Raw genomic sequence first — 144179 nt, 5'->3', positions numbered from 1 at the left:
AGTATCTGCAATACCTATTCATAATGTTTTTATCATGAGTAAGAAGGAGTAAGGTTTTACCATATGTTGAAATACAGAAAAAGTTGACAGCTTCCAATGTATTCTCCCAGAGAGTCAGGTTGCTAGGTCTTGTGACTTTGTACGAAAGAGAAAATGGATGTTGTCATGGTTCTTCATAAGGGTGACATGGAAATAAATGAGGTTTTTGGCTAAAGGATATATTTTAACCAACAGGTTGAATTCCAGAACACTATTACAAGCAATGAAGACACACTATGGCCACAGAAGGAGAATTTTTCAAACACCAAAGTGTGTGTTTAGAGGTGGGAAATAATCAAAGGATGAGACTCGCAGGGGTATCCAACTTAAATTTTAAAATTAATGTGTTTAGCACCTGTTTTCATAGGCTAACGACATAGGTATAGATATGAAAATGTGATGCATCAATGCACTCAGTTCCTTTCAATTTGTTACATTTCATTAAATATTTAATCCAGAACAATTCCAGGTCATTTTGCAAATGAGAAAAACTGAAACTCACAGAGATTACATGATTCACTTCAGATCACACAACAGGTAAGTGGCAGAGTCTAAACAAAGACCCAGGTTCTCTGACCCCCCCAACCTCAAGCTGCTGTCCAATTTTATCAGTAAACATTCAGTTTTTACATCAAGTACTTATATGTTTCCCATATTTAACATTAACACAAAGTCTGAAAGGAAAATCTAAATAACTGCTACTCAAAGTTGCCCGTCTTTGAGCTGTTTATTACCAGCACTCCAGGAATAATCAAGAAAGTCTTGTTACATTAAAAAAAATAAAAATCAGGGCTTCCCTGGTGGCGCAGTGGTTGAGAGTCCACCTGCCGATGCAGGGGACACGGGTTCGTGCCCCGGTCCGGGAAGATCCCACATGCCGCGGAGCGGCTGGGCCCGTGAGCCATGGCCGCTGAGCCTGTGCGTCCGGAGCCTGTGCTCCGCAACGGGAGAGGCCACAGCAGTGAGAGGCCCGCGTACGGCAAAAACAAAAAAAATAATAAAAATCAGGTGAACTAAACAGTGTGCTTAGCAACTTGGTTGATTGACATTCTGGCCCCAACTCCTCACCTCATCCCAAGTCAGTAACAAACAGTTCTAGGACCCACATGAGTCCCTGGTCCCCATGTTGAATGACACTGATGTAAATTCTTATAAAGTTGACCTGGAAATCTGAGTACACTAAAGATTTTGCAGTATCTAGATGACAAGGAGAAAAATACCCCAATAATCACTATAAATTGTGACTCCAGAAGGTGTAGTGGCAAGAAGTGACATTCACCTGATTTTTCCTTTTGGGTTGAGGAAACACACATATTCCAGGAATGAGGTTAAAGCTGCCTCTACCTGGCAACTTGTTTCTCTTCACACGTGAAGACTCCACTCCCCACCAGCTCCCTCAGCCCTTGCCACTGCTACACACTTTTCACAAGGTTGTGTGCCCATGGCCAGGCGCATGCCATCAGGAGAAAGGGAATGACACAGCCAGGTGTCACCTACAATTTTAAGGTTAGCTTCAAAAAGGAAGTAGAAGAGAAGGTTTTACCCCAAATGAAAGATTCTGCTTGAAGATTTTATTCTCTCTAGTCTTGGAGGAAAATTCCTGAAAAATAAAGTACCAAGGTCACTCACCTTTATAAATTGCCATTGAGCAGAGTAGGTAAAGCACAGGAGGCAAAGATATATAAGAAAAGGAATACTTAGAGCAGATTACAAACAGATTTTATCCTTTGTCTACCTATGCCAGAACTTTCTATCAATTCATTTCAAAAACAAAACAAAGTTTGTACAATTTAGACACCTGGTTGAATTCTTTCCTTGGAGGGGGTCTATAAGAACACAGCTTTATGTATATCCTTCAGTCATACATGCCTGCGCTAAAAACCTTTGGGAATTCTATGAAAACTGTGTTTGGATCCATTTAAACCATGGCATATTTTTTAGGGAGTGTTTCAGGAATTCCTAAAAAGTACATTTGATAGAATGTAAAATCAAATACGTCTTCCTCCAAATGACACAAAAACTTTCATTCAAGTATTGCCCAGTTGTTCTTCTGTATATTTCCAAGACAAATTCTGAAGATTAAATTTTACCTCATTTGGAATATGTACTTTTACCAGATAATTAAAATGGTCACAAAATTTGGGGGCCTCAATTACAGAAGAAACAAGAGCTATACTACTTAGGGAAGGGAGGAAGGGGAGAGGCCACCTCTGTTTGTGATGAATTAACACAGATGGCTGAATTTGAATTACTATCAAAACTGCTAATATAATATAACGGTAGCCAAAAATTAACTTCTAAGGGAAAATCTCGTTATTTAAATATTTGTTTTACATACGAATGTATTTAAAACTATGAATCATTAGACTGGAAATGAATGAGAAATGTACAAAATTTTACTTATACTTTTTCTGATATCAGAATTAATTTGTAGAGGTCTATTTACAACTTCTTTTAATCAAGAAGGAGGATTTAGGGTAAGTAACAAAATAATGTTGTTCCTTTTGCCAGCATTTCAGATTTCAATACAAATAAGTTCCAGTATTATCATGATAGAGAAAGGAAACTGAAGGAGTAGCTGAGTAAATTATGGTAAATGGTATGGTAAATTATGGTAAAATGATGGCATTTTATACAGGTATAAGATCATACTTATGCATAAAAAGGAACAATGGGAAAAAAACTTCATAAATAATGTTAATTGGAAAAAAGACTTGTATATTTATTACATTAAAATATCATGAATGCTAAATGTTTATGTAAGGTTGAGATTTGATTATTTTCTGTTTTCCTTTTTGACACATAATTTTAAATTATAACTATGATGTAAATTGAAAGATAATATATATTATCTTTACAAATGGATTAACTAATAAAATGGGCTTGAACATATTTTAACCCAATTTATGTTTTCTCAATAAAATGGCGTAGCAATTTTGGAATAAATGTGTTTGGCTTAAAGACATTTTCTAATGAAGATGCATTATATTTAAATTTAGTGGCCATTTTATGGCCTACAACAGCAAATGAAGTTTTTATTTATTAGAAAAGATGAGCACTTTTTAATAAGAGTGATATAGTTCTAGAATAATTTTTAAAGTATTCCACTGGAGGTAGAGCACTCTCTATTCAGCCTTCACTCTACCCAGATAAACAAGCTTGAATAACAAAAACTCCACACAAACTGCCCCATCATTAACAGATGTACTTTAAATTTACCTATTGAGGACCACAAAAACCATCAATTTTTTTTTTTTTTTTTTGCGGTACTTGTGCCTCTCACTGCTGTGGCCTCTCCCGTTGCGGGGCACAGGCTCCTGACGCGCAGGCTCAGCGGCCATGGCTCACGGGCCCAGCCGCTCCGCGGCATGTGGGATCTTCCCGGACCGGGGCACGAACCCGCGTCCCCCGCATCGGCAAGCGGACTCTCAACCACTGCGCTACCAGGGAAGCCCCAAATCATCAATTTCTATATCACTCTAAGTAAACCTAAATCTGTTTTCCTAAGCATGCTTATTAAACTGTAAAAGAGCAAGCAGAGCTACCAAATATTCATTCCAGAAAACAAACTCCATGAAGAGTGTAATTATTTTGTTCTTTCTTTAAATCTCCTTGCCAAGAACCCAAACTGGATTAAGTATTCAACACCAAGAGATTAAAGATGTATATCCCTGTAGCTACCACTGCACACATCTCCACATAATCACTGGGATTAACTTTCCAAGGAAGTAGATCAAAGCTTTATTTCCTTCTGGGCATCCGACAGTAAAAGCCAAAGCTAAATCAAACTCTCATCACTTTTGCATCTATCCTTAAGCTACTGGTTCAAGAATAATCAGAATATGTAAAAGATAAGGTCAGTGAGAAGGGAAGGAAAGGAAAAAAGAAAACTATTTCACATTGAACAGCGATAACACTAGTCAAACAACAAAAACAAACAAAATCACGTGAAAGTTTTCAAAGCATCATCGTCATCACCATCTTATGCTATCATTTAATGTTCATTCACCTTTTAGCAAAGACTCACTGTGCATTTTAAACTACAAATAAATCAGCCCAGCTATTGTATATCAATTCTTGGCAATGAATGATGATGAATCTTTGCAATGAGCATCTTTACTTTTGCAGAAAGTTTGTTGCAAACTAGATAATGTGTTTTTAGTTCCAGCCCAAGTTAAGAAGATTGGCTGCTGAATGGAATAACTTGGATTAAGCATCCACGATTCAACTAACTTTTTGTACTTATTAGTAAAAAACTTGGGTCTTTTATATATATGTACGTATGTAGGTAGGTATGTATATATACACCAAGCTCCTCTGGAGTAGAGGTTTGCTTTGACTAAGTCTGTATTTGTACCCCTGGATTCCACTTCTGCCCTGGTGCTTGAGAGAGATCCACAGGGAATTCAAAGGGGAAGAATCTGGCCTTTTGTCATTAATATTCCTACAAGTCCAACAGGAAAACTAAAGTTCTTGGCTGTTAAACACATCATAAACATCAATCCATATTTGATGAATCGGCCTTCTGTTACACATTAAAGAATAGATTTATTTTTCCATTATTTTGATTCCCTTACTTAAAAAGCCTTTATCAGCAACATTTGTGAGCAATAACAAAAATATACCAATATTGAAGAGACAGAAATATTCCAGGAAGAAACTCCTAAAAAGACAATTGTTTCCTCTGGGCATATTATAGACTTTGAATCTTCAAAAGATTTATCTTTTGCAATACACTAGACATTCTAACTTGGTAAAAAAAAAAAAAAAAAAGGCCTGTGCTTTTCAGAATCTCCTTCAAAGCTTAGAAACATTAGGACCAATATTTATGAAATTATGAGATCTTGGAAAGAATGAGAAAATCTTCCAGACTTTGGCTACATTTTTATCTGAATCTAATTAAAAGATGGTGAAAAACTATCAACACAAGTCCATTTGGGATGAAAAAATAATGTTTTTATAGTAATGTTATTGTAATGGTATGCAATTATATTTTTCAATAATGCTTATGATGTCCAGAAGTTATTCACTCGATCATATCTTTTCTGCAACACAGTAATTATATAATATACATTTATTTTATACTTCCAAATGTCTTATTTGCTAATGTTTAAATTTCTCTCATATTAATCAGCCCATTGTTTTAATCAATCTAAAATATATAAAAATTAATGTTGCTAGAGAAAAGTAACATATTTCTCTTTTTCTGGAGGTGTATTAACCCTCTCACACTAATGAGGAACATACAAAACTGTATTTCTCACATAAACTTTGTAAGATAAAAATGGGACCTAATTGTGTGTCTCAGAAAATAATCTTACATTGCTATAAATTGTAACTGCCAGTCCGGGGACAATGCAACAGAAATTCAATTATTTGCAACCACATTAAACTCTTATAATAAGAAACACATAATCAGTTTGTGGTCCATGATTTCTCAAATTATAACTTAACAACCGAACGTGCTTTATCAGATTTCTACATGGTGATCCACACTCTACAAGGTCATGGAGAATAACATGGTCTCTGAGCAGCATCTCGTCTATTAAGAAGTTTAACCACATGATCGTGAAATCATGAAGCCGATCTCCGAGGAAAGCAAATCATTCAATTTCTCAGTGCATAGAAAAGAAAGGAAGCATTTGGCTGCCCTCTAGGATTTATTTGATCTGTGTCTTATTTCTCTGCCTATTGGCTTGTGGTAGCAAGTTGCTAGAAAATAGAAGCTTAAAAAAGGTAATCATATAGAACTAGGTCAATGCGCTAAAGGAATAGGAAACAAAAATGATACTAGAATCCCTCACTTCCTGTGAAAAAAATCCTGTGCAGTAAAAAGGCACAAAGGTCTCCAGACATATCACCTTTTATGTTGGCAATTCACACCCTGCCCTTCCTGCCTTCTCCAGCCATTAATTCTCTACCTTCCTTAAAGTCTAGTTTATATGGAGAACATAGTGAAGCCAGAAAACAGCACACCAGAATGAAAAAAGTCATCCAGTTTCCATGATCATGTCTCTGTAACAGTGAACAGTGAACAGTTGAACCATTTTAATCACATGAAGGACAGATTTCAACTACTGCACAAACCCTGCTAGAATGACATCAACACTGACAGCTAACCGCCGTTGAGTGTTGACTCTATCCCAAGCTCTTCCCCTCCATTATCTCATTTCACCTCTCAACTACCAAAGTGCAAATCCTATAATTTCTCTTTACAGCTGAATATCCAGAGACTGTGTACAGTTAGATAACTTTCCAATATTGCAGTTGATATTACATGAAGGCCATTGAACCCAGTGCTGGCATACTCTTGTCACCGAGCCATGCTGTCTCTTACTGTAGTCACCATTAACTCCATTAAACACATGGGACACAAAAATGATCACTTAGAGATTTTGCCATGAGCATCTGCGAGTTGTGTCTTCAGATTTAAAAAAGTATACACACACACAAACACATACAGAAGCATACACTCAACTTTGTGTACTAATTTTTGTTTGATTACTCTCCATTGTACCTTTGGATAGGTCGTCTCAGAAACATAGCATAATTCTCCTGTGTTTAAAAGAACATTTTATTTGTGATAACAATGTTTACGTTATTCAGAGAAATGCTTCCAAGTCACTCTTTTCACATTGCCTTTTCCCATTTTCCAAATCAGCTCACCTTTGTGTACACCCTTATAACCATGTCATTAGCTATAATAATGATTGATCTAGCCTCCTTGCAGCCTTTAGCCATCTGTGCAAGCACAACTTTCAACCCAGACATTTCAAGCATTAAACATATACTGGAGCTCTGTTCAATAGATCTTTCATAAATCCCCAGCTCCCAGCCCCAGAGAGTAAGAAAAGTCAGGTCATGAGCAGGAAGTAATGGAGACAAGGCAGTTTCTGAGCTGAAACTCAGACTCAAAGCTGGTTTATTGTTGTCATGACGACAAGTTCCACATGCCTAAAGTCACTGGTTTCTGAAAAGAATGATGCAGTGTCTAGCCCTACAGCTGGACATATAAACCAAATTAGTCTGTCATGCCTCTACCTGCTTTGTGGTTATTAGTGAAAAGACCAATATATCACACAATTGGTCATGCAGCAGTTAAGCTCCGCACACACTGCTTTCTCAGATCTGTAACTCATTTTTTTCAGCTCCTCAGAATAATAGTTTGAATCTGGAGGCCGAGTGGGGGGTGGGGGAGGAAATCAAAGTAATTTGGCAGATACTTAAAATTCTTCAATGAAGGATAAAGCGGAAAGCAATCTATAGCGTTTCTCCATACTAACACTACCTCAAGTTTTAAATCACACAAGCAGTAAGAGGGTCTCGCAAATTCTCCCGTAAAAGAGCTCAAAACTTCATTGATTTGCAAAAGATTTCTTTTAAATGAAGAGGGTGTTTGGGGAAAGAGAAGCTAGGTTTGCCTGCTCCAGATGTGAAATGAGAGCCTTGAGAGCTCAACTCTCTTCCTTGCTCTCCAAGTGATTAATTGGATGACCTAGGGGAAGTAATTTAACCCAGCCGTGGAAAAAGAAAATATGCACTTACCCACCAGAACTGGGTGTCTTATTTGCCTCCACACCTGCGCCATTGACATCACTCCTTCCTTAAAAAAGTTATTAAGACCCCCTCTTGTGCAACATACCCTTCCCCTCCCTCAGTCCACGCTCACTTGTCTCTCCTGCCTGCTTTAAACCCTTCAAGTCTTATCACACCTATAAATATTTGATATTCCCCTGTCTCCTTCCTCCACCTGGTTCGATTCTATCTCTGGTGTCTACTGGAAGAAAGCTGAAAACTAGGAAGCGGGTCCAGTCTGTCTTTGGCATCCATTCTCCTTATCCAATCCACTTGGGGCTCTTTTTTCAGCATTTGGCATTGCCACACTGTCCACACAGCTGTTTGGGGTTTCATTCTATAGTATCCAATCTGGGCTTGCCTTCCCTACAGTAGTCTAAAAATTCCTTATGTGCTCTCTCCTTCCTACTGTCAAAAGTCACTTTTAATCATTTCTCCCTATTTAACCGGTTTTGTGGGGTCAGGTCTCCCTAAAAGGAATTGGGTAAGGGGTGCTGCTTCCCCCTTTGTTTGCACATCCCCTGCACTTTGGGTGGAAACTATCCACCAATGAGCAGTCAAAGGCAGCAAGACCAGAAGCAGGGTTGCTTCTTAGGTAGGGTCTTGTGAATTGGGGGTGGAGAGGGATGAGAGGGGGCTGCCCATATCACAGTATAATCCCATATTGATAATGAATTTAATATGATAATTAGTTCGCCTTTCCAGATAGTATACTCACATTTTAAAAGGAAAAGTCAGTTTATCCTAAAGGAATGAGTTTAATAATGGAAATTTCAGGTACTGTGGCAGCCAGTGAGAGAGATATTTTTGAGCCTGGGAGGTCTCTGAGGAAGTTGGATTGGGTCAGGTCTGGAAGTATTTGAATCCAGGTGTGGCAGAATTATTTGCAACTGAGAAGCATGCAGGACAAAAGACAATTAAAAGCACTGTGCGATGGCATAGATCCAGCTAAAATATGAGTCAAACCATATCTCATGGTATAATCCACAAGTCTTTAATATGTTAGGTTCCTGTTCTTTAGCTGGTGGCACAGCATTGAACTCTAGATCCTTTGAGGATCCCTGTATATTGTTTATCATATCAGTATCCAGGATATTTTGCTAGAATTATTTTCATACTTAAAAAAAAACTCTTCATTAAAATCCACAACGACCCATCTGATTTATTTTATTATTATTATTTTACATCTTTATTGGAGTATAATTGCTTTACAATGGTGTATTAGTTTCCGCTTTATAACAAAGTGAATCAGCTATACATATACATATATCCCCATATCTCCTCCTTCTTGTGTCTCCCTCCCACCCTCACTATCCCACCCCTCTAGGTGGACACAAAGCACCGAGCTGATCTCCCTGTGCTATGCGGCTGCTTCCCACTAGCTATCTATTTTATATTTGGTAGTGTATATATGTCCATGCCACTTTCTCACTTCATCCCAGCTTACCCTTCCCCCTCCCCGTGTCCTCAAGTCCATTCTCTACGTCTGCATCTTTATTCCTGTCCTGCCCCTAGGACTCATCTGATTTAGATGTGTGTTGTTTTTGCCCCCAAGTACTAAGAAACAAGTTTAACTTAAACAATTTTACAGCACCTCCAGATGACAGCAGCACGCATTTGGTTTTTAATGGTCGTGTAGGGCTTTAATGGGTTTTAGAACCGTTGAGAATATATTTGTTTTAGCAGCATGGCTTCTACACACAAAGACAGAGATCTTGAAAAGTATGCACAAAGTTATTGCTATCCAGATTTAGACTAATTGTCGTATGATTCTATACATAAATGTGAATATGAACGGGTGAAAATATATCTACATGATATAAAAATGCAATTACATTTTATTTAAAAGTAATTGATCACTAACTGGTCACTTAATAAAGCTCATGGTGTATTTAGAGTACAGTGGGACATAAAGGACACTTATCATAAGTGATGTTTCTTAATAGAATCATATTTATTCTTTAATTACCCTAATTATAGCCTTAAATATGTTTTTGGAAGACAGATGGGTCAAAGAAGTGACCGGGAGTGGGGAGAATAACAGTAAGGAAGCACACTTATAACCTTACAAGTGAGACTGCTTTGTTCTCTACTTTCATTTGGAGAAAGCTAACAAAAACTCAATAATTTGGAAATGCCCTGAACAAATAAAATTAGTGAGCCTATCACTAATTAGGAAATTCCTTCAGGGCTGGACCATTGTGCTACATCACTAAGCAGTTCATTCTTATGTTAACTAGTTCACCTTTCTGTGTTCCACAGTCTATAACATGCATTCCTTACCCTAGTCGTACCTGCAAGTATAGACTATCCATCTCAAGGGGCCTCACACGGGAAGGTACGGATGGCTCAAGAAACAAAAAGTACTGTTGGAAAGGTCACCAGAGTAAGACTGCCTGTGAATGGAAAGGTTTCTATAGACTGCCCAGAAAATTAAACCACCTTCACTTCCCCAGTGTTCATCTTCAGTCAAGCTCACAATATGCCAAGAGAGATATGACAACGGCTAGGGTTTTGTTTTCTGTTTTTTAAAAATAATTTTTAGGTTATATTAAATTTCTGCTGATACCTGAGAATAAAAATCATTTCATCACCATTATCAGCATCAACACACCATCCACATCAATGTGTGTGGGAGGTGGCCTCTATCGTATTACACGAACTTGCATTCCCTGTTTTCCCCCACGATCTCCTCACTTCCTGGTTGCTATGGATTCCACCTGTGATGTGTAATGTCCGATGCCTGCCAATGCATTCTTAGTACCCAGTACTGTGAGGAATGGAAGCAAGTCACTATCAGCATTTGAATAATCCACATGTCTCGGCAAAATGCTTCTCTCTTTTCCATTCTGGCTTACCAACTTTTCTTTCCAACATGTTCTACGTGTAAGAGAGCAGAAAGAAGCACACTGGATACACCAGATTTAGTCTCTACCCAACTGTCCTCTTCACAGAGAAATCGTGACCTCGTGACTATTGTTGCTGCTGTGGTTGGTTTCTCTCAGCTCCTTCCCTTTAGGTCCCAGACACCGTAACCAAGAGAACAGGGCCAGAAACTGTAAGCACTACCTCAGGGCATGCAATTGTCCTTCACCTCCATAGCCGTACTCCTCCAGTCAAGCCACTACACTCCAAATCTCTCTATGGTGAAAAACTGAAAGTCATTTCTCGGCAGCTGAGGGATCCTACTCTCCCAGGGCCAAGCTAGACAGAGCCAGCCATTTGTTTTTCCTGTCAAACTCAACCAGCCCTGAGATATTTGATATAAAACTAAACTGTGGGTTACACAGTTTAGGCCTTAACTTGGGAGCCTAATGTGACAGGAAGGGTTAATTGTAGCTAGGTGGACTGGAAAGAACAGCAAAATTAAGAATCAGAGAACCCCAGTTTCCCCTGCCAATTCTGTCCATAACCCTACATTCAAGCCAATTCACCTCACTGCCTTTAATCCAAAATTGAAACTTATCTCTAAAAACCTCCAAAATATTTTAAATCAGATAAATTATTTAGAAAATGAAGATAAATAAAATTCCCTACTTATCTCAGCAGACTTATGGGAGTATCTGATAAATTAGCTGTGTGATAACTAATAAGGTTGTTGAGTCTCTCATGACCTCAGTTCACAAATGTGGGAAAGAGAAACAGGGAACTATACTAGTTGCTGGCTAAGATTTCTTCCTAACCTACAATTATGTGATTCAATTAAAGTAATAAATATGTACGCTCTTTGAAATGTATACCAGTATTATTACAAATATACATAGCATGTTTTTATTAAATGTCCAAGAAATCATCGATGTGAATGTAAAACATTCTATGTGGATGTAAAAAAAATGTAAAAGTTTCAGCTTTTAAAGTATATTTTTGAAAAATATTCTGAGATTCTCTCCTTGGAGTATGGTCATTCCCATTTTGGAGGAATGAAGATCTAAAGTTTTCAAATTTTAGCAATCCTATAATTTTCACTGAGAAGATGTACACCTAGGTCCATTTAATATTTATGGAGCACTTTATATTTTCAAGACTCTTATAGGCATTAATAAGATATTCCTCACATAAACCTGAGAAATCAGTTATTACCCTCATTGTAGAGATGAGAAAATTGTAATATAGAAAATTAAATGAATTGCCCAAGATTATAAGGCACATCAGTAAAAGGCAAAACTGCAAAAGGGGGGTCAGACTCTCAGCGCTGTGCTTAAAAATGACTCGGTCAATTCTTCTCACCACAAATTTCCTTCTGTGTTTCAGCTTCTTTCTACCACTTGATACACACAGTAACAATAACAAACCAACCCACACATTATTGTTTAAATTTTAATGTCTAATTTTGTTCTTATATATAAATGCAAGATATAAGTGCCATCCATTCATTTGCATTTAAAAATACACTTTAGGGGGTTTCCCTGGTGGCGCAGTGGTTGAGAGTCCACCTGCCGATGCAGGGGACACGGGTTCGTGCCCCGGTCCGGGAAGATCCCACATGCCGCGGAGAGGCTGGGCCCGTGCGCCATGGCCGCTGAGCCTGCGCGTCCGGAGCCTGTGCTCCGCAACGGGAGAGGCCACAACAGTGGGAGGCCCGCGAACCGAAAAAAAAAAAAAAAAATACACTTTAGGGACTTGCCTGGTGGTCCAGTGGTTAAGACACTCTGCTTCCAATGCAGGGGGAGTGGGTTCGATCTCTGGTCGGGGAACTAAGATCCCATATGCCACAGGACACGGCCAAAATAAATAAATAAATAAATTTTAAAAAATAGGAGTAGTTGAATAAATTATTGTATATTCATACTATGAGGCATTATGCAACTCTTAAAATAGAATGCATTTTAAAAAAAATAAAAATAAACTTTAGTTCTGAAGTCAATTTAAAACTTTAAAATCAGCTCTCTTGATTTATTTATGTAGGTGGTATGTTAACAAGCACAATGTTTAAGATGTGTTTAAGATTCTCATTTTTAAAAACAGTTTCCCACTCTCCTATAATTCTGCTCTATGGAGGAAAGTTTTGGGTTGTTTCGTTTTGATTTGCTTGTCTTAATTTTCTTTTTTTTAATTGGTGGGTGTGGGGATAAGGAAAAGTTTTTGCCTTGCTTCTAGATCAACATTCTGCCAGGGTTACTTCTTTTCTGGTCACTTTCAGGCAATAAATAACCCTATGAAGACATTAAAATGCCAACACAACCTCAATTCAGTCATTAGGTCATTCAGTCCTAGACAATACCCTAAAATATGGACATCATTAGAGGCCCATCATCTCCCTCTTTCCAGCCAAGACCTACCAGGATGGGGGCAGAGGTGGGGTGATGAAGCAATAGGAGAAAATTCTTACTTGGCTGGTACTTGGCTCACTCTGTGGAATTGGTGAGACGGATAGAGTTGGTTCTCAGAGCTCTTCAGAGGCTCCCACACTAGGTCCCTTGTGTCAGGATAGAATTGATTATGCTGTGGCAACAGCTAACCCCCCAAAATCATTGGCCCAAGACAACAGAGTTTAGTTTCAGCTTACTCACCATGTGCCTCAAGGGTGGGTGGGCAAGCAGGCTCTGTTTACTGTAGTCATTCAGAAATTTAAGTTAATGAGGCTCCACATCACAACACATTCTTCTAAGATCAAGGCAGCAGAGGAAAGAGCACAGGGAGCAAGTGCTGCCTCTTTATATGTCTGCCCATGAGAGATGCGCAAATGTCCACTCACCCTTATTGGTCACACTGAGTTCATCAGGGCAGGGATGGATGGATGGATGCATGCATGCATGCATGGACTGGTTGATTTTACAAAGAAAATATCTTAGTGCAGGGATTTATAATCCTCCTGCAAGGGGAGGCACTGAATAAGGGAGAAGAGGACTGTAGGCCACCACCCCGTCTGGCTTCAACTCCCATGATACGGGGGCAGGTCTTCCACAAGACATCCCCGATGCGCACTACACTTCTGGTTACCCAGTGTTCATCCCACACAAACTCTCCCTTTGTGGGCTTTCATCCTGTGGCAGAAACATCTCCAGGCCTAAATTTCTATCATGGACTCTATATCTGTCCCCTGGATTTCATGTACTTTTAACCAGTCATCTTAGAGAACCAGCATCAATTCCCAAAATAGCAGCCACTTTCTCTTTAAACCTGTCCTTATACCAGCACAGCTCACCCGGAAGCTGGTGGCACAAATATCCCCACAACTTCAGGGGTCACATATTAGGGTCCTTATCCCCACCTTCAAGTGGGAGGAACAGATTTACAATGAGGCAACAGCTCTCCCCAAAGAAATCTTTTCACAAATCGTCCTCTCCTTTCTACTTTCTCTAGACTTGTACTCTTTTTGTTTTGTTTTGTTTTGTTTTGTTTTTTTGGTATGCAGGCCTCTCACTGTTGTGGCCTCTCCCGCTGCGGAGCACAGGCTCCGGACGCGCAGGCTCAGTGGCCATGGCTCACGGGCCCAGCCACTCCGCGGCATGTGGGACCTTCCCGGACCGAGGCACGAACCCGTGTCCTCTGCATCGGCAGGCGGACTCTCAACCACTGCGCCACCAGGGAAGCCCTAGACTTGTACTCTTAAAGCATTTGAGGGGATTTAAAAATTGTGGAACCAGTTCTTGGCAGTTTTCATTGACAGTTTTATATATGGTCTGTCTCTCTCTCACTTTGGTATCTGATATCTTGACTCTTCTGTTAAAATTTCCATATGAACACTCCAGCCTATACTTTTATCCTTACCATCAAGGCTGTATGGCTCAAAATGATTACTGCTGGTCATGTTTGAACTACAAAACTCCTGTCCCTTCTCTTTCCGGTAAAATTCCTGTGGCTCGCATTCTGCCGCTAGTGTGGACATTTGTCCCAGGTCAGGTCCATCATAGTACCTGGTTCCCCGGTCTCAATGAGTGGCTGAGGGATTAGCATGTGACCTGACCTACACAATTCAGGGTTCTTCCTTGAAGAAGGGAAAGGAGAAATGTTTTTTCCCCCTCCTCTGATTTCTAAAGGAGATAGAACATCTACTTCCCATAAGAAGGCAGTGTTGAAGGGAGCACTGTTACCATGCCTCCACATGATAGGACGAATGGTTAATCTAATTGGTCAGAGCTGGACATTCATTGGCCATGTAGTGTGATGACTACTCTTAAAAACAAGTAATAGAATCCTCCATCTCATCATGTTGCCTGTTTTATCAATCTCTGAGAAACATAATGGTCTCTTTTTTTTCTTCTTGCTGCCATGCAAAGTTGCAAAGTTGGGGTCCATAAGATCTACTTTCTAGAGACAAGGCTGACCAAAATGTCTCCCACTATCTCATTTCTGCCAGCCAAGGAAAGTCTGAGGTTGGCCTCCAGTCCTCTGTGAAGCTGGGTAGATTTGTGGACTGAGTTGATTCTGTGGAAGCATGGGTGGTTATAAGACTTAAGGTTGAAGAAGGAATAAACCTATTCTATAATAAATCTATTGTTTTGGGGTGGTTGACTTTATGTGCTGATCCCAATTGTCCTATTTTTTCTCTTGCAGCTAGAACCCAGGAATATAGGAGGTGTGAGTAATTGGTTCAAGAAACTTCTAGCATCAGAGAATTTGTTATCTAGAAGTGGGAGAGAAAGAACTACTTTCTTCTCTGATTATGGAGCTGAAGGAATGCAAGTCTGGAGTTCCTACCACACATGGAGAAAATGCATCTGCATCAGTAAAAAATAAATCTAACCCACACAGAGAGGCAGGGATTCTCAAAAGTGATGGCCTCCACTGTCTCCATCATTCCTAAGGCCAGCTCCATGCATATACTGAACTGAATTTGGTTATAAGAACAAATAATCCCCTCTTATTTCCTCATGCTAACTTGAGTTAGGCTTTCTGACACCAGCAGTTGAAAACAAAACCCTGATTGATACAATCACTGACTGCTTCTTAAGACTATTGACCACTTCCCCTGTGCTCTTTCAGCGGCCTACTCCATGGCCCAGTGCACTGGAGATCTAATAAGAATATCGTTTAGAGCCAAGCTACGCTGGGAAGGATATGCACTCACCTTTGCTAAACACTTGCTTACTGACATTTCCTAACTAGTAATAAAATAGAATAAGTAGATGTACATACGTGGAAAAGAAAATGGAAACACACAAGGAGATCTACCCATCCAGCCCACTGCTGGTGGTCCATATCACCAGCACTCAACAATTTTTGGTTCCATGATTCCCCTTATCAAATTTGCCTCTTGAAAAACAAGTTATATTCACATCAGCTCCGAAACTAAAGCCAAAGACCATCTTTATACTAAAGCATATTTTTCTAAGTGTTCACACACAGGAACTCTTAGTATGAGGAAGGGAAGAATCGTAGGGAGTTTAGTCGCCATAGAGAATTATTTTATAATCCATTCAGAATGGTCTTACCTTCTTTGTGCTGCAGCCCCCTGTGTAAAATAAAAAAAACATTATATTTGGTGAAGGAAATGAGAAATTTTAAGGGTTGTTCGCACATTGAATTTCCATCATAAGGAAAACCTGCATAAAGCTATATAGCACAGGTCTTTCTGTAATTATGATGCCTTGAGAAACTATGTAGTATGTGGTGTTCCAACCTGGTACTAGGGAGACAGAAAGTTATAAGTGGGGAGTAAAAGGAAAGGTACACTCCAGGACATAGGGATATTATTTTTAAATGGGTGTTTAGATGTGGGAGACGTGGTGAAGAAAATGAATTTCTGTAGCTCTACTGCTTTATTTTTATATTAGCTGAAGACTGTGCTGTATATGAAGTATATAAAGATCACAGCCCCAAAGATTTGATGCTTTGATGAAAACTGCCTAGAATCTGGAAGCGTCCCACAAAAAGCATTGCTGTGGGTTGCAGGTGCTTTCCCTACCTCAGGACCAGGAAGGAAAAATAAATAAATTATGCGTATAAAACATAGAATGACATGATGGATGCATTTCCCTCAAGGCACTTTTAAGCACCTGTTGCCCTGCAGTGTATGTTTTTTCTGTTCTGGGTGCGTGAAATGATTAAATCACTTAAGAGAAACGAGCTGGAAACTGGCAATATTTTATCACATAGTCTATGCTATATAAATGCTAAGTCACATTACTGAAGGAAAAAAGATATCATTTTATAACAGAGCAAGAGCACGTACATTGTTGGAGACATCCCTGAGCCAACAAGTCCGATGGCTGTCCTCTCGTCTTTGCTCTCTGCTTTGCCTCTGTGACATGTTTGTGCATGTGTTTTCAGAGGCAGCAAAAGGTAGGAATGACCTGTTGGAATTTCAGGTCCACCATGTACAAATGGGCCCTAGTCCATGTCACAGCCTTCAAACTGGGTCGTGAAAAAGTATGCCTATTTTTCAGTCGCTTGATTTTTAAAATCAAGAAAGATAAAATGATCTGCCTTTTAGTTTTCATATTCTTAGCAATTCCTGCTTTTTGTGAAATGTGATGTTAGTAATATAAAGGAGATCGACGTAAGGGGTGATCTAAAGTCCTTGAAAGACATAGTTCTCAGAAACATTCCAAGACCAAAATGGTTTACTTAAGTAAAAAGAAAAAAAAAAAAACTAAAAATATTAACAGATCCTAATTTGACTTCCAAAGAAAAACAACAGAATATTAAACATCTCATAATATTCATCAGATCTTTATTAGAATTAAGACCTCAGAAAAACAGAAAATTGATGTAATATGTGGGTGGTCTGTGGGTACATCAGTGGCCACAGTGTAAGCTTTTATCTTTCTTCTTTAAAAAATTTTTCTCACCACCAGCAGAAGAGAGAAAATTGCATTGAATTTGTATCCTAATCCAACCTAATTCCCTTTCTTTACCAGTAAACTGTATTAATTGGTTTTCTGAACCCTAAATATTAGGACTACTAAGTGGAAAATAATTTGCTGTAAGCCTTCTAAACACTGTGGTTGTCTCCTGTGCTTTTCCTTGCAAGAGAGAGCACTGTGAGACTGTTCGTTCTCCCAGCACAGCCTGTAAAACTCGTCCTGTCCTCTCCAAGATGGCAGGGATGATTAGCAAGTGGTGGTGATCGTTAATGAAAAATGAAAAACACAGATTAGAATCTACCATATAATTGGTCTTACTGCACATACACTCCACTTTGCCTCTCTTGAGATAGCATAATATTTAAGCTCTCTACTATGGTGAACTTACATCAATTGCTTTAAAGAGGAAGAGCAGGGAGTGGCAGAGCCAGCAGTGGCTCCCACTGTTGCCTCTCCTCTTTGGTTATGTTTCCCATGGACTTAACATCTTAGGCATTCAGGAGAGAGAATAAAGTACTGGTGACAGGGAGTGAGTGACTCTGACAGAGGTTTTCCTCTGTGTCCCCCAAATATTGTAAATGTAACAAAATTGTCTGAAAGTAAAAGCAGCTATCACCAGCAACCAAAATCATTCCAGGCAGAGAACCATTTCAAAACATTCCTGTTATTGATGGATAGCGCTCATTTAAAAAATTTTAATTAAAATCGGGCTTCCCTGGTGGCGCAGCGGTTGAGAGTCCGCCTGCTGATGCAGGGGACGCAGGTTCATGCCCCGGTCCGGGTAGATCCCACATGCCGCGGAGCGGCTGGGCCCGTGAGCCATGGCAACTGAGCCTGTGCGTCCTGTGCTCCACAATGGGAGAGGCCACAACAGTGAGAGGCCCGTGTACCAAAAAAAAAATTAATTAAAATGATTTATATTATACAACTATATAAATATACATATACAAATTTCTGTGAAATAAGATAAAGGATAGTAGATTCCATTTTATCAGTGCCTATTCTACCTTAGGCACTGTACTAGTCACTTTATAGAAGCTATCTTATTAATCTTTATGAGAATTCCATGAGCAATTGTTATTTTGCCCATTTTTATGTGATGAAACTGAGACCCCAAGATATTAAATAGGTTTCCCAACATCGATCACCCAATAGGCTTTGGAACATATTCAAGCTTAGATTTCTTGGATTTCAAATCCTGTTATCTTAAAGTCCAATATCACTTACATTTCAGAGATTAAGAAAATAATATACTATTTTAATATCAAATATTTTAAAGGACCTATTGAAGATACTGATGATTCTGCCTACAAACATGAAGAAGGGTTTCCTTCTCCTCCATCTTGTGGTCCCCATATCCACACTTACTAACTCCTCAAAGTGTGTTTACTGCCCTGAAGATGCAAAGAACTGCTCAAAAACTGCAATCATGCCAGTTCCCTTCATCAGTCCATCATAAACATTTCTTCAAAGAGCATTTCCTCTCCCACTTCCAAAATGAAATGTAGTTAAAACAAGCTGCATGTTACAAGGCAGTTTTATAAAGTTTTATACGGTGCAAGATTTTTCAAACATTTATGAGTGTATTTTCTTTTTCCTCATAATTTTTTCCCTGTAAACACTGTAGCCTAAGAATAGTTTAAAGAAACTTTTGAGAACCACACCTACCTACTTCATTTGTTCTCACACTATAGTGAGAATACAGAAATAACCTGTAATCAACATGACCAGATTCAATGGCAGAGTCAAGAATGCCCTGGATCTCTGGATTGTATCACTTTAGTCAGCTTGGAAATAAGTGTTTGAATGTTCACAGAGTGGGTCCAGAACATAATATTCAGTTCATGGACGACATAGTTAGAATAGTCTGTTCTGAGATCACAGAGTAGTGACTAAACACGGTGCAGCTGGGTTGTTCCCCCAGTATTGGAACAGATCACTGTCTCTTTGGTTGAGCACAGTTGCATGAATGTGTTTTTGTTTAGGAACCATGCTTTATTAGATAGAAATAAAGATAGACAGATAGATAGATAAATACATAGATACATAGATAGATAGGTGGGTAGGTGCTGATATTATGAGAAGCATGGGGAAACTAGACTGATAGCCACAGATTCATATTTCAAATCCAAAGCTAACACTGAATGAGATATATGCTCAGGGAGTGGTAAACATATCACTTGCCAATATTGTTGAAATTATCATTTTCCTCTTCACTTTTGAAAAGTTGAATCTGATTAAGCCAAATGAAGCTATAATGGGATTCCATCATGCTGACATAATAACTACTAGAGTGCATGGAGAGAAAACATTTCTTGGGTTATTCTTACTGGTTATAGAAAGACAAGAGTCAATGTCCAGAGTCTATCCATCATAACCAGGACCACCCTACATTCGTTTTCTGGGACTACTGTAGCACCCTACCACAACTAGGTGCCTAAGAACTACAGAAATGTATTCTCTCGCAGTTCTGGAGGCTAGAAGTCCAAAATCAAGGTGCCAGCAGGACCAAGCTCCTCCTGAAGGCTCTAGAGAAGAATCCTTTCTTGCCTCTTCCAGTCTGTGGTAGCCCCAGGCACTCCTTGGCTTTTGGCAACATAACTCCAATCCCTGTCTCCATCTTCACAAGGCCTTCCTCCCTGTGTAGGTATGTCCGTGTCCTCTACCCTCCTTAAAAGCATACCACTCACTGGATTCAGGGCCTATCCTAAATCCAGGATGATTTCGTCTCAAGATCCTTTAATTACATTTGCAAATACTCTATTTCCAAATAATGTCACAGTGAGATTTGGGGTGGACTGGAATATTGGGGGCTGGGGTCACTATTCAACCCACAATAGGCTCTCAGACGTGGGCAGGAAAGGGAGGTCCCTACCCTGGTTCTCACTCTTCGGAGGGCCTCACATATAACAAATTTAAAAATATGGCCACACATACCACAGACACATGCAAAAATACGTTTATTAAACAATAGAGGAGTGTCACTGTAACTTGAAGTCTGGCTGTCAGCACCATCACAGTCCAACCTGTAAGCCTAAACATCTCCTTTAACACAAATCAGGCCCCAGGAAGTGCTTCTCCTCATTTATCCTATGTGTCCTTAGAACAAAAGGCATCTATACGTGAAAGCCATGAATAAGTGCCTTGGTAGCAGTGCTTCTGGGTACAGGAAGAGTACATGTGGTAGAAACACTTAAGAAAGAAAGAAAACTAATTCACTTGACAAATATTTCCTCTCAAATAGCATGAATGAAACAGATTGTTGCATAAGTATTGTTTCCCATAGTGCTGAGTATCCATTTACTTCTCTTCCTGCTCTAATTTGTGGATCCAATTTGTGATCCAAAAGGTGTATGAATCAGTACAGTATTCACCACAGGTTTACTTAGCAGCTGAGAAACATTCTGTAAGATTTAACTATTAATATTACTCTTAAACTTGTATACCTATTTACAACTATTATCTATCTACCTATCTATGTCAAAATCTGACACACAGTGAAGTATAATACTCTTTACGTTGTCAACTAGGTGAATACTAAACATGATAACTGTGAATAGTTTTATCTTTTACAATATTTAATTAATTAAATTTTTAAATGTTAGCTTTATTTAAATAATTTAGATTCAGATTTTTTATTTCTAATAATTTTAACTTGAAGTCTACATTTTAACTTTATTAGATGATATTTTAGAGAAAAAAACTCCATGAAAAATAATGCTAATGTTTTACATCCTATTCAATTTATATTTCTGAAGATAATGTAATCAAATTATATACACTTTGAAAATAATTACAATTTGTTTAATTTATATTCTGATGAAGATATATTCAAATTATGTGCACTTTAAAATTAATTACAATAGAAAATAAATCAGAAAAAAATCCTGATTATAGTTAAGTAATTAGTGGTTGTGCTGAAATAAAGACAAAAATAAATTTCATCTAATAAATATCTAATAATTTACAAATTATGTACGTATCTTTTATTATCCCAGACTTTGCCAGCTCATCAATGGAACATCCATATCTGTACAATAATAATTAAATGTATCTGTCTGACATTTTGGCTACTTTCAGTCATATTAAAACCATAGCTGATTTAGTTCTGTGAAAAGCACCATCTGTAGTTGATAGGGATTGCACTGAATCTGTAGATTGCTTTGGATAGTAGAGTCATTTTCACAACATTGATTCTTCCAATCCAAATACATGGTATATCTCTCCGTCTGTTTGTATCATCGTTAATTTCTTTCATCAGTGTCTTATAGTTTTCTGCATACAGGTCTTTTCTCTCCATAGGTAGGTTTATTCCTAGGTATTTTATTCTTTTTGTTTTTGCAGTGGTAAATGGGAGTGTTTCCTTAATCATTCTTTCAGATTTTTCATCATTAGTGTAAAGGAATGCAAGAGATTTCTGTGCATTAATTTTGTATCCTGCTACTTTACCAAATTCATTGATTAGCTCTACTAGTTTTCTGGTAGCATCTTTAGGATTCTCTATGTATAGTATCATGTCATCTGCAAACAGTGACAGCTTTACTTCTTCTTTTCCGATTTGGATTCCTGTTATTTCTTTTTCTTCTCTGATTGCTGTGGCTAAAACTTCCAAAACTATGTTGAATAATAGTGGTGAGAGTGGACAATCTTGTCTTATTCCTGATCTTAGTGGAAATAGTTTCAGTTTTTCACCACTGAGAACGATTTTGGCTGTGGGTTTGTCATATATGGCCCTTATTAGGTTGAGGTAAGTTCCCTCTATGCCTACTTTCTGGAGGGTTTTATCATAAATGGGTGTTGAATTTTGTCAAAAGCTTTCTCTGCATCTATTGAGATGATCATATGGTTTTTCACTTTCAATTTGTTAATATGGTTTATCACATTGATTGGTTTGCGTATATTGAAGAATCCTTGAATCTCTGGGATAAATCCCACTTGATCATGGTGTACGATCCTTTTAATGTGCTGTTGGTTTCTGTTTTCTAGTATTTTGTTGAAGATTTTTTCATCTATGTTCATCAGTGATATTACACAAAAGACCCCCGAATGGCCAAAGGAATTTTGAGAAAGAAAAACGGAGCTGGAGGAATCAGACTCCCTGACTTCAGACTATACTACAAAGCTACACTAATCAAGACAGTATGGTACTGGCACAAAAAGAGAAATATAGATCAATGGAACGAGAGAAAGCCCAGAGATAAACCCACACACATATGGTCACCTTATATTTGATAAAGGAGGCAAGAATATACAATGGAGAAAAGACAGCCTCTTTAATAAGTGGTACTGGGAAAACTGGACAGCTACATGTAAAAGAATGAAATTAGAACACTTCTTAACACCATACACAAAAATAAACTCAAAATGGATTAAAGACCTAAATGTAAGGCCAGACACTATCAAACTCATATAGGAAAAATAGGCAGAACACTCTATGACATAAATCACAGCAAGATCCTTTTTGACCCACCTCCTAGAGAAATGGAAATAAAAACAAAAATAAACAAATGGGACCTAATGAAATTTTAAAGCTTTTTCAAAGCAAAGGAAACCATAAACAAGACCAAAAGACAACCCTCAGAATAGGAGAAAATATTTGCAAATGAAGCAACTGACAAAGGATTAATCTCCAAAATTTACAAGCAGCTCATGCAGTTCAATATCAAAAAAACAAACAACCCAATCCAAAAATGGGCAGTAGACCTAAATAGACATTTCTCCAAAGAAGATATACAGATTGCCAACAAAAACATGAAAGGATGCTCAACATCACTAATCATTAGAGAAATGCAAATCAAAACTACAATGAGGTATCACCTCACAACAGTCAGAATGGCCATCATCAAAAAATCTACAAACAATAAATGCTGGAAAGGGTGTAGAGAAAAGGGAACCCTCTTGTGCTGTTGGTGGCAATGTAAATCGATACAGCCGCTATGGAGAATAGTATGGAGGTTCCTTAAAAAACTAAAAATAGAACGACCATACGACCCAGGAATCCCACTATTCGGCATATACCCTGAGAAAACTATAATTCAGAAAGAGTCATGTACAATGCTCATTGCTGCTCTGTTTACAGTAGCCAGGACATGGAAGCAACCTAAGTGTCCATTGATAGATGAATGGATAAAGAAGATGTGGCACATATACACAATGGAATATTACTCAGTCATAAAAAGAAACAAAATTGAGCTATTTGTAGTGAGGTGGATGGACCTAGAGACTGTCATACAGAGTGAAGTAAGTCACAAAGAGAAAAACAAATACTGTATGCTAACACATCTATATGGAATCTAAAAAAAAAAAAAAGTGGTTCTGAAGAACCTAGGGGCAGAACAGGAATAAAGACGCAGATATAGAGAATGGACTTGAGGACACGGGTAGAGGGAAGGGTAAGCTGGGACAAAGTGAGAGAGTGGCATGGACATATATACACTACCAAATGTAAAATAGATAGCTAGTGGGAAGCAGCCACATAGCACAGGGAGATCAGCTCAGTGCTTTGTGACCACCTAGAGGGGTGGGATAGGGAGGGTGGGAGGGAGATGCAAGAGGGAGGAGATATGGGGAGATATATATATATATATATATATATATATATATATGTATAGCTGATTCATTTTGTTATAAAGCAGAAAGTAACACACCATTGAAAGCAATTATACTCCAATGAAGATGCTAAAAAAAAAAGCATAGCTGAAACATTTTAAAATTATTACTATTGTAAAACTATGTCAATGCAAAAGGATAAAACATCTGTATTGAACAGTTATTGATTCATAAATGCTAAATATTTATATTACTGACAATATTTTATTTTGCAATAATCTATTTCATTCATGCTATATGAGAGAATGATTTAATCAATTAGTATTTTCCCTTTCTTAAGTGATCCGTTGGTTTCCATTTGTTCTCTGTCCTCTGGCCCTGCAAATGTTAGCAGTGGGCAGGACCTGAACTTGCTTTCAAGACACACGGAGCAAGTGATTGATTGGCAGGTAGATAGTTAATTTTCAGTTATTCCTACTGTTTTCATTAGCTAGGTCTGCAAAGAAAAAAGTAGCACAGACTGTGGGGCTTAAGCAACAGAAATTTATTGTCTCACAGTTCTGGAGGCTAGAAGTCCAAGATCAAGATGTCAAATGGGTTGGTTTCTTCCAAGGGTTGTGAGAGAAGGACCTGCCCAGGGCCTGCCTCTTTCCTTGGCTTGTAGATGGTCTTTTCCCTGTGTCTTTACATCATCTTCCCTGTATGTGTCTGTGTCCAAATCTCCTGTTCTGATTGGATTAGGGCGAGTTATATTGCTCAGGGCCCACCCTAATGGCTTAATTTAAATTTAATTATCTCTGTAAAGACCTTATCTCCAAATACTGTCACATTCTGAGGTACTAGGGGTTCAAACTATGAATTTTGGGGGAGGATACAATTCTGTCCATAACGATTCTGCCCATAATGCCTACACACAGACATGAAGGTGTTGGCCCTTTGGGGTTTCTTCCTATTGGACTGAACTGTTGTCCATAAATACTTGCACATTTTCCACAAGACATTAACACATGTCAAGTGGTTTTTAGCCACAAAGGACAAAAGGTTCTATAATTATAATCATTTTTCTGGATTTAATTTTGACTCTCATTTCCTTAAATGAGACAAAACCTTATATGATAATAGCTCAGCTAATAGATATAATGTGGCATTCTCCCCAAAATCTATTTGTGCTGTGCTTGATAGAAGGAGGAGTTCTCCTCAACTTTATCAAGTTTTAGCGATGTTTCATTTTTTTGAGTCCTATGCAATTATTCTTCGAGCTAATAAACATGTCATTCTTTTATGATTGCTAACCTATTTTTATGTATCTGCGTAATATGCAGTTGATGAACTTTAATAAAATCTGAAGTGAGGTCCCCCCGCGGCCATTTTCAGGCTGATTTTGCTGCAAACCAGTGAGTGGAAATTCAGTTCGCTCAGCATCCAGTGTGTTTCTCTCTAAAATAGATGGGCTAATGAGAAGCATGTCTGTGCTGGCCCTGTATAATGGTCTGGTCTCTAACACTGGTTGTTAAAACAAACTACACACCATCCAAGACCTAAATGCCAATGATTCGATGGTGTAACATAACTTAATTGGATATACTTTTAGCTTAGAAAGGTAAATAGGAAACAAGGCAGCAAGAATAAGCATGTCTGCAAATATGCCATCTAACTCTGTTTCTGGAAGAAATCCAGGAGATTACAGTCTGAACTAAATCAGATAATTATGTCAGTTTTCTCTCCTGAAGAAATGTTCTATCCCAAGTAATCAGTAAATGATTGAACCATTTATGGGTTCTACCTAGGACCTAAATAGGAATTCTGGAAGCATAGAAATTTGGTCTACAGGATGGAATCCCAAATACTTCTTCTTTTTGTAAGGGCATCCTCTAGGGTCTTTCTCTTTTACACTTCTAACAAATAGTTTGCATAATTTTTCCATGTTATATTGTATTTTATTATGTACCTGTCTACCTTCCCTATTTATTGCAAACCAGTATAGTCCAGAAACTCTTTTTCTAATTTTTTAATTTAAAATAAAAAACCATAGTGTGTTACACAATTTAAAAAATGGAATAGGAATAGCATAAAAATGAATTTTAAATTCTAAAATTAGAGAATGAAAAGGGTTTCCATGGAGTCAACTTGAAGAATTCCCCATTTTCAGGTAACTGGATGTTACCTGAAACATCCAGTTTCAGGTAACATAAGGTATATAAGTGATGAAAATCCCCCACAAACCCATAAAACATACCAGCGAAGGGTCATGAGCCTTAAAAAAAATTTTTTTAACACATAAGCCAGTTGCTAATGTTACACTTTCTCTCCATGGTGACGTTCACTCCAGCCACAAGTGTGTCAATGCGTATTTCTCTTTCAGCTGGAAAGCAGAGTTGGTAGTTAGGTATCAATTCTCCATTATGTGGTCCCCACCCCACACAGAAACCCCAATACCCACCCAGTTTCCAGAGACGAAATGTCAATGGATACTTGAATCCCTAGTGTGCTTTGAAATTAAAATATTAAAAGTGCTCTTCTTATTTTACTTACTTTCATTATAATTACTGAATATTACCATGAGCTTATGCTGATTGAGACATATATTCAGATATTCAGAATCAGGTTAAAATTGTGTGTGTGTGTGTCCATTTTCTGTATGTTTGTGATTCCGCTAAATACTTTCATGCCTTATTAAGAGAAAAGATTATTCTCCATCTTATTTACAAGGTCCCAAAAAAGGTCTGGCACATAATGGCTGGTGATATATATCTATTTGAGTTTGGCAATCCTTAAAAGAAAATGATGTTCTTAATGACACCTCATCAAGGCTGTTTTATCTTTTTCCCATAAGGGCTTTACACTCCAGTTTCTTTGTTTTGTAAGAGCTTCTTCTTTATTTACAGCTAACTGAAAGTTCTTTAACATGAACCACTGTTTTCTCACAAATTCCTGAACAAAGAAAACATTAATGTATCATCCCTCATTTATGCATAATGCTTTTTAACCATCAATTCTTACTTCTAGAGTTTGATCTTCCCTCCATAACTCTGCCATCTGCTGTTACCAAAAAGTAGATTCAACTGCAATCGTGTGTGTGTGTGTGTCTGTGTGTCTGTGTGTGTGTATAGTAGGGATGGCTGTGTTAAATGAAGACAGCAAATTGATTACTACCTACTTCCACTCAAGAAACCCATGAGTTATGCATTACTGTTCTATGTCTAGCATGAGCAAAGACTATTCTTAGAAACAGAGAAGAGGATGCTGACAAATCGTGGTAACTTCCAGTAAACTGTATTTGAAAACCAGCAGCTAAAACAGTTAAAAATAGGGGTACAAACAAAAAGCAGAGCATAAGACAAAAATCCCTACAAGTTTAACAGAAATTTACTGAACCATAAACCAAACAGATATGCATCACCTATTTTTTGTGTGTGTGTGGTTAATATAACTGGGTGCTAGGAACGTATACCAGGAATCATTTGTGAGTGTATCTGTGTGTGTGTGTGTGTGTGTGTGTGTGTTAGGGGTGGGTGGAGGATTGGAAATTCCTGGAAACTAAAAAGACCTAGATTTGTTTGATGTCAAGATTTGCTTTCCCACTATATTTGCTGGCAATTATCATATCCTTAAATCTTTGGGAAAATACTGACTCTGGTCAGAAATGCTAGTTATCATCTACAAAGAATATAACACTTCTGCAATTCTCTGCTACTTACTAATTTGGGGAACCTAGGTTAGAGTCTGTGAACTTCAGTTATCTCATCTCTTACGGGGAGTAACCGAACCTTCTAGAAATGCTTTAAAAATTAAACATGGTAATGTCTATAAGCACCGGGCAAATAATAGGAGCTCAATAAATATAGGTTAACATTTTCTTGGCATAGTATCTTTCACACTGTAAAAACCTCCAAAATACTGGTGGAATGTATGACTGATTTAAAAATATACATTTTTAAAGAATAATTTAAGGACAAGCCTTTATATAGGAGCCAATCTGAAAGAGCTCTCAATAGTCAAATATAGAACAATTTGAGCAATAAATAATGTGATGTTGGATTATAACCCAAAGAATAAAATAAATATAAACAAATCTATCCTGATATAAATAATGGTTGAGTAGATAAATAAATAAATAAATAAATGGGGGAGAAGGGACAGATCTTCCTTATGAAGGAATATATGTAGATACTCTCCCTCCCACTGTTTGATCTTCCCTCCTGTCTTGAGTGTGGGCTGGATTTAGGACTTACTGACTCCCTTATAAAGAATATAGTGGGGAAAGGGGTAAAACGGTAATTTTACAGTAGTGAAACCTGTGACATCCTACCTTAACCAAGTGATCAAGGTCAACCTCACCAGTGATAAGTCATCACAGTGATATCACAGGTCCCCTGACGTAATGTGATAAGAAGGACACATCACGTCTGTGGTGTCCATCCCCAAAGTCCATAACCCCATGGCTATTCTGACCATGAAAATAAAATGTGAGGGATCCTTTTCAAAATGCCGGACTAGTATTCTTCAAAACTGTCAAGGTCATGAAAACAAGGAGAGGCGGAGAAAATGTCACAGTCCAGAAGAGACTGAGAAGATGTGACAACTAAATGCAACGTGGTGTCCTGGATTAGAGCCAGGAACGCAAAAAGGACATTAAAGGAAAAGCTGGTGAAATCCCAATAAATTCTGTAGGTTAGTTAATAGTAATATACCAATGCTAATTTCTTACTTTTGGCAAGTGTGCCACAGTTCTATAAGGTGTTAACTACAGGAGAATCTGAACAAAGGATATGGAAATTCAGTATTAGCTCTGCAACTCTTCTGTAAATCTAAAATTATTCCAAAATAAACATTTTATTTAAAAAATGAAACTTTCATCTGTGGCATCACTCTTCTTATTAACTAATTTCAAACAAAAAGAATATGCACATAAGAAGCTGAAATCTTGCCTCTTCCTCTGGTTCATCCATAATATCATAACACAGTGTTTAGTGAAGTTGTGAGGTTTAATCAACTCAAAAAGCAACATTATAAAGCTCTTTGAATTCCCAAGATGAAAGAAAATTATATATAAGTGTGTAAATGAAGTTTTCGTTTGGCCATTCAGAAATGTTCCTGGATACGGGAGGCCTAAATAAGAGATGAATCTTTGTAAGCTGTTTTCTCTAATCAAATCCATTCTGCCTGTACCTGGGAGTGCGTAATGCAGAAACGACTGACTAAACATGGAAACTCCAATCAATTTGATTATTTAATATCATGTATCACACAGCCCCAGCCAAAAAAAAAAGGAATTTTTCTTGCTGATTTCATCTATGATTTTGCTTTTTAAACTCGTGAAATTTAGACTGCATGCAGATAGAAAGGCATTTCCCTGTCCACGGGAACACGGACAGGTAGCACTTTTAACATTGTGAGATGAGAGCCATCACGTGGTTAGTGGTCTATCAAACACACCCCTTTGTAGAAATGATGCAATTCAGCGGGAGGGGCTTCATAGTTTTTGACAAGTTTCCCAGCCCCCAGTACTCAGGGTCATCAGTGTGTGGTATTTAACAGGGGCTCTGCTCCACTCTCTGTGGTTGTAGGAGAGTCGCTCAGATACCTGCCTACCAGCTTTGGTCCCAGCCTTTGACCTTCCACATTATCAGGTTTTCACTTTTGGTTTTCACTGATGATTAAACTTAGAGCAGACTGGCATTTCTGGTATCTGGTTAAACACAGGCTGCAACTACACCAATGCTAAAACTACTACATTTGATTTTATCAATGCAAACTGAGGATCAATCTGGTGAACAAAAGTTTTAGTTCTGTTATTGACTCATCCGTCCAGCTTTTATTATTGGTTTCAGCAGAAGGTTGATTCCAAATAATCCAGAATAGAATTTAATTAGGAAGTCCTTCTCTTGGTCTCAAAATATTTATTCATAAGTCAGTTCATATAGCCAGGAAAGCATGGGCTTTATAGTTATACAGATCTTCCTGATAACTTTATTATCTGTGTGACCTTGGCAAGCCAGTTAACCTCCCTGATCGTAATTTCTTTTTCCATAAAATGATAATACAAAAACCAACCTTGGGACTTCCCTGGTGGCGCAGTGGTTAAGAATCTGCCTGCCAATGCAGGTGACATGGGTTCAATTCCTGGTCCGGGAAGATCCCACATGCCACAGAGCAACTAAGCCCATGCGCTACAACTACTGAGCCTGCGCTCTAGAGCCCGCAAGCCACAACTACTGAGCCTGCATGCCACAACTACTGAAGCCTGCGTGCCTAGGGCCCGTGCTCCGCAACAAGAGAAGCCACCACAATGAGAAGCCCGGGCACTGCAACAAAGAGTAGTCCCTGCTCGCCCCAACTAGAGAAAGCCTGCGCACAGCAACAAAGACCTAACACAGCCAAAAATAAATAAATAAATTAATTAATTAAAAAGAGAAGAAAACAACCTTACATAGCTCTGGTTAAGATGGAGTAGATTCAAATATGCAAAAGTACTTACTACGATGCCTGACTCAATAAATTTCCTTTCAACATCAAAATGTTAGAGACAGTGATTATATTCCAAGTCGCTCACAAAAAAACTAGATAGCCACACTACATAAATGAAATGTGTCTGTTTCAATAAAAAAATAAATTAGAAGAAAACACACTGTTGCCACATTCCTAATCAACGCAACATAGGAAATTTTTTTAAATGAGGAATTAAATTTGTGCTCCTACATGCAACCTAAACATCTTGATTGTTGGCACGTAAAAAAAGTTCATTTAGTAATGAAAGTGATTTTTTGTTTGTTTATCTAACAAATGTCTATTTTCCAGGCATTTTGCTGGGCACTGGAAATAGGGGGAAAAAAACAAAAACAACCACACACACACACAAAAAAAAACAGTGAGCAAATGAAGATGAGGAAACTGTCTTCTTGTTGCTTACAGACTAGTGAGCGAGATATTTAAGAACAAACGTACAATTTGAGGCTGAGATAATGCCCCTGAAAATGCAATGAGTGAGAGTCATGGAGACAAGGATTTCCCCGGATGATGGAAAGGGAGGAAGGTCAGGGTAGGGAAACAGGGACCAACTTACACAGGCAGTGTGTTTATACATGAGAACGATCTACGGGATGAAATGTTAACTGAACTGTGATTGGTGAAAACAAAATGTGAGAGGATTTGTTCACGCTTCCCGTGAGGGAATGAGCCAGGGAGGGAAAGAATGAAACAGCGAGGAGGAGACTCCGTTTCCCCTGTGAAGTGGCTAAACGTGTAAGGAGGCTGAGTGCAACTGGCTGTTTTCAGGTAGAAACATGTATCTGTGACACTGACATCAGCCACTGAGAAAGGAATTCAAAGGTAGCTGATCCCAGAACAACATAGATGACCTGCTTTGGAAAATGTAGAATAAATGCGACTTGCCTGGGCAACAAGAATGTTAGCCATAGGACTGCACCAAAACCCAAGAGCTTTAGGAAGGATAGTTTAGAGACAACAGCCTGAAAAACCATTTCTTTTAACAGGATAAATGCTTCAAACCTGTGTGAGTAATCCTGGAATTTTCAATAAGCCATATTAATATAAGGAATGACTGACTCTTGCCTAATAAAAGAAAGAATGAAGTTTTAGAAATGCAACACCATTCCCTAACTCAAATGGTTTATTTCACAACTTAAAGTTTAACATTAAACAAATACACCTCAAGTCACAATGCAATGATGATTGATGTTTTTCATCAACATCCAATTATCATTCCATCAAACCCTGTTGCCTGGGCCAAGGAAAACACAGAGTACGCATCTAGAAAGGGTTATTCTCCATACCATTTCAAAATAACTTGCAGGATATAACGACACTTACTGCATTTCTGACTTGTTAGATCATGTCACAGGGAACCTCGGCGAGAGAGTTTTGGTGTTGTTATCACCTGTGCTTTCCAAAGAATATTCATTGCTTTTGCTATTTGAAGTTAAAAAGGAAAACACCTTTCATTTCTTTGATTTATTCCATTAGAACAACCTGCATCTGTGCGTTCTTTGTCTTTTGTTAGCTGTGAAGGCAGCCACTTAGGTATCGAACATGATGTCGGGCTGTGGTGTGAAAGGTCTTGCAGGAGGTACAAAACCTGAAGGGATTTCAGAAAAACAAAAACAAAATAAAAACATCCCTTTGACAGGGCTTCAAAGGAGACCATCACATTCAGGAATGGCTCTTCAAAAAAAAAAAAGCACAATCACTTCCCATTTTGTTCTGGGCTCAGCCAGTGGTTCAAAAGAGGAGTGATGGATGGCTTGAAGGCCGCTGTTGTAAAAAACGCCCCACGTTCACAGGGAGGCCTTTTGTCCCGGCTCACTTTGCAAGCAGCTCCCTCAAAGAAGCAGGAAGCTTTCTCACCACTTCTCAAACGACTCTCCTCTGGGGAGTCAGCAACAGCTGCTTCACCCTCAGCAGTTCCTTGCTGAGGAAGACAAAGAATGCACCTTCCCTGCCCGAAACTGCAGGGAGGGATGAGCCTTGAAATGTAATTAATTGCTCAAATTGGAATTTGGCCAGAACCCCAGGGCTAACAACTACACTTACAGGGGAGGAAGAAAGGCTTTAATGAACTTAGAAAAAAGAGATCTAAAAATTGTATCAAAACAGACAACACAATATATCTCACCGTGACACTGAAGCAGGGAATGACTTGGATGGGAGGAAGGAGGGAAGGAAGCTGGGTCTCTTGGGATTCTGGCTCTCCACAGTGTGAATAAAATCACTAAGGTGACTTTGCCCCACTTCTAAGAACTTGTCTCACACCAGAATGATAATTAAAGAGCAGATCTGGCTTGACTTTAATATTATTTTAATCTTAACCTCAGTAAAAATGGATACACTCTTATTAAGGACACGGGTCCCTATGTGAGTGGCCTACGCCAAAGCTTATGCAGAGCAGCACTCAGGGGCCCGGACCCTAACCCTCGCCAGATTCTCCTCGCCCAACCTTAGAGTCTCACTGTGTGCAGTACATGAGAAGACAAGGAAGGGGGCCCCCAGCTATGGAAATTCAAATTCAATTCAGCCAACATTTGGGGGGCAAGTGGGACTGGGTGCTAAAAGCTGTAGGGCATCACAACAAGTATCTCAGATAAAAGATGTTAATGGGCCACTCTGGGCTTTGGGGAGATGGAGGGAAAAGACATAGCTGGCCTTTGACTTGAAACCCAGAACATGAGAGGGGAATCAAGGCCGAGAGCAATGACTTCTCTAAAGAAATGGGCTCAGAAGGCACAGCCAGATGCACGAGACACAGCACACAAGGTCCAAAAATGGTGTTTGGGGATGGGCAGGACACCATACCTGCCAAGTGGGACAGTGGTTTCCCAGTGGGTGGGCATCATCTATGGCAGAGGATCTGGGCCAGGAGATAGTTGGCAGGCAAGAACCCTGGAGGTCATCATTCAGTCTTTCAACAAATACATACTGGGTGTCTACTGTGTTACAGATGCTGTGCTCGATGTTGGGGGCATAAGTGCTCAGCAGGATAGACAGAGTCATCTGGGAACTTAGTTCACAGGCAGCAGTAAGTCAGCAAGAGATCTAGATTCATGGGCCAGAACCTAGTTCTCTTTGGTAGGAGAACCAGAGGCCAGCTTTCAGATCAGAGGTCCCCATTCTAAACAGTGACAGCTTACAAATAAGTAACTAGGAAACATGAAAATCAGAGTCTATAGACAAATATTTTTCAAAGTAGGTTTCACAGGTAAAGAGCAAAGAAGTGAAGGAGGAGGTCTTTCTTCTGACCAATGAACCTATGTGCTTTCATGTGGCCTCATTGTAAACAAACCTATTTTGTCCCGGTTGAAGAATACATTGTCTCATGTAGGGCTTAAAATTTAAGAATAATGTGCTCTAAGTTTACCATTCACATATACTTTATAAATATTTATTAATCATCTACTAGGTACTAGGTACTGTGTCAGGTCCTTACCTGCTAAGACGAAGATAAGTCCTGCCCTCAAGGAAACTGGTAGTTAATTGGAGACAGACAAGAAAACAAGCTATCATGAAACAATGTAAGAAATGCCATCAGGGCCTCCTACCCCTCCACCTGCATCCCACTAGGATTCTGGTCCAATGGACCCAAGATGGAATTTGGGTCATCGAGAGCTCGGCCTAGGCCAGGAAATTATAATAGAGATGAAAAGAAGCAGAAAGGTCCACTTCAGAGGCAAAATGCATATGCAAAGGCTAAGTGGGACACTCAGATGAGGCAACAGGTCCAAAGCCTGCAATACTGGGTGGACCTAGAATGAAGTGGGGGCTGAAGGAGAGAACTCTGTGTGACACGACACAGAGAAGGAAGCTGCTCAAAAAGTGAAAATGTGGCTTATTGATCTGGCTTTAGAGGGAAAGGGAGGTTAAACAAGTTTCAAAAAGTCAAAGCAGGGCTTCCCTGATGGCGCAGTGGTTGAGAGTACGCCTGCCGATGCAGGGGACACGGGTTCGTGCCCCGGTCCGGGAAGATCCCACATGCCACGAAGTGGCTGGGCCCGTGAGCCATGGCCGCTGAGCCTGCGCGTCCGGAGCCTGTGCTCCGCAACGGGAGAGGCCACAACAGTGAGAGGCCCGCGTATCGGAAAAAAAAAAAAAAAAGTCAAAGCAGGGTAATATAAAAGGCAAATGCATAAAGCTCTGAGAACAGAGAGGGTGAGGATGGGGCCTCAACTGTGGTGCAGCAGAGACGGGTTTGTGGAGGGATTAATGGAAGGAAGGATAGTGATTTGATTTTCTAAGAATGAGCAGGAGTTAATCAGATGCAGGAAGAAAAGAACATTCCAAGGAGAGGCAGCCCCCCAAGCAGAGACATGGCTGCTTCTGAGACCTTGTTGCAATCGGCCTGATGGCTGGGCTTCTATGGAGCAGCTGCATGAGATGAGGTTAAACCAGAAGACAGGAGTCAGATTAATGTTATTTTCATCTTAACTTCTTAATGGAGTAGACGTAGGGAGAAAATGTTCTTGTTTACATTCTTTGGATAGCTGATCTATAAATCACAAACGTAGAGACTTAGGGATATTATAGAAACTATCCAGTAAAGATTATTATTTTTTTTGTAAAGATTATTTTTATTGACTTCTTCAAAAATTAGTTTCTATTTAGCCCACCCTAAGTCAACTGGAATTATTTGTGGCTTGCTAACAGTTCAATATCTTCGTCCTTTCTTAGGAAAGCACTAAATCTGCTTTGTTCAGTTAGAAATGAACATGTCTCCTGATGAAATTACAGCCCCTTATATGATCCCAGTACTTAATCACTGTTAAATATAAATTTAAGTGCTGAGGGCTTAAAAGTTGCATAGCTTTTACTTTTGGATCTTCAACCTCTCATATACTTATTTTCTCAGATTTCCTGATTTAAAAATGACACGAGATAGATTCAGTCATTAGCCACAAATTAAAGATTTGCCACAAGGCACTTCAGTCCTGTGTAGGCTAAAATTCTGGCTGGCTATTTATGGGATTAATCTTTAAAGTCAACAATCCCGCATCGAGAGGCACTTGGTTGCTGTGCCATTGTTTAAACAATTATTTGGGTGCTTGTTGTGGTGGTGATGTGTCAAATACTGTTCCTAATTATAAAAATCCTATCCTTGGATCAATGTGTACCCAGGTAACATTATTTTCTTCTTTAGGCACGTTCTTTTAAATATTACCAAATGCACAATCACACACAATTACGGATTAAACTTTTGGAACAAGTAGCTGGGATCGTTTGGTGCTAATAGCAGCCAAAGCCGAGATTTGTGTTATACAGAGCAGGAAACTGTGAGCACTTTCATCAGATCTATTTATCGTTCAGCTTAGTTTGTAGTCTTTATTCTGGGTGAATTAATAATAACCCTTTAGAATCACAGAGGACCTTTCTTATGAGAATACAAAGCATTCTCTCATACCTTCTCTAATTCATTTTGCAACAACCCCGTAAAGCAGGAAGGGTCAGGTATTCAGACAGGAAACCAAAGCAGACGCTAAATGACTTTCCCCGGGACATATGGTTAGCCACAGACAGAGCCGTAACAAGAATGTGAGTCCCTTGACATCAGGGTCAGCATGGATGCCATCGGAGTGGTGATTCTCAAAGGAGGATCTGTGAAGGCTCTCAGCTTATCCACAGGCTGGGGGCTATGAAGTCAAAAACATGTCCATTCACTGTTACTATTAATTCTATACAATGAATGTCCGGGATGTGACAATCGCTGTAATATGGTTGCTGGTGTGAGGACTCCTGTCTTTAAAAAAACATATAAAACAACCCTCTCCCCGAGCCCTTCTTCTTGCGCTACTACTCTACTATTTCACTCCTTTTCTCCTTCCTTCCTTCCTTCCTTTTTTCCCCCATCAAGAACAGGACTGAGACACACAGGCTGCAATCCTGGCACAACTTCAAACTAATAATTTAAAATCTTTGTTCAACACTTATTTAGTATGGAATGGGAGACACCAATTTTCTAATAGTAAAAGTATTCTAGAAAAACAGATACACTTAATAATTCACATCAGCTGACCGACATGGGTTTCATTTTTTTTCTCCGGTCGTATTTTTGCAATAATTTTTCAAATAACGACTTCTTGGGAAACATATTAAAGGATTTGAAATGTAAGCAATAAAATAAATCACTTGCTCCCTGTAAACAGCACCCCGCCCGTGCATTATTCAGGTTCAGAATTTAGCTGACTGTAACTGCTGAATTCAAAGACCAGTCAACTTTCATATGTATGCTACAATAGTACTAAACACACACACACCAGAGATTGATTAGCATATATGAGGGAAAGTTCTAATTTTTCACTTTTCACTGGAGGGCACAGTCTACTTTGGTGAGAGGAGAACGGGACCAGTTTTCATTCTGCTCGTTCTATAAAGAGCCCTGAGTACAGCCTTGAAATCACTGGCACCATATTTCTGATTGTTTCCCCAGAACTGTACATCTGCAGCCCTAACCCTTCTCAGAGCTCCAGGCTCACTTTCTAATTGCCTGATTGCAAAATCCCTGTGCAGGTCACTTCTCCACATCAAACTCCATAGGTCCAAATCAACTCAACATTTCTCCTCCAAAATCCGCCAGTTTATGTCTTGAGACTCAAAAAAATATTTCTTTCATGGAAATCTCCTTCTGCATTTCTATAGTCACTAACTTTCGTTTGTTGACTCATTCATTCAATAGTTCATTCAGGAGTCCCTAGGCACTATTCTAGGCACTAGGAAACCAGAGACCCTTAGGAAATTACCTAATGAGCAATGATAGTTACAATCCCCAGATTATAATTATTACAGCGTTACACCCTGGCTCTGTCACCTCATCCCCGAACAAATGCAGTAATCCTTTCCAGGTCCGTTTTCTTCTTCCCCAGATCTATCCATCCTATTCCATCCATTTAATCTATCTTATTACCCTATAGCTGCATTACTTTTCTTAAAAATCCTCTCCTCAAAAACAGTCTGTGAATTTCTACAGCTAATGAAATAGCCCACATTAGGCTCCTTGGCAATCTGGGCAGGGTGTCGTAGAGAATAGAGCCCTCACCTGCGCCTGGGGGACCAGGTTTCAAGACTGACCCCAAACGCTGATGCGAGAGTGACAGAGCCCTTCACCACCCCGTGCCTCAGTCGCCTCACTTGTAAATGAGAAGATCAGATTAAAAACGTATTCATGTCTAAAATCCTTTCCACTCCTGAAATGTTATGCTTCAGTCAATGAATGTGCTCCAGCTAGCAGACGACATGTTTTTCCCATGCAGGTCGTGTTCCTCTGCCCCAGTGTCCTGACTCTAAAATACCTATCTTTACTCTTCTTCTTCTCTCCCATTAAAAACCATGCACATGCCACATGGTTTTGTTCGAATGTCACCCTTTAATCCGTGGACTAGGAGTGAGATCCTCATTTGAACTCTCCTATGACTTTGTACATACCACTTTCTTAAATCAAGTATCCTGTAATTGAAGTGACTTTAAAGTTCACACACTATACGTCAGATGTAAAGAAATGTTATTTAATCACAAGCCTCTATTGTCTTTGAACAGCAATGGAAAAAAATACCTTATCTGGGTAACAGAGTCAATTTTTGTTTAAAGCTTATTCTCTTGCAGTTTAGCTAGGTGTATTTGGGGTACATGTTTTCACAGTTATCTCACACCTCTATATCTTAGTCTTTCTCTCCCAGTAGCTTCTGAGCAACAAGAGATTCCTAGAAAACATCATGGCGGCAGGGGTGAGAGGTCCCTGTCACCTGTGCAGTCCTCAGCTCCTCACTGGTCTCACTGAGCCATGTCACCTCACTTGACCATTGGATGAATTCCTCTTTGCCTGCTGCATCTCCTGGTACTCCCCTGGCCTGTATGCATCTGCTACTGATGCCCAGAGGGCCCACCATGGCTCCCGACCCAACACTGCCCATTTGACCGTGTCCTGCCCTGACATTAGGTCTCCTTGCTTCCCCTTCTGGGCCTGGGCATTTCTGCATCTCCCCATGACACACGTGGGCTGCAGGTTGCAGGGGACCAGGGGTGGGAGGGGCTCCATCTCAAGTACTCTATAGACTGAACACACACAATCATTTCTGCTCTACTGGAGTTGCTCCATGTTATTGTGGGACAAGAGTTGCAGAGCAGCAAAAAGTTATAGACATTAAAATTATCCAATTACTCCACTCATTCTGCTTTATGTTTACTTATTTGAGACTATGCTTTATTCTTCCTACTGGAAGAAACCTGTGTTCAAATTGTGGTTTACTCTTCTCTGTATCCTTCTCCATAAACTAGCCCTAGAAATTTGCAAGTCTTCTGCCATATTTTTCTATCAATTTATTAGATGTTGATTTCTCTTTTTTCTTATAGAAGAGAAAAGGAAAGCAGGTATACAGAACAGACGGGATTAAGAAAATGGATTTAAATTCTTTCTGTGCTTTATAGCTAGGAATTATGAATATTTATCACAGAAGACAAATTTGACAATTAGAAGAAATTTCACTAAAGTGAATGAATTACAGTGTTTATATGATATGGAGGATTTAAAAGCCAGTATAATCTTATATCACATTTACAAAAGTATCATGTCCAAGCCTAAGAAAGTTTATTAGTTATTATTTGTATGCTAGTTACAGAAAAATGTGCTACATGGCTTTATACAAAACGGCTCTTATTGTCTCATGCAACAAGCAGTATTGTAATGGCAGCCCATGGAGGATATGCCAGCTCAGAGATAGTAACTAGGAACCAGGTCTTTTTTATTCTCCAACATCAGCATCCTTGCTACCTCCTCAAAGTCATATGAGGGATGCTACACTTCCAGGTATCTTCTCCTCATCCTAGACAAGAGAAGGATAAAGCGTTCTCTCCCTAGAAGATGTTCGCCTTTTCGTTCAGGAAAAAATGTTCTTCCTAGAGACTGTAACTGAGCAGGACTCTATGGGGCCTTCCCAGGAAAGGACCACCCCCCCACCCGTGACCTCCTTTTGCCTCTTTTTTGTAGAAAAATTTTAGCCTCCTAGGGCTTCCCCGAGTTACAAAGAACAAATTTAATCAGAGAAGTGAGAAAATGCAAAAACAAAGGAAAACAGTCAAGCAAGATAAAATAATAATAGCTTAGCCATTAAACAAAGTCAAGGAACTTTAGTTCCTCCTCAAGGGCTATAGATAATATTCTGAGCCATATCCTTGAGCTGTTCTTCAGATACTGAAAGCCTCACAAGGTGGAAGTTAACTGCATGCTGACCAAAAGCAAGTAGACCCCAAACCAGTTGGAGCTAGAAGGTCAATGATGTTGACTTCTGAAACACCACCCTGTTCCCTGTTACCTCACCACCAACCAAGCAGAAGAATGTCTAGGAGCTGATCACACACCCTACAAACCCCCTCCCTCACCCTGTATCAAAATCCTTTCCCTGAAAGCCATTGAGGAATTCAGGCCTTTTGAGCATTAGCTGCCTGGACTCCTTGCTTGGTGCCCTGCAATAAATGCTGCACTTTCCTTCAACACAAGCCAATGTCAGTAGATTGGCTTTACTGCACACAGGTGAGTGGACCCAACTTTGGTTTGGTAATAAGACTTCTACTTACATATCATTAGCTAAGAATATTCTTCAGGTTCCTCTCCATCTCCCCATAACTGGAAGAGAGTCAGGGACAGTGAGTGCTTTAATTTTCCTGCCTTGAAAAAAAACACAGGAGAAAAGAAGATTGTGAAAAGAAGGCATTCAATTTTGAGTACCATCTTTAACAAGAAATAGATGACAGAACAGCTCTTGCTGAAGAGAGAAATATTTAGCCTCAAGAATAGGAAACTGTATAAAAAAACAATGCCTGTCTTGAAATATTTGAAGGGCTATTATGAGAAGGAGACTTGTTTGTGTTGTTCAAAAAGGCAGATCCAGAATCAATAGGTGGGTCTTACTGGGGAACATTTCCTACTTTACCTTAGTCAGAACACATTTGTTTTCAAGAAAATAAACCTAATCAAATTAGATTAAGATAAAAGTACAATTGACCCTTGAACAACATGTGTTTGAACTGCATAGGTCCACTTATACGTGGATTTTTGTTGTTGAAGTATAGCTGATTTATAATAATGTTATATTAGTTTAAAGTGTACAACACAGTGATTCAGTATTTTTACAGATTAGCGCATTTTTTTTCAGTAGTACATACTACAGTGCTACATGATCCAAGCTTGGTTGAATATGAGGATGCAGAACCACAGATAAGGAGGAACCGCTTCTATGGAGGAACAGTATATACGAAGGGCTGACTATAAATTACAAGTGGATTATGTGGATTTTCAACTCCTTGGAGGGCCGGTGCCCCTAACTCCCACATTGTTCTAGGATCAACTTAGTTAATGACAATAACACAGAGGAATATCATGGAGCATGAGGTACAGCAGGTATCACAGGACCTCAAAGCCATCAGTCATTATCTCTCTCTCCCCTTCCTTCCCTTCTCCTCCCCCTCCTCTCCTTCTCTCAGTCTTCCTCTCTGTCTGTCTGTCTCCATTTCTGTCTCTCTGCCTCTCTCTCACATGTGCACATGGCCTTTCATATCTGCTCCACCTTGCACTGTTGCAGTATTGCTCTCTCTCTGCACACGGCACACCAGTTCTCTGCTAAACTCATTTCTTACTCAGGGCCCACCTCAGGTATCCCAAAAGGATGAATTCCTATAGTTTAAAAAGTTGGTTTCTGGTCTTGATTTTAAATTTCTAAGAGGCCAATATCTCACTGAGTGAAAGTCATATGTTTACCCCTGGTTCTATTAAATGTAATCAAGAAAAACAAGGATCCATGGGACATGGGGCTATCCTTACTTAAACTGTGACAAGGCAAATTCTCTAAGAAGACTTGGAGATAGAGAAGAAATCATGGACATATCAAGTAAATTTTCCCATGTCTGCCCTCTGTCATTCATCTTCCTCTCCACTGTCAAATTAATCTTTCTGAAAGACAGTTTCATTTATATCATGTATCCACCTATTCACAAACTTTCCATGACTAGACTGTCTATAAAATATCACCCGGCACTCAAGGTTCTTCGCAATGTAGTCCCAACGCACTTTTCTAATTTGATTTTTTACTACTCCCCTCTCTTGCTCCAATCAAATACAGAGAAATCTTTTACCCTTTCCCCTGTACTTTGAGTGGCCACACATGCTGTTTGCTCGGGACAGTCCCAGTTTGTTCTGTTGCTGAGGTACAATTATTAAAAGTGCCCCATTTTTAGTCTCTAATATGCCCTGATTTAGATGACAGAGGAATGATCCTCCTACCTAGAGGCCCATCCCCTCATCAACTTCAAGTTGCCAAAGCTTCACTATTACTCAACATCCAGGAAAAATGCCAACTTATTTTTACACAAAGCCTTCTCCAACCTAAGAAGGTCAAAATAATGCCTCTTTCCTCTTAACTCCTTTAGTATTTTATTTGCTTCTTCTCTTTATTATCCTTGGCACTTCCTATATTTTATCATGATTGAAATTTCTGATTGCCCTTGTGCTCATTTGGAGGACCCAGATGAAAAATTATACAATTACCTTGCTTTTGTTAGGATGTAAAGCCAAGAAATGTGTTCAGCCGACCAAGGTGGTTTATCATGCTGCAGAAATGCACCTGGAAAGCACTAAGAAAACAAAATCGCATGGATGAGTGAAATCAACTAAAAATCAAATTTTAACATTAACTCAGTGGCTGCTCTAGGAAACTGAAACAAAATCCCTTTGTTGTGTGTGTCTTAACTTCACTGTCAGGTTCTAGTTAGCTCCAGAGAATGGCTGATATATCAACAACAGAGGTGGCAGGGCTGGGCATGGTGGCAATTCTGGGTACAGTTCTTGTACTCAACCACCTCAGACTCTCTTACCCCTTTCCTGGTGTCTGATGGTAAAGTCATAGAGTCAGGCTCTCAGGGCAGACAGGTCTGGGTCAAACCTCAGTTTTGTCACTTCTAGCTCTATGTCCAGGGCCAGTTACTCATTCTCTTGGAAGCCTTGGTTTCCCCATCAATAAAATAGAGTTTGACAGTGCAGGTCCCCTAGAGAAGTTCTGAGGACTAAAAGAGATAATGGGTGTAATCTGCTTTGCACAGTATGATTCTATAATTATATTTTTATCATTATATGGTTCAAAGTCTGTGAAACATGTATCCCTGAGCACCCATGGAATTATTGCCAGGATATCATAAAGTTACATATACACCAAGCACTGCTGACAGTTGAGTAAATAATATGTCTCACATGCATAAGTGCCATTATTTTTTGAAATATTAGAATTAATACAATAAGAAATAAACTTAAAGCATTCTGAATGCAGCAATTATTATTATTTACTTTATCAGTAGAGACTAATAGTGTTAACTGGATCAGATGACTGGCCATGAGAGTTTCAGATGTTAAAAGTGACTCCAGGGCTTCCCTGGTGGCGCAGTGGTTGAGAGTCCACCTGCCGATGCAGGGGACACGGGTTCGTGCCCCGGTCCAGGAAGATCCCACATGCCGCAGAGCGGCTGGGCCCATGAGCCATGGCCGCTGAGCCTGCACGTCCGGAGCCTGTGCTCCGCAACGGGAGAGGCCACAACATTGAGAGGGCTGCGTACCGCAAAAAAAAAAAAAAAAAAAGTGACTCCATATTTGAAAAGGGTGGTAGTTCCTGCATTCACTTTCCAATTCCTGATAGACCCTTTCAAAGGAGAATTTTCCACTTCTCCAGGTTTCTATGACCAGCTATTTTCCATGACATACATAGCTGGCTCCACTGGCTTCTGCAGGGCTGGGGCACTGAGCCTGGGCCAGCACCTGTGTGTGGCCAAGTGTTTTGGAATCTTACAGTGGATGTGAGGGTGGGGATTACTTGCCCATGACTTGTGAGACAGGAACTGAAAACGTAATCAGACAAAGAGCCTCTAGGAAGTGCCAATCAAATTCCCAGATGTTTATGCAAATGTGTTATCAATTAAAACTTGTTGCGCAGGAAGGGAAAGTTAAGGAGATGCAACTTAGGGGACCCTGGAGAGACAATGTTCAAAGCAGAGGCCCTGGTAAGCAGATATCTGCCTCAACTCTCTACTGGAGGTAAGAGCATCTAAAATCTACATGGGCAAGTGAACACAGTTCTGCTATTACAGTGTCATTTTTTCACGAAAACATATTATACCCTCAACTTGAGTGTCAGTACTTTATGTACAAACATAAAGTCTGACTCAAGTTTATACCCCATGTAATATCTGGAAGAATGTCTTGCACATATTAGGTGTTCAAGAGCTGTCTCCTAACTATTAGCATCATTCAGCCTTGGAAGAGGCTGCCCTCTCTGATGATACACATTACATCCCTTGTGGTATTTAAGCAATGTCTCATAAAAAATTGTGTACTGGGGAGATCTTCAAGATGGCGGAGAAGAAAGACGTGGAGCTCAACTTCCTCCCCATAAATACATCAGAAATACATCTACATGTAGAACAACTCCTACAGAACACCTACTAAACACTGGCAAAAGACCTCAGACTTCCCAAAAGATTTTTTTTTTTCCTTTTTCTCTTTTTGTGAGTGTGTATGTGTATGCTTCTTTGTGTGATTTTGTCTGTATAGCTTTGCTTTTACCATTTGTCCTAGGGTTCTGTCTGTCTGTTGTTTGTTTTTGTATAGTTTTTAGTGCTTACTATCATTGGTGGATTTGTTTTTTGGTTTGGTTGCTCTCTTCTTTCTTTTCTTTTTTTATTACTTTTTAATTTTTTAAAATTGTAATAATTTTTTCTAGGTTTTTTTTTTTGTTTTTTTTTTTTTGCGGTATGCAGGCCTCTCACTGTTGTGGCCTCTCGCGTTGCGGAGCACAGGCTCCGGACGCGCAGGCTCAGTGGCCATGGTTCACGGGCCTAGCTGTTCCGTGCCATGTGGGATCTTTCCGGACCAGGGCATGAACCCGTGTCCCCTGCACCGGCAGGCAGACTCTCAACCACTGCGCCACCAGGAAAGCCCTCTAGTTTTTATTTTAATAACTTTATTTTTTTTTCTTCCTTTCTTTCTTTTTTTCTCCTTTTTCTTTTGAGCCATGTGGCTGACAGGGGCTTGGTGCTCCAGCCACGTGTCAGGCCTGTGCCTCTGAGGAGGGAGAGCCGACTTCAGGACATTGGTTCACCAGAGACCTCCGAGCTCCACATAATATCGAACGGTGAAAGTGTGCCCAGAGACCTCCATCTCAATGCTAAGACCCAGCTCCACTGAACAACCAGCAAGCTACAGTGCTGGACACCCTATGCCAAACAACTACCAAGACAGAAAGACAACCCCACCCATGAGCTGAAAAACTGCCTAAAATCATAATAAGGTCACAGACACCCCAAAACACACCACCGGACACAGTCCTACCCATCAGAAAAACAAGGTCCAGCCTCATCCACCAGAACACAGGCACCAGTCCCCTCCACCAGGAAGCCTACGCAACCCACTGAACCAACCTTACCCACTGGGGCAGATGCCAAAAACAACGGGAACTATGAACCTGCAGCCTGTGAAAAGGAGACCCCAAACACAGTAAGTTAAGCAAGATGAGAAGACAGGGAAATACACAGCAGCTGAAGGAACAAGGTAAAAACCCACCAGACCGAACAAATAAAGAGGAAATAGGCAGCCTACCTGGAAAAGAATTCAGAGTAATGATGGTAAAGATGATACAAAATCTTGGAAACAGAATGGAGAAAATGCAAGAAACATTTAACAAGGACCTAGAAGAACTAAAGAGCAAGCAAACAATGATGAACAACACAATAAATGAAATTTAAAATTCTCTAGAAGGAATCAATAGCAGAATAACTGAGGCAGAAGAACAGATAAGTGACCTGGAAGATAAAATAGTGGAAATAACTGCGGCAAAGCAGAATAAAGAAAAAAGAATGAAAAGAGGAGAGTCTCAGAGACCTCTGGGACAACATTAAACACACCAACAGAGGGGGCAAGGTCCTGAGGTCCGCACGTGCTGCACGGCCAGACGCAGCAGGCGTGGTGGAGGATGGAGGCGGTAAGTCCGACGCAACAGTCGGGGTTGCCCGTGAGAAGGTGGCGGTGTAGGCACACGGGCTACGTGGAGGCCGGCAGTGGTGGCCGGGCCATGGCGGGAGACCGTTTTCGTTGGGCTCCCTGAGGTGTGCTCCCTGAAGTCTCGGCGAGCCGTGACCCATGGGCTCATTGAGCAGCCGAGTGCTGTGCCACCCGGGGTGAGCCCGAGCCCAGCAGGAACCCGGTTCTGGGGCTGGGGGCTCGGCCTGGAGGCCGGAGAGTGGTGGCGACGCAGCCGCCCACGGCTTCTGTTACTGTCCGGGCAGCCGTAAGCACAAGCAGAGCAGAGGGGCCTTCTGCTACTGTCACCCCGATTCTGAGACAGACGAGGATGAGCAGGAAGGGGACGGGCAGCAGTGACTCCTCAACACCTCTCGAAGGAAAAAATTGAAGAGTACGTCCAAATATATTTATCAAACATTATTTTTAAATGGTGAAAAAAGTGGCATTAAGATTTGTGCTCTAGGAGAGGAGTGGAGCTTACACTAAATATATTTATGTCAATCTGGCTACTTTTCTAGTATGTTTGGTGGTTCATGGAAGGAGTCCAGCATGAATATTATTGAACTGGAGACTCCAGACCAGAATATTGATATAGAAGCACTGCAGGTGGCATTTGGGTCATTGTATCGAGATGATGTCTTAATAAAGCCCAGTCCAGTTATTGCCATTTTAGCAGCAGCTTGTATGCTGCAGTTGGATGGTTTAATACAGCAGTGTGGTGAGACGATGAAGGAAACAGTTAATGTGAAAACCGTATGTGGCTATTACACATCAGCAGGGACCTATGGACTGGACTCTGTAAAGAACAAGTGCCTTGAATGGCTTCTAAACAATCTGATGACTCACCAGAATGTTGAACTTTTTAAAGAATTCAGTATAAATGTCATGAAACAACTCATTGGTTCATCTCACTTATTTGTGATGCAAGTGGAGATGGATGTATACACAGCCCTTAAAAAGTGGATGTTCCTTCAACTTGTGCCTTCTTGGAATGGATCTTTTTTTTTTTTTTTTTTTTTGCGGTACGTGGGCCTCTCACCGCTGTGGCCCCTCCCGCTACGGAGCACAGGCTCCAGACGCGCAGGCTCAACGGCCATGGCTCACGGGCCCAGCTGCTCCGCGGCATGTGGGATCCTCCCGGACCGGGGCACGAACCCGCGTCCTCTGCATCTGCAGGCAGACTCCCAACCACTGCGCCACCAGGGAAGCCCTGGAATGGATCTTTAAAACAGCTTTTGACTGAAACAGATGTCTGGTTTTCTAAGAGGAGAAAAGATTTTGAAGGTATGACCTTCCTTGAAACTGAGCAAGGAAAACCATTTGTGTCAGTATTCAGACATTTAAGGTTACAGTATATTATCAGTGATTTGGCCTCCGCGAGAATTATTGAACAAGATTCTCCGGTACCTTCAGAATGGCTATCTTCTGTGTATAAACAGCGGTGGCTTGCTATGCTCTGGGCAGAACAAGACAGTGAGGTGGGGCCACAAGAAATCAATAAAGAAGAGCTAGAGGGAAATAGCATGAGGTGTGGTAGAAAGCTTACCAAAGATGGTGAATACTGCTGGTGGTGGACAGGTTTTAACTTCGGCTTTGACCTGCCTGTAACTTACACCAATCGATACATCATTTTCAAACGCAATACACTGAATCAGCCATGTAGTGGATCTGTCAGTTTACAACGTCGAAGGAGCACAGCATTTAGATTACGTTTGGCTTCTTTTGATAGTAGTGGAAAACCAATATGTAGTAGAACAACTGGCTATCAAATACTTACACTTGAAAAGGACCAAGAACAAGTAGTGATGAACCTGGACAGCAGGCTTCTGATCTTCCCTTTATATATCTGCTGTAACTTCCTGTGTATATCGCCAGAAAAAAGAACTGAAAATAATCATCATCCAGAAAATCCAGAAAACTGAGGAGCTCATCAGCTGGAAACAGTAGCGCTTTGTAAACTTTTCTGGCCAGCTTTAATTTAATGGCCCTGCAGATAATTCACATCTAAGGTGACTAACAGTGACAAAGGCCTTATGAACTGTTCAGATAATACAGAAGACTATTCTTATCCTCATTACATTTCTATGCATATATAAAAAAACATTTTAAAGCCAAGAAAATATCTGTCAAACCGTTTGTTATAAAGATGTCGACTCATGCTTTTTAATTTGGCATCAGTAGAAAATTGCCGTAGGTAAATTTCACATTTCTCTGCAACCAAATATAGAGTTAATTTTTAGCTTGAACTTTGATCCTACCTAATGTTAGTGAACCTCAATTATCCATCTGTAAGTTTTATTTTTATTTGGCTAAAAGAATGCCAAAGGAATAATTTGGCCAATTATAAATGCTGTTTCAGTTGGTGTGTTTAAAGCTGTCCTTTAATTTTTTCAACTTCTCTTTATGATTCCTCCTCCTAGTTGAATATTCTTCCAATCTATATATGTTTTTAATCATTAAATTTTTTTTCATGGTTAAAAAAAAAAAAAAAAAAACCCAACATTCGAATTATAGGGGTCCCAGAAGAAGAAGAGAAAAAGAAAGGGGCTGAGAAAATATTTGAAGACATTATAGTTGAAAACTTCCCTAATATGGGAAAGGAAACAATCAAGTCCAGGAAGCTCAGAGAGCCCCATACAGGATAAATCCAGGGAGAGACATGCCAAGACACAAATTAATCAAACTATCAAAAATTAAAGAAAAAATATTAAAAGCAGCAAGGGAAAAGAAACAAATAACATAGAGGGAATTCCCATAAGGTTAACAGCTGATCTTTCAGCAGAAACTCTGCAAGCCAGAAGGGAGTGGCAGGACATATTTAAAGTGATGAAAGGGAAAAACCTACAACAAAGATTACTCTACCCAGGAAAGATATTATTCCGATTCAACAGAGAAATTAAAACCTTTACAAACAAGCAAAAGCTAAGAGAATTCAGCACCACCAAACTAGCATTACAACACATGCTAAAGAAACTTCTCTAGGCAGGAAACACAAGAGAAGGAAAGGACCTACAATAACAAACTCAAAACAATTTAGAAAATGGTAATAGGAACATACATATCGATAATTACCTTAAATGTAAATGGATTAAATGCTCCAACCAAAAGACATAGACTGGCAGAATGGATACAAAAACAAGATCTGTATACATGCTGTCTACAAGAGACCCACTTCAGGTCTAGGGACACATAAGACTGAAAGTGAGGGGAAGGAAAAAGATATTCCATGCAAATGGAAATCAAAAGAAATCTGGAGTAGCAATTCTCATATCGGACAAAATAGACTTTAAAATAAAGACTATTACAAGAGACAAAGAAGGACACTACATAATCATCAAGGGATCAATCCAAGAAGGAAATATAACAATTGTAAATATTTATGCACCCAACATAGGAGTACCTCAATACATAAGGCAAATGCTAAAGATGCTTTCATGTAAAAGAATGAAATTAGAACACTCCCTAACACCATACACAAAAATAAACTCAAAATGGATTAAAGACCTAAATGTAAGGCCAGACACTATAAAACTCTTAGAGGAAAACATAGGCAGAACACTCTATGACATAAATCACAGCAAGATCCTTTTTGACCCACCTCCTAGAGAAATGGAAATGAAAACAAAAATAAACAAATGGGACCTAATGGAACTTCAAAGCTTTTGCACAGCAAAGGAAACCATAAACAAGACGAAAAGACAACCCTCAGGATAGGAGAAAATATTTGCAAATGAAGCAACTGACAAAGGATTAATCTCCAATATTTACAAGCAGCTCATGCAACTCAGTATCAAAAAAACAAACAACCCAATCCAAAAATGGGCAGAAGACCTAAATAGACATTTCTCCAAAGAAGATATACAGATTGCCAACAAACACGTGAAAGAATGCTCAACATCACTAATTATTAGAGAAATGCAAAACAAAACTACAATGAGGTATCACCTCACACCAGTCAGAATGGCCATCATCAAAAAATCTACAAACAATAAATGCTGGAAAGGGTGTGGAGAAAAGGGAACCCTCTTGCACTGTTGGTGGGAATATAAATTGATACAGCCACTGTGGAGAACAGTATGGAGGTTCCTTAAAAAACTAAAAATAGAACTACCATATGATCCAGCAATCCCACTACTGGGCATAAACCCAGAGAAAACCATAATTCAAAAAGAGTCACGTACCACAATGTTCATTGCAGCTCTATTTACAATAGCCAGGACATGGGAGCACCCTAAGTGCCCATAGACAGATGAAAGGATAAAGAAGATGTGGCACATATATACAATGGAATATTACTAAGGCATAAAAAGAAACAAAATTGAGTCATTTGTGAGGTGGATGGACCTAGAGACTGTCATACAGAGTGAAGTAAGTCAGAAAGAGAAAAACAAATACCATATGCTAACGTATATATGGAATCTTAAAAAAGTAAAATAAAAATAAAAAGTCATGAAGAACCCAGGGGCAGGACAGGAATAAAGACGCAGATGTAGAGAATGGACTTGAGGACACAGGGAGGGGGAAAGGTAAGCTGGGAAGAAGTGAGAGAGTGGCATTGACATATATACACTACCAAATGTAAAACAGATAGCTAGTGGGAAGCAGCCACATAGCGCAGGGAGATCAGCTCGGTGCTTTGCGACCACCTAGAGGGGTGGGCTAGGGAGGGTGAGAGGGAGTCGCAGAAGGGAGGAGATATGGGGATATATGTATATGTATAGCTGATTCACTTTGTTATAAAGCAGAAACTAACACACCATTGTAAAGCAATTATACTCTAATAAGGATGTTAAAAAACAAACAACAACAACAAAAAGATGCAAAAAACAGAAAGGATACACAGATAGGATCACAGGGAGCGCCTTGTGAAGGCGCATCGGTGGAGCTTGGGAGCCAATAGCTTGATTAGAGCCCTTCATACTTCTCTCTGTTTAAACCCTCTGCCTTAACAAAAGAGCAAGCATGCAGGGGCACTGAACTGTTTTCAATGTTCTGTACATGACTCAGGCTTCTATGCTGTTCATGTGTTTTGATATAAAGTTGAATAAACCAAACTCTAGTTGTTGCCATTGTTTTTTTTTTCTTTTTTTTTTAACAACTTTATTGGAGTGCAATTGCTTTACAATGGTGTGTTAGTTTCTGCTGTATTACAGAGTGAATCAGCTATATGTATACATATACCCCCCCATATCTCCTCCCTCTTGCATCTCCCTCCCACCCTCCCTATCCCACCCCTCTAGGTGGTCACAAAGCATGAAGCTGATCTCCCTGTGCTATGCGGCTGCTTCCCACTAGCTATCTATTTTACATTTTGTAGTGTATATATGTCCATGCCACTCTCTCACTTTGTCCCAGCTTACCCTTCCCCCTTCCCATGTCCTCAAGTCTATTTTCTACATCTGCGTCTTTATTCCTGTCCTGCCCCTAGGTTCTTCAGAACCCTTTTTTTTTTTTAGATTCCATATAGATGTGTTAGCATACGGTATTTATTTTTATCTTTCTGACTTATTTCATTCTGTATGACAGTCTCTAGGTCCATCCACCTCACTACAAATAATATTCCATTGTATATATGTGCCACATCTTCTTTATCCTTTCATCTGTCTATGGGCACTTAGGGTGCTCCCATGTCCTGGCTATTGTAAATAGAGCTGCAATGAACATTGTGGTACATGATTCTTTTTGAATTATGGTTTTCTCAGGGTATATGCCCAGTAGTGGGATTCCTGGGTCATATGGTAGTTCTATTTTTAGTTATTTAAGGAACCTCCATACTGTTCTCCATAGTGGCTGTATCAATTTACATTCCCACCAACAGTGCAAGAGTGTTCCCTTTTCTCCACACCCTCTCCAGCACTTATTGTTTGTAGATTTTTTGATGATGGCCATTCTGACTGCTGTAACACACTATTGTAAAGAAATTATACTCCAATAAAGATGTTTAAAAAAATTGTGTACTGAAAATTAGAAAAAGTTTAGTAAAACATATGTTAGTGCGGCCATAGAAGAATTGGACATGAAGACATCCAAAACTGCTTCTAATGCCAAGCATCAGTGATTCTATATTCTGAAGTTAACGTCTATAGTTCTATGATAATGCAAATTTTGACTCAATGATTTAATGGACAGCACTCTTGAAAATAAAATTCAAGCAATATTATGCCTGATAGAAAGCATTTTTTAAAAGTTCTTATGCATTTTAAAAATTGTATAATTTCAAATGTTCATTAGGATATAACTGAGTAGTCCTCTTTCCCTACTTACTAGTATGTGCCAGGGTGCCATAATTATAAGAGTAATTATGAAAGGCAAATGTACTCCCTCAAAATGAAATTTATTTTATTCCTCTCAGTAAAAATACCTTGGGAAATCTATGAAAATTATTATAGATGTAGAGAAGTTCTACTTTGGGAAAAGACATTAAAATAGGGCATGGAGAAAAAATAATCACGTAATAGATGGAAATATTACATAATACTCCATACATGAAAATGCCTGTTCTCTTTTGCACAGAAATAGTAGAAGAATGCAGTAAAATCTGTTCACCATCCATGGAGGTCCAAGTGTTAGAAGATGTTTTATGTACTTTGCCTTTTTATCGTACCTCTGATTTTGGTTAGTTTATGGCTCTGCTTCAAGTTTACTTTTATAGAGATTAATGCAATTTATACAGTATATTTCATTTTATGATATACTTAACAATAAGTGGATAGTAATTAAGGCTGTGTGATATGGAGGAAAAATGTCCAGGAACTAAATACATTTAAAAAAAATGTGCTCTTTGAGTTTAATAGCATTTGAAGTATTTAAATAGCTTAAATTAAATTAGAGTTAATAGAGTTTAATTAAGGTTATAGTCAAAAAAGAAATATTCTCTCATAAAAAAGAAAGTTATTCTGGAGTCATGGACGTTTTTTCTCTTGATTCTCCGTGAAGAAACATCTTTGGGTTATTAGGAGTCTTCACGATTACCGTGCAGTCAAAGGCTCATGAATTGACGATGTTGCGTGAGAACTAAGAAGTATTCCATTTCCACAGGTGAAATTTCTTACAGAAAACCCCAATGTAGGTATGCAGAAATTGTTAACACATGAGGCCAACCAAAATTCTACTACATTCCACATTCAAACATGCAGCAAAAATGACTGACATGAAGTGGAAATGGAGAATAGCCTCTCTAGCCAAACTTGTGCATAGGGAACCTCAGAGATGCTTTTCCCTAAATCAGACAAGTGAGGACTTGTTTAGGGTTTTTTGTTTGTTTCTCATTTAAATTGTGCAATGATGGACTTAGTTCTGGCATTGGACAGTGGCCTGCTTAGTTCTGGCACTGGATGGTGGCCTGCTTCTAAAGGCAGGATCCGGAGGGGAGTTGATGAGATAGTAGGAGGCTAGCAGAGCTTCAAAAGCCAGCAGAACCTGACTGATGGCACCATCCTGGCTTCTGATAGGGCCAATCTTAATACCATCACATACACTGTCAGGGTCTCTTGGTATTCACTAGTATTGGTATGTTTTTTCCAGATGTATGGATTGGCATATGACATATGGGTCAAATACCCATTTCCATTCCCTTAATAAATCAAATTCTAATGCTCTTAAAAAAACAAATTCTAAATATCTAAAGCAACAACATCAATTTCATTTAAGTTTATCTTTATCCTTATATAGGTAAGTTCAGATTTTTTTAAATGAAAATAAACCCGAAATTAGTCACACACACCCACACACACACACACACACACACACAGAACAACTTTGGGAGGGAAGAAAAGAAAACCTGCCAAATAGAAGATATAAAGACAATTCAACTACAAACTGAACTCCGTTTTTTTCCCTCTTGGCTCAGATGGAATGAAGCTGGAGTGATGTTAAGCTACATTGTCATTTCCATGGGAAGAGTAAAGGAATGACATAAAGTTTAATCCTCTATGCATGGAGGCCAAACTACTTAGCTCTATTTTTGATTCTGGTTTGTTTATAAATGTATCTCACATTTTCTTTTGTAATCATTAGTACAGCAAATGTTGCATAGCACTTGGCACAATGCAGTTACTGAATAATGAATGAAAGAATTAGTTAATTAGTGAAAGAATATAAATTTCAGATGTCTTTACTCATTTGCTTAACTAAGATCCCAATCAAAACTGAAAGCCTCTTTTGGGTTATCCTGTGAGTATTATAAGAGAACAATTGTCTCATTTCTCAAAAGAAAAAGGACTGACTTCCTTTGAATCAACTGAAACCCCCATCATTATTCTTAAATTTTAAAACAGAGCTTTAAAAGAAGTCCTCCAATTACTTTAAAAGAAAAAAAAACACAACTTCAAGTGTGATTTTCTGGTGACTTGGGTTCTTGATATTCTTTGATTTGCTTACTTTTTCTATAAAATGAATGGTGATTAAAGTATCTTATAATCCAAGTCACTATGAGTGGTGTAGTAAAGTATACAAAACATGAGGAAATATAATATGTTATATTTCTGATTAGCTGTGTGAATTTTGGCAAGTCATTTAGCCTATTTGGACCTTAGTTTCCTCACTGTGAAAGTTTCACTCAAGAGCTGTTGTGAGGACAAATAAGGTATGAACGTAATATAAGACATGATATCAATGGAAGACATTTCTGCAATATTTATGTAAATCACATTTTTCAAGTTAGATCATTTAGAGATAAAAACATATCTAGATTTAGAGATAAAAACATGTCTAGAAGAGTGGGTAAATGAAAAGAATACTGGACTTGGTATCAAGAGACGTATATTCAAGTCCCAACAGTTTTACCTTTGTAGACCAGAGCCCTTGGCCATTCTGAACCTCAGTTTCCTCATCTACAAAATGGAGGTAATAATACCTCACAGTGTGGTTGTGATCTAAGATATAGAGAAAATTAAGGAGAGACAGGAGCTAGTCTTTTCTGTGAGGAAACTACATAGTTCAGCCTCCTTCATTTCATGAAGATGAAGGGAAAGGCTGCAGGACCAAGGTGGGTTCCATCTCCCACCATGAAGAATCCAGAGCCTCCTATGAAGGCAACGTTCAGGCATGTAACAGCTATCTACTTCTGATTTTAAACTCTAGGGGTTTTCCCACTCACTTTGAGAGCCTCCACCTTGTTGTTCCAACATCACATCCAGTCTCTTCATGGAAAAGCCATAACCAAGAGAACAGGATCACTTGGCCAGAAGGGTTCTTAGAGGTCCTTTTTTTTTTTTTTTTTTTTTACGGTACACAGGCCTCTCACTGTTGTGGCCTCTCCCGTTGCGGAGCACAGACTCTGGATGCGCAGGCTCAGCGGCCATGGCCCACGGGCCCAGCCGCTCCGCGGCATATGGGATCCTCCCAGACCGGGGCACGAACCCTGGTCCCCTGCATCAGCAGGCGGACTCTTTGGTGTCATCCTTCCTGGTGTCCAGTTCCAGTTCTGCAGCTTACTGGGTGTGAGGGCTTGAGCACGTTACTTGGCTTCTCTGAACCTCAATTTTCACATGCTATAAAAGAGGAATAATAATATCTATTCCAGTGGATTTTAAGAGGATTAAGTTAGAGAATCAAATGCCTGTAACTCGGTAAATTTTAAATAAACATTGGCTATGATTTGGGTTAATTCCTTCATTTGATGGGTACAAAGAAAATAATAACAATAAATATAAGTAATTCCTGATATAGCTCCTTGCCTTTTGAGCGTATTTTCCCATGTGTTACCTTATCTAATCCTTTTGGTGCCCCGTGGAGTGGAACAGGAAACCGAAGTACAGGCAGATGATGCAATGCGCCCAGGATCTCTGCCAGAGCTCTTAAGTTAGGTCTCTTTGACTCCCAGACAATACATTTTCAGTTGGATCAGGCTAACCCTAGGCAGAAGGATTAATAATAGCTACCACTCACTTTGGGTTAGGCATTGGTTGGGCCTTTACATGTGTTATCTTGTTTAAGCCTCATAACAACTTTATAGTAAAGAAAATATTAGAATCTCCATTTCAAAAAAGTTAAAGTAACATGCACAGGGTAATTGAGCTATTAAGTACTGGAGCCAAGTTTGAACCCAACCAATTTCATGTTTTATCATTAAACTAAACTGTCTCCTGATAGAAAGCTATGCTGGAGCACAGTGTTCAAGAAAGAATGTGTCTTTATCCAGTATTATGAGAAGTGAGGGAGAACACGGATTAATAGCAATATGCCAAGACCTTCATATAAGATCTACCGTGTTAAGCACTTTACCTATGTTATCTTCATAGCTACCTCAAAAGGTATATGTTATTACTCCCACCGAAACAGACTCAGAGAAATTATCCTTCACTTAAAATTACAAGGCTAATGGCAAAGCTAAGATTTAAACCCAGATGTGAGAGTGAAGCTCTTGACCTTTCTATGACAATGACACTGTAGGCTTTTAAAACATAGGTGAATTTAGACATCATCTCCACTGGTTCTCACCCTTGCCTATGAGCAAACTGAGGCCGTAGGAGCCCATGTTTTTCCTCGCAGTTAGAACTTGTGACAGAAGTCAACTTGCCCAACTCCTAACCCAGTGATCTTTCTAGCTCACCAGGAAGTATAAATGTGACCTCTGTCCTGGGGAACTCATACTCTAGGTGGAGAAACACAATCAGAAAGCAACACATGTTAACATGTATCAGAGGCTGCATCCTGTGCAGAAGGGGCATGTTTTCTAGAAGTTACAGAGACACTGGGTCAGGGAGGGCAGAAGAGATAAGTGTGCAGACTCTCCAGTTTAAGACACATAAGAATCACCCCTGAGGAGCCCATTTAAATGCAGATTCCCAGGCTGGGAACAGAAAGTCTGAAAATAACAGTCTACATTGTTTAATAAATAGCTCTGATTCCAAAGCATACGCTCTAATTCCCTGCTCTGAGAAATAGGAAACTTGTGAGTATGTTGAAAGAGCAGTAAAAACATAAGATTGGGTATAGAAGATAAGAGCAGATTGAAGAGCATTTGGGAAACCAGGTAAAACAATGCACATTTGATATAATAAAGAGGGGAGCTTTGGAGAAGGGGAGCCAAGATGAGTGAGGGCTCCATGAAGAATGGAGTGAAGCAGTGAGTTCATGGGATGAGGAATAAAAGGTAGGAAGATGAAGGGGTGTGTTTTAGAAGCATTTCAAATGGCAAATCCATAGAACGGGCAGCTGGTCAGATGCAGGGCATAAAGCAGATGGACTGTACAAGCACCTGGACAGAGGAGAAGTAGTGGGTCTGGCTATGGAGGTGCACACCTACGCATGGCTAAATGCTAATAAATACCACTTTAGTCGTACGCTGTGACAAAGTTAAAAATTCTTCTTGAAACATATAGTCATAAAAGATACAAAGTGCTCCTTTCAGCAATTCCTATGTGAAAAAGGAGGCCAAACCTCACATTCCTCGTAGAGTCCTGAAAAGAACCCTTTTAAAAGGACACAAATTAGAAAATGTTTTGCTGATACTTGATCTCCCCCAAACTGGGAGGCCCTCGGTTTGGCTCGGAAAAGGTTGATTATTTAACTCTTCTTCAGCAGTTTTCTTCATATCTCTTCATTTTTGCCCAAAGACAGAACAGTGAAAAACTAATACTGGATATTCAGAAAACTATCTTCAGAAAAATCTTAAAATGCTCAACCAGCATCTTTTTTAATCCTTTCTGCAGTTAGAAGAAAGATGAGGCACTAAAATTGGATATCAAGGAGTTCTAGTCTGGAATGGGTAATCTTGCCCAAAAAAGAGAAAAAAATCAATAAGATAAGAATACAACTCAATTTCAGTTAAACCAGATAAACCACAAATAACTCTAAGAACTTTCTAATTGTTTTTTTTGTTATAACTAAAGGATCCAGGTCTTTGAAGTTTTTTCCATTAACACTTGAAAATAGAAGCAGGACACTACGGTCTATATCAGTGGTACCCAACCTTTTTGACATCAGGGACCGGTTTCGTGGAAGACAATTTTTCCTGAGGCGGGGGGGGGGGGGGGGGGGGAGGGGGGATAGTTCAGGCAGTAATGTGAGAGATGGGGAGTGATGGGGAGCGGCAGATGAAGCTTAGCTCGCTCACCTGCGGCTCACCTCCTGCCGTGAAGCTGGCTAACATCCGAGGCCCAGGGGTTGGGGACCCCTGGTCCATATCATGTTTAAGATGCATGCGATCTAAAATGAAAACCTGAGACTCAAAGGCTAACCAACTAAGTGACAGTGTGTGTACATTTTCTTAACAACTCATACATTATCACTGAGCACTGCAGAGACACTGAAGGGGTTGGGTAAAAAAAGGAGGGCATTATAATTCAACTACAAAGTCTAGTTCACTAGCTAGAACATTAGTAAATGTCAATGGATCAGCTTTGTTAATCTATGAACTTTGTACTTTAAAATGTTTGCTTTACACATGATCGTTGATATAACCTAAGTTTTTCAATTTGAGGACTTCAGGTCCCATAGTTTAAAGAGGAAAGAAATCATCTGCTCTTATTTAGACAGTTTATTTCAGTAAAACAACAGGGATCTTTTGGTTGTTTCTGCCTCCATCCCCCGCCAAAATATACTAGTGTTACCGAGCCTAAGCTCGTACTGCTTACCGCACAACAGGCCAATAATCGAGAGACGAGCTGTTGGGGCAGGGAACAATGACTTTATTCAGAAAGCCAGCAAACCACGAAGCTGGTGGACTTGTGCCCCAAAGAACCATCTTGCCTGAGTTAGGATTCAGGCTCCTTTTATTACTAAAAGGGGAGGGAGTAAAGTCAAACACTTCCTGGTTCCCATCAGCCTCCAGAGGGTATGTGTTAATTTCTTCCTCCCTGCAGTCATTCACGGGTGGGCCTGGTCAGGATGTTTCCTGTGAGCCAAAGGTATTTTAGCTTAATGCTCATTACCTGGGAAGCAGGGTTCCCAGAGATGGGCCATTATGTATAAGTTAAGCTTATAGGCAACATCCCTTTAGTGATTAACTTGTTATAGAATACAAAAGGTTCTTCCCTATTACACTGAGAGTCCACCTACTCATCAAGGAATTCTGATTATTATAGCAAATGTTATTAGATGAACCAGTCATTCTGGGCTCACAAGAACAGAATTTGGAGTATTTCTATGCTAAAACTAATCTGATCATTGGAAATATTTCAATACTTTATTTAACTTGTGGTCATTCTCATTTATTCATTTATTTCTTATTAAACTGAGTACCTATTATAAAACAGGTACTGCTAGGTGTCAGAAAAAGGATAGTTGAAATATGTGGGAAGGTGGGATTATAAAAATGAAGAGCTCACAGTCAAGTGAGAGAGAGTTAATTATGCAAATAGCTAGAATTTAATGTGAGAAACACCATAATGGATAAATACCAAATGCTGTGGCTACACAGAAATATGAGGGGGAAGGTTTCATTTGAACCCAGTCTAAAAGAATAAATAACAACTAAGTAAAAGGGAGTGACATTCAGGGCAAGGCATTCTTGGCAGGTAACAAGCTATGAAAATGCTAAGATATATGAAAAGAGAGACTGTGTTGGCGGGGCCATGAGTATGTCTATGTGGTAAAACAAAGGGAATCTTAGGATGTCCAGATCTTAGAGAGGATCTTAGGAGGACGATGATAGGAAAACACAATCTAGCCAGATTGTGAAGGAGGTTATATGACATATCCTATAATAAAGTGCGAGCTGTTGGCAGTTTTTACATAGGGGGAGCTCCATATAACATTTGGATCTTAGAGAATTTCCATCTTTGTCAGAAGGATGGATTGGAGTGTGGCGATGACTCAGTGTAGAGAGAAAGCTGGCACAGGTGTGGACAAGGATATGGGGTGGATAGAAGGAGGTATACTGAACACCACTGGCGAAGGGGAGAGGTAGGGTGAGGATAAAGATGTGGTTTCCCACTTGGGTTGCTGGTAGGCAGTTTTTTGTGTACCAGTTAAGCTATAGGATAAAGTCTACCATATTATATGATCTCAAGGACTACCTTAAGTGTCTACTAATACTTAAGACTTAAGTGTCAAGAGAATATGTTCCACGCTTAGCTTTCTTCTTATTTATCCAGGACCCCAGGAAGTGAATGTGGTATCCATTTACTGTCTGCATCATGGAAGAGGACACATGTCCCACAGCCACTGGTGCCATTTGGTGGAGGACAGGGTGGGTAACAGGATGCAGCTGGAGATTCATAGATTTCTAGGCTGCATATAGTACATTCCCATCTTTTTCCAGGTGAGTGATTATCCCCAGGAGGAATTCAGGTCAGTTCTATTGTTAAGAGAGGCCATGAAAGTCAGGGTTTGGGGAGGTACAGAACTCATGGCTATGGAAGATGTGATAGAACACAGGAAGTCAAATGCTGTAAGATGTTTAATCCCTGAGGAGTTAAATGGTTATCTGAGGGATCCTTTTCTATGGCCCACCACTTCCTATATACGTCATCACTCAGAATATGCAATTTGGTGGGCATATAAAACCAAGTACATAAATGACTACTATCACAGAGTTAGGAAAACTGTTTAAGAGAAGTTCAGAGTACCACAGTGCTCAGAGGAGGGTAAAGAATACCCAATTAGTGAATCAGAAAATAATATATGGAAGTAAAAGCATGAAGCTTTGAACAATAGCTTAAAATTCAATGAATTTTAGAGAGATTAGAGAGGAAGAGCATCCCCGTCAGAAAGAATAGCATGTTCAAAGGCTCAGAGAAGGAAAATGCTTGGGTTTTTAAGGAACAGCAAGTAACAGGGAGGATTGGAAAACAGACATAGGAAGAGAGAAGATCTTGGCAAGGTTGGGGTTGGAGAAATGTACATGATGGAAACAAAATATTAAAAACAGAAGGCACATAATTGGTAATCTGTATTCCGGAGTCCCCTGTGCCCAAGCTTCTCAATCTATATGATAGAAGAATACCTTCCTCTCTCTTTTTCACCATAAGCAATTATGAATTTTCACTCTGTTCCTAAAAGGTGAAAAGAAACCCAGGATATTATTATGAACCTGAATAATAATAGCTCATGTTTATTGTGCTAGGCATTGCGATAATAGATTATCTAATTTAAATAACACAACAACACTATGAGGCAAGTGGTATTATTATTCATATTTTACAGATGAGAAAACTAAAGTTTAGTGATGTCAGCTTTCCAAGGTCACAAAGATAACACGCAGGGAAACCAGAATTGAAACACTAAATGCAAAACTCAAGGAAAGGATTTGTTCATGTGCTCTAGATATATGATCTCTATAAGCGCTTGCAAGTAAGTCAAGTTATACAAATAACCAAGTTTACCATTTTTGTAAAAAAAAAAAAAAAAGTAAATCAACTGAAAATAAACATCTTATTCTGCTAGCAGCTCAGAGGAACGTTTCCCATCCTTTCAATCAATCACAGCTTTCTGACGGTCCTCACCATCAGGATCAGTGTAGCATAATACTGAAAAATTCCTGCCATAGCCCAAAGGTCCCAAATGACCTTGGAAGATCAGATAATCCCTCTACTAAATGCCATCATCAAAAAATCATTACCTTTTCCCCTCAAAAACAAACTACCAACACTGGGAGAAAATCTACCTTAAATGAAAGCAAGACACTGATCATAAGAAGAATTTTCTTGAAAATGTCACTACTTTGCAATGGTTTTACTTTTCTTCCATACATGTAAGAGGAAAAATATGCAGGATTACACGTATGCTGTCTTACCATGTCTCAAATGACTCCAAGAAAGAGTCATACTTCAAAATAGAGGGAGTATTTCTATGTAAAACCCACATAATGATAATTATGATCTTTTCTTTAGTTTTATAAAGCCAGCCCACCTCAGTGAATTCCTACATCCCAGATGGAAACTGAATCAGCTAAACAAAAAGAATAAAAGGTGGAGATGGGGCACTAAATAAAATACCTTTTCCAAATTCTCCAGAATTCACCCATATGGAATATTTGAATTAAGCATTGAATACAGGAGCTTCTGAGGGAAATTCTCACTATTAGAGAAGCAGTAGACAAGGAAGCAAGAAGTGGTACCAATTGCCTCCCACTTCCTCTACATTTTCCAACTTTAATCCCAAGGAAGAATGCACCAAACTTCTTATTCTTTCCTGGAACGATAGAATCTCTACAGTGCCCCTGAAAGCAGTGATCCTGATAAGCAAAATGCCATTAAGCCTGAAAGCAGCAGTTTTATGGACAACATTTAAATTATTTCCATGCGCCCTCTGCTCACGCAGGATCAATCACCGTGATTGGTGTATTATAATTTCCCCTGACTAAATTGGTCTCTCTCTTTTGCTTTTTCCCCCAAGGAACTCAATTTGCCAGCAAGGAGCCTTTCCTGCCACCCTCTATTTTTTTTTTCTTTTCATATTAACTATAATACAAAGGACTAAAGTCAAACCCAAACTCAGAGATTCTCATTGTTAACCACTGGCAGACATTTTGAAAAGCTCCGAGCATATTTTATCCTACATTTCCATACATTTTTGTGTTAATTTCCAAGTCCAAGTTTTGGGACAAAAAAGCTCTTAGTATTAACGAGGAAACAACTTAGAGGGCAATAAAATTTAAGTTTACCAATTATTGTTCTATTTCTGATACAATGTTTAACATTTCAGATATTAGTCTTTAAACATAATTAAAAGAAAAGTGAACTTTAGAACCAGGTGCATTTTTTAATGTACTTGATATAGGAAATGGTAAAGGGGGAAGATGTTATTTAAATTCTAGTTCTGAAGCACATCTTTCCCGTAATTGTCATAGGAAATTGGAAAATTATACCAACTATCCCTTGATCCTAGACACTGTTTCACCAATAAATTTTTGCTTTCGTTTCATAATTTCCTTTAATATTTGTACGTCTTAAAGGCAATGGCCAAGTCTCTGTATTAAACAAAATGTATATGCCGTCAATGCCCCAGAATCTCTATGAATGAAGGTAATTATCTACAGAGGGGCAATATGAAAAGAAGATCCCCACCCCTTTCAAAAGTATCTCTATTTCCACGGTTTCATAGAATGCCATTTGCCATGTTATTCAAATCAAGTTGAAACATAAATGTGCTTGAGAGGTCATGTTCTGGCACTTCTCAAATTTTTCTGTGAGGCATCGCTGTTGAGGAGGAGACTGAAGAGTGAATACATACAGCCTGGCTTTGGAGGGCAGCTCCCAAAGCAACCCACTTCCAAACTTGAAATTTCTTTGAAATCTTGTGATATAGTCTTAAAATGCATGCAAATTGTGCCTACCGCTGCCTAAGGTATCTGTTTGATTTAATATGAAGATTAAAGTACTTATCTGGATCTACTGAGGCATGCTTACCTTTAAGCCATGAACGGTCATCAGCATGATGCTGTGAAGACGGGATCAGCAATGAGAGATGAAGTGCCTCAACTCTGGCGAGGAGTTGCTGCTCCAATGCGACTATAGGTCTAGGAGGAAAATGATGCCATAAGAAAGAAACAAGTGGCTAGAAGGAAAGCTTAAAGGGAAACAAAGTCAAACTTACTTCACGATTTGCCTAGGGTCAAAGAATGATGCTTAATAATTACAATGACTTGATTTAGAAAAACATGCTATTGGAAAATGAATGGAAAAAGACAAGGAATTAAACTGTTCTTGTAGCATAAAAAGAAGAGGTAATTTCTCATTCAGTTGCACACTTTAAAAACGTAAAACTAAAGATTTTTAGTTTCTTGCTATATAGTAAAATAAAGTTACATAGCAAATCTCATTTTAATAAGATGTCTTTAATTACATGAGATTTAGCAGAATGTAGGGATAATTGTTTTGATGACATAGTTTATTAACAAAAGAAAAATTATGACATGCTAGTAGCATAAAGGAAGCTATATGCCATCATCCTTTAGGATCTAAATATTATTTGAATGGATTTTTTTTTTTTTTTTTTTTTCCCGGTATGTGGGCCTCTCACTGTTGTGGCCTCTCCCGTTTGCGGAGCACAGGCTCCGGACGCGCAGGCTCAGTGGCCATGGCTTACGGGCCCAGCCGCTCCGTGCATGTGGGATCTTCCCGGACTGGGGCACGAACCCGTGTCCCCTGCATCGGCAGGCGGACTCTCAACCACTGCGCCACCAGGGAAGCCCGGAAGTATTATTTTTAATTAAAATTCAGTGAAAACATATAAGATTTGTATTAATTTGTATTAATAGTGCTATCTTCAGGGGATAAAAATTTGAGTTTAAATATTATCCAAAAGTCAGGTCTCTTTTGGTTGAGAATATACACTATCATATATCTCTGAGATTCACACCTTTATATCATTAAGTTATATCTTATCAAAAAATATTTAATGAGATCAGTGCTTGCTGAGAATATATACTCTGGATGCTGCCTGATTATGCTAACGATTTGAAACACAGATTTTTAACCATACAAAGTAGAGCTGAAAATCTGAACGTATATTCAATTGGAGCAATCAAACTTTTCTGGTTTCTCAGCCTCAACCTAATAGCTATGAGTAGTTGATTGCTTTTTTAAACTCTTTATTGTATAAGTTTTCACATATATACAACAGATAAATCCCCATGTACTGTCAACTTTAACAATTTTTCAGCAATCTTGTTTCTTCCATCCAACCCACTGTTTTGTTTTGTTTTTACGGTTTGTTGTTGTTGTGGGAGTATTTTACAGCAAATCCCAGACATCATGCTGTATTACCCATAAATACTTCAATGTGTATTGATTCTATATAATCTCCGTTGCCATTATAATGCAGTCCTTTAATGTCTTACTTTATTATGTCTCCTAGTAAATTTGTCAGTTGAATTTTATTGAATAGAGTATATATGATTTAGTATCTCAATACTATTATTTCAGTGTAAATATTTAGTCTGGTCATACCTATACCATCCAAGTCTAATATTTTAATTGAATTTGGTAAATTCAGTTATGAACTGCACTAAAGGGCTTTTTTTGTTTTGCTTTTTTTTGCAATATTAAATAGTCAAACCAGTAAAAACCACTTGTGGTTTTACCATCTGAAAAATAAGCATCTGAATGTGTATATACTGGACCAAATCAACCACATCATAGTCAAGTTATATAGATGCCAGATTATGAAATCCTTAGAATAGCTGATTACTATTTAAGCAATTAGGTTATGTCAAGATCACTTCAAACCAATAAAACACAGAGGCAGTAAGAGTGTGAAAGAGAACTTTGGAATCCACACAAGCCTAGGTTCCAATCTCTACTCTGCTACTTAATTAATGCCTTTGTTAACTTCAGCTAGTTAGTATTCTGAGTCTCAGTAACCTCATCTGTATTATGGGGATAAAAATGCCATTGTAGGGCTGCCCTGGTGGCGCAGTGGTTGAGAGTCCACCTGCCGATGCTGGGGACACGGGTTCGTGCCCCGATCCGGGAAGATCCCACATGCCGCGGAGCGGCTGGGCCCGTGAGCCATGGCCGCTGAGCCTGCGCGTCCAGAGCCTGTGCTCCGCAACGGGAGAGGCCACAACGGTAAGAGGCCCGCGAACCACAAAAAAAAAAAAAATGCCATTGTAACTATCAGAAAACTTGTTTGAATTCAATGTATGTAAAGCATCTGCTATATGATAAATAAAATTCCTTCCTTAATAGCTTCCCAGTCAATAGTCAACAATGAGATGGAAACAACCTAAAAATTATCCTCAGTTCATATGTCTTTTAAAATCTTGTAGATTATTTCAAATACTAACTGTCCCATATAACTAACAATTAATAGATGGCACTCATTCAAAAATACATACTAATTTTTAAAATGTTTTCACTAGATAGATGTATGAATTTATTTGTTTCTCTCATGTTGGATAACACAGTAAAGAAAGATAATTAGCAATCTCAACTTTACTTGGAATTAGTTGGTATGAAATAAAACTCCTCATTCGTATTTTTCTCAGGTAAAGTACTTCAATGAGACGTGTACTTTGGGGATCAAGAACTTTTTGAAGTGGTTATTATTAATCTTTAAATTCACAAATGAAGAAACCAAGACGCAAGGACACAATAAGGGTCAGAATAGAAACTTAGACTGTTGCCCAAAACTAAACACATTCCAGTAACTCACCTCTCCTATACTTAATTGAGGATAGTTTGAAAAGCATTTTATTCCCCCCCCGCAAAAGTAGGAGAATACATTATCATGTATTTGGCTAGGGTACTATTTTACTATATAATATTGGAATATCAAAACTAAATCCTGATGTAGCTATGCGACAATGACCTTGTGAAAATAGCATACATACACGCATGCAAAAGCCCACCTGTTCTGATAATCCTACTATGCTTTTGCGGCTCCCTGAAACTCTCTCTGTTGATGAAGATGCTTTTTCATGCAGCAAGGTTGAGGGTTATTGATCTATAAAAGTCTTTATGATTCAGCTGCTGTGGAACTGTCTAGTGTCTGTGTCTCCAGAGTGTGATTTTCCACTGACACCAAGTTGATTCTTGGAAATTTACATGCTGTTATCCATTTGACAATAAATTGCTGTGTAAATCCTTTATGTGATACACGTGCAGGGCACTTTTTAATAACAAGCTATATATCTTAATGGCTAATCTGTCTTTTTTCTTTTTCTTTTTTGGGGGGGTGGAGGGGGGGTTGCTTTTGAAAACTGGCTTTAATCTGCTACAGAGGTCACTTATAAATCGAGCGCATAGGTTCTGCGTGAAGCAAGCAAGTTTTTTAGCTTCAGACTTCACCCCAAAGTAATCATTGCATTGAGTTGCTTACCTGAGAAACTGACAAGATTCAGTTATTAATGATTTCTTTCTAAACGAGAAAACACATTTTAGGGCACAAGCGCCAAAACCAGACGGCCTGGTTGGAAACCTAGTTCTTCCATTTACTGGCTCTGAGATCTTGGGCAAGATGCCTAATTCTCTGTGCTTTCAGTTCCTCAGATGTGACACAAGGAAATATGTAAAACTGTTCCTACACCATATTGTTGTGAGGATAAAATGAGTCAAAAACACTGGAAGTTCTTGAAGAGCACCTGATACATAACAGTTCTCAAAAAATATGAATCATTGCTATCATGAACATATATAAAAGATCTGTCACATTATAAGTGCTAGATGCTTTCAAATATTTTAATCAATTTCATAGTAATATTAAAGTACATGTTTTTCCCCCTGTTATGCTAATAAATAAACTAAGACTCAGAGAGGTTACCTAACTTGCCTAAACTCACAGAGCTGGTAAGTGACTGAACTGAAGGTCGACTTGAAGAGCAAAAAGAACAGCAGGTGCACCCTGGAGACCCAAAGGTCAGCCCTCCAGGAGTCAGCTGACAGTATGCCATGTACTCACACTTCTCCAAAGGTTAGGGATTTTTTTTTAAAAGTCATTTTCTATACCAGTTAATATCAATATTGTAGTTTACTTTAAATGCAACTACAATAACTGCTAACTAATCTGACAATGAAAATATTTTAATGCATGTGTGGTTTTGCCAGTAGGGGCTGGCAGATGTAAGCAGGTAGGTGGGCCACAGAACTTTCCTGGAGGGAAAATAAACTCACTAAGCAATGAGTTTAAAGTCAAGTTCTCTCCTCATATTCTTGGAGATGCCATTCCTCCTACTTGCCTGTGCTACTCCTTCCCACATTCTTGCACGTGGCTGGCTCTTTTTCATTCTTAAGCTCTAAGCTGAAATTCTCTCAGAAGAATGTCCTCTGACCAACCTATATGATCTCTCTATTACTCTTCATATCCCCACCCTCTTCATGCTGCTGGAAGCCCTTGTCAGAATCTTCACGTTAATCATATATTTACTTGCTTGTCGAATACTTCCCTTTTTATAGATCATGAGGAAATGGACTGTAGTAAATATTCAATAAATAAATGCATCAATGACCCACAAATATTTCGATTTCATCTCACATGTCTCAATATTCTGGTCTTAAAAATATGACTTCTAGTGTCCAAATGTAATACTTTGTTTATGGAACTCTTTGTTTTTTTGATATACCACTATAGCTTTAAAAAAATCACAATACTTAAGTATATAGCATTATAACTCGCTTTAAAAATAAACCCCTAAATTAACCCTCCATTTTATATATCATTATATAAAAGTGGATTAACTCTTTTTTACTCCATTAATGTAAAATATGTATTACAAATGACACGTTACAAAGTGTACATTGTAAAATGAGGACAATAACAGAACTGAATTCACAGGAGAGTCAGGATGATTAGATCATGCGTGGTAAGCACTTAGAATGAGGGCCAGCACATAGTAGCACTTGCATAATTTACTGTTATTTTTTAAATGATGATGAAGATAGGTTTTCATGACCTTAGCATTGTCATTGCTTGGCATTGTTTTAATAATGGTAAAAAATCACCAATGCTACCCAACACTGTTTGGCATAAAATAGGTAGTCCATAAATATTCATTGTTTTCTGCAAGAGGCACACCTCAATTTAAGAAAATGTATAATATTAAATGTTAATAGTACAATTATTTTAATCAGAGAAAGATTACTCATCCTGTGAACATTATACATAGTTTTTGTTTTGTTTTGATTTTTTTTTAATTATACCTTCCACAATTGGATACAATTCCTTTTGTAGAATGGTGACAACTGGACAGAAACATCAGTGTTGAGTACTGGGGCAGTGGGGAGATAGCGTCGTGAACGAGCAGGCACACAACGTTTTTTAAAGAGGTATAGATCCTTTCAAGCGGATAGAGCATCACACAAATTATAATATAAATGAACAGAAAATGTGTTTCAATGTACCAAACTCTGATTTACATCAGCTTTTCAAGGACATATCAATTGGATCAAGCAGCATGACACCTGCTATTTAAGGAGTCAATACGTTGTGGAAGATGAAGGGCTGTTGTGATGATTTGAGCCACAGGAAGTGAAAAAACTATTAGTCCTTATATCCCCCAATCTCCTCTCAGAGAACACAAAGGGAGTCTTTAAAGAAAGAATGGTTTGGGCAAGCAGTACTGAACAATCACTTCTCTTACTGTGTAATCTTAACATTAATTGCGAAGTCTATGTACTCTTCAGGTGTGGTGCATACAGGGGTTGGAAAACTTTTCTAAAAAGAGCCAGATGGAAAATATGTTAGGCTCTAGGGGCCATAAAGTCTCTTCCACAACTACTCAATCCTGCCATTGCAATAAAAAAGCAGCCACAGAGAATACATAAATGAAGGAGTGTGGTTGTGATACAATGAAACTTTATTTATACAACAATAGTGGGTCAGAATTCACCTGCAGGCTTGACTTCTGGGCTAGGGAATTAGCAAAACTAATGTTTCTTGAGTCATTGCCATATGTTCAGTCCACTGGAATATCTTTCACTTCCAAAATCTTTTTTGTTACTTTACACTCTGAGGTCACTTTCCTTACACATTGTGAAGATTAAATGAGATAATCCATGTTAAATGTCTGGGACAAAGTATCCAAGACAATTTAGCTCAATACATGTAGACCTGAAAGCTCGAATGAATTCTAGTTCTGCTACTTATTACTGTGTGGCCTTGGACAAGGTGCTTAACTTCTCTATACCTCAATCCCTTATGAAATGAGATAATATGAAATGAGATAATAACTACTTACTTCATAGGTTATTGAGAGAAAGTGAAAGAAGATGGATATAAATTGTTTAGAACAGTGCCTAGCACATGCTAAGGATTATATGAATGTCAACTATTATTATTATTATTACAGGTTCACAACTCTCAGGCACACTAAATACTGTTTTCTCCATTTAACTAAAAATCAGGAAGAGCAGCATTAGAATGTTATATCAAAGAATTAATTCTAGGAGAGCCAGGAAAGACAGAGACCAGGATGGGCTAGTTAGCTGCTCTAGGCGGTTAGTTGCTGGAGTTAGTTGGGGTTAAATTATGCAGAATGTTAAGTAAGGCAAATATTTTGGACTTCATCTGCCAAAGAAGAGAGGAGTTGCCTAGGGAAATTGCTACTCTGGATCTGAATCTGATGAATGATGAATACTCGGTTGGTGAAGCTGACAAGACTTTTAAAAACCATGTACAAAAGATTTCAGAAAATAAGAATTAAAAAAGAGAGGGCCCCAGAGTCTCACGCCCTCCAAGTATCATGAGTACAATACTGACTGTTTTGCATGAATTTATGCACATGGAACCTGACTGGTTTTCCCCAGAGCTCCTATTGTCCTCCAGTTTACCTGGAATAGAGTGGAGAGGGGGCAGGGAAGAAGGGCTCAAAGCCAAAAACTAAAATCAGCTTTCTCCTAGAATGTAAGGACTGCAACAAGAAGCTAAAGCCAAAAATGACCTAATTTTCTCACACAAGATTGAGGAAAAAGAAGAAAGTCTAGTATAGACACTAAATCCATTGTAGCAAATACACAAGGGAATGGACAAGAACGAGCAGCGTTATTCACATAAAGAGACAAACATCAAAGTGAAAGTCTAGGGCTTCCCTGGTGGCGCAGTGGTTGGGAGTCCGCCTGCCGATGCAGGGGACACGGGTTCGTGCCCCGGTCCGGGAAGATCCCACATGCCACGGAGCGGCTGGGCCCGTGAGCCATGGCTGCTGAGCCTGTGCGTTCGGAGCCCGTGCTCCGCAATGGGAGAGGCCACAACAGTGAGAGGCCCGCATACCGCAAAAAAAAAGAAAAAAAGAAAAAGTGAAAGTTTAAGGTATATCCATTTGTAATGGGCCAAACGAACAGCCGTCTACATTTTACTCCAATGACACATGATAGTCCAGGACTATGTTGTTAAATGCAACCTCAAATTGATAATGGTAGGATCAGCAGAAGGCCAAAATGCACTAGAGTTCTAGATGACCAATAAACATCACTGGAGTAGTTGGCCCTGAGGTCCAGGTACACGTAGGAGTTTAGTTTAGATCTTATTTATCTAGAGCAGTGCCATCCAAAAGAGATATACTGCAACTCACGTGTGTAATTTAAGATTTTCTAGTACTCATCTTTTTAAAAGTAAAAAAAAGAAAGAAATTTTAAGGATGTATTTTATTTAACCCAACACATCCAAAATATTATTTCAGCATGAAATCAATATAAAAAATTAATGAGATATTTTATATTCTTTTCTTCACAATCCATGGTATATTTTACACTTATAGCACATCTTAATCCAGATGCTAAGTTTTCACTGGTAATATCTGATCCATATTTAGATTTTAAAAGCGTACAGCTGGGAAACTAAACTTACAAACCCAAGTTGTTCCCAATATATATACAAGTTTTCCAACAGTTGAATTGAATATTAGTTTTTAAACCTAAATTTATAATTAAGTAGAATTAAATGAAATTAAATTTGTATTCCTCAGTCACATTGTGACATGTCAAGTGCTTCATAGCCACGTGTAGCTAATGGCTACCATATTGAACAGCTCAGAAAACTAGAACTGGTTAGGGTTGGCCCTGGACACGCTCTCTAAAGGAAGAATACCAATTGTCTGAGGGAAAGAAATGCTTGAGAGATTGAATGTCCTTAGGATTTAGAGTCCTGTTCTTCAACCATTCAGTTGTATCATATTTTACCTGTGTTTATATCACAGTATTTAGTCTTTCCTGTTAACAGTGTGCTTTAAGTTGTAATTCTATCAAAATTGAAGGCAAAGAACTATCTTTTATAATTATTTTATAATATTTACAATGCTTACCATAGTGCACAAACATCATGATAAAGAAACAATCAATTCATTGATTTAATTCTTTATAAACAAATTAAATACCGAAGAGCCACAGGTTATTCTGATCCTTGAACCAGAGAAAAGTCTTATGGAAAGAAGGAAACACTGGCTGATGAAGAGGGAAGATTTTCTAGATATGGGAGTAGGACACAAAGGCTCACAATAAGCTAAATCTAGGGGTAGTGAGGTGAGGGGAGCATGAGGTAGTTGCCTTTTGGGTAGGATGGAGAGGATGAGACAGGATGGGGCTCAGAGGGTAGTCTACAGTATTGAGAGCCAGTCTTGAACCACTAAATTAAAATGGGACTTAATATAAAGGAGGAGCCATTGCATGTATATAAAAATAAAAGAAATGGAATAATCAAAATGGCACTGGAAGAAAATTAACTCTTGCTGTAAATATATCAAATCCTGGAGAGGTACAGGCAGTTCTGGCGCTGTTGTTTGTATCTGTGGAAAAGAGTAAATCAGAAGACACTGCAGTTCATGCTATTAAAACTGGCCCAGGAATAATAGAGTACTCATTTAAAACTGTTCGTGGAATTTCCAAATGTGGCTAAACTCTAGCAAGAGCTATTTTAAACCCTGTGTAAATCTGGCTCCAAAGTTTTGTGTGAGGTACCCTACCCAGCTGCTCATGTTGCTGAAAATGCCTGGAGTCATTTCTGAACATTCACATAGCTTATTTAAATACCTACTTTTCATATATCAACAGATTTTTTCCAGTGGAGGAAATGGGGGCAATGCAGTTCGGGGACCTTCCAACCCCTCCAGAATGAGCACTGCTTGACAGTCTGTGAATGATTTAATAGTGAGACAGACACGGTTTGTAAGGCCAATAATTTCCGTCTCTGCAACTTTTTGAAATATAAACACACGTGATGAATTGCGTGTGGATGGATGAACTATCTGAGCAACTCTACTGAACAAGGATTCAAGAAACGACATGGCAAAGATCTGCTCTAGATTGAATTATGGAATTGTTTTTAATTGAACCTTATTTATTTTGCTGAGGGTAGGCAGTGCCCTGTCCTGCAAAACCACAAGGAACCCAGTGATCTATGGCACAAGGAGATTGGTTTCCCACCTTTGTAGCCGAGGAGAGCTGCACTTAGGCTCAAGCAAACAATTCACCTGGAACTTCCCCTTTTCTGAATGTTATGACTCAGTCAGGCAAGATCTCAGCTGAATAGTAACACAAGCTGACTTTCAGGATATTCCTATCAACATTTGGACTCCTTTCCATGTCAGCTCCTACTCACAAAGTTTGCAGTGCCCCAGGTCACTCTTACTGAACGACGCCCCCTCTAATAACCCACACACTAAACCCTACCGACATCACAATTTACCATTTCTGTCCACCAATCTCTTCACTTTCAGATAAGCTAATCCTTGCTAATAGGCTTGTTGCTCTGTTACTTTTTACTAATCCTAGACAAGATAATGTCTTAACCGGGTTAACATGTACCAAGACCTTTAGGTGATCACTAACAGGGAATTACAGATATCAGCAACAAGCCATTTGTAAAGACAAATTGAGTAGACTGGGTTCGTTGGTATCCTACAAATAATACTCACTGGGCAGACACCTTCACCAGTTACATCTAGGAGGAACTCTGCCCAAATCCTGATGCATATGCTCTACACAGTTCATCTAGACAATAAATATGAACTGACTACCTAACGTATAGTGGACACTATGCTAGATACTGACATACAAAGGCCAGTAAGACGTGGTTGGTGTTCTCAAGTCGCCATCAAGCATGGTAAACAAACATATTAAATAGTAATTACAACATAATAAGTCCCAGTGATCAAAGTCCAGTGAGGACCCAGAGAAGGGAAAAATCAACACTTTCTGGAAGATTAATGAAAGATTTTATGGGGGAGGTGAAAACTGGGCTGAGTCTTAAAGAATGAGTAAATGAGCAAGAGTTACTAAGGAAAATGAAGAAAGGGAGCTTATATAGGCAGCTGAGGTTGGGAGAAAAGAGGATGGGAGAGGCAGGGCAGGAAGGGGAGAGAGGGAGGGAGAAAGAAACGGACAGATTCCCAGGAGATTTTATCTGACCAAATAAAATTGGGGCAAGGAAATGGAGAACCTGGCGATTAAAGTTCTTCTCTCTACCCCCCGAGGGAATATTCTCTTCACAGTAAGAAGAATAACAAAAGAGAGGAAATAGAATTTTCTGAAAGAATTTGAAATGAATTTACATCTAACCCCAATGGGTTTTGTTATAAAGCAACTTTACTTCCTTCTTGGTCTCAATATATCCAGTTACTAGAATTGCCTTAAGATGAATTCGCATGCTTTTTTTGTAATACATAGATGGAAAATACTTTGTAACTCTAACAATGGTTATTGATAAGTCAAAATTTCCTTTGGTGAAATATTATTAAATACTGTATATTTCAAAGAGAACATTTAAGTCATTTTTATATACTCATAATAAAATAGCAACTAATGCTATGCACTGGATGCTATATAAGCATTAAACATACATTAACTTATTTAATCCTCACAAGCATACACAAGGTATTTCTAAAATCTCCATTTTATAGATGAGGATTCTCAGGCACAGATAGGTAAAGTGCTTGTTCAATATCACACAGTGGATAAGTGGGAGAGGGCAGAGCTAGGATTCAAACCCAGGTGGTCTGTTGCCAGAGTACAGGTTTTAATTATCAGACCATACTATTTCTTGTAACGATGGAAATGGAATTACCAAATGTACCAACTCTGACAAAACAGAGTATCTGGACAAAACTTTTAAAGAGTTATATCGTTCAGTATTCATGTCTATAGCAAAATGCCTATTGTATGCTGATCTGACAGTCTAGTAAGATAGCTTCCATTTATAAAGACTGTGATGGGAATGAACAATGAAGTTATATTTAAGTGAATGTGATTAAACTCTGAAAATGAACCATCTCTAACTCAGAAGCATTTCTTTGTTTTACCATTTTGTCGTAGTAGATTAAAAAAAACTTAAACCATTCCAGTCACTAAATAATGACCCTCCCTAGGGTGACAAAGGCGTAGCCTCTCCCTCTTTAAGTAAATGCTGACAGCAGAACCTGCAGTAATTGGAGCCAGATGGTTTAGAAGAGTGAGACTTCTCTGCTCTGAAATGGAAAACACTTCCATGAAACTTGAGGCATGGGCTTCCACCCCAAATACATCTTTGCAAATTTCTATGTATGCACATGTGTATGCGATGTGTTATATAAGCATGGCTGCAGTGCAATACCTCTTTAAAAGAATAAAAACGTGTCAGAACGTATCTTCTATTTATCACATGTAAATTGCTCTGCCTTTAATTACATGGGGTGTCCTGACTGCCCTACTTTCAAGGACAAGAGTGAAGAAATCAAGCGTTAACATGTGCATAACTGAAGAATATTTTTACTTCCGAAAGAAATGAGTCAACATGAGCCAAACTTCATTATTTTTGCTGCTGTTTTACGGAAAGCAACTTCTTTGTTACCAAAAAAGAAAAAAGAACTTGACCATGAGTTGCTCACAGAATAGTTAGCCACTGAATATAGAAAGAAACTATTTAAAGCCAGTAGAATGTAGTCTATTCCCTCAATGGAAAGACCCCAATTAATTTCCAAAGCTAATATTCTGCTTGAATGCAAAGAAAGCTAAGGTGGAAATCAAAAGAACTGAATGTTAATCTCAGCTCTCTCTGCCCCAAAATCACTCTACCTTTTTTTTTTACCATAGTCTTCTCTTTTGATAATTGAAGATAATAATACCTCATAGGATTATTATGGAAATAAAATAACAATAGTAAATATTTGCAGCTTGCCTATTGATAACTGATATAACACACTTTAAAATATTAGCAATGTAGGAATTATATTCTTTCTTCAGGCTTATAGTTTCAGCAGAAAAGGCTTATTCCATTTTCTATATAAGAATTCAGCCATTGTTGTAGCAAAATGGATTAAAAAAAAGTGTTCAGGAAAAATAATGGTTGTCTTACTAAACCACATTCTTCAAAATGTGTTAAATGTGGATGATAATATAGAATATATGAAATTGCGCTTGATGGTAAATACATAAAGATCTGTAGGGGGGGGGGGGCTTCCCTGGTGGCGCAGTGGTTGAGAGTCCGCCTACCGATGCAGGGGACACGGGTTCGTGCCCCGGTCCGGGAAGATCCCACATGCCGCGGAGCTGCTGGGCCCATGAGCCATGGCCGCTGAGCCTGCGCGTCCGGAGCCTGTGCTCCGCAACGTGAGAGGCCATAGCAGTGAGAAGGCCGCGTACGGCAAAAAAAAAAAAGAAAAAAAAAAAATCTGTAGAGGGGAGAGAGGGTGGTGGAAAAAGCAAGAGGCTTATTATCCCACCAAAACACATTTGGTTTACGCACTGGAAAGCCATAGACAAAAAGCGAGCAGCTGTAGGAAACCATCATGTTGATTTAATTAGCTTTGAAGAGGTGTTCTATGACCTCCATGTTGTACAACTGTGGAAGTTTACTCAGATGAATGGCTAAAAACACAATTACACATTCTACTCTAATTCAACAAAATTGAAACTTGTAAAAAAAAAAAGAGGAAAACACTCTTTATGTGACTATCAGCCATCTTTTTTCTTTTTTTTTAATAGGTTTAAAGGAAAGGATCTCATAGATAGTAACAATAATTGGTGAGTGAGACTGACTCACTGATATGGCTGGCTCAAGAAGGCCTGGTTTGTTTAACAAGGATTGTTTAACCAAATCTATCCGATTAAACATGGTATTATCACATTCAATTTAGATCACCCATTTTTCCAACATATCAAAAAGAGCAGCTGATAATTTGTTCCTTAACTATAAACTCAGGAAATATTTGCTGTAAAAACATGACCCACAAAGCCAGACTGAAAGCCTTTAAAAATTTTTTGGCCAGCACCAGCTTAATTATTCCCAAACTTGTCCTTTTATTTTTAGCTTGAGACTGGTTTTGGAATTAACTACTGTAACTGAACATCCTTTTGCATTGGCTGTTGCATCGGCAAATCCAATAGAGGACAGAGCACGTGTATATGTATATTTGTAAAACTAGCCTGGCTGCATTAACTGTCTAAATTTTTTCTAAATTCAGTCCAACATTACAGATTATTTTAAAGAACACTTTGCATTGTATTTAACTTAACTGCCAATGCTTACACGTCTTCCTTCAGGCTTACTCCTTCCCTTTTTGGTACCATCTATTAGTCTAAAATAAATAATAAATACATAAAGTCAAGGTATGCCAATAGCAAATTTATTGACAAATTTAAAATTTGAAAAATTTCACAATGGGACAACGAAGAGTTCCTGAAGAGGATATACACCACCGTGAGTTCCTCCTAATGATCTCACATTTCAAGAAGAATCTATATGAGCAATGATTTCACTAGAAAACACAGATGCCGTTGTAGAACGCATGCCAAGACATCCTCTTTGAGGTTTCAGGTACCAGGTACCTCAATGATCTCTAACAAGTCTCATATTGGGATCTGTTGCAGGACTTATGAATGGATTGACCCTGATATATATATATACATATACACATGTATGTATATATATATATATATATATATATATATATGAAGTTACTCTTCATTTAAAGTTCAAAATACCATAAAATCTGGTTTAAAATATTTTAGAAACTGTGCAGAGGCTGATGCTAAAATCAAGTTTCACTTTGCAAACATCCCTAGAAGAACTTTGCATTGTCAGAACATGCTCCCTACCTAAACAAGTCTCTATAGCCTCTGAAGGACTGATGCATTCATCCACAGCACATTATCAACTTGAGTTTGCTCACAGATGGTGGAACTATGGAAGTTGCACTTTATCCATTGTGTTTCCTTCATAAAAACAGATCAGAAAAAAAAAGATAGATTCTGGACCAAGATGGTGACATAGGAGGCTCCTGAATTTTCCTCCTCCCCTGGACATGCCAAAGACACAACTACACACAGAGTAGTTTCCTTTGAGGAAAATCCAAAAACCAGTTGAGTGACTCCTACACATTCAGCAACTGAGAAAACAGCTGCATGAAAATGGGTAGGGAAGCCTGAGACACAGAATCACCATAACCTCCCCCCACCCCAGCACAGCACCATACAATCAGGAGGGAACCCTTAACTCCCAGCTTCTCCCTGAGGAGTGAAGGTTTGGACCGCATATCTAGCATCCCAACTTTTCAGGCTGCCACCTAAGAGGCGTGCTTCCTAATCACCTAGGTCTGAAAGCCAACAGGGCTGACATTCACACGTCCCACAGGATTACAGCAGAAAAAGCAGCAGTTTTTACAAAGGTGCAGGAGCATCTCCTGCAGCTGTACACCTGTGCTCAACACAGAAGAAACAGGCAAAAATGCCCACATCCCAGTTTCTCCCCAGAGAGGGTCTGATTGCACACTTTCCTAGCTGCTGCCTGCGGGTCAAGCTTCTAATCCACCTGCAGCTAGGTGTTGACTATGATCGTCCCTTTCGAAACACTGATGGGTCTTGGCACACTTTATACTACAGAGAGCCACGAAATACAAAGACAATGGCTTGGATAAACACAAAGATTTGAGAAGCAACCAGAAGTCTGGGCCAAGGTGATTGAGGAGGTTCACCTCCTGCATTTACCTAATGCACGGAGACCAACACAGAGAATCAAGGAAAATAAGAAACAGGGGAATATGTTCCGAACAAAGATATATATCCAGAAAGCAGTCTTAATGAAACAGAGATAAGTGATTTATCCAATACAGTGGTATACAAGTGCACGCGCGCGCGCACGCACACACACACACACACACAAAATGGAATATTATTTAGCCATAAAAAGAAGGAAATTCTGCCATTTGCAAGAACATGAATGAACCTGGAGGACATTATGCTAAGTGAAATAAGCCAGACAGAGAAAGACAAATACTACATGGTATCACTTTCTGTGGAATCCAAAAAAAAAAAGTCAAATTCAGAATAGAGAGTAGAATGGTAGATACCAGGAGGAGCTGGGGTGGGGGTGGGGGGGCTGGGAGGAAAGAGCAGAGGTTGGTAAAAGGGTACAAACTTTCAGTTATAAGAAGAATAGGGTCTGAGGATCTAATGTATAACATGATGACTAAAACTGATTATATTGCATCATATAATTGAAACTGGCTAAGAGAGAACGTAAGTGTTCTCACCACTAACAAAAAAAAAAGGTAAATATCAGAGGTGATAGATGTGTTAATTAACTCAATGGTGGGAATCCTTTAAAACTGTATGCGTATATCAAATCATCACACTGTACACCTTAAATGTATTACAATGTTATTTGCCAATTATACATCAATGAAAAAAAGATAAAATGTGTTAAATTCATTACAGCTCTCTGAATTCATATTTCATACAGTTTTCTACATAAACCTTCCATGATATTTTATGCCATATATCCAATTTAAGCCAGAGGTATAACCAATCTTTGTGAGTTAAAAAGAGAAATCTATTTCAAACTTCACATTCCTTAATTTCAGTCAAAGATTCCCAAAAGATTTAATACTCTTTCAAGTCAGTTTAAGAATGATCCTGAATCCCTAATAATTTTCTCTTATAATATTAAGATTCAAGGTCAGTATTATGAATTTTTTTCCTAAGGAGTTATAGAAATTCCCAGTAGCTAGAGTAAAAATTATAAATTAAACAGTGGGTTAAAAAAATAGTATTTAACTTACTAACTTTAATTCTAGAGTTTTATATAAGTGGAATCATATGGCACAGTGTGTACAGTAAATGCAGTATCTACTCTTTCTTACCTGGCTTCATTGACTCAGCACAATTATTTCATGATTCTTTCCTGTTCTTGTGTTTATCAATTGTTCATACAATTTTATTGCTGAGAAGTGTTCTATTATATGAATACAATACAATTTGTTCATCCATTTATCTGGTGACAGACATTTAGGTTGTTTCTAGTTTTTACCTATTACAGATAAGGTTTGTTAAAAAAATACTCATGTAGATCTTTGGACATATGCTTTATTTTCTATGATAAAAATTTCTAAGGAGTAGAATGGCGACTCATATGGGAGTTATATATTCCCTTTTAAAGAAACTGCCCAACTGGTTTCCAGAGAACATTATTACCACATCCAGACCAATACTTGGTATGATCAATCTTTTTAATATTAGCCATTCCAATAAGCCTATACTGTAATCTTGTGATTTTAACTTGCATTTCTCTAATGACTAACAATATCAAGCATCTTATCATGTCCCTATTTGCCATCTGTATTATCTTCTTTGGTGAAGTATCTGTTCACATCATTTGCCCATTTGAATCGGAGTGTTTGGCTTTTTACTATTGAATATTCAGGGTTCTTTTACATATTCTGAATCAAAGTCCTTTATCAGAAATATGCTTAGTAAATATGTTATCCCAGTCCATGGATTATCTTTTCATTCATCCTCTTAACTGCCTTTCAAAGACCAGGAGTTTTTAATTTTGATGAAGTTCAATTTCTCAATGTTTTCTTTTATAGCTTTTGCTTTAAGTGTCATATCTAAGAAATCTTTGCCTAATCCAAAGTCACAAAATTTTCTTACTATGTTTTCTTTTAAAGGTTTTATAGTTTGACATTTTATGTTTAGAACTATAATCCATTTTGAGTCTTTAATTCGGTACCAAGTGTGTGTTAAAGTCTATTTTTTGGCATATGCATATCCAATTGCTCCAAGTCCATTTGTTAAAAAAGATTCTCCTTTCTCCACCAGCTTGCTTTGGACCTTTACTGAAAATTAATTGACCATGTATGTGTGGGTATATTTCTGGACTCTCTATTCTGTTCAACTGATCTGTGTCTACCTTGATACCAGTATCACACCATCTTGATTACTGTAGCTTTATAAGTTTTGAAATCAGGTAGCGTAAGTCCGCCAATTGTGTTCTTCTTTTTCAAAACTGTTTGAGCAAATTTAGATCCTTTCCATTTTCATATAAATTTTAGAATCAGTTTATCAATTTCTTTAAAAAAAATAGTCTGTTGGAGTTTTGATCGGCTTGCATTGTATCTCTAGATCAAATTGAGGAGAACTAACATCTTAAGAATAGTGAGTCTTCTGGACCATTAACATGGCATATCTCTCCATTTGTGTCTTTTTTCCTGTCTTTCATCATTAGTATGTAGTTTTCAGTGTACAGATCTTGCACATTATTGTTAGATTTATGCCTAAGTATTTCATAGCTTATACTTACAATAATTGCATGTTTACTTAATTTCGATTTTTTTTTTTAGTTACAACTCTATCAAAATACAAGTGATTTTTGCGTATTGATTTTGTATCCTACAATCTTACTAAACTTATTTATTAATTCTAAAAGCTTTTGGCAGATTCCATCAAACTCTACATCGAAAATCATTCATCTGTGAATAAAGACACTTTTACCTCCTTCTTTATCTTTCTTTTATTTCCTTTTCTTGCCTTTTGCATTGGCTAGAACGTATAGATCAGAACTGAATAGAAGAAATAAGTGTGAAAATGTTTGTATCGTTCCTGATCTTGGGGGGAAGCATTCAGTCTTTCGCCACTATGATATCAACTGAAGATTTTTCTTAGATGCCCTTTAGCAAGTTGAGGACACTCCCTTCTACACCTACTTCAGTGAATTTTTATAAGAAATGGATGTTGGATTTTTTCAAATGCTTTTTCTGCATCTATTGAGATAATTATATGGTTTTTAGCTAATAAATTACATTGATTGATTTTCAGATGTTAAACCAACACTACATTTCCTGGATAAACTCTATTTAGTGACAATGCATTATACTTTTTATAAATTGTTAGATTTTATTTGTTTAAAAAAATTTCTTAGAATTTTTGCCTCCATTCTCATAAGGGGTAATGATGTGTAATTTTCTTTCCTTGTAATGTCTCTGTCTGGTTTTGGAATCAGCATAACAATACCCTCATAGAATGAAAAGGGAAGTACTCTCTTCTCTTAAATTTTCTGGAAAAGTTTGTTTAAAACTGTATTATTTCATCCTTAAATGTTTGGTAGAATTCACTAGTTAGGGCATCTAGGCCTGGAATTGTCTTTGTGGAGAAGTTTTTAACTACAAATTCAATTTCTTTAATGGGTATAGGGCTATTCAAGTTATTTATTTCTTCTTGAGTGAGCTTTGGCAGTTTGTGTCTTACAAGGAATTTGTCCATTTCATCTGAATTTATTCCTATAAAGTTATCCTTCTGATATTTGTAGACTCTGTAGTCATCTTATCTCTCTTACTCTTTATATAGGTCATTTGTGTCTTCTGCCTTTTTTCCTTAATCACTTGGACTAGAGACTTATCAATTTTATTGGTTTTCTCAAAGAACCAGTTTTGTTTTCATGTATTTTTCTCTACTGTTTTTCTGTTTCCTGTTTCAATGGAATCCCACTCTGACCTTCATTATTTTCTTTCTTCTGCTTACTTCGGGCTTAAATTTGCTCTTCTTTTTTTCTAGTTTCTTAAGTGGTAGCATTTAATTTTGATATGTTCTACTTTCATTTCTATTCCATTCAAAATAATTTCTAATTTCGCTTTTTATTTTCTTTGACCCATGAATTATTTAGACGTCTGTTATTTCATTTCCATACATTTGGGGATTTTCCATATAATTTTCTAAATGTATTGAGACTTGTTTTGTGGCCCCAAATATGGTCTATTTTGGTAAAAGTTCTCTGTGCACTTAAAAAGAATGCTTACTCTGTTGTTTTTTGGTGGAGTGTTCTACAATTGTCAACTAGGTCAAAGTGGTTGATAGCATTTTTCAAGTCTTCCATATTCTTGCTGACTTTCTATACCAAATGTTGAGTGAAGACACTGAAACCTTCATTTATAATTGTGGATTTGTCTATTTCACCTTTCTTTCAGTTGCTCCACTGAGTTGCTTTGTTGTCAGAGAAATCTGCTGTTATCCTTATCATTTTTCCTTTCAGCATAACATGTTTTTTCCTCTGCCATCCTTCTCATTTCATCTTCTACATAACATTTCTTTTTATTCCCCTTTGTCTGCTTTTAGGATTTTCTCTTTATCGTTAGTGTTGAGCAGTTTCATTTTGATGTGTCAGTATAGTTTTCTTCATATTTCTGTGCTTAGGATTTGTTTTTTTTTTATGGATCTGTACATTTATAGCTTTCATCAAATTTGGAAACTTTTCAGCCATTATTTCTTCAGATATTTGGTCTGCCTTTTCCTCTTCAGAGGCTCTAATTACACATATATTAAGCTGTTTGAAGCTGTCCCATAGCTCAATGATGCTCTATTCAATTATTTTGTACTTGCTTATCCCTGTGTTTCATTTTGGATAGTTTCTATTGCTGTACCTTCAAGTTCACTAACCTTTCCTCTGTAATATCTAATCTTCAAGTTAATTCTATCCAGAATATTTTTTCCTCTTAGAAATTTTGATTATCTTCTTTAAGAGTTCGATTTGGGTAATTTTGTATCTTACTGGTCTCTACTAAACTTTTGAAACCTATGGAATACAATGATAATAGCTATATTAATGTCATTACCTGCTAATTCTACATCATTTTTTTAACCAGTTGATTTTTCTCCTCATTATTGGTAGCATTTTTCCGCTTCTTTGCATGGCTGGTAATCTTTGATTGGTGTCAGACATTATGTATTTTACCATGTCAGACACTAGATCTTTTTGTTTTCCTCTAAGTATTAAAATTTATTCTGGGATGTGGTTAAGTTACTTGGAAACAGTTTGATCCATTCAAGTTTTACTTTTAAGGTATGCTAGGTGGTATCAGAACAGCATTAAGTCTAAGGTTAATTATTCCTCAGTAATGAGGCAAAACCCCTTCTGAGTTCTCTATCCAATGCCCTATGAATTATGAAGTTGTCCAGCCTGACTGGTAGGTACCATCCATATCCCTGTGTGAGTGCCAGTCACTCTTTTCTCTGATACTCTCAAGTGGTTCTTCCTCAGCCTCAAGTATTTCCCTCACACACATGTGCCTAACAGTACTCCACTGAATATTCGAATGGAACTCAGATCTCTAAACTCTCCTCCATGCAGCCGTCTCTCCTCTGGCACTCTGTACCCTGAACTCCTGCTTTTTTTGATCCCCTCATACCCTGGCTCCATCTCTCCTACTCAGAGAGTCCACCAAGCTCTGCCTGGGGTCCCTCTACCCGTACTATGGTCTGAAAACTCTCTCAAGGTGGTGAGTGCGGCACTTATCACACTCACACCATTAGTTTCCCACCTCTCAAGGATCATCATCCAACATTGTATGACGTTTGGTGTTTCTCACATATTTCATCTTGTTTTCTAGTTGTTTCACATGGGAGGGTAAATCCAGCCCCTGTTACTCCTTTTTGTTTGGAAGCAGAAGTTGCAAAAGTATATGTAATTTGTTAAAGTTTCCAAACTTGTTTCTTAAGTTATATATATGAGTTTATGAACTTAGATATCTTTTTATGCAGAGGGCGGTATATGATCTCTAGGTATGAAAACAGTTTCTTATAGGAAAACATACTTAATTCATTAATGTGTAAGGAACCCAGTATAAAATTATTTAACATTCCTGCCGAACCACTTCATTCTTTTTTTATTGAAGTATAATTGATTTACAATATTATATTAGTTTCGTGTGTACAGCATAGTGATTCAATATTTTTATAGATTATACTTCATTAAAAGTTATTACAAAACAATGGCTATATTTCCCTGTGTTGTACAAATAGATCCTTGTTGCTTATTTATTTTCTACATCCAACCACATCATTCCTTAATGAAGCTGTGAAAAAACTGTTCATTCAACATGTACGCAGTCTTCTTAAGCTAAACTCTTCACTAGAGATTCAAGAGAACAAAACCAGACCAACTGGCCCCTCCCTCTGGGGCCCTATCCTTTGAGTTCAGAACAAAAGAATTGCTCTTGCTAAGAACATATTAAAGCACAGTTTTAACTATTTCCTATCAACAAGATATTTCCTTATAGCCCCTACAGTAGTCTCTTAGGAAGAAGAAAAGTAACGGAGCTTCCCACATTTAATATACCGTCAGTCATGTTATTTGAAACTTTCTCACATATTTTTAGCATAAAAAAGAAAAGTTTAAACTTGACATGAGAAAGTATAAGTTAGAACATTTTTAAAGCAAGCAAATGACAGTGAAAACTCTAGTGTCTCCCTGTATTTTCAAGACTCAGTATGTGAACAAAAGAAAGAAAGAGAAATCCATCTCACCTAGCTAAGGAAGCATGTAAGCAAAGGGCATCACCTCTTTCTTTCAAGAGAGTAGAATTTCAAAGCCTTATAATTTGGTAGGGGGGGAATGGGGAGGGGAGAGGAGTCAACTGATACCATTAAAGTTAATTGGAGATTTGGGAAGGTGTGGATGAGAAAACTCGTTGTCCACTGCTTTTCCCTGTATTTCTTCTTTTCTTTCTTTTCTATCATAAAGTTTCATTTTTGTGTTCTAAGGTATTACAAATAAGTTACGTAATAAGTAGATGTGAGCTAATGAGTCTACTTTTATCTTTATATATATATATATATATATATATAATACACACACGTGTATGTGTATACACATGTATAAATTATTGCTGATATTTCAATTTAATACTTGGAATTACAATGATCAGATACATGTTTCACACTTGAAATGAGATTGTTCTTATAAAAATTTCCTATTAATTTTGACAAATGTAAGTTTGAAACTTTGTGACCTCACTCAGATACATCCTAGAAATCAATGAGTTTAGTTTTTTTAAGAGTAAAATAGGACATTATCAATGAGTGGTGTGTCTGGAATTATAGATGGTATCAGTAACCCTAACAACTTTAGGGACGGAGGCTTGCACCCAGGGATGGGGGCGGCAGCAGCAGCTGCACTGTGTTTGAAACCGGAGCACTGGTTAGTGAAGGACACAGTGTCACTCTTGATTTACTTAGAAATCATCTCACTTGTTTAGGAGCTCAGTTAGAAAATGAACTTAACACATTCAAGCCAAATCGGAATCATCTGAAATTCCTTCCATCCACACCTCATCTCCCATCTAGGAGAAAAAGGACAATTTCTATCAGAATAAATATATACTAAGAATTCATGTAAATTACTAGGTAAAATCAGTATTAACTAGACAGTAGGCTATGTGATCTGTATCCAACAATATAAAACTTCTGAAAGTGGTTTAAATTTACAGGACTCCTCCATAGTGCCCACCAATAAGTTTTATACCTAGGATGCACGACCAAATGATTTTAGACAACATGTATTCACAACCAAATGGTGGATGATCTTTTTTTACTGGACAAATCCCAAGGCTGGGGATTAGGGAATTAAAGAATTCGTGTGAGTTACTTAAATATTTTTACCAGTTTTAACATATTGATCAGTTCATTAAGGTCCAGTTTACCCTCTGGACCTTAATGAACTGATCAACATGTTAAAACTGGTCAATCTTACAGCAATCTTCAAGGTTTATAATATCATCTCAGAATCCTTTATGAGAGGGTAGATTATGTATCAGTGTCTGGCATGGTGTAGGCACTTACTACATGTTGAACTTACTGAATATTTAGTGAATGAATACCCTTTAAGAGCAAGGACTGTACCTTTCAGGCTGTAGCTCTTTACTGTTGTTAGTAAGATGACAGTCATTTCATTGTTATACAGGATCTAAGTCACTGAAGATTTTCTAGAAGCTAAGAAAAGGTCACCTAAAAACTTTATTTCATAACCCCTTCTTATTATTTTTAAAATAACAAAATCCATATAGAGTTCCAAAAATAAAGCTATATATTTCATGTAGACATTCCATATTCATTTATACCTTCATCTGTTTACCAAATATTACCGAGCTTCTATTAAACATTACACATTATACTATGTCCTGTGAATACAGAACAGAGGAGATGGTTCTGATCAGCAAAAAGTTCACCATTGATTGAGGAGACACACATCTAAACTAATAATTATGATACCTATGGGGAGCAGACCAGAAAGAACACATGTAGTAGATTCAAAGAAGAAGGAGCGATTGAGTCCAGATAGGGAAATCAGAGACTTTATTAAGTAGGGGTGGAAGTGGGAGGAGGAGATACCTGAGCTGAGACTTTAAAAACAATATAATTCTGTTCATGAAAAAACTGTATAATGTAAAAAGTCTGCAATATTATAAAAATTATTTGCAGGTAAAATCCTATCTTATCTTAAAAAGGAGGTAGAGGGAAAAGATCAGAGAGAGTTAATTAAATTTAAATATCATGCCTCAAACAGGAACACTCAAATATAGTATTTTAGTATTTTACTCAATGTTGAAAATGAGCTGAACAGAGATTAAACATAACTTTGGATAATTTAAAGGAAACCGCTTTGCAAAATTTTACTTTCCAAAAAAGTGGAGGATGTATAAGCAAAGAAAGTAGACCATACAGAAAAAAGACAAAAATTTTATTTTTTTAATTTATTTTTTACAACAAAAAGTTTAAAGGAACATCAGGGAGGGAAGTATAGAAAAACAGAGAGCAAAGGGAAGCATGATGAGAGTATTAATTAAAAATTTGCAAGCATAAAATGGATAATCAGTCTATGTTAAAAGACCTGTGGGGCTTCCCTGGTGGCACAGTGGTTGAGAGTCCGCCGGCCGATGCAGGGGACACGGGTTCGTGCCCCAGTCCGGGAAGATCCCACATGCACGGAGCGGCTGGGCCCGTGAGCCATGGCCGCTGAGCCTGTGCATTCGGAGCCTGTGCTCCGCAACGGGAGAGGCCACAACAGTGAGAGGCCCGCGTACCGCAAAAAAAAAAAAAAAAAAAGACCTGTGAATTGAATCAAAAATCCAACTAGCTCTTTATAAGAAACACACCTAAAAAAAAGTATCATAAAAATCTGAAAAGTATGAACAAATACAAATTATGCAAATGCAGAATAAATTAACAACAGAAAGAAAAAAGAGATAAAAATCAAATAAGTAACTTAGAAGAGTGAAATTTTAACATGATAAAGGGTAAATTTACAATGTACATGGAAAAGTGAGATACATTTGTATGCCCTAAATTATGTTTCATTAAATATTGTTAAATACAGGGAGAAATGGGCAAAATCACTATAGTTAGTATTGACAGTTGTTCTTGAACAGATCAAAATTCGGAAGCATTAAGTTTATCTTTCAATACACCATAGTGAAATCAACATTTGTCTTAGAAATTCAAGTCTTAAAGTAGGAAAATTGTTTTTTAGAGAAGAAAGTAATTATTGAATTTAGAAACAGCTAATTAAAATTTCAAAAGGCAAGCCTCAAATAGTGAGAAATAAACATGAACATAGAGGTTAATATAATTAACAGGGCTGATTTCATGCACGTACACACACGCATGCATGCACACACATATACACACACATCAGACTGTGTACTTCATTGCTCACAGAATATCTGTAAGGAGTAAAAGTACGTTGGAACATAAAATCACAATAAAATTCAAACCAAAGCAATAATCAAAAATATAATAAACTATTTTCTGAGTTGAATAAAGAACTCCATGTGTAGATTGAAAGGTCACACATGTTCTAGATTAGACCACCGATAAAAGTACCCATACTTACATACATATCAGCAAAGTTTTGGAATGCAGAGACATAGAAAATATTACAAAAGTAATCCAAACTGATTAAACAGGTGTCCTACAATGGAAATAAATATGGTGTCTCTCATCCTTCTCTGCAACTGTGAATTCCTAAAACAGTGGGAAAACGGCAAGACTGATTCCAAATTCTATATGCAGTGAAATGAATATAAAGACAATAGATATTGTCAGAGAAATGAAAGAGACCTGAAAATGTCCCGAACATACTCCCTTCTTGAAGGTACTATGGCAACATTATGTTAAATAGTTTGCACATATTATTTCATTTCATCTTCCTATCATCACTACAATATAGGTCTTTGGTTCCACTTAAAAAAGAAGAAACTAAAGCCTAGATTAAGTAACTCCCCCCAAGATCACATACCTAATACCAGATGGAGTCAAGATTTCAACCCAAGTCTGTTTGGCGACAAAGTCCTTGCTCTTATTTGCTAGTTTTGATAATTCCCTTAAATAGTTATTAGGATATCTTTCTATCAAAACATTAGACCAAAAAAATACACAAATTTCATGACTATTCAAGAGCTCCCTAATCACCCCATAGCCTTCTAAGTGTATGCTTTGCATGGCACCCGTCAGCATCTCGTTCCTTTTATTTCTCTCCTTTTGAATCTCAGGTGGATAGAATTAAACATGGCATATATCACCATTAGTTCAGGCACATTCTTCTGATTTGTATTATTTCTTCCATCCAATACTATCCCCAATCCCCTTCCTTTCTCTCCTGCATGAGCAACATTCTCTTTATTTTTTGTCTTTGTCTTTGCTTCCAACCTATCTTCCAAATAATTATATTTATGGTCTCTACAGATTCCTGATCTATTGTTCCTCTCTGTCCCTTATGAAGCTTTGTTGTTTTGTTTAATCTTAAGCACATGGTTCATATTTGCCTGGAAAATCTTTCTCTATCTCATTTTTTTCAATTCAGTTAACTAATTTGCCCAGCGTAATCATTGAAAAGGCACTCTGAACACCCGACACTGAACGCTAGCTTTCTAATGCTTCTTAACAGAGGAAGAGAGGAGGCCAGAAGATAAATACAGGTGTATTTATGAATGGGGACTTTTCATCCTACTGCCTAGACTGAGAGTAACTGTAATGATAAACAAATCTGGAGATACATATATATATATAGTCAAACCAGAAAACCTTTCTTTGTGGTGTTCAATAATGTTGCCTTATACTATTTGAAAATTATTAGGAAGAACAGTAGGTAAAGAACAGAAGTGGAAATATGTTAAAATATATTTCCAGTAAATTTCTAACTTCCTCATCTCCATTTATGAAAAGTTAACCTCACTGCCTTCCTCAAAATGCTCTCAGCTTGACAAGACCTTTTTCATAATAGAAACTAATTCCTTTCTATTTCATTGTCCGTCATTAAAGCATTTATTAAAGTGTGCTATTTATTAGAGTTAGTTGTGTTTGATCTCCCAACTGAACTGTAAATCATCTTTACCATTTCTAACAGGGCCTTGCACATTGGTGCCCAATAAACATTTGTGTAATTGAATACATTAGCACACAGAAGTATCTTTATGTATTTTATGATTTTAAAACACTGATTATGTGACTGCCATCACAGGGAAAAAAAGATGATTAAGACAATATATGCCAATATATTTTGAGATCAAAGATAAGTGTTAATATATAATATTAGTATGTTGTGATTTTTATTATTCCCATTATCTTAATCAACAAAACAAAACTGCTTCTAGCTTCTATGGAATTACCTTGCTTTGAAAGTACTTAACTCTTGTTAGCAAACTAAAGTCTTTATTCTTTTTGGTACTCGTTTTACAATTCTGCATATTATAATATCGCTATAAACTGAATGCTTGTGTCCCCCTAAAATTCATATGTTGAAATCTAATCCCCAATGTGATGGTATCTGGAGGTGGGAGCTTTGGGAGATGACTAGGTCATGAGGGCAGAGTCCTTATGAATGGGATTAGTGTCCTCTAAAAGAGACCCAAGATACTCCCTCACCCCTTCTGCCATGTAAGGACACAGTCAGAAGATGGCCATCTATGAACCAGGAAGTAGGCCCTTACCAGACACCAAATCTGCCAGCATCTTGAGCTTTGACTTTTCAGCCTCCTAATTGAGACATAAATGTTTTGTGCTAAGCCACCCAGTATTCTGTTAGACCAAGACAAGTATACAAAATGTTTGTATCACCCATTTTAAATACTTAATATCTGGAATTTTAAGTGATATGAAACCTTACTTTATATTTCCATGAATATTATAAAGCTCTCCCATCATGATTTCTTTATAGTATAAGCATTTTCAGCACATATGCAAACAAAGGTAACACTTTGAAACCTTTATGCTATTTGATTGAATATTTTGTTGTAAAGAAGCAATTTCATTAGAACTTTGAGCAGATTTATTTGCTGTAAAGTTATCTTTCTACATCTTTGGTACATTTTAAGGAGATATTGTCATGTTCAAATTATTATTAACTCCATCCTTAACTAAAGATTACAGATGAAATGGTTGTATAGATTCATCTCAGAGAAACAGAGACCTGCCCCCACCCAATTTTGTTAATTACCAGTTCAGCCAGATGTTTAAATAAACATGTGTGTCTTGAGACATTGCCCAAGGGTCAAGATAACCTGGTCTGCGTAGAACTGTAGGAGTGTATGCTCTTATCAACAAATGACACTGCATATGGACCTGCTTAGAACTTGTCTCTGAGAATACATGGGAAGAATTATTTTTTTGGAAATAAAATACAAAAGAAGAAAAAAAACAGCAGTAGAAGTAGTTTGAAATTTAGATTCCAAGTCATTCTGGACTTGAATAGAACAAACCAAGACCTTTACCACAACACAGTAAGTAGGAAGTTAGTATGGACTACAGGTTAGTGTAGACGATTCAGAGCCCTCAGTGGGAAATAATGGCTAAATCCAACGAGGAGACGGGAAGCTGAGTCTCTCTACTGAAGACTGTTGGTATCATTCAGGAGAGCCCTTTGGAGAATTTGAGCTTAGAAACCATAAAACCAGGCAATCCTCAGGTGTAGGTGCTATTCAAAATTTCGACTTCTTTGCGTTAGTCTTAGGCAGTTTATGTCTGTTCAGTCCTTTCCAAAGAAGGCTCTTGACTGAAACTGAATCAAAATTCTCACACTGCATTCTTCAGTTCACCCTTCTCTGACCTTCACTGTGAAGACTTTTAAAATTTAAAGCCTGAAAAAGTTTACCTCTCCTGAGGCATGGTGATGCTTCCTCTGATCTGATAATGAAAATTAACTGATCAAGACTCCCTTTTCCCCCAGAGCCAAATCTGAGACTGACTAATAGAATTTATAATCTAATCAACTGCATATCTCTTTCCTACCCTGCACTTGACTTTCTACTTCTGCTTATGTTTCCCTTCCTCCTTATTTTCTATGTCTACTTTATCATTATTATAAATATGTATTCCCACTGTAAGGATTCAAGTCCTTTGTGCATCAAGGTGGTGAATATGTAAGGAACTAAATGAATATTTATGATCTGTCTCCTTAATACCTTGATCCACCTATTAATTTCTTTATCCTCTGTCCCAAGGCATCCTCTCCTCAGTAAATGGCCCCACTGTCTACCCAGATCTCGTGCCAAAAACCGAAGGATTATCCATAATTCTCTTTTCACCATCCTTCACATACAATTCATCAGTAAATTCTACTGGCTCTTCCTCTTAATTACATCCTGTTTGATTTTTTTGGATTTTCCCCCCTCCATCTCTATCACTTCTGCCCTGGAATACCAGCTCTCTTCTGGAGTGCAAAAAGAAATCACTAACGATTCTCTATTATTCCCCTCTTCTTCCACTACAATTACAATTTTAAGACTTTATAGTTTTAGAGCAGTTTTAGGTTCATGGCAAAATTGAGAGGAAGGTACAGAGGTCCCCATATACCTCCTACCTCCACATGCATAGCCTCCCCCATTACCAACGCCCCCACTAGAGTGGTACGTGATGAACCTACATTAACATATCATCATCACCCAAAGGCCATAGTTTACATTAGGGGTCACTTTTGGTGTTGTAGAGTCATTGAGTTTGGACACATGTATAATGACACATATCCACCATTAGTATCACACAGAGTATTCTCACTGCCCCCCAAATCCTCTCCTCTCCACCTATTCATCCCTTGCTCCACTCCTAACTCCTGGCAACCACTGATCTTTTTACTTCTCCACAGTTTTGCCTATCCCAGATTGTCATATGGCTGAAATCATACAGTATGCATCCTTTTCAGATTAACTTCTTTCACTTGGCAATACGTATTTAAGTCACCTCCATGTCTTTTCATGGTTTGATAGCTCATTTCTTTTTGGTGCTGAATTATAAACCACCGTCACCACAGTTTATTTATCCATCCTACCTACTGAAGGACATCTTGGTTGCTTCCAAGTTCTGGCAATTATGAATAAAGCTGCTATAAACATCTGTGTGCAGGTTTTTGTATGGACATAAGCTTCCAACTCCTTTGGGTAAAAATACCAAGGAATGGGATGGCTAGATAGTATGGTAAGAGTATGTTTAGTTTTGTGAGAAACTGTCAAACTGTCTTCCGAAGTGGCTGTGTTCTTTTGCATTCCCACCAGCAATGAATGAGAGTTCCTGCTGCTCCATACCTAATTACTTTTTTAATAGAGTGATCTTTTAAAATACAAAGCAGATACTTCTGAGAACATCCTTCTGAGGGGTTCTATTGCACTTTAAATAAATTCAAAACTTCTTTCTCTGGCCAACAAGGTACCACATAATCTGGCCACTGCCTATGTCTATCCTTCCAATCACAGTGGTCTCCAAGCATGTGGGCCATCCTTCTTCTTCCTCAGACATGCCAAGCTTACTCTCGTGTTTCCGCCTGCCGTTGCTTCTGGCCAGATCACTGTGCCCCAGAATGTCTCGCAGCTGCCTCCATCTTTCAGGTCCCGCCAACCTACCTCAAGTTCTATCTTCTCAGAGATGCCTTCCCTCACCACACCACTCTTCCCCCTCCCCCTGGCATCATTATCAAGCTCACATTGTTATCTCCCATCACTTATCACCTCTTTCCTCAGTTTTACTTTTTTCCATTGTACTTATCTCCATCTATGTCTTATTATATTTGTTCATTACTTATTTATCTTGTTATATTTGGCATGACTTATTTATGCCTTCCAATATAAGTTTCTTGAAAATACGGGCATTGTCTTTCATGAGTATTGTTTCATCTCCATGTCTAAAAACACATATACTAGGTGCTCAATAAATATTCATTGAGCTAATGAATATTTAATGTTTCTTAAATATAAAGCTCAACTACTTGAATTAGGCCAATGAGAAATGATAGAGAATAGTAAGACACACTGCCTTCTAAGAGCTAAGATCTCTTTGGAGGGACAAGCTCAATACATACAACACAAATAGAAATACAAGGACAATCTAGGGAGGGCCAACACTGTGCTACTGTAAATGAGCATGGCAAGTTCAGTGCACAGTGGAGGAAAGCAGCCTGTCTCAAACTTACGGTGGCCCAGAATTTGCTGCTCCTTGAATGCTAGGCTGAAAAGCACGGAGATTAATCTTTAAGCTATCTATCCTGTGCCAGAGGTAGACAGACTACATGTGTCAAAATCCTGGTTCTGCCTTTTACTTTCTGGGTGCATGTCTCTGTTTCTTATTTTCCATATTTATAAAACAGGAATAATGATAACTAACTCATTCGCTCAACATGTTCACTCATTCATTAATCTAGAAATAGTTTAGTCTTTCACTTCAAAAGACAAGGATTCTTGGGGCTTCCCTGGTGGCGCAGTGGTTAAGAACCCACCTGCCAATGCAGGGGACACAGGTTTGATCCCTGGTCTGGGAAGATCCCACATGCCTGCAGAGCAACCAAGCCCCTGCACCACAACTACTGAGCCTGCCCTCTAGAGCCCACAAGCCACAACTACTGAGCCCACGTGCCACAACTACTGAAGCCCACGTGCCTAGAGCCCGTGCTCCACAAGAGAAGCCACTGCAATGAGAAGCCCACGCACCACAACAAAGAGTAGCCCCTGCTCACTGCAACTAGAGAAAAGCCCACGTGCAGCAACGAAGACCCAATGCAGCCAAAAATAAAATAAAATTAAAAAAGACAAGCGTTCTATTCTCATTGAACTTCCTTTCTAATAGGCTAATATTATAATAAATATCGCATGTGTTTATTATGTAAGATAATGCGTGGAAGTGCTTGGCACAGTACCTGGCACCAAATAACCACTCAGAAATTTAGGTATTATCATTTTTATTAGGCATTAGGTAACATTGTAGGTTTGGGAGCAGGAAAAAAAGTTAAAAGCAGTGTTTTAGAAAGAAGAGTCTATTTACAAGAAATAGAAATTATTAGAAAGGATTGAAATCAGAGGCAGAGAAACCAGTTATGATTTTTATAATTTGTATGGCCTCCCACCATTCTGCCTAAAGTAAGTATAACTCGAAACTACATCTTCAGTTTTACTGGGATTCTGATCATCTTCCTTAGGCCAATTCAGTTGCCTCAGTCTTGCCAATAATAGATTCTGGCAATGAACTGCATCTTGGTAGCACACTTAGAACCAAGAGTAGATAATAAATAGAGCAAAAACCATGTTATATCATGGCATGCCCTCAATTTTTATTTACTAACTAATCACAGGTGTCTAATATACTGGGTAGTATGCTGTGCATTCTTCCCAAATTAAATAAGTTCTGATATCTGAGAGTTCAAAAGTGAGCAGAGAAGAAAAATACATAAGCATATTCTTGGAAAGTGGTGGAATTTTAATATGAAAGTTCCAAAGAAGAGAAAATGGTCATCAGAGGAGACTTCATGGAGGGGATAATGGGATATCCAAGAATTAGTGGGGTTTACCAGTCATAAGTGGAAGAAGAAATAATAGCATTCTTTATTGATAATAATCGTTATCACTAACATTCATTGAGCACTTACTATGTGTCAGTTACTATTCTGAGTGTTTTATAAGGATAAACTGACAATCCTAATAATAAACCATGAAATGGCTACTAGTGTTATTCCTGTTTTGTAGATGAGGAAACTAAATCCCAGACTTATTAAATAACTTGCCTATGGACACATAGCTCTGAAGGAACAAAGGATGTATTTGAATCTCAGGAATCTAATTCTAGACCCCATGCTCATAATCATGTGCCCTTTCTCTATGGCATGTATTGCATTGCACTAATTTCCTATCTAATTAATGTTCTTTAGCAAAAAGATGTGTATACACATCATGTATACACTGATGTGTATAAAATTGATTAATAAGAACCTGCAGTATAAACAAACAAACAAACAAAACAACTAATACTAAACTTTCTTTGGGTTATTTGTATGGAAATATGTTAATATAAATGTTTCAGACATTAAATTTCTAAAAATCTTACATGTCTGGTATAATGTTATAAGTCATAATTCTAGTTATTACCTTAAAATGTATATCTCAGAAATAACTAAATTTCCTTGTCAATTGCATTATTATGAACTTTCATCAAATCTTTAACCGTGGTCATTTTTAAGTCTTTTGTCATTTACAGACAGTTCTGGGTGCACTCTGATGCTTTTGCAAATGTGTTCCTATAAAAGGGTTTCATCTTCAAGGAATTCATGGAAATGACTCTGACAAGTACAGGTTTCTGGTAACTGACTATATTGCTGAACTGAATGAATGAGCATTTTCAGAACTCTAATGGAAAACTGGTGAACTCATAAAAGTGCTAACAAAAGATCAAGATAAAAAAAATTAATTACATGGGACTGAGTGAACTGATGAGGATGATTATAATTTTTGTGACTTTCTGTTTGCATAAAAAAAAAATCCCACAAGGACTCAGAGGCAAAAAATATACAAATCAATTTTCACTGCAAAGTAAAGGAGCTGTTACAGTGGAGGATTACTGGACTGAATGTCAATATTATAACATAGTATGAGTGTGTTTCGTGTTTGGTAATTGCAATCATTGTTGCTTTTGTTGTGGTCATCCATTTACAATGCTTGGTGCCAGTCTATTTATCTCTTGTAAAAGTAAAATACAGTGTGTGTGTGAAAAAAAAAAAAATTCACAAGCTGATTCTGAAATACAGAATTGCGTATGGAATTGTAAAGGACTCCAAATAACCAAAACAATCTTTCAAAAGAACAAATTTGGAAGACGAACTTTCTGACTTCCAAACTTACTACAAAGCAACATTAGTCGAAACAGTGTGGGACTGGCATAAAGATAAACACATAATATTGAGAGTCCAGAAATAAACCCATGTATGTATGGGTCAACTAAGTTTTCACAAGTGTGCCAAATCATTCAACTGGGAAAGAAGAGTTGTTTCCAAAAAAAATGGTTCTTGGACAACTGATATCCACATGCAAAAGAATGAAGTTGAAACCTTACCTTACACCATATACAACAATTAATTCAAAATTGATCAAAAACCTAAATCTAAGAGCTAAAATGATAAATCTCTTAGAAAAAAATCTAGGGGTAATTTTTCATGACCTCGGATTTGACAAGGATTTTCTAGGTATGACTCCAAAAGCATGAGCAACAGAAACACATAGTGGAACTTCATCAAAATTGAGAACTGCTGTGCTTCAAGAGACATTCTAGAGAAAGTGAAAAGACACCCACAGAAAGGGAGAAAGTATCTGCAAGTATATATCTGATAAAGGGTTTGTACCTAGAATATATGAAAAACTCTTCAACTCAGTAATAAAAGACTAATAATAAAATAGTAACATTGGATTTTTACCCAATTTAAGAATGGGGAAAAGATCTGAATAAACATTTTTCCAAAGAAATATGCAAATGACCAGGTAAGCAACTGAAAAGACGTTCGTCGTAATTAGTCATGAGGGAAATGCAAATCAAAACCACAGTGAGAGGGGCTTCCCTGATGGCTCAGTGGTTGAGAGTCCGCCTACCGATGCATGGGACACGGGTTCGTGCCCCGGTCCGGGAAGGTCCCATATGCCACGGAGCGGCTGGGCCCGTGAGCCATGGCCGCTGAGCCTGCGCGTCTGGAGCCTGTGCTCCGCAACGGGAGAGGCCACAACAATGAGAGGCTCGCGTACCGAAAAAAAAAACAAAACAAAACTCAGTGAGATACCACTTCACATCCTCTAGGATGGCTATAATCGAAAATTCAGAAAATAACAAGTGTTGGGAGGATGTGGAGAAATTGGAACCCTCATACAATGCTAGTGGGAATGTAAAATGGTGTAGCCATTTTGGAAAACAGTCTGATAATTCCTCAAACAATTAAAAACATAGAGTTATTATATGATCCAGCAATTCCAGTCCTAGGTGTATACCCAAATGCAAACCATATGTCCACACAAAAACTTGTACAGCAATGTTACCAGCATTAGTCATAAGTATTCAACAGGTGGAAACAACCCAAATGTCTATCAGCTGATGAATGAATAAACACTGTGTCTATCCATACAACAGAACATTATTCGGCCACAAAAAGAAATAAAGTACTGACATATGCTACAACGTGGATGAGCCTTGGAAACATTATGCTATGTAAAAGAAGACAGTCACAAAAGACCATTAATATGAAATGTGCAGAGTAGTCAAATATATTGAGACAGAAAGTAGCTTAGTGGTTGCTTAGGGCTGGGGGAGATGAAGGTTGATAGCTCAAAAGTATCAGATTTCTTTCTGAGGTGATAAAAACTGTTCTAAAGTTGACTGCAGTGGTGGTTGCACATATATATCATTTACATAGACTTTAAATCGTACACTTAAATGGGTGAATTGCATGTTATGTGAATTACAATAAAGCTGTCAAAAAAACCCACAGAAGTTAAAAGGGAGAAATAAACAATCCTACTTTCAAACCCTATCTCTCTAGCCACCTCCCCTATGGACGGTTCCTCAAACACTGATTTCCCACATGTTGTGAGAGCTGAGGGTATAATCTCCTTACCTCTTCCTTGGTCATGGGACAGAAACATAAAAGGCTTTTGTGCCACAATCAATTAGATTTGGAACAAGATATCCATCCCTGGGAATCACCTGCTACTTCATCTATCAATGTCACCAAAGTATTGGTGACCTGAAAGAGCAAGGTCAGGTAAGTAAACACTGGAAGAATTTGGGAGATGCCCAGTTTTATCAATAGTTTTCCTTTTCAAATTGGTACAAAGCAGAAGTTAGAAATTCATAGTCATTCACAGTAGACGTGTCACCTGACTGTCCATATTGGATTGTCAGAAATGAGAAGGGGATTTAAGGCAAACTATGGATATTTTGTTTTATTGGGGAAGTAAACCCTCTAACAATCAAGGAATAAAACCAATCTTTCAGACTAGTAAAATATAATTTCTGTTATAAAAAAAAGGTGCTTCTTTATCTTTCTTCCAAGAGGGCACAGAAAAAAAGGATAATATTTTTTACAGCTCAAGCCAAGTACAAAGACTTCCTTAATATTGCACAGAACTCCTGGGATATAATAAAGATTTCCTAGTAACTAAACTAATTTTTATACCTATCCTAATATGGCTGTCCAATATCTAATTCACTGATTTTAGAGTAAAATAATCAAGTAAATGTAAACTCCAAAAAGTAGCTAAACCTTGCCTGTTTCCAATCATTCCATTTCCATGCAACACACATCATTTTGTAACACATTTTGTAAGCCACTTTACATGTTCATGCATGTGTTAAAATAGCAATTTAGCATAGTGGTTACGAGAATAGATTCCTGAGGTCGACTGCCAGCATTTGAATCCTAGCTCCTCCATAGTCATGTGACTCTGAGTTAGTCACTTAGCCATCCTGTACTTCAGTTTTCTCCTCTGTAAACTGGTGAAAATGTAAGTATGAACCACATAAAGTGGTTGTGAAGATTAAACGAGTGAACACGTGGAGTTTGTGGAACAGAGGTTGGCACACAGTGATTCTCAGTACGTGTCTACTATCACTCCCTAATTTTGTTTTCACACATTATATCATTTGATGTTCAAATTAGCCAAGATATTTAAGTAGGACAGATATAAGCAGTCCTAGTTTTTTTTATGCACTATATCCTTGTAGACTGTATTTTATGTTTGTATGTGTGTGTGTTAAAATCCTGATTACACACATGCCCTGTATCCTGATTATGAATTTCATAGTGCTCTGCACACCGTAAGCATTCATCAAGTATGCTATGATAACAAAACAGATGAAAAAGATACTTACGAGTTCATGCATCTATTTGTTGGACATTGATAGAAACTTGCAAATAAGTGGATAAAAAATAACAACAGGGCTTCCCTGGTGGCGCAGTGGTTGGGAGTCCACCTGCCGATGCAGGGGACACGGGTTTGTGCCCCGGTCCGGGAAGATCCCGCATGCCGTGGAGCGGCTGGGCCCGTGAGCCATGGCCGCTGAGCCTGCGCATTCGGAGCCTGTGCTCCGCGACAGGAGAGGCCGCAGCTGTGAGAGGCCCGCGTACTGCAAAGATAAATAAATAAATAACAACAATCAGAAAGATTATTTCTTATGAGGCAATATTAGCAAACAAAAAAAAATGCACAGATAAGAAATTCAGAGAGAAAACATAGGTTCTGCTGTACTAGTATTTAACATTTGAGGAAATGTAGTTCCTACGTGTCTAAATGCATTTTGCTTTAACCAAGGAGTTAAAATGCTCACAACTATGAGTATTTACTTATATAAAGTACGTACGTATCATTTGTTTGTGTTATTTGAGAATCAAGTCAAACCACAAACTGCTAGAATCACTGGGAAGCCCCTGGTCTCCTTCCCTAGCCCACTGGTCAGCCCAGGGGCTCAGCTTTGGATCTACCCCCCTTTGGTTTTAGACCCAGCACCCATTTCATCACCGTGCTTCAGAGCTAAAACCTGCAAGGGATTCCACTCCACTATTTGTCCTCACAAGGAAAATAATTCTCTTTGTCATAAACAAATTGAAGGGTATTAGTAAGAATGTAACCAAAATGTTGAGGAAGCTGGTAATCATATCAGAGAAGCCCAGACAAAGACACTGGGTTGATTAGTAGAAAACAATAAGGGATCAGGTGTATCTGATCCCTGACTTGGACTATGTGAAAGGCTAAGATAGGGAAGAGGAATTCGACTTGCTCGTAGAGGACTGGTGACTAAATTTAAAGGATATAGATGTGGACTTCAGATGTGGAAGAACTTACTGATAATCAGAATCCTTGCATGGTCCTGAGATTCCTGTCCTAGAGCCGTATCAGCAGGGGCTAGACAATAACATGACAGAGATGCTCTAGAAAACGTTTCAAAACCAGCTGAATGGAGTAACCGTACTAAGTGATCTTTAGAGTCTCAAGAGTAGGAATCTACGACTCTACAAAACCAGGGAATATAAGAAAAATGTGAATAAACTAAAGCTCACAAAAATGGTTTCTACAGGACCAAAACTTTCCAATAGCAAACTGTGTTTTTCACACATTTAAAATTGAAAATGTAATGCACCATTAAATGTGCATATACATAGTCAGAGTACTAAATATTTTACATACTGCTGTGGGTTAGACTGTGTCCCCCAAAAACTATGTTGAAGTCCTTCCACTGCCCCCAGAACGTGTGATCATGACTTTAATTGGAAATAGGGCCTTTACAGATATATTCAAGTTAATATGAGGTCATACTGGATTACTGGGCTCAAAATCCAATGACCAGTGTCCTTATAAGGAGAGAAAGATTTGAGACACACAGATGCAAAGGGAAGAAGTCCATGTGAAGACAGAGGCAGAGATTTATGTTACGTAATCAAAGGAATGCCAAGGATTACTGGTAACCACCAGAAGCTAGAAGAGGCAAGGAAAGATTCTTTCCTAAAGTGTTCACAGGGAGTATGGCCCTGCCAGCACCTTGATTTTGGATTTCTAGTCTCCGGAACTTGAGAGAATACATTTCTGCTGTTTTAAGCCCCGTAGTTTGTGGTACTTTTTACGGCAGCCCTAAAAAACTAATACGCACGCTTTATTCTCTACAGCAATAGTACGGAAAGAATTAGGCTCTCTAATGACGGATGGAAATCCTAAGACTGAGGAGGTTAGAAAACTTGGTCAAGGTCACACACTAGAAAACTGCAGGAACAGACTCCATCCAGGTCTGAATTCCTGACTCCCCTCTACAACAGGCACTCACCCAGGGAATGTCACACACTTTAGTATTGGGCACATGAAGGTCATCTGACTTACGCAACAGAGCTTCCACCTCCACTTAATTATTCTTGCCCATCCCAGAGGCGCCCAGTTTTTGGCCATCATCTGTAGGGGGCTAGAAGTTCTTTCAGTACCTGACTTGGCGGGGAGAGGTAGGGTTCAGGAATAAAAGCAAAGTGCAGATCAGTTGGGGCCTTCCTCCACAGCACCTATGTGCTTATCCTGAGCAGCCCCACACCCCTGTCTTCCCACATTTAATCAGATATAAGATATTTGCTGAAGTTTGACTTATTGGAAAGGAAATATGATCAAAGGTACTGAAAACTTTCGATTGGGAGATTAAAAAGCAGTAGCTTCTCAAATAAATATTCTTAGTTGTTGGCTTAAAGGATTCAGGAAACAGGGAATTCCCTGGCAGTCCAGTGGTTAGGACTCTGTGCTTTCACTGCCGAGGGCACAGGTTCAATCCCTGGTTGGGGAACTAAGATCCCACATGCCTCTCTGTGTGGCCAAAAAGTTTTTTTTAGAAAAAGGATTCAGGAAACAATTGCAAGACAATTTGAAGCCATCGCTGGTTTCTATTTTACTCAGAGTTGATCTAAAAATATCGTAAGTATTTGTGACATCTTTAAACAGATTTTTTTAAACCCAGTGTAGGGAAAGCGACAAAGAAAACTAGAATTATGGATGAGCTTCTGAGGAGCTCCGATGGAGGCTGACATTCCACCTCTCACATGTGGTGATCATCTGGGGGTTCACGTGCCCCTTCGCCAGGAGAAGGAGCTCCTGGCATGAGATATCTGCCGGCTGGTGGTACGCAGCTGCCAGACAAGCCTCCAAGTGGTTGCCTGCCTCGCTTGAGTGAACCTTTTAAAATATTTATATGTACGTGCTAATAAAAACCAAACAATGTACCCAGGTACTTTTTTTTTTTTTTTTTTTTTTGCAGTACGCGGACCTCTCACTGCTGTGGCCTCTCCCGCTGTGGAGCACAGGCTCCGGACACACAGGCTCAGCGGCCATGGCTCACGGGCCCAGCCGCTCCGCAGCATGTGGGATCTTCCCGGACCGGGGCATGAACCTGTGTCCCCTGCATCGGTAGGCGGACTCTCAACCACTGCGCCACCAGGGAAGCCCGCAGGTACTTTTAAAAGTCACGAAAATACTGTGCCACTGTGCTCAGGGAATTGCTGAATTTTACTTTTGAGAACACAGTGCTTCACAGGAGTCATGCTGAAAGAATTTGTGTATGTAGAAATATGAAAGTCAGATTGATCTGCGGTGGTAAACTACTGACAAGGTCTCAGATGTCTAGAATGCAGTTGTGAATGTAGATCTATGTGGGAAAGGTCATTTAGCCTACACAGAACCATCTCAGCTTCCAGGACAAAGCGGGGCAGTGTGCTTCAAAGAAGTCCTTAGGCTAGAGACGATTTACCCTGGCATTCGATTCACCCAACATTTATTGGATGGATATTCAGTGTCTTGAAGCAACTGGGGTTATAAAGCTGATCCAACAGCAAGGCAGGTGGTGTAGTGGGTGGAAAAAACATTAGCTTTGGAGTCAAGTTCCAAATCCCAACTGTGCGGTTCACAAGCTCTGCTGTCCTGGCAACTCGGCCTCTCCTAGCGTCAAAGTCTTCATCTGTGCACTCGTCATCACGTCAACCTCACAGGCTATTCTGAGTATTATCAAGTGAGACTGTGCGTGTAAAGCACCTAGCCAGGACTTGCATGCAGCAGCATGTCTCAATAAATGTGTCTTTCTTCCTTTCCCTCTCCAATTCTCAATCCCTCCTTGATAGTAACCTTGGTTTTATGTAGGTCCTACCCTACCCCCAACACCTCCTGAGTAAGACTCATGCCATCTCTCCTGGTCCCCGAGGCAGAGGACTACGTGACACGTTCAATACCTCTGGACTGAGCATAGAGAGGGGGCCCCTGAGACAAGGCTGGTTACACAGTTGTTGAGATTTGTAGGTTATGTTCAGGATTTTATACTCTTTCATTGTAGTAATAGGAGACACAACAGTTTTAAATAGGCTTTCACTGGAGACTGAACTTTGGGGACAGGTGGGGATGCAAGGAGACTTTTGCAGTAGTTCAGTAAAGAGACAGTGGGATTCTGGATTGGGGGGACAGGGCAGGTGTCAGTGGAGAGAAAAATCATTGGATGAATTTAAGGAAAAATGCAGGTAAAATGGTGAACTGGAGACTGTTTAGATATGCAGTAGAGGGAGAGAAAGAAAAAAATCCATGTCGCAAACATAATTGCAAGAGCTTAGAATAGCATCTGGCACATAATGAACATTCAATAAATGTTATTATTATTACTATACTTAATATACAATATGTTAAAATACACTAAAGCACACATAAATATGATTTTTTGTTAGTACAAAATCATGAAAGGATTTTTATAGTTTTGCTTCTGAAATTCTTTGGCTAGGCATCTCAGTGAATTTACGATTTGTTATATTTTTATTATAAGCAACTTGTATATTCAGGAATTCTTACAAAAAGGGAAATCTAAGCTACAGATCATTTCCAAACATGAAAATTTTGTGAATACTAATTTCAACAATTAATGAAGTTGACTTAATATTATGTTCTGAAGACATTTAAACATTTATCAATGTTGGTTTTATGGTCTCCTTTTTCAGATTTTGGAGCATATCATTTGTTTTTAGGACTCAAATATTTTCAAAGGGCCTTAAAAAAGCTCTCAGGCCCTAAGTCACATGCCTGTTATACCTAATTAACAGAATGGACCTGAACCAGTGGACAACTGAGAAAGCACAAAGTGAAGCCAGGATCATAATACATCAGATTCTGCTAAAGGGGACAATTTGGAGAAAATGACATCACATGACCTAATTTTTCTCAACTTTTATTAAATGGTTCCCAGGCTATCTCCTCCTTAACTTGGGGAGTTTACTAAATGTCACTGTAGTTTAATACATACCATTTACCCTTTTATCTTATGTGTAAATAAGAGCTTATCAAATTATGTCTTTCATCAGACTGTTTAGGATCAAAGTCACTGCATATTAATGATTATCCTTGTGAAAGTATGAGGTTTTCAAAGGGCAGCAAACACTACCTCTGCAGGATAGCATTTTTGACCTTAAAAGGACATTAAATATCATAGAATTCAAAAAGGAGAAATGACTTGCCCAAAATCACGTAGCAGCTACTGACATGACCAGGGAAGTCAGTCACTCTGCAAACACTCTGACTAGTTCTTACCAGAGTTCTTACTTGAGTTCTTACTAGTTCCTTAAAAGACAGATGAATGCTGGTCAGCGACTTGTAGCCTAGAATCTCCGTATCAGCTCACAAAGCACTCAGAGTGTTCATACTCTGGTCCCACACGTAAAGGTAAAAACCTTTAGAACTGACTCTGAGAACAAATTAGGGAGATTTAAAATGATCGAAACAATCTGGCAGGAAATTGGTTATTTACTACGAATTCTACTCAAGGAACTTGAATGCATTTAAGAATTTGCCTGAAATGTACAATGGTAGAAGAAACAAAAACAAAAAAACACTCTACCTTTACCATCTCTTCCAGTGGAAATCGTTATAGTTAGTGGGATTTTCGCAAGTGATTCACTTAATGGCTTGCAAGAAATGACCAACTGAAACTTGATTCATATAAAGAGTAACTTTTATTCCGGACAATTCCTACCTGTTACTGCTAGTGGGAAATATCATGAGAAAAGTGAATGCTGTACTGATTTTCCAGAGGGTAACACCGGTCATACTAAAATGTTGGAAAGTGAAGCGCTACTTTCAGTAGTGTTGTGATAAAGGAATTCTAACTACCAGAATAATTATTCCTTTTCATTGCAGCTACTACTAATTGAGAGCTTACTATGTACAAAACAAAATCATTTAAACTTCATGACACCCCAATAAGTAAATATTACTGTACCGCTTTTACAGATGAAGAAACTGAGTTTCAGAGAATTTAAACAGCTTATCCACAGTTACAGAACCACTAGGCTTCAAACCCACGTCTATGTGATAGCATGGCCTTGCTGTTAAGAAGTATACAACTCTACATTTGAATCACAAGGTATTAGCCAGTTGTTGGGCATTTCTAAAAACATCCCTGTAATTGGTTACAAGAGCCTAAAGATGGAGCTGGAGTTCTGACAAGAGGTAGAGATCTGAAAGTCATTGGTGTGTGGATGGCAATCAAAGGAGAGGATACATTGTTTCAGTCTTTTGAGGTTTAAATTTGAGACCATCTCATTCCAAAAATATTTAGGGAATATCTATTCAGACCAGGCACTGTTCTAGATGCTCGTGATACATCAGTGAACAAAGGAGACAAAACGATCTCTGTCTTCCTGGAGTTTACATTCTTATGGGGGGTGGAGGGAACACAGATAAAAACATAATAAATAAGTAAATTATATAGTATGTTAAAAGGTGATAAGTGAAATGGTGCTAAGGTGACTACCCGAGGAAGAAGAGAAGCAGAGAGAACACCAGCCCTTACTGACTCCTGCGAAAATTCCTATGATCTGCTTAGCGGACACGTCAGTAAATGGAAAGTGAGTTTCCTATCAGCTTTAGTACTATTAATACATCTGAGGTGATCCAGAGAGTCTGGGTAAAAATTAAAGTTTTGTAAATGGCTGACTAATAACTCTGGAAGCAGGCCATTGCCCCTATGTACCCCAGGGATGCTACCAGAAGCTAGGAAATCCCACAACCCAGGCAAATACAATCACAACTACAACTCTGGTTGTAACTAGCCCAGTGCCCTAATTGAAACAAACAAACAAAAATATGGCATCTGTGTTGGGATGGTCTCATCACCATCTATCCACCCAAGTTTCTCCTTGCTCTGACCAAAATCACGCAGTAAGAACCATTGCTCAGGAATAGACCCAGAGCTTCTCAGACTCCGAGGGTCATTATAGTTCCTCACTCCAGGTTTTTCCCACCCATTCAGCAGCAATGCAAAGCAGGCAGGATGAGCCTTTCTTGTGTATGAAGTAAACAGAGCAACAATGAAGTGTGACTTCAGGGGAAGGAAATGGTTTCCTGCCTACATGAAACAACACATCTATGGAGGAACAACATCTACGAGTAGTAAAATACTCAACTGTAAAATGAAAACATTAATTAAAGCAGACAAAGGTTCATATCATATACAATCCTACAAATCGTATCTTCAATTATTTTACCTGACTTAAATTTAAAATGTATGTGCCCAGACAGTCTCAAAGATATGTCCATACTATGTTACAAGGATTTAAATAGCTGTATCTTGAAATTTAATGTGAATCTGCATGGTAGAATGAATACCTCTTGTTGTTTTGTTGCTTTTTTAAAATCATAGTAAAACAACATATTGACATAAAATTTACCATCTTAACCATTTTCAAGTATACAGTACAGTAGTGTTAACTACATGCACAGGATCTCTCGAACTTTTTCATCTCGCAAAACGGAAACTCTATACTATTGAACAACTGTTTTCACCCTCCCCCCAATGCCTAGCAACCACCGTTCTACTTTCTGTTTCCATGAGTTTGACTACTTAGATCCCTCATATAAGTGGAATCACGCAGTACTGATTTTTCGTGAGGGTCTTATTTCACTTAGCATAATGTCCTCAAGGTTCATCCATGTCATAGCATATAAGAAGATCTTCTTCTTTTTAAAGGCTAAATAATATTCTATTTTTTAAATTAGTAAGTTTTCTATAATAGGATACAGGCTAAAATATTTAAACTTTCCATAGGAAATTATAATTATGCAGGAAAAAAGAGACTTCTAATAGTCCAGGAAGGTATTCTTCAGTGGCTTCCCACATCACTTCCTAAACCAAAAGTCTTACTCTGTGTTATTTTAAGTTTAAAAATATAAGCATTTCAAACGATATTTTGACATGTCACTCTTTGGCTGTCCGAGTGTGAAAGAGGTAGGCATGCAGCATGGGAGCAGGGTAACTGAGCTTCTCTTGCTTATTAAGTTTCAATTAGGATGACACACTAATTTATTAGTATTTGAGTAAATCTCTTTCCATGGGAAACACATGACACAAAGTATTATAAATATTAACCCATGTAGACAAAAACTAGGATAAAACAAAGTTGTTTCCTTTCACACTTAGGATTTACTGAAATCTAATTTTTTCAATGTCTAAATTGTTTTCTCCTTTAAAGCCAGCTAGAAGTGTTGACTTTATATAAATGTAAGAAATTGCTATGTTAATTTTGATCAAATATGTAAAGCTATCACAATCTTTATTATTTCAAATACTTTTTAAAAGACTAGGTGTACATTATTAATAAATGCATAAAGAATTAATATAAGCAGATATAATAATCCTAGAATAATTTAATATGTAGTCAGGAAGTACTGGCTAGAGACTCCATCATTTTGGTTTCACATTGCTGTATTTTTCACTCTTCTATTCTATAATACTTTCAATTAACTACATTTGGGGAACATTGATCACAAGTGTCAACCTGCTCCCTCATAAACTTTTTATCAGAGCAACTCATAAGTAAAAATCAGGCAGAGAAAAGAACTTTCATTGCTTAATTCTTGTCTTTCTTTTCCATACTCCAGCTCTTCCCAGACAGATGGTGTACTTCACTCCTTGATGCCTTTCCAGACTTCTCCTTTCAAAATATTCTTCTCTGCCCTGCTCTTACCAAACCTGAGTTCATTACTCAAAACTCAGTTCAAAAGGTACCTCTTCGGGGAGCCTTTCTCAACTCCCTGAAGCAAAATTAGTCTCTATTTTAGTACTAACACTTTTTATTATAATTATTTACTTGAAAATCTATCACCCCATCACACACATAATTCTCAAGGATAGAGACTATGCCTCATTCATTTTTATAGTTCCGGCATTTATTACAGTACCTAGCACATGCATAATAGGTGCTCAGTACATGTTTGTTAAAGTCTTATTATACACACACACACACACACACACACACACACACACACACAGATTCTGCTCATTGTTAACACACTGCACTGTCTCCACTTACTTCACCACCTGCAATATGGATTAATAAATTTTTACAGTGAGATTTTTAGAAAATTGTACCAATATTTAAAAATATTCATTAATGTACATTAACTGATCTGGGGGGGAAAGTACTTTAGGAGAAACTTTGGATCTTTAAAAATATACATAGATGATGCCAACAAGTATGCATTTGATAAATATAACTCTTGGGCACTAGGCACTCACAGGAGAGTTCTCTCTTGTACATTATAAAACTTTCCCTAAGCTCTTGAAATTGTGGCTAATTAATATTACTTATCTTTAAAATGTTATGATGGGGCCTCCCTGGTGGCGCAGTGGTTGAGAGTCCGCCTGCCGATGCAGGGGACACGGGTTCGTGCCCCGGTCCAGGAAGATCCCACATGCCGCGTAGCGGCTGGGCCCGTGAGCCATGGCCGCTGAGCCTGCGCGTCCGGAGCCTGTGCTCCGCAACGGGAGAGGCCACAACAGTGAGAGGCCCGCGTACCACACAAAAAAAAAAAAATGTGATGATGATAGTAATGATAAGGCTGATGGCATATATTTCATTCAAGAAGTGACCCAAATAATTACAGACAAGAGTAGGTAATGCTAATACTAAGAAGGGCACTTTGTAACAAAACGACTTCAAAGTCCAAAGGAGTTCCAATTTTTAACAGTTAATGGTTAGTGTGGTTAAAAGAAATAGTTCAAAATAAATAGTGCCAACCAATGAGAGCTCCCCAAGTTTGCAAAGCATTCACTGTTTCCAGACGCCCCAGTTTCTTGTCTCTTTTGATCTGATAGGAGTTAACCTCCTACACCATTTAGTTTTTTCCACTTCCAACATCCTAGCGAATTGGTCAGAAAAAGTAAAAATAAAAAAAAAACACAACCGACCCCCCATGAAACATTAACATATTACCAAAACGATGCACTGAAAATAAAAAGCCCTCAAACTTGGAGCTGGAAAGGGGCTGAGAGAGAATGTTCTTAATACTCCTCTCTTTCCTGAAATCTGCAGACAGCGCTTTTACTTCCTAGCTAATTCAATACAGAAAAGCTAAGAATTAGCCCAGCTTCATTTCTTTAACTTGCAGGCAAGGAGCTTGATTTCTAGCAATGATTTTATTTTAAGAAAGAACCATTGCAAGAAAGCAATTAGGAATTTTCATGGGGATCATAACATTACATTCCATCTTCTTTGTCCCTTTTCTCCTCTTCTTCCCCTCTCTCTCCCTGTCCCTTCTTCATTTCCTTTCTCTATGTTTGAAAGAAATCTAACCACCCTTGACTTTGCTTGTTTCAACAAGACCATTTCTAAATTTTCCTTTGATGGATCTAAGTAAAAGAAAATGCATTACCAGCTGTGTTTCCCCACTATTTAGCAGAACTACCTCACTGCCACAGTTCTGGGATGCCAGTAGTGAAGTATCACCAGTGACTGCCAACACCCCTGAAATACCAATACAGTAAACTAGCAGGCATCAAAGGGATTCCTAAATCACACTGAGGACAGTTTTATTACCCATAAAGTAGAAAACCCACACAGAAGAGAAGCTGTCCTGGCTTTACTGTTTATTGGCCAGGTGGACCTGATTAAGAATGTGAGAATCTGTGGTACCAATAATCATGGGCTTCTTGTGTTCAACCTAAGAAAGGGTTTCACATAACCCAGCAATAGCAGGGCATTAGTGCTCAAGAAATCCAAACTTGGAGCTATTTATACTCAGGACTGGGCTAGACAGGCTGGCTCAGAGAAAATAATCTTAAGAGACGAGTGTAGAAGACACAGGAATGACTCTCAGAAACCACAAAGAAAGCACAGCAGATTACAATTCCTTTGCAAATGATTGTAAAGATTACCCCAAGTGAAATCAGCAAAGGCTATATTAAAATGGATGGGTAGCTTATAACCAGGCCTGGCTTTATTTAAAATCCTCCTTACAAAGGGGGCCAAAAATTGCATTCCCTGCAGGAGATACTTTCTTGTCTGCAGGCTGCTTTACCAGATGTTGCAATGGGGAAGGATGCTACTGAAGAAGTTAGATCGGAGAGAGAGCAGCCTTTCATCTCTAATCCTTTCTTAGAGGAAAACAGCCCTGTTTTATGGAAATTCTAAAGAAGAATCCAGAAAGACAAAACAAATATAATAGGTGGTCTGTATTCATAGTATGAATATTCTTTACATGGCAAAATGTTTTGCGGCAGCATTGCTCTTAATGTGTCCCTAGTACATCTTACAAATGGTTTTATATATTTTTAGAAAAACCAATATGCCCTTACGTTTCCAGAGGCATCTATTGCATAATCTAAATATACTGTGTGAAGATTATGCCTAAAACCTATATACTGCATTTACCATACAAAACCAAATGATGACTACTGAAGGCCAAATATTACAATAAAGTTTGATGATTTTTCATGGAATAATAAGTAATTAAGATACGAAGACAACAAGACAGATTCAGGTAGAGCTTTGCTTTTAATGAAATCATTCAGTCTATATCAGATAAAAATTCTCACCAGGAACTGAATTTTCAAAACTCTCATAATTTCAGATGTTATTCCATAAAAACTTTATAACTTGCCTCTTGAATTATAAATGATTATCAAAGAAAATAAACTTTACCCTAAATATGTGGAATGTAAGTCACTAAAAATAGCTCTTTTACTAAAGAAACTAACACTAAAACTTTAAAGGGAAATATGAACACATGTGCAGACAAAAGTGCACATGTTCATAAATCATGTATCAGTCATCAATAAAATAAATGTGGAAGCACAGCAAGTAAAATTAGAGCTTGGAATTTGATTACTATGGTATATATTGTGCCAAAAGAAAAATGAAACAGCCAAACATAACTGTATCAGTATGCATGAGAAACCATCCGTTCCCAGTACATCTGTGATTACTTAGAGCATAATTCTTTGTGATTCTGAGTATCAAAGATCATCAAAAGCTCTACAACAAAGCAAGAACCTTTCAAGCACTTGGTACATTCTCAGTGATGAGTCCTAAGTCTGGCTTAACATTGAGAGTTGAATTTCAGAATATCTGAATTCTGTTCCATTTTAAGACTAGAAGCAGCTTATTTCATTCAACAATCGCTTTCAACTTGAAGGATTAGGATATTCCTAGAACGAAGCGGCCTTCTGCTCCCTTTATGTTATTTTTTCACTATACACATGTAGAGGATTAGGCATGAAGTCATGCAACAGCTGTCTGGTCATGCGTGTGCTTTGGTCCCAAGGAAATTCATCACCCACTTGCATTGCAGCGGTTAATCTGCAGTGGACACATGTTGTCTAATCAGGTTCAAGACAACCAAATGAAGAGCTTAAAGGATAGAGATTATTTTACTCATTAACTTCTAGACTTCTAACTCAATTTAAAAAAAGGGTTTTTTTGTTTTGATTTTGATTTTAAATAACTCTCAAGATTTTCTGAGCTATATTGCAATTTGTCAATATCTTATAAATCTTGAAGCTTCATTTAGAAAGTTGAGTTCAGAAAGGAAAATTTCTACAACTGTGCAAATGTGTTGCAGACCTGCTCAGAGAAGTGGGAGGTCATGAGACAAGACAGCAAAACAGGAGGCAAAATCTCCTATGGAAGATGAGTTCTGTTTGCTGAGTGAAGGTCTAAACTGATCACAAGTCAAAACATGGGCAAGGGCTTCCCTGGTGGTGCAGTGGTTGAGAGTCCGCCTGCCGATGCAGGGCACACGGGTTCGTGCCCCGGTCTGGGAAGATCCCACATGCCGCGGAGCGGCTGGGCCCGTGAGCCATGGCTGCTGAGCCTGCGCGTCCGGAGCCTGTGCTCCGCAACGGGAGAGGCCACAACAGTGGGAGACCCGTGTACCGCAAAAAAAAAAACATGGGCAAGTCAGAAGAGGCACCCTGCCCACAGGGAAGAGAACACTCAGGAACTTGAACACCTGTCCACTCTACAGCCAGTGAGGAGGGCCTCCTCCACCAACCTGCCTGACAATGAACGAGCGTCTCCCCCGGACCCAGGCTGAGCAAGGCCTCACAACCGTCCTGCTTCCTACATGCCCACATGTGGACTGACATGTGTGCATTCAGTCCTGTATTTCCCAGTGCCTTTATGTGTTTTCACCTGCTTGAAAGGATCTGAGCTTCTAGAAGACTCCCCCCAAAGAGCTTGGAAAAGGTCTACCTTCACCCTGTGTGGCCCCACCCCCAAACCCAATTCATTCTCCATGGGATGATTTTACAAAGTACAAATTTGATCACATTCTCCTGCTATTTGCCAGTTTTCAAAACAAAAAATTTTTTAAAAACTAATTTTTCTCAGCAAAGCCTTCCATCTTTGCCCTGTTACATTGACTTAGGTGTCCTGGGTATAACCCTAAAATATTGGTTATAATTTCTTATTATTTTTGTTAATACTGTTATTCATATTATTATCATTCTTATCATTTCCACCTTCCTCTGCTAAAGTATCAGCTCTGTGAAGTCACTGCTTTTTCAGTGTTACTTCCCTAGTACAGTGTCTGGCATATAGTAGGCATTCAAAAATCGTTGAGTGAATGAATGAAATGTATTGCTCTTGGTTATTATGGCTCATTTCTGTTTATAGAAGCTATATTTTGGAAGAGTAATATTTGCCCTGGAAAACTAAAGAACAATACTTTAAAGACTTTTATTTCAGGTTTACATCTAATATAGATAATATGCTATATTGCATGTAAGTACTGTGTGCGTGTGTGTGTGTGTGTGTGTGTGTGTGTGTGTGTGTCATACTCAGACTCAGGACTGCTGGGACTTTGCCATCTGTACACACCCAGCACACCAGAGCCCTCCCCTTCTTGCCAGTGTGGTCTATGAACTCAGTACAGTAACGTAACCTTGATGTGGGGTTACTCAGGCAAATGAAGCTGCTAGGATTGCCACAAATTACCCCTGGCGGCTGAATGCTCACATTTTTGAGGTCTTTGCACTAGTAAGAAATAAAGAGCCTTAGAAGAATGGCATAAAAACACCCTTGCTTAAATAGTTGAAAGGTTCAAAACATCAAGTTGGGGGCAGATGCAAATTATTATTGGCATTTGTCAGCTTTGCATTTCAGCTTCCCTTTTCCTCATTACAATTTTGAACTAAATTTATTTTTCTTTGGCTTCTTCCCTATACCCTCCCGGACCCTTTTTTGTAGAACAAATCTATTTCCATATGGTGCCTGTAGCCAGGACAGGAAGACCATCGGCTTCCCTCGGCTTTCTGTGTTCTCCTGATTGTTACAAACTACCCCAGAGAGCTGGATTCCCTTGACCTTTAACTTCCCCCTTCCTGGTCTCCGAAATGGAATCACTTACAGATGAAGTAAGGCTGAAAAATTGCAAACATTTGGGTGCGAAGGTGATTGAGGCTCCCTCCAGAGTAGCTCTGTGCATTGTGTTTTCTTGTCATTGATTTGATTTCCAAGCCCTTGATCTGGCCTGAAAATTACAAAAGGAAGCCAGGGAACTTAAGGTTACAAATGGAATTTTTTGTTTTTAGAAAAGGAAAAAATTGCTATTACATCAAAGTGTTTTATTTCTGAAAATTAATTCACAAGCACCTTCATGTACAGACTTTAGATTCCAGATCTCAAAACACCTAGAGTGTGTATATATGTGTATATACACACTCACACATACACACACACACACACACACATATATATATATGTGTGTGTGTGTGTGTGTATGTATGCATGAGTGCATGCATAGAATTTTCTCTAATTATCATAAGGTCCTTACAATACACATGTTGTTATTATTAAATGAAGAGGTTAAGAAATTTTCCCAAGGTCACACAAGTAAACCAGCAATTGTCAGAGCTAAACTTTGAAGTTTGGTCTCCCTAATACCAAAGTTCATGTTCTTTCCACACACCATCCACTCATAAGTACTATATATTATAAAAGCCCAAGCAGGGCTTCCCTGGTGGTGCAGTGGTTGAGAGTCCGCCTGCCGACACAGGGGACACGGGTTCGTGCCCCGGTCCGGGAAGATCCCACATGCCGCAGAGCGGCTGGGCCCATGTGCCATGGCCACTGAGCCCACGCCTCCAGAGCCTGTGCTTCACAACAGGAGAGGCCACAACAGTGACAGGCCCGTGCACCGCAAAAAAAAAAAAAAAAAGAAAAGAAAAGCCCAAGCAAAGTGAGATGATATTATAGGAGAAAGAAAGACAAATAAAACAGAAACAAGCTACTGTCAACATAAAGATGAGGAAGTCATTGATGTTTATGATAAATCAAGGCACAAAAAAAATCTTTTCATTTCCAAGTTTTTAACCTTCAGCAAGTCAGTTATAAAACTCAAAGAAAGAAATATGGAAGGGACTATTCTCATCTCACATATATCAACTTACCCTGGACATCAACTGGCCCTTCATAACTGTGTTGTCTGTGATTGCCCATTCTTAAGACTTAAATTACTTGAGATTTTACCAATACTAAGCATCTCCAACATCGTATATAACCTGGGACTGATATAAATTATAATGAACATATATGTCATATTATTTTGTGTATCAAATACTAAATATTCCAATGAATACAATGTTGTGCATCTCTCTCGCAGGTGCATTGAGGGCTCCCCAAATTAAACAGTGGGCCCTCCAATAAATAAGAGAGGGCATAACATTTCCAACCACAAAAATCAGGTCTCTGCTAACACAGAAAAGTTATGAACTGAAACACTTATCTGGAAAATTCAAGTTGCAAATTCAACTATGACAGGAATTGAGAGCCTGAGGCAAAATACATCATAGAGACTAAGTTCAAACCCATCTCAACCACTGTGTAATAGGTCAGATGCTCAAGACCTTCAGGGTTCACATGGATTCTCAATAGAGAAATCTCCATGTGGCCACTTTCCCAGTCACCATCAATTACTCAAAATGAACAACTATCTACACATACTCTTTCCAAGTAATTACAACCACCTGATTAACTTAGGCACAGGAAAAAAAGCCAGGACACTTAAGAAGTCAGAGAAGAATCATCTAAGACTAGAGACCATGGCTATGTGAATCCCCCAAGACTAAAGCTCTGAATACTGACCCCCTGAGATCCACGGAGTAGAAATATATGGCCTGCGATGGCTCAGAACTCTAGGAGTCACACTGATTGTTCCCAAATCACCCATTTGGCCACAAACAACCACCAGCGAAGGGAGGAAAAGAAGAGATTCTCCAACTTCGCATTTCCAAAAATTCGTTTTTGAAAGCAAGGATTCCCCTCAGAACTTAACAGCAAATACATGTTATGGCCTTAATCATGTGGCATTATCTTATGTTCAAGCTTCCCCCAAATACTTAGTTTTATGTTAGCACTGGTTCTCCTTAAATGAAAAGCCTCCTGAGAGGACGTGGAATACGCACCCATCATAGTCCCGTGGGAAGACCCCCTAGTGGAGAAAGCATATGTTTGTTTCCTGACATCTCCTGCCAGCAAGGGCTACAGGGCAGGACACATCCTGAAAGGACTTTCTTCTTCGTCGCTCTCTGGGTCCCCTATGAAGTTGACTTGCCAGTATATGTATCTACTGACATCAAGGAAGATCTAAAGTAGAGCTTTGCCAAAAGGAACAATTTTGTGAAAATAAAAATGTAAAGACAAGCCTTCATGAATGCATCATTGCCTAGTTCCAGAGCCACTGTTTCAGAAAATGAGAATCAGGAAAACAAAGTGAGAACAGAACAAGACATCAGCCCCACTCAAGCTCATGATCAAGAAGCAAACTCAACAAACCTGAGGCTTATGATCAAAACCCACTGTTGGTTCAAAAACTCGGGAACTTCTCAGGCAAAATCTGAAACTGGCTGCTACAAAGGGAGGGCAAGGAGAGACCCAGGGAGGGCAAGGCAGACCACTCTAGATCGGTAGGTGGCAGTTTTAATGAGCAAGGGAACTTACATAGGAGACCTGTCTTAGAATGCCACAAAATGAGTAGATCTCTGCATCTGTCCACCAGCATCTTAAAGTTCATATGGAGGCCTGACCAGGATTCAGTCACATATTCAGTCCAGGTGGTCTCAACAACACCTTACTTTCTCAAGACTGTATCCTTGAAACCACCTCCCGGTGTGGGAATGGTAGGTGGAACATACCTTCCGAGGACAGGGGAGTAAGTTGAGGAGTCTCTGATTGCCCAGGTCCAGCTCTTGGGTCAACCAGTGGTCATGTCCTCTCAATGGCCTCCTCCAACGCCAATTCCCTTGATCAAATCAAGGTGACGGTTCAGCTTCTCCACAGAGGTCCTGAGGGGGCAGTCAGGTTCCATCTAGCTCTTATTTCAATGGGTGCTTCCAACAGTGTGTCTTCTGCTCAAACTGGTGAGATTGGAGTTGAAAATACTAGCATGGATCTCTCTAGCCACACTTGTTTTATCTGTGTATTTTCTTATTACTAAGCACAGTGCTGAGAATAAAGTGCTTAATACATGTTTGCAGAACATAATTGAGTCTAAGATTTGAAAACAACTTGAGAGATGTGCATTCCCACTGTTCACACAATTCGGGAATCCAGTCTACACCATCCCTGGTGAGTTTTCATCCACCATCTATTAATACTTCAAGGAATAGGGCTATCATTTCTTGTCCAAGTAATTCACTGTATTATTATCATGATGGGGGAAATTTCACCCATGAAAGTTATAAAATGCCTCCTCCAAAATTTTCACTCACTACTCCCAGTATTGACTATATAAAGGAACACAGAACACAACCATTTCTGCATGACAACCTGTCACACATTTCAAGACAGCTATCCAGCCTACCCCAAATTTCTCTTTTCTGGGCTAGACATACCCTATACCTTCAGCTATTCCCTTATGACACAGGTTCCTGTAAGTTGAGAATGGAATTTCTCAGGACTTAAGATCTCCAGACAGATCTGAAAAGTAGGACACATTATAAAGTAGTAGATGAAGAAGTTCCTGAAGTCTGGCTTGCCCCAAAACATCTCCTCACGTCTGAAATTCTGACCATTAGACATTCCTTCTCTAGGGGAACTACCCCCTGGATACCTGTTAAAATAAAAATACTCAATGGAATCAAAACACACTTTCCATCATTATTCAGTAGTCCCTTTGCTTGGATTCCTTTATCACATAGCAAAGCATCCCCTTGAAAGGGAAAAAACAGAACTCTGTTTGAATAGGAAACTGTTTGATATTTGATAAGAGAACAGGAGAAGACACACAAGCTGGTGTGTCTCTATTGTTATACAGTTAGTTTGATTCCAACTTTGTGGGGGGTTTTGGTGGGGATTTTTTTAATTTATTTTTTCATGGAAAGGCATGTTATTTTAAATATAGCAGTGTGTTTTAAACAATCACGCTGTAACGAACATTCTTTCATATAGACGTGTATATCTCTGGTTCCATAAACACATTACTACAAACTGAATTTACTGGAACAAAATGCATAAAGATTAAATTTTAAACTTTTTAATAAGTGAGTAATACATGAAATGATTCTCCTTGAGAAGAAGGAGGTGGGGGGAGAGAGAAGGCAAGAAGGAAAGGAAGAGAGGCAGGGAGGTTCTAGTCTGATGAAGCTGAAATCCCCTTGGCCACATACCTTCCCAATCCAAGGCACATCCCCTAAAACAGCCACTGTTACCAGTTTGATGTAAATCCTTCCAAACTTTTTTTTCTCTACATTTGCATACAAACATGAAATCACAGAGAATATATATACATTTTAAACAAATATTATATATTATTTATTCTTAAATGTACTTCTCTCACCTGCTATATCATACATGTAATTGCATGTCTACACTACTCTACAATTCCTTTATGTTTAGACACTCCTCTACTGATAAAACCAAAGGAGTTTCTCAGTCTTTCAAACAATGGTTCAGAGAATATCTTTGCAGAGGCTTCTTTGTGCTCATTTCTCTGATGTCTACTGAGAAGCATATTGGTGGCTCAAAAGGTTATGTGCATTTTATTTATTTATTTTTTCTTGAGAGTTATGTTTTATTCGGGGGGAATTTTTAGGACTTCAAGCCCGGGAGGCACCTCAAGTAACCCTGAGAGAACTGCTCTGAGGAGGCCAGGAGGGGAGCCACATTGCTCTCTCAGCTGTGCTGTGTGTTAGTGCCTATTTCCCCATACACTGGTCCAAGCGTGCTTTTAAAAGTTTGCCCATCTGGTGGTTATGAAGTAGCACCTAATTTTTGTTTTGTATTTTTCTTGATTATTAATGAAGTAAAACATTTCTCTTTACATTTATTATCTATCTGTACTTCCTTTTTTATACATTGACTGTTAAATACTTGCCCATTTTTCTGTTGGTTGGTCTTTTTCTTATTGAAATTTGGAAGTTTTTAAAATGTGAAATATAGATACCAATCTTTTGTTATATGTGGTAATTTTCCAGTGTTTCATTTGTTTTTTAAACTTTGTTTAGGGTCTATTTTTCAAGTTGATTTTCAGTTTGCTAATGCAAGCTTTCCCTACTTCAAGGTAGGGAAAATTACTCCATATTTTTTTCTTGCAAGTTTTTAATACACTTGACTTTTATTCTTTAACTGTGGGAAGTAGAAACACATATTTTTTCAAAATATACAGTTGTCCCACAACTTTTTCCCATTAATTTGAAAGGCCACATTTATCATATCAAATTATGACTTACCCATAGTCCATTTCTGGGATTCTATTGTATCCCACTAATTCATTTGTCTAACCCCACACTGTTTAAATTACCATTAACTCTTTTTATATGTTATCTTGCCTATAGATAAGGCAAGTGCCTCTTTTGTTTTCTTCTTTAAAAAATGCCTATTCTTGGATATTTTCTCTTTCATATCAGATTTAGTTTGTTAATTTGCATGAAAAATAATTTTGAAATTATAATATAAATAGTATTTAGTTACTAATTTGGGGAGAATTCACAATTTTTTCATGATTTAGTCTTCTTATCCATGATCTTTATGTCTCTATGTTTATTTAGCTCTACTTCCCTAAGCCTTGGTAAAATTTTACTTTAATTAACTGATTTAATTGTATTCATTTATTTTCCATTTTAATACCTGATAATACCATTAATACCTAGTAGGCTATTTACTACTACTACCCCATTACTACTCCTTTTCAAATATTTTCTACGTCCTTTTGCTTATTTTATTAAATAACATTTAGCATACTCTTGCCTAGTTCTAAAGTAAAAACCATACTTTGTCTTCCTCATTATGAAAAGGCACATCTATTTCAAGCAGAGGTGAAAAAAAGGGACACATTGAGGGGAGTACATTCCAGCAAAAAGGAAAAGCTTCTACAGAAACAGAAAAATAGGAAGCCACACGGTATGTTTGATGATTAAACTGTGATGTTAGGAGCACATGTTGAGGGATGGCAGGTAGTGACAGGAGGTAAATTGAGAAATGGAAGAGGGGATCAGCTCATGGAGAGCTCATGTGTTCCAGGATTATAGTACAGGATTTGACTCTACCGTATTTACCTAACTGTGTGATGCACAAATTTAAACCTAGAGTTCCATCACTAGCATCTAATTATTAATTACTATATATATATATATACATAATAAAAGTATAGTTGATTTTACAGTGCTGTGCCAATCTCTGCTGTACAGCAAAGTCACTCAGTTTTACACATATAGACATTCTTTTTTTTTTTTTTTTTTTTTGCGGTACACGGTCCTCTCACTGTTGTGGCCTCTCCCGTTGCGGAGCACAGGCTCCAGACGCACAGGCTCAGCGGCCATGGCTCACGGGCCCAGCCGCTCCGCGGCATGTGGGATCTTCCCAGACCAGGGCACGAACCCGTGTCCCCTGCATTGGCAGGCAGACTCTCAACCACTGCGCCACCAGGGAAGCCCTAGACATTCTTTTTTTTAATATTCTTTTCCATTATGGTTTATCCCAGGAGATTGGATTCCTGTGCTATACTGTAGGACCTTGAGCAAACAGAAGCTCAGAATTTAGGTAACTTTACAAGGTCAAGCGCTGGCAAGTGGTGGAGCTGGGCTTGGAACCTAGGTTTGTCTTATAAGAAAGGCCTAGAAGCAACTATTTACCTGTGACTACCAGTGTCGTGTCAAAGGGACCCAGGGGCCAACTTGAGGCAGTTCCACTGGCCAGAGATGGGGTGACCTGAGCACCAATTAGCACAACTCAATGGACTTGAAACAATATCAAATATATGTGAATCCATGAGATCATAAAGACACTTAATAAAAACTTGGTTTTATGCCTTTAAAAATAAATAAATAAATAAAATGTAATAGTTTGTATCCACCAACCCCAAATTCCCAGTCCATCCCTCTCCCTGCCCCTTCCCCTTGGCAACCACAACTCTATGTCTGTGAGTCTATTTCTGTTTTGCAGATAGGTTCATTTGTATCATATTTTAGAGTCTACATATAAGTGATATCATATGGTATTTGTCTTTTTCTGACTTACTTCACTTAGTATGATAATCTCTAGTTGCATCCATGTTGCTGCAAATGGCATTATTTTGTTCCTTTTTATGGCTGAGTAATATTCCATTGTATATATGTACCACATCTTCTTTATCCATTCCTCTGTCGATGGACATTTAGGTGGTTTCCACGTCTTGGCTACTTGTGAATAGTGCTGCTATGAACATAGGGGTGCATGCATCTTTTTGAATTATAGCTTTGTCCAGTTATACGCCCAGGAGTGTGATTGCTGGATCATATGGCAGCTCTATTTTTAGTTTTCTGAGGAGCTTTCATACGGTTTTCCAGAGTGGCTGCACCAATTTACATTCCTACCAACAGTGTAGGAGGGTTCCCTTTTCTCCACACCCTCTCCAGCATTTGTTATTTGTAGACTTTTTAATGATGGTCATTCTGACCCGTGTGAGGTGGAACCTCATTACAATTTTGTCAAATCACCATATATTTTAGTTGTGATTTCAACTATAGAGACTCCTAGCACAGCTGTGGGATGCATGCTCGTGGCCAGGCAAGTCACGTTCTAGGTGAAGAAATCTATCTTAGGAAGGGTGTGTAAAATCAGCCAACGAGCACCACCAGAGAATAAAGAGTGAGTCGAGTCAGGTGGATAGACTTTTCCCTTCTTTGCGGAAATCAGAGAAATAAATGCCCTATAGATTAGCAAATTTAAACAGAGCAGCAAAAGCAAATCAGTTTTTTAAATGGGGGAGGGTAAAGAATAGGAAGACTGGGGAACAGGGCAGAGGTTTCTGAGAATGAAGGGTCAGTCAGAAATGCTAAATGTTCCCAGGTAGCCCCTTGCTCTTCCTCTTTCCTTTACCCCTCCTTTAGGTAATTTCTTCCTCCTGTGTCTAGCCTTCCTCTTCTCTGGCCTCCCGTCGCTATTTGCCCTGTCACTGTTCAAGCAAAGAATCTTTATTTACTTCCCTCCTCTAAGAAAACATTCCTGGCCCATTATTATGGGGCTGTATCCTCTGCTGGAAGGTAAGAAGTGGTCCTCTATTCATGAGAAGAAGAGATCCTACTATAGAACGATTCAGTTCTCTGCTGCTCTGGAGCTCTACTGGAGCTCTCCCAGATCAAATGCCCACTTTCAAGGACTCCAAAAGACAAATTTGGTCAGGGAGGCTTTTAGCATTTCTGGAAACAAAATGAGCCACTCAGCAGAATGGGCCTGGGAGAAATTTTTGAGCAGAAACATTGTCAAGAAAAAAAAAAAAAAAAAGCTGAAACCTAAGACACTGTCTTCCCTAATGCAGGACATCTGGTTACCTTATCCTAAGGTAGTCAGTGCGTCCGAAAAATATAAAATGCAACCCACTGATGGCCAAGTTAACTCTGCCATATGAAGCTTAAGCCTGGAATTTCCTGTATTTGTATTTCAATTATAATTCATTTTCTGGATTGAGTCTCCTCATTCTTCCTGAAAAGAGGTTAGGGAGAGGGTTGTCGGGGAGGAGAGAGGGAGAACAGAAAGGAGAGAGAGAGGAACAGAGGGAAGGAGACGGGAGAAAAAGAGAAAGTGTTCAAAAGATTTGTGAAGCTGACATTTAAATGATCATTCCCTCCCACACAGGAGAAAAAAAAAAGTCCTTAGCCTGAGGAAGAGAGATTTTAAGCAGACATTTAAGGAATCCCAGCATTCAAAAGAGGTGTGAGGCTTATATGTGTTTTGATTATAGCAAACATCATAAAACACTTAAATGAATACGCTCATAAATAAGACTATTAAGTCACCATCCATCAAGTTTATCTTTAGAGTCTTTTCCCGTCAAATGCCAGAAGAGTAGTTTTAGTGGCTCTTTACTTACACACACATTTTTGGATCAAAATTCCACAATTCTTAGGGATCCAATTTTGAAAACAGTAGTAAAAAACCTTAGCAAAAAGGGATGACATCTCAATCCTAATCTACTTTTGTGCAGAAGGTTGTCCCTAATGTTCCAAAGTAGACAGGCATGTCTGTGAAATCGCTGGGTTTGCCTGACTGAACCTAGGAAGCAGGCGTTTTTCTGTGTGTTTATGACTCTGTGGTCCTGAGTTTGCCACCTGGTCTTCCTCTTTCTTCATTCACATCCTGGGTATAATCAGTGCTGTGCTAGAGCTTGCTCATCTCAGCTCCTGAGAGCTGACTGCGCACCTCTCTCCTCCGTTCCACGAACAGGAACCCTGATAGTCTGCAACTGGCCGCGGTGGGAATACTGACACCATGGACATGGCAGAACACTACAAAAATCACAGCTTTTCTCCAGAGAGCCAGCTGTTAAACATTTACCGCAAAACAAAGTATAAAGTACAGTATCCATATTGTCAGTGTGCTGACAGGCTTTAGGGACATTGTTAAAAAGTGTTTGATTTTGCTTTTTTCTATGTAGATTGTAAATATTCTGACTCTGTTTACCAAAGCAGTCTACATGTTTATTTGAACAGGGTTCATTATAAACCATTATAGAAAATCATTAATAGAGCTTGATTCCCTGTTACTTTGAAAAACAATGAACTTTCAGGTCGGCATTGATCCCAGGCTAGAATTTAATTGAAGTGACAGGTGCTTATTCATGACACATCAGGCCCATCACAAAGCTCCATTTGCCTCTCAGTATAATTCACTGAAGGTGTCATGAAGGTCCCTCAAAAGTAATCTCATCTTGGACCTTAAAGGGTTAGTCAGAGCTGGCAAAAATTCCAGAAGGAAGGAGCTAGGACATTTGCAGTATAGTTCGGAGTCTGGGTAATCTGCTCCTCCCTCTTTGGTCAGCAAGGATGACAGAATGAGCCAGACCACACTGACGTGAACCACCTTTGTGCGAAGCTAAATGACACTCCTTTTCTGACCCGGGCCAATCTGTCAAGAGGGCCTCCCAGAAGGAATTGTGTACTTGCAAAACCACAACCCCTGAACTTGAGTCTGTTTCTGTTAGAGAATTCTTTCCCAGACATTATGTCACTCTATTTTTCTTTTAATGTTGTTTATGAACAGGTCTGCAACTAGAGTACAGGAAATGTGTTGATTATACTTATCACAATGAAACTGTTTTTCCAAACACTTTACAGTTTTCATGCCAGTAAAATAACTTGGAACATCTTGAGTAGATAGACATTTTATTCATTAAATTGTATATGTATTCATTTATGATGTAATTTTCTATTTCAAATATTCAGATCTCATAACAAAACTATTCTCTCCTTGGGGATTGAAGCAGTGGTTTTATCTGGTTAAGAAATACAAAAACAAAAATGTATCCATTTTTCAAAGAAATGATTAAGCACTGTGAGACACTGACAAGTTTTTTTCCAAGCTGCAAAAATGTATACCCAAGCGTTTCCTGAATTTTCAAAGGCATATCAGCACAATATATTTACAGTGTATTAGCAATACAGAATCAATGGCTTTATAGATATGAAGGATGAAGTCCCCCTCCCCCAAAATCAAAGAGCTACAGAAATTAGAAACTAGAGTCTTAAAAATCACGTCTGATTCTCTAATAGAACAGAAGAAGAAGCCAAATGGTGAGATTAAATGATTTGTTGGGGGTCATACATGTGGTAAGGTAGCTGCAGCCTTGGCACTAAACCAGGCATTCTGATTTCCAAGAGCATCCTCCGTGGTACCACAGTCTTTCCAAAATTTGCAGTCAGCCTTCCAACAGAGCATTTGCAATGTGACAGTTGTGCCTCCACTTCTCTGGTTTGTTTGACGTCTTCATTTTTAAACTACATACTGTAATGAAGCACCTTTACTAGGCATATGTTGAAATAAAGTATTAACTCTTCTGGGTTAACCATGTTACATCCCATTTTGCCAAGCGTAGGCATTGTATTTCTGGACATATGTTCTAAGTCCAGTATAAGTCAATCCATGTCAGGAATGATTATAATTCACAGTTAGAGAAATTAAGGCAAAATAGGTTACTTAACATATCCAAACCACAGAGTCATAGTTAGAGTCAGGTCACTGCTTTCTTTCAAATTAGATTGCTTTCTAATTAACTACACATCAATTTAATTTTTTGTAACACAGAGGAAAACCACAAGAGCAACCCAGTGGCTTCAATTACCCAGAGCAAACACTCACTTACAGATGCCTCTTCAGGGCTGTAATGTTGGGAAAAGCCCTCAGTGTAATGGAGATATTCTAAATTCAGCCCCCATGTAGGAAAACCCTAGTACTCTCTACAGCGGAGGTTGCTATTTGGAAAGTTGATTGTTTCTATTCTTTGAGCTCTACCCAAATCTCATATTCGTCTTGTATGTGTGACTTTTTATTTGTTCACTTATTAGTTTTCGACTTTTAGAGTTGAAAGGGGTCTTGAAGATCTTGTGTAATACAGGGATTCCTTCAGCATTGCAAACAATCATCTAGCTTTTGCTTAAATGTCTCCACTGGGAGGGAACATATGGATTCCACTGTCAGAAATCTTATAAAAGCCCTATTGCAATGCAACGAGAAGGGCTGTATCACATCTGTGGTATACTTCCCCCAAATTCGTAACATTGGTCTAATCATAAAAAAAAAGTCAGATAAACCCAAGATGAAGGGACATTCTAAAAAACACCTGACCACCAGTTTTTGTTTGTCTGTTTTTTGTTTGTTTTGGGTTTTTTTTTTCTTTAATTCTTCCATTCAGTGAAAGTTTATTGAGTTCCGACCATGAGCCTGTCACTCTTTTGGGTGTTTGGATATAACAATGAGAGAAATCCCTGCTTTTATGAAACTTGCATTCTAGTAGAGGGAGGGAGATAATAAGCCAAACAAGTAAGTAAGTTGTATAGTTCATTTGAAAGTTTTACACATGGAGAAAAGTAAAGCAGAGAAGGGAAAAGGAAACAGTTTATAATTTAAAAAGAGTTGACCACTAGTTTTTAAAAGTGTCAAAGTCACAAAAGAGAAGGAAAGCCCGAGAATCTGTCACACAGTAGAGGAGCAATGATGACTAAAGGCAATGTGGTATCGTGGACTGGACAGTGGAACAAAATAATACATTAGTGGAAAAACTGGGGAAACCAAAACGTCAATTTGCTAGTTTTGATAAATATACCATGGTTCCATAAAATGTTTATGTTAGGTATTACATTACATAAGCTGCTGACATTAGAGGAAGCTGGGTGAAGGGTATATAGGGAGTCTCTGCACTCGCTTTGCAAATCTTCTCTAAGTATAAAATTATTTTAGAACAAAGTTAAGTAAAAAATATCCTACAAAGATATTATTTCCATTTAACGGTGAAGAAAGAGTTTGATTAAGATGTGAGAGTTAAAGAGCAAATTTTTAACTTGAGCCTGTTCATTATCTTTCCGTGTGCCTTAATCAACCTTTTGTTGAGAGGGTCCATAAGAATGAGTGCTCAGTCTTGTTTTGAACTCAGCCTCTGCCACTCACAAACCTAGACAAATTTCCTCAGCTATAAAAGGTCAGGGTTATTGGCACAGCTTTCACGCTCAATAACTGTTAGCCTCCTACTGAATACCCACTGAAGGCACAGAAACCAACTTAGCTAATCTCCAAGCAACCACTTTAACAGGAGTCCTCAAACCTAGCTGAGCAACAAAATCAGTTGGAGAACTTTTGGAAAATATAAATTCCCAGGCCCCACTGCATGTTTATAAATCTCCTCAGGTGATTCAAATGTGCAGCCAAATTTGGGAGCCACTGCTCTTTAGTGTTTAGAGGCTCACCGAGGGGGAGTTCTTTATGCAGTGTTCCTTGAAAGTCAAGAATTTAAAGCTTAGCCTCTGAATGAAGCACCAATAGATCCTTTATAATAGGTAACATTATACATAGTTCTACCTTCCCTGTGGGAGCATTGGAAAAGGGGCATTTGTACGTTATTTAAGGCAAGGTATAACTGCAACAACTTAATCTCCTAGCCAGCCCTAAATGCAATTACATATTTATGTGTTCTCATTGCAATCATATTGTATTTAATCCTCTTGCTTTCACTTGTCAGTTTACTAGAGCCAGGAACATGCCCTTTTGTTTAGCTTGAGTTTGCTCATTCAATTACTCAGCTGTCATTTTTCAGAAAATAGTCATGACAAGTTTGGGCCAGGTGGGTAAACCTACCCTGGGGCAGAGGACAGTAAGAAAACACTGAACAAAGACAAAGAATAAAGAGGGAACATTGAATAATGATTTACATTTTCACCTAGGGGTCAAGCCTATTGGTTAATGAAGACAATATATAATTAAAATATCCCCAAATATAAGTGTGTGTGTGTACGTGTTCATGTGTGTGTATGTATGCATCACATACACACACGTGTACATATGTATATGCAAATGTATACATGTATATAAAAACATAGATAAAGCCAAGTACATGGTTTTCTTTTGGAGTCCAGGGTAGGATAGATAGATAGCAAGATTAAAAAAAAAAATTTAAGAGAAACTACCAGGGGCAAGAAGAGAAGAGCGTGGTGAGTAAATAAGATTGAGATTTGGAGATAGGATTGATTAGGCCAGGATTAAAGACAGAAGTGAAGCACTGAACAAGAAAATAGTGAAGAGCAGGCGGGTTACCAAAGGAAGCTACCGCATTTCAGCTACTGAATCATACGACCATCGCTTGAGATCAACTCACTTCACTGGTTCTGGCTTCTGCTTTGGGAATAAAGATGTTTGCAGAAGACTCATCCTGCTTTTATTTCATAATGATCTTGAAATTCTCATATTCATGCTGAATACTATTTTAGAACAGAATTTGATTTGATTTTATATTTATCTTACAAAGAATTGTGATAAAAAACAACTAAGCATTTGTACATGCTTTGCAATCTTTGGCCTAATTTCTCTTCTTGCTGTATCCCCCTTAAAAAGCTGTTCTGAAAACACAGCTTATTCAAAATCAATGGGCAATCCACAGGTGGATTAGCTCCAGGGGTCGCATACAGAGATAAGGCCATGGCTTATTAATGAGCAAAGGTCAGGCTTGAGTTAAGAGAATGGCTTCCCCATTGCTTAGCCCCCTGCCTTCTCTCATCACGTCATAAAAGCTTCTAAAATGTAGGCACTCCCATTAATTGACTCTCAAAGAAGATTTGGAGTTTACTTGTACATGTGGGGTTTTTTTCAAAATTGACTTGTACTCATTATAATTTGGAAAAGTGTGACCTTAAAATGTCTTCAGAGCAATAGTTCTACTTCTAGAAATCTATCCCAAGAAAAGGATCAGAAATGCTAAGATCTATGGAAAAATAACTTCATCATTGCATTGTTTATAATATGAAAAATCTACAAACAATCTAAATGCCTCACTTAAAGGGAACAATTACATATAATAAGATAGTCACATAATGATGTCTTAGGTGACTAAATTATGTTTATGAAGAATTATTAACATAGGAAATCCTTATGATTATAAGTCCGTAGAAAAAGCAAAATGTTACATTATTTCTAAAGAATGATTTAAATTAAATATAAATGAGCATGTATATGAAGCAGCAGAGGGTGACAGTTAAATGTTCAGACTCCGGGGTTAGACTGTTTGAATCTGTATTCAAACGCCCCACCACTTTACTCTGTGTGCTCTTAGGCAAGTTACTTAACCTCTCTGTATTTCAGTCCCCTGTACGCTGGACACTAACCTACCTATCCCATAATATCTTTGTGAGGATCAAATGAAGAAAATTATATAAAGCACATAGAATGTGTATAAAGCACTACTCTGTGTACTTTATATAAATTTCCTCATTTAATAAACGCAAAATAAACTATGAAGTTATCGGTTCATAATCCTCAGTAAATGTTACCTGTTGTTATAATTATTGTTGCTTTTAATATTATTATTTTATTATTATTAATAACTTTCTTTAATCAAGGAGAAAAGAGGACCCAAATTGTTATAGTGGTTATCTCTACACTGTAGGTTTAATATGGGACTGTTAGTTTCTATTTATATTTTTCTGTTTTTTATAAATTTAGGAAGAGATTCATGCAAGGCTTTTAAAATCCAAGAAAAATGAAATCACCTGATGTAGACATGAACAAAATATTGCTATGACAATTTTCAAACCTTGAAATGCTGAAGTGTATGCACTACAGTGATTACCACTTCAAATAAGGAACACATGTCACACACTGCGCTTCTAACACACTAGTGTCACTTCCAAGCTACTGGCTTCAGCTTCTTAGACTAAGAAGGGTTTCCCCAACTGCTGAGCTATAATTTAAGCCTGTTGCTGCCCACACAATTGTTAAAGTTAGACCAACCTACTCCTAATTGATGCACTTTATTTATGTCTTGTCTTTGAAGGAATACCCTTAAATGTAACATAGTCACCAGTGGGGATTGCTTTGTTTTGTTTAGTTGTGCTCCGGCTCTACCATCAAAAATATCATTCAAATGAAAGACAGAAATCCATGGAAGACAAAAGAACTTCCAATTCTGAAATAAGATGGCATCAACCCAAACTAAATAAGTAGGATTATTGCCACAGAAGAGCTGAAAAACTACCATGGGATTTAGATACCAATAATGACACATCTTAATTTGTTTTACATGCTGTCACCCTCCAGAGTGTAAATAAGATTTGATAAGACCTATAAGCTTTCCAAATCTCTGATTTATTTGGCCCTTCAGTCCAACACCTAACACTGTCTGAAGAGCTCAGATTTCCACTCTGGGAATCCCACGTCATGTTTAATTCAATTGACACATGCAGAACCTCCTCTTCTCAGAAAAGCTTAAAGGTTGAATTTCAAAAGAATCTTTTCATATGTTTTACATTTAAATCTATAAAACTAGAAACAACCAAATTCAGGGGCCAATAACATATCAGTTCTAAGACAGGTTTGCTTGTTTCCATTTTTATTTTTTATTACTCATGTACTACTCAGGACATGGTACATCATACCATGCAAATGTGAAAGCTGAAGAAGTCCTTCAAACCAATTCTCTTGGCAAAGGGGATAATTACAAAATAAGCCAATTACAGCAGTTGAGGCCAAAGGAAACACCGTTTTATTTATTTGACAGCCCAATCCTGTCACGTATGTAAGTAGCAAAACTCTCAAACAGACCCAGATCAGATCATCTGCAGGAATAAGAGGATGAGCCTACTGTTTGAGGGCAAATACAGTAAAGTATGAATGTACTTTTAAAGAAAAAGAAGTGAAAGTGGGAAAAAGCATCCCCGTGTTTAATAATGGAAAGTTCTAACTGTATGCCACAGGATGAAGCACCAGAATTCAAGGCAGGAAGCCTCACCTGCAGCTCCTGTTCTGTCACCACAAGTTACTAAGTTACTTCATCCCTTCAGATCTTAGCTTTTTCCTTCATTCTGGAAATGACGGTTTGACACAATATATGCAAAATATGTAATGTATGCTTAATTTTTTCTCATTTTCTCCCTCATGAATTAAAACAAAAAAGCAGCTCGATGAATTTTTACCAAATTTGGAGTGCTCTGACTTAACATATAAGCTCCATGGACTATTTACGTTGGGGGTCTAATGGCATCTCAAAAGTAAGAGTCTCCACTGCCAAAGGATGGAGAGGAAATAAATTGTGATTTCAAAGTCAAAAGGGCAGATGATCCACATTTCAGGAGTTGATTAATAATGGAGCTGCTCTTACTTGGGTAACTCCAATAGCTAGCTCAAGGCTGAAGAGTGGTCGGGACTTATTAATTTGAAGATTGCTAACTATTTTTCTGGAACAATGACAGTCTAGTTGTAACATAGATTTAGGTTGGCATGGAGAGAGAGGGCAAGAATTATTGCTTTAGGGCTTCCCTGGTGGCGCAGTGGTTGAGAGTCCGCCTGCCTATGCAGGGGACGCAGGTTCGTGCCCCGGTCCAGGAGGATCCCACATGCCGCGGAGTGGCTGGGCCCGTGAACCATGGCCACTGAGCCTGCACGTCCGGAGCCTGTGCTCCGCAACGGGAGAAGCCAAAACAGTGAGAGGCCCGCGTACCGCAAAAAAACCCCACAAAAAACAAACAACAACAACAAAAAAGAATTATTGCTTTAATGTGTGTTTGCAAAGCACTTCATGGTGGGCTTCTCAGAGCAGTAGGTATCCCTATTCTTTCCATGGCAACTCCACTTCCACTTGACCCCCTGAGACCTTCTCTAGGACCTACTTTATCCATCACCTCCATATTGAAGTATTTTCAACCATTCTTTCCTCTCTGGCTCATTTTCTACATTCTAAAAACATGGCGGTGCATCTTTTCCTGAGTCTAAAAGACTCAGCACCTTATATGTACCAACATTCTTAAGAGGGTGGGCTGTCTTCGCTGTTGTCATTCCGTCCTCCACATTCACTACTCAACCCAGTGCAACAGCACTTTTGATCCTATACCCTGACCAAAGTACCAATGACCCTCCCACAGCCAAGTCAGTGGCCCCCTCTCATACTTTGTCCTGATCGTCTCTGCAGCATTGGACGCTCTCTGACCTATTCTTTCTGGGATACAACACCCACTGCCAGGGTTTTCAACCACCATCTCCACACTGGCCCTGACCTCACTCATGAGCTCCAATCAGATCTCCCTGCTGACTGGCTGTTTCTTCTCAGATATACCATAGACATTTGAGACTCAAAATCTAGATCCATGAATTTTCACTAAATCTGCTAATCCTCTTTATTCCATTAATCAGTTGGTGACAGCACCATTCGTTCAGCCACTCAAACCTGGAGTTACCTGGAAGTTACCCTCATTTCCTTTCTTAATCACCTCTCTAACTCAGATTTACACCTAAATACTTTTTACTTTCAGTGTCTGAGTCCATTCCTAATGCCCTCAGTAACTCACAGAAGACACGTAGTACCAGCCTCTGAAACAGACTCCACGCCCACAGTCTCAGCTGCTCCGTTACTCCCATCTGAGTTTCTCAAGGTTCTTTCTTTGGCTCTGTTTTCTCTCTGGGATCTTTTCCTGTACAATTTCATACACTCTCAGAATTGCAGTCATTATGCATCGGTAGCTCCCCTATGATATTGTTTTGTTTGTTTGTTTGTTTTGTTTTTTTTGCGGTACGCGGGCCTCTCACTGTTGTGGCCTCTCCCGTTGCGAAGCACAGGCTCCGGACGCGCAGGCTCAGCGGCCATAGCTCACGGGCCCAGCCGCTCCGCGGCATGTGGGATCTTCCCGGACCGGGGCATGAACCCGTGTCCCCTACATCGGCAGGCGGACTCTCAACCACTGCGCCACCAGGGAAGCCCCAGCTCCCCTATGATAATCGCTACTCCTAACCTCTGTTCCAAACACTGGTATAAAATTACCAGTTGTCTGGTGGATAGTCAGCATATAATAAACTTAGCAAAAACTTAACAAATTTTCTTCCCCCCACATCTTCTCCTCTTTCTTCTGCATTCGGTATTCGGGTTAATTGCAACACTCTACAATGTCTAAACTGAACTCAATTATCTTCCTCTCAACCTGCTCCTCTTATCTTGAAGAGTGCATTTCACTCTTCAGAAAAGCTAGGAATCATCGTCCTCAGCTCCTTCTGCTTCATCATCAGCCACAGCCACAGGTCAAGAAACCCCATGGATCCCAAGCCCTGAATGTCTCTTTCAAATACATTCTTACTTTCCTGTTTTGGTTTCCTATTTATTCATTCTTTTCTATTATGACAATAATTTACATTATTTAAGACTCATAATTAGAGAAAAATTAGTAATTAATTAGCATTTAGTATATTTCTGGGTTTTTTTAAGAGTGCCTTTTAAAATACAGCCCTAATAATAATGTATGTGCAACTTATATCCTGCCTATGCCATTAATATTCTCATCATTTTTCTTTGTGATACTATATAGACTTTAAGTTATCTTAAATGGCTGCAATAATTAACCTAGTGCACTTTCCCACATTTATTTCACAGCCTCCCCCAAACGAACTCTTTGGGGACATCTTTATTCTTATATCCTTGCTGACCCTCCATAGGCACTTGGAAATTTGACAGATGTTCATAAGCAAGTGTCTAGTAAACAGATGGAACTTTCAAAGAATGCTTTCTTCAGCTTACCTAAATTATAACAGGCAATACTTATTCGCGGGGTTTTTTTTTTTGCATTTGTTTCAATGATCTATTGCTTTTTTATTGAAACATAATTGATTTACAATATTGTGTTAGTTTCAGGTGTACAGCAAAGTGATTCAGTTATATATATCTTTTTCAGATTATTTTCCATTATAGGTTATTACAAGATACTGAATATAGTTTCCTGTGTTATACAGTAAATCCTTGTTGCTTATGTATTTTATGTATAGTAGTTTGTATCTGCTAACCTCAGATTCCTAACTTATCCATCCCTCTCTTTCCCCTTTGGTAGCCATAAGTTTGTTTTCCATGTCTATGAGTCTGTTTCTGTTTTGCACATACAGATTCATTTGTATTATTTTTTAGATTCCACATATAAGTGATAACATATTTGTCTTTCTCTGACTTACTTCACTTGGTATGATAATCTCTAGGTCCATCCATGTTGCTGCAAATGGCAACGTTTCATTGTTTTTATAGCTGAGTAATATTCCATTGTGTGTGTGTGTGTGTGTGTGTGTGTGTGTGTGTGTATACATCTCAAACCAGTCATCTGTTGATGGGCATTTGGGTTATTTCTATGTCTTGACTATCGTAAATAGTGCTGCTATGAACATTGGAGTGCACATATCTTTTCGAATTAGAGCTTTCTTCTTTTCCAGATGTATACCCAGAAATGGGATTGCTGGATCATACGGTAGTTCTATTTTTAGTTTTTTAAGAAACTCCATACTGTTTGCCATAGTGACTGTACCAATTTACATTCTTACCAACAGTGTACAAAGGTTCCCTTTTCTCCACACCCTCTCTAGCATTTATTATTTGTAGACTTTTTATGATAGATAACAACCAATATATCTTATCAGATCTTTCATATTTATCATTGGTCACGCAGAAGGCATAGGTATTATTACTAGATCCTCAAATCAAACACTTAATCCTGGTCTCACAGTAGAATCTCCTACAGTGGGAGTCACTTAGTCTTACCTTACCCCAGAACCACAGTAAGGGGTTTAAAATATGGGCTCTGGAATCAGAGACCTAAGTTCAAAACCTAGTTCATTTATTTATTTAGCTTGTGACTTTGATCCAATTTATTTAGCTTTCCTTGGCCTCAGCTTCCTCCTTATAACATGGTGATAACAACAGTAATTACTACACAGTGTTGTCAGGAGGATCGAGACTCAAGAGATGGCATAAGGTATGTGAAGTTCTTAGTCAAGTGGCTAGTGTATCACAAGCACTGAAGAGTACTGGCCATTATAATCATTTCTCAATCTTGTGGAATAAAGTTTACACTCTGCCATGTGTTCTTATTGCTGTGGAGTTAATAAGACTGAGGCTAGCCCTCATTTTTCACTTTATTTACTAACACACTCTTGGGTTTTCCTGCCAGTCATATACCTCCATCCTTCATCATTGAGAGACAGCCAACGGCCTGAGCAAACAGAGATTCCAATTCAGTCCGTGGCTTATCATATCTTGTGTCACCCATCAGAGAGCGCTGTGGGCCCTGTAACCAGCTGCTTCACTTTGATGGTGATGCACATACTACCAACCTGACGTTGAGATTGGCTCCTGTCTACACAACTCTCCAAAAGCGAAACATTCGTTCGGATCATTTATTTTTTTAACAAGTTACAAGAATTTACTTCGGATTTTACCAAACTGAAAAATGTTTTTAATTGCTATGATTGAATGTATCCATGCTTTTAATCTATGTAAACGGTGCTTTGGTCACTACTTATTTGTCCTAGTTGTAAAGGAAGTTGTGAAATACTATTACTAAATTTTTCTAATGAATGAGTTCCTGGTCAAGAATATCTCTGATATTCCCTGTGCATTTATTTGATCTTTTCTTTTTTCATTATTTACTTAACTTGACATATTAAAACCTACATAAGAAGAACAAGTGAATGAAAACAAATTATAGTTAGAAGTGACCAACCTACTTCTCCCCCCGACCCACCTCCCCAGTTGCAAAGACTAGCTACATCTTTAGGAAAATCTAACTTTTACTCTTATGTAAAATATACCAAAACCACTTCCAAATAAGGCACTGTTTTGGTGATTAGTAACTTACTATTAAAATATTACAAATATGACAATTAACAGACTACCTGCTTGATCAACTTGAGAAAATTACTAGAAAGAGTTTTCAGGTTTTCATAAAGAAGCCAAGTTTCCATTTTCTTTCTCTTTATTTTCTTTTAAAGTATTTCTGAAGTTAATTTCTTATAGTAGCTGTATATGGCCCCAAGCGTTAAACAGTCTAATTCAAAAGTCAAGTAAGATTGAAATAGTATCTCCATAAAATATAATTAATAATTGAAAGGCAATATTTCACATTTCACCTTGAAGGTTGTGTGTTTTTCTCCCAAGGCAATGCATATTTTAAAAATCCTAAAGTAATCCCCTTTCATGTAGTTAAGATATGACTTTATTGCTCTTACTATTAAATGAGAAAAAAAAAAGTTTTGAGCCATTAAAGGTTGAATGTACCCAATAAAAAATACAGCAGGAAATTCAACTATTATCAGTGCAATTTGAGTTGTATAGGCAGTTAATGTAAATCATTCACTCCAAACAGTGACCGTCGTCCTTCCTGTGCAAGGGCTCTCACCTTCCTTCCTTTTACCCACTCTATTTTTTTTATTATAACTGAGTTTCCCACAGAAATGAGAAGCTCAGAACTCAGAATTTCAATGCATGTAAGCCCAGCTTTTACCCATTTCTCTCTTGCAGATGGCTAGGAGTGAGACGGGTATGTTCAACTTTTTTCTCTAAGGATACACTCCAAAGCACAGAAGTGTGAGATACGTTTTGTGAAATCACAGCTACACTTATTCAGTGAATTTGCCCTTTCCAAAGTCATTGAGAGAAAAGTAACTGTATCAAAGTATGAGCTAAAATAAATCCAGTTGTATCATCCTGCGTTTTTTCAAAGTGTTGGAGGAAAAGAGCAACACCAGCAAAGCAGCAAAGCCAGGCAGCTGATGGTTCCACTTGTAAAAACATTATTATTGATATAAACAGGTCAAGATAATGTTAGGAAAAAAAACTTACCAAATATTTCTTTAAAAGACACAATGTCTCCTATGTTTTATATCATTATACTTCTGTTGTCTGTCATTTACCAAGTTTTTCTCATGTGCTATGCAATGTAGTAAGCACATGAAAACACTACGTCAAGTCCCACAAAAATTATCTGAAATAGATATCATTACACCCATTTTACAGATTGGAAACTGAGTTTTAAAAACTTTAAAAACGTTGCCAAAGATCACTCAGGGTTTGAACTCACACTCTTAACCACCATGGGTAAGTTGATCACATTTCTTCCTACCTTTTCCTGTTCAAAGTAGCTACTATTTATATGGTGCCAACTGTTTGGTCATTATTCATTAAATAATATTACTGTGAGTTATTCTTTCATCACTACGTCAAAATAAATGCTGTTCAACTTTTCGTGGGAATTTTTACAATAAATATTTGTTTTGTTTTTCCTGTTTTGTGTTTGTTCCAGTAAACATTTCATGTAGGCTCTTCTGGGGCAAAATTACTTGGTTAGATCACTCAAAAGTTCTTCATTAATTCTTTCCCTCATTTTCTTAACGTCTTCAACAAGCGCTCAGAAAATATAAAAGATGTAAACAACATCAACAACAAAAAAAGTTTGCTAGCCTTATCCATGCTTCCCAAGCTTCCCACCTCTACCCAAGATCTTTACATCTGTATCTTAAAAGTTTCTTGAATTTACTTCTTTCTCTCAAATTACATGACCAAGGCTCCTTATGCATGGAGTACTCTAACAATCTCTTAACTAGTCTGCCTAATACTTCTTTACATCCCTCTGGTTAGTACTGAATACCTGTACCAGAGTAATTGTTCTAAAACATTAGTTAACTTGATACAACTCAACAACAGAAAAACAAACAACCTGATTAAAAAATGGGCAGTGGAGCTGAATAGATATTTTTCCAAAGAAAACATAGAGACCAACAGGCACATGAAAAGATGTCCAACATCACTAATTAGTAGGGAAATGCAAATCAAAACCACAATAAGATACCACCTACACCTGTTAGAATGGCTATTATCAAAAAGGCAAGAAATAATGTGTTGGCCAGGATGTGGGAATATAAATTAGTGCAGCCACTATGGAAAATAGTACAGAGATTCCTCAAAAAATTAAGAATAGAACTACCATATTATCCAGCTATCCCACTTCTGGGTATTTATCCAAAGAATACAAAAACACTAATACCAAAAGATATATTCATTCCTCTGTTCGTTGAGGCATTTATTCACAACAGATATGGAAACAACCTAAGTGCCTAAGTGCCAGTTCATGGATGAATGGATAAAGAAGAGGTGGAATATAAACACAATGGAATACTACTCAGCCATAAAAAAGATGGAATTCTGCCACTTTTGACAACATGGATGGACCTTGAGGTTATCAAGCTAAGTGAAATAAGTCAGATGTAGAAAGACAAATATTGTATGATTTCACTCATATGTGGAATATAAAAAACAAACAAAAAACCAAAATAAATGAACAAACCAAACAAAAACAAACATGTAGATACAAAGAACAGAGTAGTGGTTACCAGTGGGGAAGAGGAAGAGGGGAAGGTGAAATGGGTCAAAAAGGATCAACTTTATGATAATGTATGGAAACTAAATTTGGGGGGATAAGCACACTATAGAGTATATAGAAGTAGAAATACAATGTTATACACGTGAAACTTATATAACATCATAAAGCAATGTTACCTCAATAAAAAATAAATTAAAAAATCTAATTGCCTTGATCACACGCTGTCGTTGAATTGATATATTATCAGAAAACATCACATAGATAAAGGAACATAAAATATATATTTAGTATTTAAAGAATAAAATGAAAGACACCCCCAAGGATCTACCAACTGCATTAAGGAGGAGAACAGCACCAGTACCTTCGAAACCCCTGTGTGACCTTCCCAGATTACATTCTGTCCTGCCCACAAGAAGGGAACATAGTCCTGCATTCTATATTAATCATTCTATGGCTTCTCAATTTAGTTTTGCCACCTAGCATGACATTCTAAAAATATGTATATTTTTAGTGTTGCCTCTTTTACTCCTCAGTGACCTTTTTTCTCAGCACTATGTTTTTGACATGCAACCATGTTACTGCCTTTAGCCATGGCTCATCCATATTCTCTGTTATATAGTATTTCTTTCTATGAATATTAAAAAATTCATCTCCGTGTTATTGGTGACACACATTTGAGATGATTCTAGCATTTTGCTGTCATGAACATCCTGTTATGAACATTTTTGCACAGGCCACTGGTGTATACATGCTGGAGCTCCTCTACGGTAACGTATGTAGGAGTGGACTGTGAATGATTCTTCTGGTAGATAATTACAAAAGGTTTACACAAATTTACACTCCCATGGGATTTCTCTTTCCTTTACATCAAGGATCAGCAATCTACAGCCCATAAGGCAAAGCAAGCCTGCTGGGTTTTGGGGTTTTTTTAAATTTGTAAGTAAAGTTTATTGGAAACAGCCACCAATTGGTTACATATTGTCTACAATTGCTTTTGTGATACAATGGCAAAGTTGAGTCCTTACAAGGGAACTCCTCGCCTGCAAAGTCTGAAATATTTACCTTCCACCCTTTGCAGAAAAAGTTTGCCAACCCGTATTCTATATCCTTGTAAATACTTGGTATTTTCTGACTTTTAAAATCTTTGCCAGTTTGGTGCATATGAAATACCTCATTGTGATGAGGTATCACCTCACACTGGTTAGAATGGGCATCATCAGAAAATCTACAAACAACAAATGCTGGAGAGGGTGTGGAGAAAAGGGAACCCTCTTGCACTGTTGGTGGGAATGTAAATTGATACAGCCACTATGGAGAGCAGTATGGAGGTTCCTTAAAACACTAAAAATAGAATTACCATATGACCCAGCAATCCCACTACTGGGCATATACCCAGAGAAAACCATAATTCAAAAAGACACATGCACCCCAATGTTCATTGCAGCACTATTTACAATAGCAAGGTCATGGAAGCAACCTAAATGCCCATCAACAGACGAATGGATAAAGAAGATGTGGTACATATATACAATGGAATATTACTCAGCCATAAAAAGGAACGAAATTGGGTCATTTGTTGAGAAGTGGATGGATCTAGAGACTGTCATACAGAGTGAAGTAAGTCAGAAAGAGAAAAACAAATATCGTATATTAACGCATTTTTGTGGAAACCAGTAAAGTGGTACAGATGAACTGGTTTGCAGGGCAGAAATTGAGACACAGATGTAGAGAACAAACGTATGGACGCCAAGCAGGGAAAGCCGTGGGGCAGTGGGGATGGTGGTGTGCTGAATTGGGCAATTGGGATTGACATGTATACACTGATATGTATAAAATTGATGACTAATAAGAACCTGCTGTATAAAAAAAATAAATTAAATAAAATTTAAAAAATTTTAAAAAATTACCAACAAAATAGTAGCAAACTGAAAAAAAAAGAGAAATACCTCATTATGGTTTAACATGTAAATATACCAAATTGAATTTGATTTAATTACTAATGATGTTTATCATCTTTTCATATGCTTATAAGCTTTTCCTGTTTCCTCATCTGTGAAATGTTTATTCATCACTTTTGCCAACTTTTCTATTAGTTTTTGTTGAGTTTTCCCTCTGCCTTTTTGAGCCATAGGAGTTCTTTATACATACTAGTTAGTAATAATTTTTTAGTGACATATGTTGGAAGTATCTTGCCCCAGCCCTTAGCTTATCTTTTACTCTTTTTTATTTATGGTTATCTTTTGCTAGAAAGAAGTACTTAATTTAAATTAACATTAAATATCTTAAGAGACACTTCCATATCCAAACACCAGAATATAAAGATACTCTGTTATATTGTCTTCTCAAAGCATTTGTTTTAAATATTGCATTTCATTTAATCCACCTGGAATTAAAATTTTTTGTGTGTGAGATGAGATAGGGCTCCAATTTTATTTTTTCCACAGGGATTATCACTGTTCCCAGCATCATTTATTACATTGCTCTTCCTTTTCCTATTGATTTACAATGCCTGTTCTTCTAAAATTCAAATTCCAAATAGAAAAGGATCTGTCCAGTTTCTTTATTTGTTCCTATTGGTCTAATTGTCTTTTTCTATGACAACACACACTGTCCCAACATCTGGTTGAGCAAGTAACACCACACTGATCATCTCTGCTCTTCCATATACATTTCAGAATTACTTTATTCAAGTCCATGAAAAACCAAGTTAGAATTACTTCAAATTTTTAGGTAAAATTTGAGAGAATTCACTTTTTCATAATGTAAGGCCTGAGAACATAGTATACATGTATCTGTTTAGGTCTTATTAATATCATACAACAAAATGTTATAATTTTCTCCATAAAAGGCATGCATATTTTGGCATGGTTTTTTGGTGGTGGTGATTAGCAATTGTTGTTGATTTGGGGGATACTAGAAAAAAGGTATTTTTCTGTTTTATTTTAATTACATTTCATGATTGTTGTAGGTACAAGGATATAGAATTGAGTTTGTGTTTTTATTTCAGTATCAAATAAACTTGCAAAACTCTCTCATTGATTTCATATTGGTTAGAAGCAATGACAGTAGGCATCTTTGGCTTGTTCTGGGTTATAAAAAGAATGCTTCTTACACTTCACGTTGAGTATGACACTTACTGTACATTTTTGTATAAGACCTTTTTCAGGTTAAGAAAGTTCAATTTTATTCCAAGCTTGCTAAGGCATTTTATCATGAATGAATGCTGAATTCTGTCAAACTTGTTTTTAACTGGTTTTATTTATTTTTTTAACTGGTTTTATTAATATAATTACTTTTTCTCCTTTAATCTGTTAATATAGTAAATTATATTAAATAATTTCTACTATTAAACCAACCTTGTATTATTGGATAAACAATCTAGCTCATTAATTTTGAGCCTACTTCTGATGAAAGTATTTAAGGAGATAAAATTCATTCCAAAGTTTACTTTAGTTTCTACCAAAAGTTTTACTATATAATATTTTTGTTACCATTTACTTCTACTTATAATTTTAATTAGGTTTTTTTAAATCTATGAGTTCTTTGAAATTGTGTTTTTAAGTGTTTTATGTGTTTTAAGAGTTTGAAACTTAGATTCAAACTTGTTATCAATTTCTAAGTTCACTGGATTGTGTTTAAGAAATATAAGCTATATGATACCGATCTTTTGACGTTTGTTGAGAGTACCTTTATGCTTTAGAATGTAGTCAGTTTCCATAAGGTTCCTGGTACGCTTGAAAAAAAATTTTTTTTCAGTTATAGAGTACAATGTTCTCTGATAATGTTAAATAGATCAAACTTGTTAATCATACTTTTCAAATCTTCTATTTCCTTGCTGATGTTTTTGTTTGCTTGATCTATAAGTTACTGAGAGATGTATTATAAGATCCCCTAGTACAATCTGAGACTACATTATTAGGTGCATATAAAAGAGAACTATTATATCTTAGGATTGACTTAAAGTCATCATCCCTAGGAATGCCTCTTGACTTAAAGTTTACTTTTTATGATAATAAAATAACCATACCAACTTTGTTTTGTTCACCTCTGAGTGATACACTTTTTCTGTCCTTTGACTTTAAAATTTTATCCAAAAGTTTTAAGTATATATCCTATGAGAAGAATATAGCTGGAATTTTTTTGTTTTAAAATTCAACCTGGGGCTTTCCTGGTGGCGCAGTGGTTGGGAATCCGCCTGCCAGTGTGGGAGATGTGGGTTCAAGCCCTGGTCCAGGAAGATCCCACATGCCGCGGAGCAACTAAGCCTGTGCGCCACAACTACTGAGCCTGTGCTCTAGAGCCCATGAGCCACAACTACTGAGCCCATGTGCCACAACTACTGAAGCCTGCATGCCTAGAGCCCATGCTCTACAACAAGAGAAGCCACCGCAATAAGAAGCCACACACCGCAACAAACAGTAGCCCCTGCTCTCAGCAACTACAGGAAGCCTGCGCACAGCAACAGATACCTGACGCAGCCATAAATAAATAAATTTATTAAAAAAAAATTCAATCTGACATTTTTTTTGATTTTTTAAAAAAATTTTTCTTGGAGTATAGTTGATTTACAATGTTGTGTTAGTTTCAGGTGTACAGCAAAGTGAATCAGTTATACATCTACATATATCCACTCTTTTTTAGATTCTTTTCCCATATAGGTTATTACAGAGTATTGAGTAGAGTTGCCTGTGCTACACAGTCAGTCCTTGTTAGTTATCTATTTCATATACAGAAGTGTGTATATGTCAAGCCAAATCTCCCTATTTATCCCTCTCCCCCTTTTTCCCCCCAGTAACCGTAAGTTTGTTTTCTACATCTGTGACTCTATTTCTGCTTTGTAAATAAGTTCATTTGTACCATTTTTTTTAGATTCTACATAAAAGCGATAGCTTATGATATTTGTCTTTCTCTGCCTGACTTACTTCACTCACTATGACAATCTGTAGGTTCATCCATGTTGCTGCAGATGGCATTATTTTGTTCTATTTTAGGGCTGAGTAATATTCCATTGTATATATGCACCACATCTTCTTTATCTACTCCTCTGTTGATGGACATTTAGGTTGCTTCCATGTCTTGGCTATTGTAAATAGTGCTGCTATGAACATTGGGATGCATGTGTCTTTTCAAATTGCTTTTCTCCAGATATATGCCCAGTAGTGGGATTGCTGGATCATATGGTAGTTTTATATTTAGTTTTCTAAGGAACCTCCATACTGTTCTCCATAATGGTTATACCAGTTTACATTCCCACCAACAATGTGGGAGGAGTCCCTTTTCTCCACACCCTCTCCAGCATTCACTGTTTGTAGATTTTTTGATGATGGCCATTCTGACCGGTGTGAGGTGATACCTCATTGTAGTTTTGATTTGCATTTCTCTAATGATTAGTGATGTTGAGCAGCTTTTCATGTGCATCTTGGCCAGCTGTATGTCTTCTTTGGAGAATGACATTTGTTTTTCAACTGGAGAGTTTAGTTTACTTATATTGATAGTGATTACTAATACATCTGGATTATTTCTATATTCTTCCTATATGCTTTTCACTTTTTGTCCCTTTCCTGTTTCTTTTTTTAATCAAGGAAATGGGAATTATTGAAACTTTAAAAATATGAAAGGGAATTTAAAAAATTTTTACATAGGCAAGATATACTCATTGCAGAAAATAAGAAAACAGATAAGGAACAAGAATCTCTAAAATGCAACCAAACATTCCATATTCACTACCTTCAAGTATATCTGTCGATACTTTTATTATTTTCCATATGTTCACTTAGATTGGTTATACTGAGATTTGTACACATATATAGTGTTGAAGTTTTTGAAGAGGAAAATTATACTATTAAATAATATTTAAGAACATCTCCTTAACAGTATAGGATAGACTGGAGGAAAGAGATTAGCATCATAAAATGCAAAACAAAGAGGCTATTGTAGTTTTCTAAGCATAAGATAAAAGCATGGTTAAAGTGCATTTGAGCACTCAGCACCTACTTATCCTCGATAAATGTCACTAAAAGCCAAAAAAGTCACACTAAGTTTTAAAGAAAATCTTCATATCCCACCGTTATTAATTAAGACATTAAGTCATAATTCAAGCATAATTTAAAGTCACTGAACCTTAGTTCTTTAATGATATCATAAATCTCAGCTGCGTGAAACAGAAATCAGCCCACTTTTGCAACATCTTGACAAGTGATTGGAAGATGAATTAATCAAACGTCTGTTCATCTACATGTTGTCAAATTACATTGGGGAGATAGTTTCACTCAATCAACCAATTGTTTAAATGTTGCAGAAATATAGCGTTCGTTTTAAAATCAGAACTGGCAGCATTTCTTTTGAAAGTTGCCAAGTCTGGGGCTATTAAAGGTTGTCCCGTCCCAAGAACTTTCTACTTGTAGCTGTCAAAGATCTTTTTTCTTAATTAAGCCAAAATAGCTGGATGTCTGAGCTACTTCCTGATTGCAAATTAAGTGTCTTTGGAAACCATTCTACGTCTTTCAGGCCTAGAAGCCAATCCATGGTGCTCTTAAGATTTATGTACTCTCTGGCGGGGAAAGCAGGAGGAGGGGATGCCACAAGGACAGAAGGCACTGTTCAGGGAGGCAAGTATTCCTGGATGGGACCTACCAGAAGAGGAGATGTGTCTGCTGTGGTGTGTGTGCTGTCATGAACGGTTTCCGGAAACTGCCAGGCCAGCCTTGTTCCCACACTATGAGGACCTTTGAGAAAGGCAACCAATAACCTTACCGTGCAAAGTTCATGTCCTCGTCCTGAACACCCACACTGATCTGTCCTGTGCTCAACAGCCTCGTTCTTCCGGGTCAGAATTCTGGGTAGTTCCCTGAAAATGGCCACATACTACCTTTTAGACCTGATACTTAGCATCATTTTCATTTTCCCACTTTAAGTTTCTTCATTTTCCTTTTATTCATTTCAACACACACACATTCTTCTGAGTACATAAAATGTGCTAGGTGCTAGGCACTTGGCTAGATTCAGGAGATACTGCGATAAATCATCTAGAAATAATTCGTGCATTCTCCGAACTCGTGAATACATGAGCTCGGAACACAGATGGCAAACGCATTATTCACATTCACTCTTGAGCCTTCAACCATCCTGGATAACCATCACCCCCAGACAACCCCAACCCAGGAGCCTTTATTTTTGAAATGACTCAAATAAATAGTCCTT

The 144179-nt window shown here is 38.2% G+C and overlaps 1 protein-coding gene and 2 long non-coding RNA genes across 3 annotated transcripts in view; 1 reads left to right on the top strand and 2 right to left on the bottom strand.

Annotated features, from left to right (window-relative positions):
* Positions 1 to 40000: 40000 nt before the first annotated feature.
* On the bottom strand, positions 40001 to 99078 carry LOC114886029. The gene is made up of 5 exons (XR_003791230.1): positions 98955 to 99078; positions 62757 to 62866; positions 54560 to 54953; positions 41947 to 42032; positions 40001 to 40071 (listed from the first exon to the last, which is right to left on the bottom strand). It is a non-coding gene; the product is annotated as an uncharacterized LOC114886029 (long non-coding RNA).
* LOC114886028 (germ cell-less protein-like 1) lies at positions 45580 to 47384 on the top strand. The gene is given in 2 exon segments (XM_029206527.1): positions 45580 to 46447; positions 46672 to 47384. Coding segments are annotated over 2 exon segments (1581 nt in total).
* Positions 99079 to 143732: 44654 nt separating the features above from the next.
* Positions 143733 to 144179, bottom strand: part of LOC114885880 — a 19726-nt gene continuing 19279 nt past the window's right edge. The window contains exon 3 of the long non-coding RNA XR_003791206.1: positions 143733 to 143826. This is a non-coding gene — a long non-coding RNA (uncharacterized LOC114885880). The remainder of the gene's footprint in view (positions 143827 to 144179) is intronic.

This window comes from Monodon monoceros, unplaced genomic scaffold, assembly GCF_005190385.1.
Source record: "Monodon monoceros isolate NGI ecotype Baffin Bay Population unplaced genomic scaffold, NGI_Narwhal_1 Super_Scaffold_6, whole genome shotgun sequence".
NCBI classification, from domain to species: domain Eukaryota; kingdom Metazoa; phylum Chordata; class Mammalia; order Artiodactyla; family Monodontidae; genus Monodon; species Monodon monoceros.
Note: the sequence above shows the minus strand (reverse complement) of the source record. Positions and strands in the feature narration are given on the sequence as shown.